General features: G+C 59.4%; 2 protein-coding genes across 3 annotated transcripts; one reads left to right on the top strand and one right to left on the bottom strand.

The window, feature by feature from the left end:
• The first annotated feature begins 20,046 nt into the window (after nucleotides 1-20,046).
• On the top strand, nucleotides 20,047-73,983 carry FAM131A (family with sequence similarity 131 member A). Of its 2 annotated transcripts, XM_075003654.1 has the most exons (8): nucleotides 27,807-27,925; nucleotides 56,767-56,860; nucleotides 57,106-57,288; nucleotides 61,556-61,684; nucleotides 65,522-66,017; nucleotides 72,305-72,561; nucleotides 73,461-73,612; nucleotides 73,795-73,983. In XM_075003654.1, the coding sequence occupies exons 2-8, from the start codon at nucleotides 56,791-56,793 to the stop codon at nucleotides 73,981-73,983; spliced, it is 1,476 nt and encodes a 491-aa protein (XP_074859755.1). In that variant the 5' UTR covers nucleotides 27,807-27,925; nucleotides 56,767-56,790. The 2 variants fall into 2 exon arrangements, with proteins under 2 accessions (XP_074859756.1, XP_074859755.1); XM_075003655.1 differs by lacking the exons at nucleotides 72,305-72,561; nucleotides 73,461-73,612; nucleotides 73,795-73,983 and adding an exon at nucleotides 20,047-20,179 and having other exon boundaries at nucleotides 27,786-27,925; nucleotides 65,522-70,869.
• Nucleotides 73,915-119,926, bottom strand: CLCN2 (chloride voltage-gated channel 2). The gene is made up of 23 exons (XM_075003653.1): nucleotides 119,814-119,926; nucleotides 108,308-108,464; nucleotides 91,623-91,754; nucleotides 90,464-90,592; nucleotides 90,183-90,316; nucleotides 89,838-89,915; nucleotides 89,362-89,440; nucleotides 87,991-88,116; nucleotides 87,317-87,401; nucleotides 86,974-87,075; nucleotides 86,575-86,659; nucleotides 86,152-86,307; nucleotides 85,373-85,442; nucleotides 84,783-84,893; nucleotides 83,778-83,991; nucleotides 83,406-83,539; nucleotides 82,006-82,190; nucleotides 80,203-80,308; nucleotides 80,045-80,118; nucleotides 77,650-77,688; nucleotides 76,262-76,366; nucleotides 76,002-76,088; nucleotides 73,915-75,708 (listed from the first exon to the last, which is right to left on the bottom strand). Exons 1-23 carry the CDS (start codon nucleotides 119,862-119,864, stop codon nucleotides 75,514-75,516), a joined length of 2,634 nt encoding a protein of 877 aa, XP_074859754.1. The 5' UTR covers nucleotides 119,865-119,926; the 3' UTR covers nucleotides 73,915-75,513.
• Nucleotides 119,927-129,897: the final 9,971 nt, after the last annotated feature.

Raw genomic sequence — 129,897 nt, 5'->3', positions numbered from 1 at the left:
AGACCAACTTAAAGCATCATCCCCCCTGAGAGACACAGAGGCAGGCCCACTTCCCATCTGGGCTTCAGCTGCCCTCAGATCCAGCTCTGGGATCTTGGCTCCATCTCGAGCCCCCACAGGCTCAGGCAAAGGATTCACTTCCCCAGAAGCAGAAGCACTTTTCTTGCACCAAGGACCAGTGTCCTTAGCAGGGACACCACTGCCCATCCCAGAGCCATTCCCTCTGCTCCAGCCCCCATGGCTGGATTCAGAGACACACCTGGAATGCTCTTTTCTGGTGGATCCTTCTCCAGCCACCCTAGGCTGAGGAATCCTCCTCAGACAATGGGCTAGTTTCCTCATTGGCACCTTTTCCAAACGCAGGCTCTGCTCTCTCCCCAGGCTGCTGCTGCTGTTCAACACAGACAGACAATGGGAGACACTCTCTCTCTTGTCCCAGCCCCCCAGCTGGTCTCCACACACACACAGAAGGTGAAGCAGCTTCTCTCACAGACAACTTGCCATTCCCAGTGGATCAGCTGCTTTCCTGCACAGACACACAGGGACCTTCCTTGGCCCAGGCCTGGAAAACTCTTCGCAGGTCTGTCTTGGCCACTAGTAGATGATGGGTTGGAATCGCTCCTTCCCTCCTTGAGCTGTGGCAGGCCACTCGGTTCAGAACTCCATGCAGTCCAGGGTTCCCTGCCCCGATCCGGGCTCACCTCTGCAGGATTCTCCTTAACCCTCAGCTCTGCCACTGCACATCCACGCTGCCTTGTCCAGCTTCTTTAATCTCGATTCGGTTTCCAGGTGCTGCCACTTCACAGCGGAGTTGCTCAGCGTGGTTGCAGGCTCTCAGGCTGATGCCCTCTGCACCCCACGCTTCCTGGAAGAATCCCTTCAGTGTGCCAGGCTCCTTGCGGGTCACAAGCTCCCCGGGGTTAGGCCGTAGGCCCCTCTGCCCTCTGGGACCGACTCCAACAGACTCTCAGAGGAACCCCCTCTTCAGTGTGACACCCGCTCTTGAGAACTACGACCACAGTTGCTTGGGTTCGGCCGCAGGCCCCTCCGCCTTGGGGAGCTGCACCTCACTGCCCTTCAGCGCACCTGGGTCTCGCAGGCCCCACTTCTTCCGGGGTCCCGGTTACTTACTGCTGGATGCTCCATCCTCAGGGTGCAGAACATCCCACTTCTCACACCAGTGTGATGGGGTTCTGGGGTCTCCCAAGCTCTGCACCCTGTCCGCAGGCAGGAGAGTCTCTCACTCAGCAGGAAAACAGCAGGTTTATTAGCCGACAGGACACAGCATCGTACAGAGGAGTTAGTGCAGCAGGCAGAGACAGCCAGTCCAATCCATGTTGGGGAGAGGAGGCCCCGAGGGGCCCCCAGAGCTGGGGCCTGGCCCCCTCCTTTGTCTCTCTCCCTCAGCCCAGACTAACTGCTTCCAACTCCCAGTTCCAATTCAAACCCCTCAGGCTCCACCTCCTCCTTTGTCTGCAGTACAAAGGTGTTACCTGGTCATCAAGGTTACCCTCAGCAGGAGCCCCACACCCTGTGTGAGCCCCACACACACACAGGTATCCCCCACTCCATCACAGCCTGCCCCTGGGCAGGGAGCCTGTGTGCGAAGGAAGGCAGCAGAGATGCTCGTCGGAGGCGGCTGGTGGGGTGGGGAGCAGGGAACACGACAGAGCCGCCCAGAATGGGGAAGGGCCTTTCCGGAGAGGATACCTGCCTGTGGTCGGGTGCTGCAGGGAGGGAGGCCGTGGTCAGCGGGTGGAGAAGGGTCGGAGCGGCTGCCTTGGGAATGGCTGGGAGCAGGGTGGCCAGCACCCGGGGTCCGGCCCGACTGGTGTCCCGGGTTGGAGTAGGAGACGAGCACGCGGCTGGGCGGGTGTGCAGATAGGCAGCTGGCGCCGTGCTGGGGAGGCTGGGCTTGGCCAAGGTGCGCGAAGCAAGGAGGAGGCGCGAGTCCCTGCTGGCTCTCGACTTATGGACCAGGGGGCTGGTGAGGCTGGGGAGCTGGTCTGAGCCACTCAGCTGGGGGTGTTGGAGACAGGCCCGGGGTGGGGCCTAGTGCTGGGTCCGAGTGCACCCCAAGAGAGGCTGTGATGGGGGCAGAGCCCTGTGCACCCCCTGCAGAGGAGGGGAAGGGGTGTCTTGTAAGGAGCACAGGGAGCCTAGAGTGGAGGGGCAGCAGAGGATGGCCTCGGGGCCGCCCAGTCCAACGTCTTCTGGGACAGAACAACTGGTTGCATCACTGGGGCAGAGGCCCTGAGCCGGTGCCAGGAAAAGGCTTCTGGGAGCCAAGGGTGAGCCTGGCGGCGTCTGCTGCCCAGGAGAGCCAGCGATCGGGACTGGGCTGCAGAGGCAGAGCAGGCTGGTGCTCATGCTAAACCCCATCCCTCGGCACTCTGAGGGTGTGATTGTTACTGGAATGTCAGATGAGCGCGTCACTGGTCTACATTGGTCCCCTCTCTTATGGCAAGGGAGGCGTCTGCTGAGAGCTGGTGAGTCGCTGACTCTGATGCGGCTCAGACGTTTGTATCGTTTTTATATGTGGAGTTATACGTGTCGGCTCTGGGCTTGTATCTGAAATGTCAGTTTCTGGGAGACCTCAACAGAGGCGTGGGACCCTCCTGTGGAAGGGTCGGGACTTCCTGTGGAGCCGTACCTGACAGGCAAAGACCATTATCAGGTTGCAGTCGCCGTCGGAGGGATTTGTCTGTGAACGTGAAATGCAGCGGACAGGCAATGGCCGATTGCCTGAAACAGACTTGACGGGCTCCATCTCGGATGTGCTTCCGAATGGACAGATCTCCCCTCGAGCTGTACGGGCGAGGTCTGCTCTCGTAGCACCCAGTCAGGCTCCCAGAGAGCAGGCGTTCCATCACCGGTGTGATGCTGGTCAGGTGCCGTGGTTCTGAAATACCAGCCCGGTGTGAGATGACTCAAGAAGCTGGCGCTGGTGGTGGCTGATGGTGGGGGTGGGGTGTTATAGGAAAAAAACAGAGAGCCAAATCAGGGCAAATTGCTTAAAACAGAGCTCCTTGCAGCCCAAGCCTGCGGGTCCTCCAGTGTAAGGCACCAACCAGTCACACAAAGAGCCCTTCTGTTGCCACACCAACCAGCAAGAAGTTACACAAGCAATTTCCTTGGGCCACAACCAGTCCCTTCCTTACAGAGACAAGAGGTTATGAAAACCATTTGCACCAAATCCAAACAGGTTCTTCTGATCCCAAAGGACCAGCCACCATCCCAGGTCAATCTGTACTTAGATCTTGCCCGAAAGAGTGTGCTGGGCCAAGCCTCTTAGAATCTGAAATCTAAAGGCTTATTAATAAAAAGAGAGAACGGCAAGAGGCAAACTGCTAAAGCGATGACATTACATCCACCAGTCACAAAGCTCTTGATGCAGGCTTGCGGCAGGCTGCTATCTGACAAGTCTTTGGAGTACATCCTCTGATAGGACGGTTCATCAGTCCTTCCAGGCTCAGTTCATAGCAAAAATGCTCCAGAAGTGATGAGCTGGATTGAAGACAAAGATGGAGGAACCTCATGGTCCTCTTTAGCCCCTTGCCCAGGTGGCAGGAATTCCAGTGTTCCTCCCTGTGGGGAAGCCCATCTAAAATGAGCCTGTCACAGGGGCAGGGTCACCTGTCCAAGTCCTTTTTGGGCTATCTGCCATTGCCTCTCTGCTGGGTTACCCGTTCACAGGTGACTTCCTCAGATGTGGATTGGCACGGGATGAGGCCCTTTCTCTGTTAGGTACGGCATCACTTGACAAGCCCCTTTCACGTGAGGTTGCCACGTCTCTTATTAGATCTCCCAGAAACTAACGTTTCAGATACAAGCACAGAACCAATGCCTCTAGCTTCAAATATAAAACTGCGACAAGCATCTGAGCAGTAAAAGCAGACTCAGCAAATTATCAGCTTTCAGTAGACATCTCACTTGGCTGACTCGGCACAAGATTCGGTTCAAACACAGAACAGTGACTTTCATCATATTTTGCATATGCACCTTAAGATCCAAGAACATCACAGGAGGAAGAGAGGGTTCTTTACTCTAAGAATTTGCACGATGGGGTCGTTGGAGGAGATGCCCTCTGGGTCACTGGGAGGACCTTGCTGAGAAGATACAGAGCTCTGAAGGGCAGCTTTGGGCCTCAGCGGACGAGTGGGGTTGGGTTTTGATGGAGCTGATGCAGCGAGCGGCTGGGCAGGGGTCACCATTTGCAGGGTGGGACACCCAGAGTGCTGTTGTCTAAATGGGGTGAACAGAGAACCGAGGGAGGTCCTGCCATTTGTCACTGGTCTATTCCACAAACAACATTCAGCAGCGGAGGCAGGATGACTTGAGCTGCTGGGGAGGGGGTTGTAGCTCTGCATGGGGGCTGAGCCTCAGGAGGATGAGCTTCATGCTGCCCCGCCAGCTGTATCTATCCCTTGGGCGTGCGCTGGTGGGCAGTGGTGGCTGGGACATCCCAGGAGGTTGTTCTTCCCCATGCATTACTGTCTATGCTTTCTCAGGTCGCTTGGCTTTCTCCAAGTGGCTCTGAGTGGGACGCAGAGCATTAGCAGTAGCCTGCAGGGTGTCACCCTGACTCACCTGCCTACTTGGCAATGGTGAAATGGAGTTTCCAAGACTGGCACTAAAGGGAGGACCAAGGTGGTGGTTCCAGGGGCAGAGAAAGAGGCTCTGTCTCTTGCTGTCATCACACAGTCTTGCGGGGAGGTCCTGGCCCAAGTGAGACCCGGGGAAGCCTATCTTGAGAGGTGACTGTCTGAGGAGACCACACCAGAGGTGCTTTGGGGACCCCACGCCTGGCTGCTACAGAAAGTCCCAGCAGCTTCAAAATGCCCTGCCCAACCCATTCCTTGTGTTGGAGAAACGCCAGAAAGAGGAAGGAGGTAATGCCAGACTCAGGCAGAGTCAAGGACCTGAGCTCAGGCCACATCCCCCGAGCCCCCAAGAAGTTCTCTGTTGGTCTCTTTGGACGGGGCTCTCCTTTTCGTCTCTGTGTTGCCCCAGCCTTCGGGCGTCCCTCCACACCACAGTGGGGCAGAGCTTCTTCATGCTGGAGTGAGGCCAGTACCACTCTAGAGCCTGTGCTGGTCTCAGCATCTTGGGGGAGCCCTGGCAGGACTCCAGCTGTTTGGGAGAGGAGTCCACCAGGGTGGCATTGCCTGTGTCTGGCTTTTCTGCCTCAGGAGCTCCCTGGCCAAACCTCACAAAAGACAAAGTCCCTGGAAAGATATTCAGAAAACCAGCAGACACCCGGGGTGGGAGGCTCTAAACTGTCAGGGTACCATCCTGATGTGTGGGGCCTGGCACAGCCCTGGCTCTGGACGGTGTTTTTGGAGGGCCTGACCCTCAAGTGACCCATCCCCTGTGAAATGGGCCAACCCCAGCCTCCCTGCATGTGTGAGAGTGCCCCTGCCCGGTGTAATTTATAACAATGCAGCCCTTGTGCGTTACTCCTCTGAGATAACGTCACTAGAGGGCATACACCCCTGCAGCCCTCCATCAGCCCGCCTGGCAGGGCCCTGACTGGCCCTGTCCTTCACTTGGCAATCACGCCCTGGTGTTGTTTGCAGCAGGCATGGAGAACAACATTCCTCCCCCACTCACTCCAGCTCTGCTCCGCCAGTGCCAGCAGCAGAGCTGGGCTAGCCAGCAGTGGCTGAGCGTGATTAGGAAATGCTGTAGACAGCTGCTACCTGACATTTTCAGAGCCTCTTGATGGCAATTCCCGTCATTCCTGATGTTCAGCACAGAGCCGGGTTCCCTTTGGAACGCCCTGTCTCGCCAACAGAGCTGGTCTGTGGCTAGTGCGATACTTCCCACAAAGCATCCTTTGGCTACAGCTTGATTGTAAAGAGCCGATGGAGGGGCTGTTAGATTGGGCACGTAAGTCACTTGATTACGTTTCCGTGATGTAACCGAGTGACAGCCAGGTTTCTAATGCAAATACTTGTTGACAATGCCCTGGAATTGTATTTTGTGCGCCTCTTTGTCAGCGGCTCCCTGAATGTTTCCTCCACCAAAGCTGCTGTCTGGCTACTCCCAGATGCTCACCACAAGAAGCGTTTGGCAAGACTCACCCCAGAATAGGTTCCTCCCTTTTCCCTGAGAGAAGCACCACAGCCTGACAAGGGGATCGACTTTTGCAATGACTCCTCAGATTGTAGACAAATTGGAGAGACTCCAGTGGAAGGCAATGAAAATCGTGAGTGGCCTGGGGCACGTGATTACGAGGTGGGGCTGAGGGAACTGAGCTTTAGTCCACACAAAAGTAGAGCGAGGTGGGGGGATTGGAGAACATCCTTCAACTGCTGGAAGGGGGGTTCCAAAGAGGACGGAGTCTGGCAGGTGGTAGAACAAGGAGCCAACGGTCTCAAGATACAGAAGGAGAGGTGGAGGTTGGATATTAGGACAAACTGTTTCACCGGGAGGGTGGTGAAGCACTGGAATGTGTTACCCAGACAGGTGGTAGAATCCCCATCCCTAGAGGTTTTTTAGGCCAGGCTTGACACAGCCCTGACTGGGATGACTTAGTTGAGGTTGGTCCTGGTTGGAGGAGGGGGTTGGCCTCAATGACCTCCTGAGGTCTCTTCTAGCCATAATCTTTTGTGCTGCCAGCCAGCGAGAGGGGCGCAAACACACGTGCTCTTGCTCTTCTCCCCGCGCTCTGTCCCTCCTGTCCGTCCGTGTCCCCTCCACCTTGCATGCCCCTCCATCAGTTCCTTACACCTCCAGGCAGGGGCTTCATAGAATCGTAGAATCATAGAACAATAGAGCTGGAAGAGACCTAAAAAAGCCATTGAGTCCAGCCTCCTGCTCTAAGCAGGACCAAACCCATCAGATCAGCCCTGCCAGGGCTTTGTTGAGGCGAGACTTAAACACCTCCCGGGATGGAGGCTCCCACCACCTCCCTGGGTAGAACATTCCAATGCTTCACCACCCGCCTAGTGAAAAAGTTTTTCCTAATGTTCAACCTGGACCTTCCCAACTGCAACTTGAGACCATTGTTCTGTGTTCTGCCATCCGTGACCGCTGTGAACAGCCTCTCTCCAGCCTCTTTGCAGCCTCCCTTCAGTAAGTTGAAGGCTGTTATCAAGTGCCCCCCTCAGTCTTCTCTTCTGCAGACTAAACAGTCCCAATTCCCTCAGCCTTTCTTCATAGGTCATATGCTCCAGCCCCCTCATTATTTTGGTCGCCCGCCGCTGGACTCTCTCCAGTGTATTCACATCCTTCCTATGATTGGGGGCCCAGAACTGGACACAGTGCTCCAGATGTGGCCTCACCAAAGCCGAATAAAGAAGAACAATCACTTCTCTGGATCTACTGGCAACGCTCCTCTTGATGCAACCTAATATGCCATTAGCCTTCTTGGCTACAACGGCACACTGTTGACTCATGTCCAGCTTCTCGTCCCCTACAACTCCCAAGTCCTTTTCTGCAGAACTACTACTGAGCCAGTCGGACCCCAGCCTGTAACAATACTTGGGATTCTTCTGGCCCAAGTGCAGGACTTTGCACCTGTCCTTATTGAACTCATCAGATTTCTTGCAGCCCAGTCTTCCAATTTGTCTAAGTCACTCTGGACCCTGTCCCTGCCCTCCAGCGTATCTACCTCTCCCCCTAGCTTCGTGTCATCTGCAAACTTGCTGAGGGTGCAATCCAACACCTCATCCAGGTCATTGATAAATATGTTGAACAGAACAGGACCCAGAACCGAACCTTGGGGCACTCCTCTAGAAACTGACTGCCATCCCGACATCGAGCCGTTGATCACTACCCTCTGGGCCTGACCTTCTAGCCAGCTTTCTGTCCATCTTACCGTACATTTATCCAATTCACATTCCTTTAACTTGCTGACAAGAATATTGTGGGAGGCCGTATCAAAAGCTTTGCTAAAGTCAAGATAAATCACATCCATTGATTTTTCCCCTATCCACAGAGCCAGTTATCTCATCGTAGAAACTAATCAGATTGGTCAGGCATGACTTGCCTGCATGAATCCATGCTAACTATTCCTGATCACTCTCCCCTCCTCCAAGTGCCTCAAAATGGCTTCCTTGAGGAGCCCCCCCATGATTTTTCCAGGGACCGACGTAAGACTGACTGGCCTATAGTTCCCTGGATTATTCTTCTTCCCTCTTTTAAAGATGGGTACCACATTTGCCTTTTTCCAATCATCCGGGATCTCTCCCGATCTCCACGACTTTTCAAAGATAAGGGCCAAGGGCTCATCAATGACATACGCCAACTCCCTCAGAACCCTCGGATGAATTAGGTCCGGGCCCATGGATTTATGTACATTTAGCTTTTTAGATAGCTCCTAACCTGCTCTTTCCCCACCAAAGGCTGTCCACCTTCATCCCACAATGCATCACTTATCTCATTAGTCCGGGAGCTGTCCTTGTCTGTGAAGACAGAGGCAAGAAAGCATGAAGTACTTCAGCTTTCCCTGCATCAACTCTCACTGGGTTACCTCCCTCATCCGGTAGGGGCCCCATGCCCTCTCTGATCGTCCTCTTCTTGCTGACATGCCTGCAGAAACTTTTCTTGTTATCCTTCACATGTCTCACGAGTTGCAATTCCAGTTGCGCTTTCACCTTCCTGATAACTGCCCTGCATTCTCGAGCTGTACGTTTATATCCCTCCCTAGACATCTGTCCAAGTTTCACTTTTTGTCAACTCCCTTTTTGTGCCTAAGTTTTCCAAGGATTTCCCCAGTAAGCCGATCTGGTCTCCTACCATATTTGCTTCTCTTGCTGCGCTTTGGGACGGTTTCTTTCTGTGCCTTCAATAGGGCTTCCTTAAAATACTGCTTGTTTTCCTGGACTCCTTTCCCGTCATGGTAGCATCCCAGGGGATTCTGCCCATCAGGTTCCTGAAGGAGTCAAAGTCTGCTTTTCTGAAGTCCAAGGTGTGTAATTTGCTGCTCTCTCTCTTTCCTTTTGGTCAGGATCCTGAAGTCTACCATCTCATGATCACTGCTTCCCAGGTTGTCCCCCACCTCTACCTTCCCTATTAGTTCCTCCCTGTCTGTAAGCAGCAGGTCGAGCCGCGCACGACCTGTGGTTGGGTCCTTCAGCACTTGTACCAAGAAGTGATCCCCAACATTCTCCAGAAATTTCCTGGACTGCTTGTGTACCGCCGTATTGGTCTCCCAACAGATGGCAGGGTAATTGAAGTCCCCCATGATAACGAGAGCCCACGATCTGGAAACTTCTCTCGGTTGTCCAAAGAAAGCCTCATCTACCTCATCATCCTGATTTGGTGGCCTGTAGCAGACACCAACCACCACATCTCCAGTGCTGCCTACACCACTGAGCTTGACCCAGAGCTTCTCAACAGGCTTTTCTCCCTCTATGTACTGGAGTTCCAAGCAATCATAGTGCTCTCTTACATCCAGTGCAACCCCTCCTCCTTTTCTCCCTCGCCTGTTCTTCCCGAACAGTTTATACCCTTTTATGGCAGCGCTCCAGTCATGTGAGTCATCCTGCCAAGTCTCTATTATCCCAATCAAGTCATGGTTCCTGGGACCTTCAGCAGAATTTCTGGTACCCAGCAGGGATAGGACAGAGGAAACAGTTGCCCTGATCTCTATTCCAGGGTCCAACTGCTGGAGGAAGCTGCATTTGCAGGGAAAACCCAGCTCAGCCTCTGCAGCTCGGGGCTGGAGCACACTCAGGTACTTTGTGCACAGTCTGGCCGGCCCTGAGGCCACGGGAGGGTTGGAGCATGCTCAGCGTGGCTTGAACTCTTTGGGGAATTTAGCGGTCAAACTCTCAGCAGCCTCTGAGTACGTGCACCGGTTCTCCAGAGCTTTATCACTTGGCTGAGCTTGGACCTCAAAAGGCACATTCCTGCCTCCAGAGCAACCCCTCAGCCAAATTTCAAGTCCCTGCTTCCCAGCAGGCAGATGCTGGAGCTTCCCGGCAGGTCAGCTGTGCCATTGTTTTAACTTCGGCCAAACCAACGTTTTCCCTAATCTCACCCTGAGGAATAGGATGGGCAACATTACAAGCAACTGACAACCTTGTTTTATAACCAGAGGTGTAAGCGAGGCCACCAGTAAGAGAGAGATTTACGCAGGTGCTGTAGTGACACCAGAAGGAGAAACCTGCAAGTTGGTTTCAAAAATCACGTGTTCCTAAACTGGGACCACACACACGCATGTATGTGACTATGGGGGTAGTTATTGCCTGGTGTCACGCTGAGGGGGGAAATTAAGGTTCTTCAGGTGCCTTAATATTGCAGGCACAACAATCACCTATCAAGTATTTGCATTTCTTTTCTGTGTGATGTAAACGCTGAATTCCCTGGCTTTGGAATGCTCGTTTTGGGGGTAATTACCACATCCTCATTATGTCCTGTACCCACATCACTGCTTTGTCCCCTCCATTGTAACACCTTCCTACTGGAGTCTTTGTCTACGGCTAGAGAACAGATTTAAGTCCCTCTTAACAGCTCCCACTCCTGCCATGATGCTTACGGTGTATTGAGCTGGCATGGAGATGAATTACCTCTTGTTGTTCTTTTTCTCCCACCCCCACCAGCAGAGCCCCAGGTGGAGCAGGGGACGGTTGTTAATCAGCCAACCCCTGTGACCTGAGGAGCCCTCTCTTTGCCCTGCTGTTAAAGGTCCCAGGGGATGGCAGATGACTAAAGGGAAGAATTTGGTGGAAGTCCTAAGCGCCGGTGTCCGATTTGCCTTGTCTCTCTCAGTGGCTCCCAAAGCGAGGGGCAAAGGAGGGGAATCATTGGTGCCTTACGAGCTGGGAATGTTAATGCAAGGCCGGCAGGCTGACCTGGGGCCCAACGGGGACAGGGTGACTCATCGCGCTCCTGCCTGCACAAGTGGCTGCCAGCTATTAGCACAAGGACATTTTAAAAAATAAAAGCATGCTGCCAGGATGCCTGTGGCTCGCTTCGGAATGGAGCGCAGCTGTTGTTTTTGTGGGCTCGCTGGCTGGCAACGGATTTTACCGGTCCTTCTTTGCTGTTGCGTTCAGAAATAGATCTGGGGAGGGGAGAGCTTCCCACACTGGTGAAATCCCACCAGCACTTTTATCCAAGTGTGGCTCCTTGGTTGTCTTTGCCCAGGCTTCAGGGGGTGACGCACCATGCTCGCTTCTCCTTCCCATGGGCAACAATGTGTGAACATAAGAATGGCCACGCTGGGTCAGACCAAAGGTCCTTCGAGCCCAGTGTCCTGTCTTCTGACAGTGGCCAATGCCAGGGGCCCCAGAGGGATGACCAGAACAGGGAATCACCAAGAGATCCCCAGCTTCAGACAGAGATGAGGGGCACCATCCCTGCCCATCCTCACTCATAGCCATTGGGGGACGTGTCCTCCATGAATTTCTCCAGTTCTTTTTGAACCCTGTGAAAGTCCTGGCCATCATGACATCCTCTAGCGAGGAGTTCCACAGGTTGACTGTGTGTTGCATGAAGAAAAACCAGCCTTTTATTTGTTTTAAACCTGCTGCCTGGAAATTTCATTTGGTGACCCCTAGTTCTTGTGCGATGGGAAGAAGTAAATAACTTTATTCACTTTCTTAACACCAGTCACAATTGTATGGACCTCTTTCGTATCTGTTGCAAGAAGCCTCTGCTCAGCCCAGCACCATGCAGATGTAAGTTCTGCAACTTTCAGTCACTGCTGGAATTAAGTCCTGTAACTTTCTGAAAGCTTTGTAACAGAAGCTTTGTTTTATAGTCTTAACTTTGTTCTATACAGTTATTTTTTGTTTCATAAGCTTTGTTTTGTAGTGGCTGCTAGGTCTATATTAAGTATGATAAATTAGTAAGCAATTGTTTATAGATACCAAAGGCTGTAAGAAATCCTGGCTGTTAGGTGTGTCTGCAATTATCTTTAGAAATATGAAGCTGGGTGAGCACAATGGAATCGGTCACTGAAGCTGGACTGTCTGGACAAACAGGTGCCAGCAGCAGTTGGATGCCCAGAGAATAATAGGAGCTGAGCCCTGCAAAATAATCCAGCTGAGAAAGAGAAAGAGGCCCCATCAAGAGAAGGTCCAAGTCCCATCTGCTGTTAGCTCCTGGGGCTGGGGAACAGGACAGGAGCTATGGCAAGGGTCAGCAACCGTTCCGAAAAGTGACCTTTTGACCTACTTTGGTGATCAACTGGGCGTCCAGAACGGGCGGCAGGGTGCCATGGGCAGGGGTTTCTGGGCGGCTGGGAGAGCTGAATCTTTAGCAGTGATTTGAATGAGAGGGTGCAGGAGCATCCCCATCCGGGGTGCAGGGTTGCACCAGGTGTAGAGGAAAGCAGGGAGAGAGCGGAAAGTGAATTTGGTTGAGATTTTCAGAGTGGCTTAGGAAATCTCTACCCCATTGACCGAGGTGCTGGGCCCTGGGGGACGGAGTGACAGGGTGAATCCCCATGGAGCTAGGTGACGGGGATTTAGCTCACTCATTCGCTGTGAACCTGACAAACTCGGAGAAGGCCCTGATCTGACCTTTCTCCTGTAGGTTACCGGGGGCTCTGCCGGCCCCGGGATGGAGGGGCTGTTGCCTGAGGTTGGCAGCTCTCCAGAGTGAGAGTCCTGCAGCCGTAGGTGAAGGTAAGCCGGTGCGTTCCGGTGTGGTGTTCTGCTGGGACGTTTGTCTGCAGCTGCTCCCAGCTGGGCTCCGCGGCTTTTCCTGCAGGCTGCCTTGCTAAGAAGCAGGCAGGTCAATGGGCCTGACTGGGGGTGTGTGCCTCCCACAGTCCAGGGCTACTCCAGCCCCCCTTGGGACCCTATGCATCCCTGGGACTCTGTTGCTCTTCCCCTATCAGGGACGAGGGAAAAGGCTCACAAGCTGTTCTCTCCTCCCGCGCCTGCCTGGTGAGGGGAAGGAACGAGCAGTACCGTGCGCAAGCAGTGCGATTTCCCCTCCCTCCCTGAGCGTCAGGGAGAGATGAAGAGCCGCAGTGTCCTGATCGGTGTGTGGCCTCAGCTCCCTGAAACGGCGCCCTGGCCCCCCCACACCCCAACCCCCTGCATTGAGTCGCACCAGCCACCGCCTCCTGCCCTGACTCTGGAACCTCCCATATCCTGGTCCTGAGCCACCCCCACCCTCTGCCCCTGCCCTGATGCCTACAGGCTCCAGTCCCCCTTCTCTGAGCCCCTCACGCCCCTGCCCTGAGCCCTTCCTCTCCCCTGAGCTCCTGCCTCCTCCATCCCCCAGATCCTGCCCCTGGCTCTGCGCCCCGCCCAGGGGTGAGATTCAACAGTACCTGTAAGTTATTCACCCCCTGCCTCCAAACATTGATCGCCGGGCCCATCTAAAGGCTGGTTAGCCGTCAACTAGCAACCCTCCCGAAAAGGCATTGTGAAAGCCTCCGAACCGGGATCTCTGCCTGCTCCCTCCCAGCTCTCCTGCCCCTGTAGCGAAATTAATCTGTCTCTGCTTCCCCCTTAAAGCTGTGTGCCTGAGAGACGCTGGCCACAAATACCTGGATTACATGCATGGCTCATTCTTTATCCCAAAAAGTGATTTAGAGGCTTGACTTCCCTGTTGTCGTCTCGTGGCGCGCACTGAAGACAAGGCCAGAGCAAGGGGGAGGGAGGGGTGGGCTATCCTGAGCCTCCAGCCACTTCTTTCTGCTATTAATCCATTCAGCCTAAACTTCAGGGCTCTAGTCCCTTCTGTTTGCAGGGCATGAACCCAGGTAGAAGGTGGGACAGACTTCACCATCAGCCTGAGTGTCCCTGATTCAAAGAGGTGGCTGGTCGACGTAACAGAATCAGAATCCTAGGGCTGGAAGGGACCTCAGGAGGTCATCAAGTCCAGCCCCCTGCCTCAGGCAGGATCAACCCCCACTCAGTCATCCCAGCCAGGAACTTGTCAAGCCGGGACTTAAAAACCTTGAAGGATGGAGAATCCACCACCTCTCTAGGCAACACATTCCAGAGCTTCACCACCTGCCTGGTGAAGTATTTTTTCCTAATATCCAACCTACTCCTCTCCCTCTGCAACTTCAGACCATCACTCCTTGTTCTGCCATCTGACACCACTGAGAACGGTTTCTCACCCTCCCCTTTAGAGCTCCCCTTCAGGAAGTTGAAGGCTGCTATTAAATCACCCCTCAGTCTTCTCTTCCGTAAACTAAACAAACCCAAATCCCTCCGTCTCTCCTTGTAGGTCTTGTGCTCCAGCCCCTGAACCACTTTTGTTGCCCTTCGCTGAACCTGCTCCAGCAAATCCCCATCCTTTTTATACTGGGAGGCCCAAAACTGGGCCCAGTATTCCAGATATGACCTCACCAGTGCTGAATAGAGGGGAACAACCACTTCTCTAGCTCTGCTTGAAATGCTCCTTCTAATGCATCCAAGTATGCTGTTAGCCTTCTTGGCTACAAGGGTGCACTGTTGATGTATATCCAGAGAATCTATTTGCCCCAGATTACTAAACAGTCCCCTCAATGATTGAGCTCACAACCCTGGGTTTAGTAGGCTAATGCTCAAACCACTGAGCTCTCTCTCCCACTGCTTTGGGTAACCCTGGCCATGTGCCCCAAAGAGAGGCGTGCAGAGCCCAGACGCAGCCAGCCTGCTGGGGAGAAGCAGCTGACGCTGGGAGTAGCATAGCTGGGTCCTGGTTGAAAACTGGAAGACTGAGGGAAGAGACCATGAGACTGTGAGAAGGTGGGCGTGTGCTGCAGGGGCTGCCCGTTGTACAGGGCATTTAACTGAGCGGGTGCGATGGAGTTGAGGGATGGGGGTGAGCCACAGACTGAGCAGCTCACACGGGCTGGGGATGCCCCTCTGCTGGCTGTAACCTAAGCTGGCAGGTAGCACCTCTGTCCCCAAACAAAGAGCGGGGAGAAGCCCAGCTGGGCTTGAACCAGTTGGAGAGTGGGGGGAGAGCTGGAAAGCAGTTCGCCCGTACTGAAGGGAGAAACACAAAGGAGGGGGGCTAGACACCCCTCCGGCTTCTCTCCCCAGGACGGACTGTCTCTGCCTGCTGTACTGCCTCCTCTGTACTGCGCTGTGTCTCTGTTGACTAGCAAACGTCCTGATTAGTAACAGAGAGGTGGCCGTGTTAGGCTGTATTCTATCGAAACAAACCAGCCGCCACGTAGCACTTGGAAGATGAACAAAATAATGTATTAGGTGATGAGCTCTCGTGGGGCAGAGCCACTTCTGCATTAGCAGAACAGACTGTGATCGTGTCTGGGGGCTTGACATTAAACGAGGGATCGTCTGTTCTAGTCGGGCTGTAGAGCTGAAGCAGTGGGTCTGTCCCACTAAAGCCGATCCCCTAGTACATTATTTTGTTCATCTTTAAAGTGCTCCATGGCTGCTCATTTGTTTTGACAATAAACTTCCTGTTCTACCTGCTGAGTGAAGGGCCCTTCTGGCTGCAGCCGGCGGGGGGCAGTGCTTGGGGACCCCTGAACCCCATTACAAATGGAGGGACTGTGGTTTGTCCCTAAGTTCCCACCAGGCGTCGGTGAGAGAGGTGGGAACAGACCGCAGGGCTCCTGCAGCCCGGTGCCTGCTGTAATCTGGCCGCCCTTGCCGAACACACCCACACATAACTTCGAGTGCACCAGCTTCGGGCGGGCGAGGGGATGGTGGCATCCGGCATTCACTGGCAACTGTGCGCTTGTGCGGCCAGTCAGGAGAGATCCCCAGCTGATTAGCAGAGCACCACAGCTAGCTTTGTGTGTCTCCTGCTGGTGCACATTCCACCTGCCTCAGTGCTCGTAAAAATTTATTCCACACACGGATGGAAACGATTAAAGGGAACGTTGGCGGCATCTCCTCTGGCTTTGGGGTGCATCCCTGCTGCCTGCTTAATAGAAAACGTCGAGGCTCATCTACCAGGACCCACCTGAGTGCAGGATTCTATGTTACTGCTGCAACAGCAGCAAAACACCCCAGGTCCTGGCAGCTAGGCATGGGAGGTGCTAGTCTGGTGTGGCTTTGCAGTGTCTGATCGGTGAGGGTCTGATGTTCAGAGGTGTGTAGGTAGTAACAAGCTCAGCACATTCCCAGCCCCGAGGCAGCCCAGTGACAGTGAGGGTCACTTTCCACGAACCTCTCAGGCGCCTGCAGTGTGACCCGAGCGGCCACCTCCTCTGCCCTCTCCGGGGGTAATTAAGACTCAGGGCAGTAATTCCTCTCCCTACTGAGAGCCAAGAGGGAGGCTATGAGATCATGCCAGAGCTCTGGCCTACTCCTTTTGTTGGCTGGCAGGACCCTGAGGGGGCTCTGTGCTGGTTGGGGGGTGGATAAGGGAGCAGCGGGGGCCGAGTGTAGCAAATTACCCTGAGATTTTTGAGAGCATCTCTGCATGTCTCCCTAGGGGCTGTCTCTCCTGAGTGAGTCACTTACCCACTCAGCTGCATTTGCCAGCTGCACAGCCAAGGGCTGCCTCCAGCCAGGCAGGCAAAGATGCAAATGTCTGAGCCTCCATCAAAGGAATCTGTCCCTGGTGCCAGTGGCTGTGGGGATGGGCAGGTGGGGGCATTTTCTTCCCAGGGCATGCTTCCAAAGCAGGCAGAGCGAATGCCTACACCAGAGGAGTTTGCATGGCTCAAATGAACCTTGTGTTGGCCGATCCCCTGTCTGCCTGGAGGCCGATGTGCCGGAGAGGGTAGTTTGCTGTGAACACCTGCCTCTTAGGTATGCCACCCAAGAGCATGAGGGAGTGAACGCTGAATGGATTAACAGCAGAAAGAAGTGGCTGTAGGCTCAGGATAGCCCACCCCTCCCTACTCCTTGCTTCTCCAGTCAGTGCTTGGCCAGTAGAGTTAGCAAGCAATTGAACTAAACCTGCAGGGACTGTGTTCAGGCGAAGCCCAAATCCCTGGCAGCCTGCCCCTGGCTAAGCAGAGCTAACTCAGCCTCCAGCTAGCTTGCCATGAGCCCATGCAGAGCAGCCGTGGAGTACTCCTTGGCCGTATACAACCCCCCAAGGTGTAGGCTGTCCTCCCAAAGCACATTACAGGGGCGAGTAATGAACTAATTATAGGGCACATCCTCGGCTTCAAAACAAGGGCCTTTAAAGAGCCTCCCTGGCTGGGAGCAGTCGCAGAATCTTCCTGCACTTCCAGTCCTGCTTGCGCCTTCCTGTGTGATTCAGCAGCAACAGGGCAGGAGAGATTTCCTCCCTGAGTCCCAGAGTGGGGTTGGCCTGGCCCCTTCTTAGGCTCAGTGCTGTAGGAACAGCTGGTGAGCAGTGGTCCCTTTCCTGAAGAGCTGACAGTCAAAACTGATGAGAGGTGGCAGAAAGGGACATTAGCCCCTTGCATGGAGCTGAGCCCTTTCCAAAGCAACCTAGAGCAATCACTTCCTCGTTCTTAGCTGCTCCCCACTCACTTAGCTCTTTAGGAGGTCTGAGCTAATGACCGGCCCTGCCTCAATGAGCTGACAGCCAGAAGTCTTAGCCAGTGAGGACTTGGCCCAATGTTCCCAGTAAATTTTTCCATCCAAGTGCAGAAACACAGGCTGCTGGCTCCAGGTGCTCTGCTGATCAGCTGGGTGGCATTTGAATCTCCTGGGTGGTCACCTGAGTATTCAGCTCACAGGACACCCTGACCAGGCCCCTTAGATTTTTTCAGCACTGTCCTGCCCTCTTTTGATATGTTTAACACCTTGCACTGCACCCACCTTGGCTGTGATGCGGAACGACAGCTCTTAGAGCCAGGTCCCACCTGCTGCAGGCCCGTACCGCGTGGCATGACTACAATGAAGCAAATCCTCCCCCTCGAAGCCCTGCCGCAATGAACAAATTGCAGAAGAGTCCATCAAGTAAGGTTAACCTTGAAGCCCCTGGAAGTCCAAGGTGTCTCAGCCATTAAAAAATCAGCCCCCACATTCTTGCTGATTTGCTTGGAAACAGCCCTGTTTATCACCCCAGAAGCAATCTTCTCCAGCTTGACTGTGGGGCAGAGGACCTCCCACCCAGCCCCGTTCGGCAGCATTTCATTGCTCCTCTCTTCTGTGATTCCCTCCCCGACCTTCTGCTGCCCGGCTGTAGCCGAACATTTCAGCCTGTGATGCTCGGTTGCTGACGTGATGCCTCTGTCATAAATCCACAGGCTGGGGCAGGCCTCGGGGCCTCTTTGGGAACGTGATGGCTGGGGAACGAAGAGGGCTGGCGGCAGCTGTTTGTCCACAGGCCTTGCAGAGCATGGGCAGCTGGAGGGCCCAGCTGTCCCTGAACTCACCCTCCACGTGCCTTAATCTTTGACTGGAGGGATGCTGTGTGACAGTTCAGCCTTTGGGGTTGTTTCCTTCTTGGCCTTGGTGGAGCTGCCAGGCAAGGGCCAGTCACATGGGGCTTGTGATGGGCATGGCTTGCTGGCTAACGCTGGGCTCATGCCCCTGGTCCCCTCTCCACCACCACTTTCACAGGGGCTGCTGGTGAGAGTGGCTAGCTGGAAGCCTGCAGCGGAGAAGGGAAAGGCTCCATCACCCACTAGCAACCACACCCTGAGCCAGCTGGGCTTCCCGGCTCACTGCTCCCACCAGGGGCAACATTCCCATTGAACCAGGGCCTGAGCAACGCTGGGGAGGGCTTTACAGCCCACGCTCCATGTCCCTGGGCTGCGGGGCCAAGGAAACGGCAAGCAGTGAAATGGACGCAGGCCCACAAGCCTAGCTGGGTGGAAGGTGCTGGGTTTGGTGCCCTTTGTGCAGGGTGAAACGCGCTGATGTTTCCGGCCAGGTAGGAACACCTGGGCCCAGGGAGGGTACAGCTATTCCCATGCAGCTCAAGCAGCTGTTTTGAGAGCCCGTCTCTGGCAGGGAGGGTAGAAGGGAGTGCGCAGGAGGCAGGGCGGCCTGGGGCTTGCAGGTGAAACAAGGGTGGGTGCTCACAGCAGGGAAATTTCTCCACTGGGACTGGTCGCTGCAGGCGCACAACCTCTGGGAACAACCCCTTCCAGCAGGGAGCAGAAAGCCGGAGAGATGGGCCTGCTAGCAGCACGTCACCATGCCAGAACCACACCTCTGTCTCCATAACCCCCCACGCCTCTGGCCCAGCCGGGCGCTCGCAGCCAGGCAAGGGTGAGCCGAAGCCTCGAGTGAGGGTCTATGTTTGCTGGAGAGGGGGGTGTCCCTGGCACCCAGGGGAGGCACTCCAATAACTGCAGGTCCCCTTGTCATGGCACGGCACCCCCAGCCCCGCCTGGCCCAGTGCTCTCGCAGGGCATGGGCCTTTCCTGGGGGATGGTTCATCGGCACGATCCCGCCGTGCAGCCCAGGCTGCCGCACAGGGGGCGTGTGTGTGAAATGATTGCTGGGCCCCAGCTGCTGAGGCCAGACTGGAGCTGCGCCCCCTTTGCCCCACCGAGGCCCAGGGCAGGTTGAGCCCCCCGTTGGCGGAAGCCAACCCCCTGCGCACAAGAAGGCCCGTGGGCGCTTTGAACCCTGCAGGGGCCCAGGGAAATGCCCAGCTCGCCATGGGCTTGGGGGAGCCCAGCCTCTTGCACCCCACAGGGCCGGCCTGGCCTCTGAGCTGCCTGGGGTCGCCTGCTGCTCCGGGGGCGGGGTGAGGGGGTTTCGCTTGGGGGCCAGGGGCTGCTGCTGGCTTCGTTTAGACTCGAGGTGCGGGGGTGGGAGGGGGCTGGCCGGCCCCACCCAGGGTGCAGCCCTCGCCCCGGGTACAGCCTCCCCGGCTCTGGGGGCTGGCTTGGGGGGAGGGGCTGCGGAGCCTACCGCACCCCCCCAACCTCCCTTCCCTGGGGGGCCGGCGGCGGGGCGCAGGGCAGCGCCGTGGGGGCCGGCTGGGACCCTCCCCCGCGGGTATCCGCCTCCCCTGCCCGGGGCGGAGGGTAACTCCCTGCAGGGCCGGCTGGGCCCCCCCCCCCCCCCCCCCCCCCCCCCCCCCCCCCGACCCCGCTCCCCGCGGCTGTGGGGCCTCCCGCGGCGGGCGGGGCGGGCGGGGGTGGGGGGGGCGCTGCCCAGCGTGCTGAGCCCCGCTGGCCCCGGTGCTGATCCCGCCGCCCCGCCCCGCGGCGCTGACGTCGCGGCCGCCCCGCCCCGCCCGGCCCGGCCCGGCCCCGCCCCGCCCCGCCCAGCGCGGCGCTCCGGGGCCAGGCAGAGGCGGCGCCCGGCCGGCCGGCGGCGCCCAAGCGGCGATGCGAGCGGGCTGCGCTGGGCTCCCCTCCCCGCCGCGCCCGGGCCGAGCATGGGCTGCATCGGCTCCAAAGGCTCCCTCGGTAAGCGGCGCGGCGCGGCGCGGCTCGGCTCGGCTCGGCTCGGCTCGGCGCGGCGGGAGGGGAGGGGCCGCTGCAGCCCGGCCGCGGAGCCGGGTCCATTAGCATGCAGCCGGCAGGGCCGTTGCCAGGGCGCCAGTCTCCGCAGGAGACCGACCTTCAGCTCCCCGCTCCGCGCCGGGCCACGCAGGCGAGGGCCGCAGCTCGGCTCGGCTCGGCTCGGCCCGGCGCTTGCACGGCGGTGCACGGGGTCTGTGCGCGCCGGGCCCGGCCCCAGGCGCGGGGCTTGGCTCGCCCCAAGTTGCTGGAAGTTGCGGGGAGGGAGGCGGCGTATCAGCGGCCCCAGCTCGGCTCGGCTCGGCTCGGCCCGGCCCGGCCCCGCCGCACGAGCCTCCCGCGGGCTCTGGTCCCTGCTCCTCCGGCTCCTAGCAGCGGCTCAGCCGGCGCCGCGCTCCGGTCCGGTCCTGGTGCGCCCCACTTCCCCGCGGGCAGCTCCAGCAGTGCCAGGGGCGCCCTGCAGCCGGGGTCTCTCTGGAGCCCTTCCCCGGGAGAGATTCCCCTCCGGGCTACCCAGCGCCTCGGGGAACGGCCCCCAGCCGGCGCAGCGCAGCGCGGGGGCCTGTTAGCCGGTGCCGGCTCTGGCCAGGAGGGCAGCTGGGGCCTGGCTGGGGGTGGGCCCCCCTTCCACTCACCGCTTGCGAGCCCTGCACAGCCCAGACCCTGGTTACCAGGCGGTAGTTCCCTAGAGCCTGGCCCGCTGTGCCCAGCTCCCTCGCCTCTGCCTGGCTGGGGGTACAGCCCCCAGGGGAGGAGATCCCGGCCCAGGGTCTCCCCCAGTGTTGGCATTCCGGGTGCTGCATGATCCTGCGCTGCTGCCCCCCAGATCCCTGCAACCCCCTCCTGCTCCCTGAGCCCTGGCCCAAGAGCGGTTGGAGCTCAGTTGGGTTTGCGGCTGCTGCTGTGGCCTGGCCAGGCACTGGGGTTGGCCCAGGGCATCCCGCTGGGACCCTGAGCAGCAGCTCCTCGGGAGACCTTGTCTCAGGCCCAGCCTGCTTTTGAGGGGCCGGATGGAGCACCGGACTCAGGCTCCAGCCCAGCAGGGCCTGAGTGGGGCTCATGCGATGCCCTGGCCGTGCCCGGCTCTTTGCAAGGGGGTTTCACCTATAGGGCTTTGCTGGTGCCTCTGCTGCACCCCCTGGCAGAGCCCTAGGCTGGGCCCAGGGGTCCCTGCGCTCTGCTCTCCCAGCTCCTCTGCACTCCCTGCTTCCAGGGCCTGGCTCTGGCCTGTCCTGCAGAGGCAGAGGGAGGCTTCTGCACTGCTCTGAGAGCCAGGGGTTGGGAGGAGTCCCTGGCCCTGGCTGCGTGTGTGCTCAGGCTTAGCTCTGTTGCACTCCGGCAGTTGGGGTGCGCACAGCTTCCCAGCCCAGAGTGGTGTCCCTCAGCCCATCTGATCCCAGGCCGGGGTCTCTCCTGTTCTCTGGCGAGGCTTCACAGGTTTGCCAGCCCGTGGGCCTCTGGCCCCCCAGTCTCCCCGCTGCTCAGCATCACGCAGCATCGGTGCCACCGTCCCAGAGAGTCGCCCAAGACCTTGGCTGGCCTAGGGCCTCACAATACCCCTTTACAACCTCCTCAAGGCGAAGGCAGCTCTGTCGCGCTCTGCTGCCCTGTCCTAGTGTCCCTCGGCCTTTACCGAGCCTTTGTTTTGATCCCACTTCGGTCAATGGGGTCGGGGGGGTTGTCTGGTGACGTCAATGGAGTGGGAGCAGGATCGGGCCTTTCTTGCTGGTGCCCAGCCAGCCTGCTCTGGCTGGGGCTGTTTGGAAAGGCCTAGCACGTCCCGGCATCTCCCAGGTTAACTCCCCGCCTCACTGTTTGCTTTGCTCCTGTGCACCAGCTGTGCCTCTAATTCAGCGTTTGACGTAGCTTCCAGCCTGGCCCTGCGCTGTGAGCTCCCAGCACCCAGCGCCTTCGCTCGCTTTGGGAGCTGCCCCTTTCCATCAGCTCCCTTTAAACACCCACCTCCTTCGGGGGCTTGTTGCACCACAGCCCTGGGCCTGATCCTGCAAGAGCCTGAGCACCCTCCGCTCCCGTGGCCTTCGGGGGGGATTGCGGGTGCGCAGCAAGATGGGGCTGTGGTTACGTCGCTGCTGCTCGGTGGGTCTCCTCCACTCCCATCTTGCCGGAGCTTTCGACGACTGGTTGCGTCCTCCTTTGTCGGCTCCCAAACAAAAGCTGCTCTGACAAGCCATCATTTAGGACTCCAGTCATTTCCCCCATTGTGCCGTTCCGCCGGGTAATAGGGGGGTCATTAAAACTGCCTGTGAGCATGACTGCACCCACAGCTTTGGCAGCTTAGCTGCCCCTCCGTGCTCCTGTTACCTAGCAACTTGTAACCAAACGGTGTCGGCTTGGGTGAGCTCGGCCTGCACCTCAGTTCCCTCCCCACCGGTTTGTTGCACAGGGTCTGAAACCAACCTGCTCCTCTTCTCCAGGGCAGGGAATGTCTTCTAGGTGTGTATGGGACCACCCCCAGGTAGACTCGAACCTGGGCCTTCTGGGGCTCAGGGCAGACGCCTCTACCGTGGGAGCGAAAAGCCAGCTGGTTCTCAGCTCAGGCTGCGGGGTTGGGGGGGGTTTGTTCTTTCTCTGTGTCAGTGGTCTCAGTGCCACTGCCTGGGACAGCGAGCCACACCTAGGTGTGTGGGTGAGACGTACAGCTCCAAACACCCCCAGGCCTGGATCTCCCCGGTGGGATGATCTTTGGGTTCCTTGTTCGTGAGCGATTACGTGGCCTCCTTCCCCTGTGCTGATATAACCTTTCCTTCCTGTGGCGTTTGGAGGCATCTCTATAGTCAGTGGACTTTGAGCATCCCACCCCGCAGCGGAAGCATGAGCGGCGTGCAAAGGTCTCTTTTGGCCGTAAGCTTCTCCTCTAGCAACAGCGTCAGGATGGCGGGTGCTCTCCCTGCAAGGAGCTCTGTTTAGCTGACGGCCGGCTTTCGCTTGTGTTCTCACCCTGGCCACCGGGCATATCCTGCGTCCCCCCCATGAGGCAGCGTGCCCTGGGCGTGACGCACGGCTGGCGGGGTGGAGGCTGCAGGGCAGGGGCCTGATTCCGCTCCCTCTGAAATGGAGGGTAGCGCTCCCTGGGGCTGCAGGTGGAGAGAAGGATCCAGGCTATGTGGGAGCCAGACGGCTCGTGGAGGGGTTCGTCCAGGGGTGAGAGGCCAGGGGTCAGGAAACTCCGCCTGGGGCATGGACCTTGGACAGGCTTTTCCCAGAGGGGAGGCTGCTCCTTTCTCCTCTTCCTGGCCCATGACCCAGCCTCTGATGAACAAATGCTGAACCCCCCCGCCACCAAAAGTCCTGCCTCCTGCCTGCCTTGTGACGGCTGCGTGGTGTGTGCCGACGTAGCATGGCACGCTTAACACCTCCCGGACCCCTCACTGACGCAGCAGCAGCCTGGATACCCACCGGGGTCCTGGCTGGCCCTTGGCAGAATTTATGCCTAATGTGTGCCCTCCCCCGGGGCTTCAGCAGCGTTGGACTGGGCACTGCAACTCCAGGTCTGAAACAGGAAAGGAGCCCGGTTTGTTAGGCTGGGATCCTCCCCCGGCCCCGGTGCCACCGCACAGAGGTGGCAGCTTTGTAGCCCCAGAGCAGCGACCAAGGCAGGCGGGTGCTTAGGTGTGGCAGGGAGCCAGAGCTGAGCCCCTTTCTGGGTCAGAGGAGCGCGTGGCCAGGCTCAGCCTGCCTGCACTGGGCTGGTGCACAGGGGTGGTACCCTCGGGTAACACCCTGCAGCTCACTGGGGCTGTTGCATGTGGCTGGAGGGTGATTTCTCGTTGCCCAAACTGTGTCCCCCAGAGAAGTTGCCGCATGCTTGGTTGGGGCAGAGCCTCCCGGTGCCCAGAACCCTCCCCAGCCTGCGCTGTTACCAGCTGGGGGAGGAGGGACCGAATGAGACCTGTCCTGTGCTAGGTCTGCTCTGTGCCGCTCTTCCCCTCCTGCAGTGTTAGCGGCGGCAGGTCGCCTTTGCAGAGCGATGGGGCTCGGCCCCCGGCCCTCTCTGCTGTCCGCACCGGCGGGATTCCAGTGTCGGCTGGCACCTGTCGCCTCTCCCCGAGCCCGCTCCAGCCGGCCGCACGTGCCCGGAATCCCTGAGGCCGGGGCTGTCCGTGCCGTGCTGTGCTGTGCCAGCCGGGACGCCGCCCCAGGAGGAGTGTGGGAACTGGCACCCAGCTCGTGTCTCCTGTCACAGCCCTGCCGTGCGCTCATCAGCAGCTCCGGAGGTGCCCTCGCCCCCTGGAATACTAATGGCTGCGTGGTGGGAACATTGCGTCCCTCCTGAGAACAGGCTGTTGCAGGGTGCCAGCTCCGGGGAAAGAGTCCTGGCAGGAAGGCCCGTTCCCTTCCCCCCCGCTCTTGTCTTGGCATCTGTGCAGTGGGGCTGCCCCTCACCCTGACCTGTGGAACCCACAGCCTCCCCGCCCCCACCCCCCCGCTGTCTCCTCTCCCACCAAGCGTGGCTCAGAGCCACCTCCCCTACTGCATCCCACCGCTGCCTCCCCCGTCTCGGCCCAAGGGTCTTAGTGCCTTGTCGACCCCACCTGCAGGGGTTGGTGCCTCCTCCGTGCCCCTAGCGCCGTCTCCCTCCACCCCCTGGCTCAGTGCTGCCCCCTCTTGCCAACAGAGCATGGTGCATCTTCCCCTCCCCCGGGCTTGCAGGGTTTAGTGCCTCGTCCCTTTTCTGGTACCCTGCCCCACCCCTCCCATCCCTATCCTGACCCCCTGTCTGTGCCCTGCTTCCCCACCCCATGGCAACAGCATCTCTCTAGCCCCAGCTTCCCGGCCTGCATGCACCCCAGGGGCTAGCGCAGTGCGGCTGCTGCTGGGGCGGAGCATGGGAAGAGATGAAGAACGCACTGTCCCGTCGGAGGAACGCCCCGAGCTGCACAGAGCAGCCTTGCGCCAGCCGGGCGTTGGCTGCGGCTTTGGAGGTGCTGCCCCAGGCCGTGTAACACATTGCGTTTACATCTCCTGAGACCTCTTGTCCGGAGAGCGGGCACTGAGCGAACGCTCGCCCGGGGGAAGGACGCCCTCGGCTGAGTCAGCCCTCCCTGGTTCTGCAGCTGGCTGGGCCTGGGAGGTCTCCCATCCACACTTGGACAAGGCCCGCCACTGCTGAGCGCAGATGGGCTGGTGGTGGCTTGGCTCATTGCCGTCCTTCCCTTCCCTTGGGCTGTGAGCCCGGCGCACTGCCAGCTGCCATGGCAGCCACCCAGGGGCCTTGGCTCCGCTCCTGAGCCCCTGCAGTTGCACAGAAAGTCGGGGAGCAGGGGGAGGGCTCCCCACTTAAAATGGGGCTCTGCAGCCCTGTGTGACGGATCCTAGTGAGTTCGTGGTGTTCTCCCTCTCTGCACCTGCCGTGGCGGAGCCCCAAAAAGAGAGAGTGCAGCTGGTGGGTCACCTCAGTGTAAAATTTGGGAACTGGCAGTTTGAGGCAGCGCTGCCTATCGGTTAAATGTGGGCCTGGGATTGGTTTCTGCTCACACCCGGATGACTGAGGAGCGACCCCCCGCCAGGGGAGGAGCCAAGCCTCGGAAAGCAGAAGGGTTGATAATAGGGACAGAAGAGTGTTGTGTAACAGACACCTTGAGGCTGGGGATATGGGTGTGACCCAGGCGCCGTCCAGTCTCTGGGCTGAGGGTCACAGCACCCTCGTGCCTTGGTATCGAACAGCTCTGCGGGCGAGGGTCAGGCCCCTGTCATGTCACCCGTGCAGTGAGCTTTGCACAGTCTCAGACGCAGGATCCTGGCTCCCAGAAGTGCCCTGGCCGGGGAGATGTCAGAGGGTTCAAGTCTCTCCTGCCCCAGGTGGTGTCTTGATGGGGGAGCAGCTCAGAAGCAGAACCCTCGGACCAAACCCAGGGCCTGAGCGAGGTCCCAAGCAGGCCTGCCCTAGGGAGTATGTTCAGGCCCCTTTGTGCCGGTTCTTGCCCCTGCTGGAGAGCTGCGGCTCCGATTGTGTGTGTAGCTTTGGAGGTCCCAATTCAGCCCTATGGGTTTGGACCAGGAGGGCACATATCACAAACGCCGTTCTTGTGAGTGGTACGGGAGGGCCTGGGGTCCCCAGCCTGCTCTGCAGACAGACCGCAAGTGGTGGGGCGGGGCCCCAGCATGCACGCTGAGCTAAGCCAGCGAGACAACGGGGGGTGCCAAAGACAGGCAGGGTGACAGGGAGCTGCCTGGGCTAATGGTGCACCAGCTGCCTGGTCATTTACGTTCCATCCAGTTGATACAAGAGAGAACAGGACAGTGAGTGCTGATGGTGCGTCTGCTGGGCAAGCCAGTGGCCCAGCTCGGGTGCGTCTTTGCATGTGTGAACATGTGGGGCCTTTGTGCTGTTGTCTTTTGCTAGAAGAGTGAAGTCCCCCCCCCACACCCAAAGGGGCAGGTTTGTTCAAGCTCCCACACACGCCTCCCCCAAGTTAGGCGTTTGCCTGGGTTTACTGGGCCGGAAAATCCAAGGCAATAACCCGGGGGAAACACAAAATAACAGCCTCGGCCTTAGTGCTCCAGAATCCTACTCCCTTTCAACACACAGGCCGAACCCACAAGCGGGTCCATGCCCAGAGGTCCGTACTGAAAGAACAGAAAAGCCAGGTTGAGAGAGTTATATTGGCTGGGGGGGTCTGTGAAAAAACCACACCGTTGTCCAGGAAATTTATGCTGACCAAAGCCCCAGCATCAGTGCAGCTTTGAAGGCAGACCGGAGGCCTCCGTTAGCCAGAATTCAGTCCACACTGGACATACTGCAGTGGAGCAGCTAGATGCAGCCCTGAAAGGGGTTCTGAGGTCGCAGCTGCAAATTCTCCGCTCCCAGGGGCGTTAGCCAGGTTGACCACAGAGGGCTTTTTTGACCTCCAAGCGTCTGTACCAGGGCTTGTTCATCTTTATGGCATCCCTCAGGGCAGGGCAGGGCATTTTTCACAGGCCTGAGTGAGGGACTGGAGCTGACCTCACTGGGGTGGAGCCGAGGCCCCAGCTACGGTCATTCGAGGATGTGGGGTCTCTGTGCTGACGGAAAAGCCCGAAGCCTTCCTCCGGCACTGTCTGCACGGCAGGGCTGGGCCGGTTCACTTATGCTAGGACAGCTGGGCCTCCGCAGTGGCTCTGGCGTGACATATTTTAGGGCCTGCTAATGCTTGGACCAGCCTCTTCTCTCACTGCTCCTATTCATCGGGGTGCAGAAAGTACCCCCCCTGTGCCCTTTGAGGGTCCCACTGGGATGACTAACATGACCCATTGGCTGTCACTGCCCGCCCCTCCTGCTGGTGCCCAGAGATCTCGGAAGGAAGCGTGCTGGTAACAATGGGGGCCCATGTGCATTCAGAGTCTGGGGCTCCTGAAAGAGAGAATTGACCCCTGCCACCGCCCTGAACGGGAGATCCGGTCCCAGCAGAGAGCGCCTCCCCCGGAGTCTGTGGGGCGACCCAGCCGGGGTGCGACCTGGGGCAGGGAGCGGTGCGGCTGAGTCCCAAGGGGAAGAGGGCCCTGTGGCAGGGTGAGGCTCTAAGGGGCTGATGTTTGTCTGCTCTCCTTGCAGTGGCTGTGGACACGACGTTGCACGTGGAGTGGAATGAGGTGAAGGCCCTGCCCACCCTCTCGCCCCTGGGGAGCACCAGGACGTCGCTGGTCCGCAGGCTGGTTCGGCAGAGCTCAGTGGACAGCCAGGACTCTCTTGAGGTGCCACGCGTCTCAGCCCTCTAACTCCAGGGGGCGGCGGGAGGGGGCTCCTTCGATGAGATGAGGGCGAGTGGGTGCTGCTGGGGAGGGGACACCCCGTGCCTGGCCAAGTCAGTGCAAAGCCAGTGGTCCGTTACCGAGTGGTTCTCTCCCGGCCCCAGCTGCTGGAGCCACGCTTAGCTGGCTCAGTGGTTCCCAGCCTTCTCAGTAACACAGCGCACACCGACGAGACCAGCCGTTCCACAGCACGCCCGCTTTTTGCCGCTGAATCGATGGCTCGCAAACGTCACCTTTCCTTACAGCTGCTGTGGTTGTGGCCCTCAGGAGGCAGGTTTGCAGCATCGCAGTGAGTGCAGGAAGCCAAACAAGGGTCGAATGCCTTAATGTTTTAAATCCACCCCAGAATACGCCCCCTTGGACAGCGAGCACGGACAGGTTCTCGAAATCTGCTCGACTCAGCTGTTTCCAACTGTCCACAGCCCTAAATCGGTCCCACACGCAGCAGTGAGTTCAGGGGTCTGACTTTCACCTGTTTGGGCTCCGAGTTTCGTGGCTGGAACAACGTTTTAGAAAGTAGAGTTTTTATGAAGTCGTTGAACTGATAAATAACTGGAATTCAGTGGGTCAGGGCCAGCCTCTTAGAACTGGGCCCTGGCATTTAAACCGCGTCCCAGTTCCAATAGGCTCCCACTCCCCACCGCCAGGAGCGGGGCTGCGGGCTCCCCACCAGCCCATCTGGGCTTGAAAGCTGCGTTTTAGACAGGGGCCCTGCGGGGTCGGCATTTCCCCTTGCAGCGGCTCTGCGAATTTTCACAGGCACTTGGGCAGTTCTCACGGCACAGCGGTGTGTCCCGCTATACCCGTTGGAAAGCACCGATCTAGCTTGTACATCTCCGTTCAGCCTGACGTATGCGATGCACCGGCCGTGTCGGATGAAGACTGTGCCGGGGCCGGGGCCGGGGCTGCTGCCCTCCCTAGTCCATGGGAAAATGTACAGCAACAACACATCCCCTTTGCCTGTGCCTTGCAGATCCCAGCGGGCTCTGCCTCGCCCTGCAGCCTTCCCCTGGCTGCCAGCTGGTGGCCTGTGCTGGAGGAGAGGAGCAAGGCCCCGAGGGAGGAAGGCTCCCACTCTCCACTGTAGCATCTAGAGCTCAGTGGCTTGTTTTGTCAGCAGAGACGAGCTCAAGGTCACGCCCGGCGCACGCAGCTTTGTGAGCCCAGCCCCATGGAACGCAAGCCAGCCTGCCGGGGCGTGGCTCCCAGCTCCCTTTGTAACTAGGGACCATGTGGCACAGGGGAAATCTTTACTGTCACAGTCTGAACCTGTGGGCAGGGAGCTGCCGGCTGCCCTGGGACTGGGGGGGGTGTTACTGAATTCCACTCATTGTCTCCCACATCTCTTTGTGCCTCGCCCGGGGGTGTCCCTGGCCTCACCGCAGCTGTATCTACCCTGCAAGTGCCCGTGTGTGCAGAGCGTGGGCGGGCGTCACGGAAGCAGTGGGGCTGTGGCAGTGTGGGCGTGAGCAGGAGCTAGCTCCCCCAGGGTGAGCCTGCTGTGGGTACGCACTCGGGTTGCTAGCCAGCGCCGTTTGCACTGTGAGTACCCCTACCTGCGTTGCAATCTTGCCTTCCTTCAGTGTCACAGAGGTCCCCCTTGAGACTGTCACCTGATGCGCTAGTCATGCTGCTGAGCCCGCCTACCTGCCCTCTGGGGCTCCCTACCACCCTGTCCTTCTGGGCTGGAAGCTCTGGTTCCCCCCTCCCAAAAGAGCGACACAGACGTTGAACCAGCTGTGCTCTGGGAGGGCTCAGCCACAAGGCTGTTGACAGCACCCAGGAAAACAGCCCCCAGACAACCTGAATCCCAAATAAATCCTGAACATGAGAACAACCATTACTGGGTCGGACCAAAGGTCCATCTAGCCCAGCATCCTGTCTGCTGACAGTGGCCAGTGCCATGTACCCCAGAGGGGGTGGACCGAAGGCAGTGATCAAGCAATTTGCCTCCTGCCATCCATCTCCAGCCTCTGACAAACAGAGGCAAGGGACACCATTCCTACCCCTGGCTGATAGCCTTTTATGGACCTAACCTCCACGAATCTATCTAGCTCTTCTTTGAACTCTGTTGTAGCCCTAGCCGTCACAGCCTCCTCTGGCGAGGAGTTCCACAGGTGAACTGTGCGCCGTGTGAAAAAGAACTTTCTTTTGTTAGTTTTAAACCTGTTGCCCATTAATTTCAGTTGGTGTCATCTAGTTTTTATATTATGGGAACAAGTAAATAACTTTTCTTTATTCACCCTCTGCACATCACTCATGATTTCATAGACCTCTGTCAGATCCCCCCTCGGGTCCTCTTTTCTAAACTGAAAAGTCCTAGTCTCTTTAACCTCTCGTCATATGGGACCCGTTCCAGCCCCCGAATCATTTTAGTTGTCCTTTTCTGAACCTTTTCTAATGCCAAAATATCTGTTTTGAGGTGAGGAGACCACATCTGTACACACTATTCCAGATGTGGGTGTACCATAGTTTTATAAAGGGGCAGTACAATATTCTTTGTCTTATTTTTTTCTATCCCTTTTTAATAATTCGTTACATCCTATTTGCTTTTTTGACTGCTGCTGCACAGAGCATGGATGTTTTCAGAGAACTGTCCACGATAACTCCAAGATCTCTTTCCTGATTAGTTGTAGCTAAATTAGCCCCCATCATACCGAATGTATACTTGGAGTGATTTTTTCCAGTATGCATTACCTTACACTTACCTACATTAAATTTCATTTGCCATTTTGTTGCCCAGTCACTCAGTTTGGCGAGATCTTTTTGAAGTTCTTCACAGTCTGCTTTCATCTTGACTGTTTTCAACAGTTTAGTATCATCGGCAAACTTCACCACCTCACTACTTACGTCTTACTCTGTGTAAGAGTTTCACACCGAGAAAGCCCCTTTTTCAGTTGGAGAGATGCACGTTGGTTGTTCCCCTCCAGGTAACAGTTATTTACACTGGGCGTGGTAATAAACGAGGTTTTTATTAAATGTAAAAGTGAGGGAAGACAGACAGAGCAAAGTTAGTTACCCAGCCAAAATATACAAAACACGCCAGCTAACCCTACTACAGTCAGAGAAGTTCAGACAGTCTCCAAGGGACCTCTGTGACGGGACCTGTCAGAGCCACCTCCGTCCATGCAAAGGTCTCGGGAGGGCTCCCAGGCAGCTGCCTTGTTTCTACTATAGTATATTGCCATGGTGAGTGCCGTTCCGGCCCCCATCCATGTCGTGCGCCGCACTGAAGTCACCGGTGATTGCTCGTGCTCTAGGGCGGGTGCGTGCACCAGTGCAGGCCCAGCGTGCACAGGACGAGCGAGCATGATAGCTCCGGTGGAGCAGTGGGTCCTCCAACAGCAATCCCACAATGCTCCTGTCTGCCTTGCAGTGGTTGCTTTGAGAACTTGATGCCTCTTGAACATTCCCTCTTTTCCCCTTGCCCCACTCCAGTTTTCCTCCACATCTCTCTGCTGCCTCTCTCCCCAGCTGTCCGTCTCAGTGTGCTCCACCTAGGGCTTGGTCCCCACTGCCTGTGGCCACAGGACAGCTCCAGCCTCTGCTCCCTGGCACTGCGATGTGAGAATCACTCACGCCTGCAGGGGGGTCTGTCACCCCGGATTGTAACATGGGGTTCCGTGATGCCTCGCTGCTGCCAGTCAGAGCGTTGGTGCTGGCAGCTGACCCACGAGTAGCTAGGTCACAGCTTGGCTTCCGCCAGCCTCGTTGCACCTCGCAGGGTGACCCCAACAGCCCTGTCCCTCCCATGTCTCCCCAGATCCCACTAACCTGAGTTCTTAACTTGGATTTCCCCCTCTGGCTTACTGGCCCCCATGATCTGTTCACCCACTTCCCAGAGTTCGCACGGCAGGGACCTGCTCGGTGTGAGAGTAAAAGGGTTTCTCAATAGCACAGTCCCAGGTGACCAGCAGCAAGGAAACGTGGGGCAACCAGGGAAGTTACACAGCAAGTTACCAGGATGCACAACTCCCAGCTGCACACTTCTGTGTTAGTTAAAATCCCTTTTCTAATACCAGTTATCTGGTGCATTGACAGTGTTTCACAACATGCCCTGTTCATGCAAGGAAACCAGCGTTTCTCTGGCTTCCCACTTAGAGGTTGCTCAGCCCTCGTCCCCCGTTCCTGGATAAGCCCCACCCCAGGCGCAAGCCTGCTTTTAAAAGTCCCTCCCTCCTTCCGCCTCTGCATCTCCTGGCCTGGCTGTGTTCAGAGTCAGCTCCCTCCTTCCTTTGCTTTCCAAGACTGGGGTATTCTTGTCCGTTTCAATGTCTTTCCCTTATCTTTAATGCCCCCCCACCCACCTCCACCCATTGATTGTCCCTGGCTGTTCCTTGGAGTCAGTTTTGTGGAAACATGTGGCTTGGGAGAAACTCCGCTTCCCCTTCTGGGAGGTTTGTTGGGAACAGTAGAGCAAGTCATAGGCTTCGTCCTTTGTGTACACAGGTTGATGACCACAGTTTGGACCAATAGTGTAACATGCCCACCAGGCTCAGAACATGACAAGCTTTCAAATTTCATGACTTTAATGCCAAAGACACTTTTATAATACGGTGACATTGCATGCAAACCTTTGCTTCAGTTGATTACTGTTTGGGGTTTAGAAATACACACTCCCGTTCTCCCCTTGGGGTGTCTGACAACTGATTGTCACAGCTGCATCTCTATGGTTACGGTGTTGGAGGACCATCCCTTGTCTGGTATCTGATTGTCACAGCTGCATCTCTATGGTTACGGTGTTGGAGGACCGTCCCTTGTCTGGCAGCTGATTGTCACAGCTGCATCTCTATGGTTACGGTGTTGGAGGACTGCAGCTCCCCGGGCATAGAGGGCTGCCCAAAGTCAGGGCTGTCCGCCCCAGTCAAGGAAGCTGAGCAACTCTGTACATCCCCAGTGACATGTTTGCTCCATTGCTCACATTCTCAATGGACTTGTGTTGCCAGGGCTTGCCATGGGCTGCCTGGGCTGCGTCTCGCTAGCTACTGAGGCCTGGATAAGTGAGAACAGGGGAAGCTCCTTGCCCCGGTCCCCATGTAAATGCCTTCCCCACACGCTGCTCCAACACCCACTGATCTTGCCCATCATGCTGAGCAGCAATATGCGCCACCCCCCCCGGCCCTAGCTCAGGCAAGGGAGCGGAATGTCCTCCCTCCAGACCCAGCCAAAGCGGCCGACAAGTGCAGATGGCGCTGCCTGCCCCAGACATGCTGCTCCTGCTGCACGGTGTGGGATCGGTGCCATGCACCTAGGAGAGCTAGGGTGGGTGTGGTGCAGTGGGGGTGCCCAGCGGAGGCAGTGCGGGTGGGCCGTGGCTGGACCAGTGCTTGCAAAATCTGGGCATCTCTTGTTTCTCCACCTTCCTCCACTCAGCTCCCCACCCTGATTCAGTCAGGCCCAGGGGCCTCCCATTCGACTCAACTCTCTCCTGAACATCCCTAAATCCAGCCACTTGCCTTGGAAGGGTTCAGAGACTCCCAGGCCGGACAGGAGCATGGAGATCATCTTGCGTGACCTGCCTTGTCTCACTGGCCGGAAGACTTCCCCCGGTAATCCCTAGAGCCGAGCTTTGAGAGCAACATCGCCCAGTGCTTTAGCAGTGCTCAGTGGCGAAGCTCTGCCATGAGCCTTGGTCCGTTTTCCCAGCAGTTAATTAGCCTCACTGTTCAACATGTGCTTCTTATTACAGTCTGAATGTGTCTAACTTTAATTCCAGCCCTCGGGTCGCGTTAGCCCAGAGAGCCTGTTTGTAAGTGTTTGCTCACCCCGTAGATAGTTGCAGACAATAGCTGTCCCCTGTCTCCCTTCTTTTTGGCCTGGTGAAGAGGTTGAGTGTTTTGAGTCTATAGCGCTCGGGCAGGTTTTCTGGTCCTTGGCTCAATCTCATGGCTCTTCTTGGAACCTGTGATGGGGTTCTGGGGTCCCCCAAGCTCTGCACCCTGTCCGCAGGCAGGAGAGTCTCTCTCTCAGCAGGAAAACAGCAGGTTTATTAGCCGACAGGACACAGCATCATACAGAGGAGTCAGTGCAGCAGGCAGAGACAGCCAGTCCAATCCATGTTGGGGAGGGGAGGCCCCGAGGGGCCCCCAGAGCTGGGGCCTGGCCCCCTCCTTTGTCTCTCTCTCTCTCAGCCCAGACTAACTGCTTCCAACTCCCAGTTCCAATTCAAACCCCTCAGGCTCCACCTCCTCCTTTGTCTGCAGTACAAAGGTGTTACCTGGTTGTCAGGGTTATCCTCAGCAGGAGCCCCACACCCTCTGTGAGCCACACACATACACAGGTATCCCCCACTCCATCACATCTCTCCCCCCTTCCAGACCGAACTGAGCGGGGTCACTCAGTCGGTGACCTGGGGAAGTTCGGGGCCCTCCCCTCGTGATTGGGCGTCGGCTGCACCCTCAGTGCTCCCCTTGATGTGCACCACCTCCATGTCATAATCCTGCTGGGGGAGGCTCCAAGTCAGGAGCTTGGTCTTGGCCCTTTTCATGTGATGCAGCCAGACAAGTCCCTTTAGTTCCCTCAGGTTGGTCGGTCTCCCGGCCTTTGTTTCTGGTCCATCAGCCACGTTCTCAAGTCGGGCAGGCAGAGCCCATACAGATGCTGCAGCACCAACAGATCAAATAGTTCTTTTCTGGTCTGGGCCCTGCCCCGTCTGCCCACCAGTCCATACAGCTGCTCCGCCCAATGTTTGGAATTCAGTTACAGTCCAGTAAAGGAAGGTACAAATGCTTCCACCCTTGGCATTTAGCCAGACCACCAAAATGGTTGTGTGCCTCAGTTTCCCCTTTCATGCCACACAATAGGTTTGGAATGTTCCTTCTCATGTCAGAGGTTGCAAAACTAGTTACAGGGAACAATGGTGACATTTCAGAGTTACAGACTCCTTCAACATACAATTCATGCTTCTACATCAATGTCCTCATGTCACATGGCTCTTTTCAAACATTCAGTGTATGGTACAATTCTACAGCTTTTGGTAGCAGCACCCCTTGGTTACAGCAGTCGGCGTGAGTAACAGAACAAACCCATTGCAACTGTACATTTACGTTGCTCTTTGGTAGACCACAACTTTTGTGTAACCTCCTTGAGAATCTGGTATTTTGGGGATAAATGGCTGAGGCCTTTCTTAGCACCATCAAGTTCTAATCTTCTCCCTTGCCCCCTGGGGTGGAAATTTGATCTCTCTGGCTGTGCCCTCTCTTCTAACAAGAGCTGCGCCATTGATGATCTCAGGGAGACAGCCCCCTTCCTGCCAGTCTGGAAATTTGCAAACCAAACTGCTTTCTGAGAGTTGTTTTGTGAGTCCCAGACGCAGAATCCACATGGAGGAATCCCTGTTTATCCCTTACTGGCCCACCAGGCCCTCAGCTCCTTTGTCCTTTTACCTCCAACTACTGCCTTCCCATGGAATCAGAAGTGGAGTCCAGTGTGAGAATATAAGTGTTTCCACCATCTGGAGATGGGGAATTGCTGGCGCTCTCCTGCATCCTACAGAGACTGACTGTGCAACTGTTTTATTTGGTTCTCACAGGGCTGCTCACATTCCCTGATAGTTTTTACTTTACTTGCACCAGCTTCCAATTCCTGAGAAACTTTTACCCTGCCTGCTTTGGACCCTTCCAGAGCACAGCCAGTGGTTTCACACTCAGGCAGGTCCTGGCTAGCAGGAGCTGAAACAAACTTCTCCCCAGGCAAAGGGTTGCTCTGGTGCTTACAGACAAGCACCTTTCCTGTTCACTCTCCTTTACCTCACTCCCATTTTCTGCAGTCCCCACAGACGGGTCAGGAAAAGTTTCAGGGAAATTCTTTTCCTCAAGAGCTCCCCCAAACAACAACTCACCCCTGTCTGGCTCCACAGGGGCACTGCTCCCTTGAGCCACAACCAGCTCCTGGGTTTCACCTAAACCCAGGATCACTTCTGGCCCATCAGGCAGATTCCCACGTAATCCCCCTTCAGGCAGACAGCCAGTACCACCGGACAGACGGTTAGGGACCCTTTCCTCCCTTCTGCTACCAGCTCCTTTATCTTCATCAGTTAGCGTAACTCCATTGCCTGTCTGTTCTTGTGTCCTGGCGAGAGGATGACTCTGGTAGGACAGAGTCCTCTCACCCCCTCCCAGTAACACCTCAGCATCAGGCAAAGAACAAGTACCAGAATCGTCTGGTCTCTGGGATTCCCTGATGATACTAACTGGATTAGACCACGTTAAAGCATCATCCCCCCTGAGAGACACAGAGGCAGGCCCACTTCCCATCTGGGCTTCAGCTGCCCTCAGATCCAGCTCTGGGATCTTGGCTCCATCTTGAGCCCCCACAGGCTCAGGCAAAGGATTTACTTCCCCAGAAGCAGAAGCACTTTTCTTGCACCAAGGACCAGTGTCCTTATCAGGGACACCACTGCCCATCCCAGAGCCATTCCCTCTGCTCCAGCCCCCATGGCTGGATTCAGAGACACACCTGGAATGCTCTTTTCTGGTGGATCCTTCTCCAGCCACCCCAGGCTGGGGAATCTTCCTCAGACAATGGGCTAGTTTCCTCATTGGCACCTTTTCCAAATGCAGGCTCTGCTCTCTCCCCAGGCTGCTGCTGCTGTTCAACACAGACAGACAATGGGAGACACTTTCTCCTTTGTCCCAGCCCCCCGGCTGGTCTCCACACACACACAGAAGGTGGAGCAGCTTCTCTTACAGACAACTTGCCATTCCCAGTGGATCAGCTGCTTTCCTGCACAGACACACAGGCACCTTCCTCGGCCCAGGCCTGGAAAACTCTTCGCAGGTCTGTCTTGGCCACTAGTAGATGATGGGTTGGAATCGCTCCTTCCCTCCTTGAGCTGTGGCAGGCCACTTGGTTCAGATCTCCAGGCAGTCCAGGGTTCCCTGCCCCAATCCGGGCTCACCTCTGCAGGATTCTCCCCAGCCCTCAGCTCCGCCACTGCACATCCACGCTGCCTTGTCCAGCTTCTTTAATCTCGATTCGGTTTCCAGGTGCTGCCACTTCACAGCGGAGTTGCTGAGCATGGTTGCAGGCTCTCAGGCTGATGCCCTCTGCACCCCACGATTCCTGGAAGAATCCCTTCAGTGTGCCAGGCTTCTTGCGGGTCACAAGCTGCCCGGGGTTAGGCTGTAGGCCCCTCCGCCCTCTGGGACCGACTCCAACAGACTCCCAGTGGAACCCCTTCTTCAGTGCGACACCCGCTCTCAGGGACCATGAGCACACTGTCTTGGGAAGAACTTATTCAGTGTCAGCCTCCTCAGGGGTCACTTGTTCCTGGGGGTTGGGCTCTCGGCCCCTCCACCTTCTGGGACCGACTCCAACAGATTCCCAGGAGTAACCCCTCCTCGGGTGTGACACCCCCTCTCGAGGACCCCGACCGCAGTTGCTTGGGTTCGGCCGCAGGCCCCTCCGCCTTGGGGAGCTGCACCTCACTGCCCTTCAGCACACCTGGGTCTCGCAGGCCCCACTTCTTCCGGGGCCCCGGTCACTTACTGCTGGATGCTCCATCCTCGGGGTGCAGAACATCCCACTCCTGACACCAGTGTGATGGGGTTCTGGGGTCCCCCAAGCTCTGCACCCTGTCCGCAGGCAGGAGAGTCTCTCTCTCAGCAGGAAAACAGCAGGTTTATTAGCCGACAGGACACAGCATCATACAGAGGAGTCAGTGCAGCAGGCAGAGACAGCCAGTCCAATCCATGTTGGGGAGGGGAGGCCCCGAGGGGCCCCCAGAGCTGGGGCCTGGCCCCCTCCTTTGTCTCTCTCTCTCTCAGCCCAGACTAACTGCTTCCAACTCCCAGTTCCAATTCAAACCCCTCAGGCTCCACCTCCTCCTTTGTCTGCAGTACAAAGGTGTTACCTGGTTGTCAGGGTTATCCTCAGCAGGAGCCCCACACCCTCTGTGAGCCACACACATACACAGGTATCCCCCACTCCATCACAGAACCGCCCCCCCATCTATCAAGCTTCTTGAATTGCGGGTCTGGACCCAGTGTCCGGCAGCACTTTCACCAGTGCCCAGCACAGAGGTGTAATGGTCTCTCTGCTCCTCGAGATTGTCCTGTTCCTGCATCCTCAGATCTCATTCTCGCGGTGATGGGGCGATGCTGGAAGCTCATGCTCAGCTGAGGAGCTGCCATGACCCCCAACGCTTTTTCAGTTACTGCTTCCCCATCCTTGCATCCCTTCTCTGTTCCCGGATGTATCTACCCACATGAACCTGTGTTAAAACATGCGGTCTTTGCTTGCATCTAGTTTACCAACGATCCGGTCACTTGGAATCCGTGTCCAGCGCTCTTCATCGTTTTCTATTCTCCAGATTTGTGTCTCACCTGCCCACCTTATCAGCGATGACTTTATGTTTTAGGTCTTCGGTAAAAGTGTTAAATAGCATCGAGCCAAGCACCAGTCCCTGCAGGACCTCATTGGAAACACGCCCAGTCGAAGAGGGTTCCCTGTTCGCAGTTCCATGTTGATGCCTAGCATGTTAATTTTATATCATTCTGCTTTTGTGATCAAAATATTGACCCTCCTCAAAGCCTAAGTATATTACATCAACACTATTATTAAGTTCATCACCCAAACTTGTAATCTCATTAAAAATCAAGTTAGCTTGACAGGCTCTGTTTTCCATAAACCCAGGTTGATTTGCATTAATTATAGTGCCTCCCCTTTAATTGTTTATTAATTTAGTCCCATATCAGCTGCTCTGTTCTCCTTCCTGAGATCAGTGTCAGGCTGACAGGGTAATAATTGCCTGTGTCAACCCATTCACCCTTATGAAATATTGATACACCCGTGGCTTCTTTCAGTCTTCTGGAATTCCCAGTGCCCAAGACTTGTTGAAAATCAACATTAATGTTCTGGCGATTTCATCAGCCAGTTCTTTTAGAACTCTTGGCTGCGTTATCTGGACCTGTTGATTTTAGAATATCTGATTTTAGTGGCTTCTTTTTAACATTCTCCACAGATACTGGAATGGAAGGTGGTTTTTCCCCCAATTATGGAACAGAAATATGTATTGAATGTTTTTATTATGAATTCTACTGTTTCTACCTCCTAATGGTACTTACCAGTGTCGGGATTCTTTTTGTTCCTAATATATTTAAAAAAGAAAAAGAAAAAAATAAACTCTCATTGTCATAACTTCTATAACATTGTCTATAACTTCTCACTGGCCGTACAGTCCTCTTCTCTTATCCATTTTCTCCAAATTCTAAGTTCTGATTTATATTTATGACAATGTGGTTCCCCTTTCTTCCATTTGTTTTCTTCTACGTTTTTATAGCTGTCTTCGCGTCTCTCTGAATCAGGTCTTTTTTAAACCAGCATAACTGTCTTTGTTACTTGAAGCATTGTGGTTTTATTCAGTGAGTAAGGTGTTCTTAAATAATTCGTAATTATCATTCACATTTTTCCAATTAAATTTTTCCTCCCAGCCGATCCAGCTCCTAATTATTTTCAGCTTTGTGAAATTGGCCCTATTAAAGCACCAGAGGGGTGTCACTGTCTAAACACACTCACACACCCACTCACTCACTCGCGTTCTCTCTCTCTCTCTCTCTCTCTCTCTCTCTCTCTTTACAGGTCTGGACTTTATTCCGCTTGCAAATTTTAAGCGTGATCAAGTCATGATCATTTATTCCTAAGCTACCATTAATTTTTGGTTCTGTGACAAGCTGCTCTTTATCGCTTAGGACAAAATTTGATGTAGAATGCCTCTGTGTTGGCTGCAACTCTGTCTGAGTTAAGAACGTGTGAGTTACGGCATTTAAAACTTCCAAGGATGTTTTAGTGCTGTGAGCACGAGCTTTCTCGCGTACGTCCCTCACTTTGAAAGTCCTCCATGGTCACCCTGATTTCTAGCTGTGTGTGTTTAGACAGCTTTGCAAGGAGGAGGTTGTCCTGGTCCCCGGTGACTTGACAGTCTGTAGCAGACACCAACTGCTGCCTTGTGCTTTACCTATTAGGACACCGATTGCTTCGTCTTCTGGATCATTTTCGTCTGATGGGAGTCGACAGGGGGAGGAGGAGGCTGGGGTGGGGAGTGGGGGGACATGATGGAGTTACTAGTGTGGATGCTGAATTCCATAGCTCAGCTGCTCCCCCTCGTCGGTCCAGCTTGTAGGTGGCTTTGTCCCGTGAGCCCAGACCAGGCTGTAGAGAGGAAAGCAAACGCCAGCAGAGACTAGGGCTCCTGCGGGTGGACCCTGAGGGCTTTCTCTGCTACCCATGGCACCCTGCTCGTGCCAGCCTCCCTTGCTGAGCTCAGAACCCAGCTCCAGCCCAGAGCTCTGGACCCAGCCCTGGGGAAAGCAACCCTGATTTCCTTCTGCTCTCCTGAGAGGAGCAGCACCGGCTCTGGTGCCCCTGCAGGGATGTGGGGCCAGGAGGCTGAGAGGTCTGGGGAGAAAGGAAGTGGCTGAAGTCTGCATTTTGCCTGTAGGTCAGAGCCTGTGCAGCCCCCCAATCTCCACTGGGATTTGGGGGGGCCCAGGCAAGCACTCAGTTAGCTGGGGATTAGATCCAGGTACCAATCCCTGGTGTATCCATGGGGATCTCCCTGCATTCTCCCCAGGGACCCCACGTGGGGGAGGGAAGGGTGCGCTTCACTGGGCCCTGGGACTGTGTGTGTGTGTAGGGGGGGCCCATGTTACAGGTTTGTAGGCCTGGAAGAATTATGCTTGGACCCTGCCCCGCCCTCCTTAGCGGAAGGAGCCAGCTGTGGTGTTAGGAGCCAGCTGACGCTTGCCAGTGGGGCGGGGGACCTTGGTCCCACCCGGCCTCATGAGGAAACAAAGCCCCCTCAGAGCAAGGCACAGCCTTTCCATAGACATCTCTGGGATGGCTCTTGGGGCCCATCGGGACCCCTGCCTCCAGTGCAAGGCAGATTCTCTTGTGCTTAACGGGGTGTCAGCGGCCCGGTAGCGCCCCCAGGCCCCTCCTCTGGACAGTGCTGACCCTTCCTTTGTTGTGCACCTCCCTGAGCTCCTCTGAAGGGTTCCCCTGTCGCCTCCAGCCCCCTGCCCACGGAGCACCCCAGAAATACCACCTCGAGGTCCAGTGCCACACACCAGCATGTAGGGTTCAGCTCCTTGCTAGGTGAGATCCTTGCAGCGCGAACCAAGCATGCGGTAATAGCAAAGGGTTCAAAACCAGCTCCGGCTGCGTCCTCTGGAGGGCCAGGCTGACCTGGCTGGCGCCTCTTACCTCAGGGCCCAAACCCCCCAGCGGTGTTTCAGCCACGTCCGGGCGTGGTCCCATTTTCCTGCCTGTTCGCTTGCCACCCCCTTACTTCCGGTGTCTGTCGTCTTCCCCGGCCGCTTGTCTTCCCAGGGCAAACGCGGGTCTAAGAGGGAGGCGATGCCCACTGTGTTTGCTTGCAGCGCTTCATTTACAGCGCAGCAGAGAGACGGAACAAACATCCCTTGTCACCAGTAAATCTCTGTCACCGCCGCGGCGGAGAGGCTCGGGCAGATGCTCCAGGCCATGCATCAGACCTCCATGTGCAGGGCCTGCGCAGGCTGTTCATGCCCGTAGCACGGACCAGTGTGAGTTAGGACCTGCCATGCTGTTCTTGGGTGACCCAGGACACGCCGGTAATCCCAGAGCCCTTGGCAGCGAAGGGGCTTTCCGGTTACGTGCTTTGGGTGTGGGTGAGCTCCCAGAGGCTCTGAGCATTGGAGACCCGCAACTGACTGAGAACACAACCTCCAGCATCCCACCTGCCCTGTCCCTACATGTCCACCCACCCTCCCCCCAGCCCCTCTCTGTTCCCCAATGCACAGCCCATGCACAAGTTGCCCATCCTGGAGTGCTGGGCCTGGAGGCTGCGGAGCATGGGGAATAGGGGAGCCGAGGCCCAGGGGCTGCTGATCAGGGCAGGGTGGCCATTGTTTCTCCCCTGAGGGAGTTGCCCCAACAGTTGAAGTGCAGAGGAGTCTCAGCACCTGTCGATGCCTGAATGGCCTTCCCCGCCTGGAGCCGAGGGACTCGGTTGGCCTCACCCCCTCCCAGGGTGGCTGGAGCCCTGCCCTGGGCGGGTGGGGTGGGGTCGGTGCTGAGCAGCTGTGTGCCTTTGTGCTGGGGAAAGGGCAGGAGCTGTGGTCAGCCTGGGGGGCTGCTGTGACATGCCTCTGACCTGATGCTGGGCTCAGGTCACTAGGGAGTTGGACCATGACCCTGGGTCCTGCTTGCCCTGGAGCTCGCTGTGTGTTAGGCCGGGGTTTCTGGGCTCAGCTAGGACAATCACTCCAGGCTATCTGCTTAAAATCTGGCTACTCACAGCCCCAGGCTGGGGTTTCCAGCTTACTAAAGCAAATCCAACCACCTCCACAGCACCTCTGCCAGCCCCACTGGCCAGCCAGCAGCCATACAAGCAAACCCACAGACTTCTCAGCTGCTCTGCCAGCCCAGACCAACACCCCCCAACTTTGGGTGAGAGGCTCATAAGCCTATTTCACCCAACACCACACAGATTCTTCCAGACCCCAAAGGGCCCGGCCCCAGACCCCGGTCCATATATACTTGGATCTTACCCAACCAACCACACCAGAGCCAGATCCTTAGATCTAATATCTAAGGGTTTATTAATACCAAAGGAAGAACAGGGTTAGAGAGGAGAATTGTTAACATAATACTTCACATGCATCAGTCAGAACTACTGGTGCAGCCAGAAATGTTATTTGCTGATTCTTGAAAGTCTCTGAACGTTCATTTCAGGTTACATAGATTCAGTCACTGGAGCATTGTGGATCTGGCCCGCTGGGGTCCACATATTCGGACACGGACCCAAGATGGCCCCTGCTAAATCCACACTATCCCTCTGAGGGATGGGCCCCCAGTCCAAACAGGCTTAACTCTTGAGAATTGAAGGAGCAAGAAAGTCCCTACCAGGGCCCATCTTATAGCTTTTCATGTGCGGAGGAAAAATTCCATTCTTCTGCCATAGGTCTTGGCTCGCCACCCAGCCAGGTGAGTCACTGTGCTTGAGTTCCCGTTCCTCGCTGTCCCGGTGGGAAAACCCCACCATCACAAAAAAGGCGTTGTCCCTCTGGGCCTTTGCTCAGTCTATGGTCCTGGCTGGGGTGGAGCCCCACCTTCCTTTGCGAACCTCAGCACTGAAATGTTTCTTGCCCAGCTGCAGAGCTAAACATCTGTAACTTTACATACATCCATGATATGGTACCAGAGAGGGAGCCGTGTTCGTCTGTATCTTCGAGAACAAGAAGTCCTGTGGCACCTTATAGACAGAATCTCAGAATCAAAGGGCTGGAAGGGACCTCAGGAGGTCATCTAGTCCAGCCCCCTGCCTCAAGGAGGATCAACCCCCACTAAGTCTTCCCAGCCAGGACCTTGTCCAGCCGGGACTTAAAAACCTCAAGGGATGGAGATTCCACCACCTCTCTAGGCAACGCATTCCAGTGCTTCACCATGCGCCTGGTGAAGTAGTTTTTCCTAATATCCAACCTACACCTCTCCCTCTTCAACTTCAGACCATTACTCCTTGTTCTGCCATCTGACATCACTGAGAACAGTTTCTCACCCTCCTTTTTAGATCTCCCCTTCGGGAAGTTGAAGGCTGCTATTAAATCACCCCTCAGTCTTCTCTTCTGTAAACTAAACAAGCCCAAATCCCTCAGCCTCTCCTCATAGGTCATGTGCTCCAGACCCTTAATCACATTTGTTGCCCTTTGCTGAACCTGCTCCAGCAAATCCACATCCTTTTTATACTGGGGGGCCCAAAACTGGACACAGTATTCCAGATGTGGCCTCACCAGTGCCGAATAAAGAGGAATAACTACTTCTCTAGATCTGCTCGAAATGCTCCTCGTAATGCACCCTAGTATGCCGTTAGCTTTCTTGGCTACAAGGGCGCACTGCTTACTCATATCCAGCCTTTCATCCACCATAACCCCTAGGTCCCTTTCCATCTGATGACGAAGCGGGTCTTTGCCCATGAAAGCTTATGCTCCAACATATCAGTTGGTCTATAAGGTGCCACAGGACTTCTTGTTATACGTGATACAGGCACACAAGTAGCATACGTAGATTCAAGGCATCATTAACTTTCATTTGACCCCTCACAGGGCACGACAGCACAATATTCGGGGCCACCAGACACCCTGGGCATTAAAATGGTTTCCAGATCCAATATAAAAGTCCAGCCATGCGCCATGCCGGCATTCCCAGCATCAGCCTCAGTCTCCGAAACCCAGCGCTTCCCTCGCGGCTGTTCCACCGGGCCCGACGCAAGGGCTGCTGTACCGGCTGGGCCACCTGGGACAGCCACAGAGTAGTCCTGGGGATGGGCCCCTGGCAGCTGGGTCTGAATGATGGGAGAATGCAGGGAGACCCCCATGGACTCACCAGGGATTGGTACCGGGATCTAATCCCCTGCGCGAGCCTGCAGCAGGCAGCAAAGAGCATCGGGCCCCTGCTGCTGTCTAGATTCGGGCGTGAAATTATTCTTGTTTGCTGTCTTACGGCTGCCTCTGAACCGAGCCCCCATCTTCTGCCCCCGGCCCCCGCCGCTCCTCCTCATGCTCACCCACTGCTGCGCACTTTCCCCTCCGGTGCTCACGGACATGCAGCTGGAGCTTTGGATGTGACTGGGAGCTCTTTGGGGCAGGGCCTGTGCAACGGGGCCCTTGTGGCCGGCTGGCCTCAGTGATACGAGCACGCGGAAGGACAGTGTGTTGCTCGTTTCAGGCAGGGAGCTGGCAGGAGAGTTGCTGAGCCTGAGACTATGGTTGGGTGCTGTTGGCTCAGCACACCCGTGGCTGGCCCAGAGGAAGGCCCCCGCACTGCACAGTGAAGTAGGGTCTGGGTTTTAGACAACCAAGGAGCAATGCAGCCTTATCTCAGTGACGTGCCTGGTCTATGACAGCCCCTGCCCCTAGCTCAGCCAGTAAGGGCTGGGCAGGCAGCCTACGCCTTGCCTGCACCCAGGGACACAGCATGGATCCATCAGAGAAACCCATGGCCCCAGAGTCATGGGCCGGCCCGGCTGGGCTGTTGAGTCTCCCCTGGGTCCCTGCTGGCCTGGCCAGGGTAGCCATCAGGGCTCCCTCTAATTTTTCCATCTGGGGTGGAATAAATTTTGTGACGCGCACCGAGGTATGTGCACCACCAACAGAAGCATGTGCTGCTGGCCGTGGGCATGCTGCGAATCAGTTAGCCAGCAGCTGAATCTCTCCAAGCACTGGGCTAACAGGGAATGCTGGTCTCCGTAATCCAGGCCCGGCTGGCCCGATGGCCTGGCTGTATCTCTTCCCCGTCCCTTGAGGCTGGAGCCAGGATGGTGAATCCTGAAGGCTTGTCCCTGCTCCCAGGAGCCCTCTGGGCCTGTGGTCAGAGTGAAATGAGCCCTGATATCTCTGCTCCCTCTGAGCCTGCAGCCCTGATGCTCTGCTTGGCCGCAGCACATGGGGCTTTGCTCAACCCATCCCATGCAGGCAGCGGCCTGGGAGCTAGGCTGGCCCTTGGACCCCCTCGCTCTGCCCCCTTCCCCAGGCCCTGCTGCAGCCCCAGCTCACTGGGATCTTTTCCTGCCGCACTGCACTGACGTCAGTGCAAAGCCAGGCCTGTATCCCGGGAGAAATCAGTCCATGGTGATTGGTTGCCATGGAAATACACCTTGTTGCAAGCTACAAGTCCAGAAGCGCTTCCCAGGAAGCCAGTGGCTATGAACCGCTGGGGCTGGGGCTGGGGCGGCTGCCAGGGAGCAGGGGCAGCTGGCAGTGCCAGGTAAGACTCAGCAGAGGCAGTGCTTCTCCGGGGGGTGCTGGGATGGGGTCGAGGGGCCCCTCAGGGCAGCACTCGGGGGACAGGAGCTGTGGGAGATGCATCCCCAGCTGCTGCAGTTCCTTTTGCTCCTGCTAATCCCCATCGCCCCGTTGGGATCGGGCTGGCAGCCGGGGTCTTGGCTGCAGGGACATGTGCCCAAATTCTGGCTCCCAAGCCCGGTACCTGTTGCATCAGCCCCACACTGCACGATGCCTCAAAGGGGCTGGCTGTGCTGCACGTTACCCGCGGGCTCTTTGAGCCCAGCTCCTGCTCCTGTCCATGCACAAGCCAGCCTGACTGAGGTCAGTGGACACTCACAGCCCTGGTCCTAGGGCCCTGCCGGGGGGGATCAGAGCCTGACTCCTGCTGCCTGCCGGGACACAGGGCTAAGCCCTGTCATTCTGCAGCATGGCTGTAGCCTACGATAGCCACGTTCACACAGCCTGGAGCTCCAGGGCCAGCGGTGCAAACCCAGGCCCTGTGCAACCCTAGATTCCTGCAGGTTGGGTGCAGGGGTTGGAGCTCGCCTGGGCTGGTCCCCCAGCCTCTCCGCTCACACCATGCTGCCTCCATGCCCCTCCGCTCTAGAATTGCCCATGGTCTGCCCAGAGCTGGGTGCTCCCCTCAGGATGAACGGGCCTTGGAGGGGTTAGCGAGTCCAGCAGCCGCTGCTGGCCTTGTGCAACCCCCAGCTCTGCCCTGCAACACGGCTGCTCGCTAGCTTGGCTGTCAGAGTTGTTTCTGCCCTTGCCTGCTGAAACGGCAGGGGCCTGTGGAGCTCACTTCCCTAGGCCCAGCATGCAGCTAATTGCCAAGGTGACTGTGATGCTTTAATGACTAAAACATTTGGGACCGTTCTCTTGCTGTTATTTTCCCTCCCGTCACTCGCGATCGCTCTCCCGCACGCGGTGGAGTTATTTGTTTTCGTAATGGTATTGATAAAATGATGGCAACGTGCTGTGCATTAAACCCACTTTCCCCCCCGCCCGGGATCTGCCAGCTGCCACAAACACCTCCCCCAGGTACGGCACCCGGCACCTGCAACTCCAGGCAGGGTTGCTCCCAGCCTGCCAGGGTTTCCTAACTGTGCTGAGTTTTCAAACTCCAGGCCAGCCTCTGCATTCCTGCCATGGACAGATCCACACCGGGGCTTAGCAGGAACCCAGGGAGATATTTATTCGGATTGATGAAACGTGGTTTGCAAAGTTACGGGAGCAGGCAGCTGTATTGAGTTAAACCATGTCATGCAATCACTCTGCTCCTTCAGCACCCAGCATGGCTTCCTGCTGGGGGGTGTGTGTGTGCCTAGGGATGTGAGAAAGTGTAGGGATAGATGGAGGGGGTGTGTGTCTATATTGATGCATAGTGGGTGGGTGTGTCTGTAGTATGAGTGCATGTATAGATTTGCATGTAGAGTAAGAGTCTGTACTCTAGCAGTACGTGTTTGTGTAATATGGAGAAACTCACACTGCATACACCGAGCATATTTAGTGTGTATTTAGTGGGAGCGAGTGTAGCACACATGTGAAGTGGGATGCTGTGTGTGTGTGTATAAAATATTAAGGTTGCTGCAGGGCCGTGGGGCTGAAAACAGACTAGACCAGTGGTTCTCAAGCTGGGGTGTCGCAGAGGGCCTGTGGGGGGGAAAAAAAGTCACTAACAGAGTTGGTTATGGGTTGCTAGGGAGGCCCATTCATTGTGGTAATTTGTTGCGATGAGACGTGCGATCGACCTGTGGTGTCGTCAGAGGTGAGTGTGTATCGTTTGAAGCGTGAATTATTTACATTCCCTGCTGCACGTAATGAAGCGGGCGCAGCAGTTAGAATTGGCTTTGCGGGGGTCCGCAAATGCTTTGGGAGGGCGATCGGGGGTCTGCACTAGTGAAAGGGTTGTGGAATGACAGATGTCCCATGTGGCCCAGGACTAGTGGCTGTTCTCCAGTGGCCAAGGCAGGTCTGGAGCTGGTCTGGCTTGAGCTAACTCAAGCACAGGGGTTTCCGGCGTCAGGGCAGAAGGGAGGAAGCTGGGAAGAAATGCCTGTGGCATAACCGTGCGCTGGCTGTTGCTTTCGCCTCAAATGCCGCTTGTATTTCCCCCGGTGGACCATCCGGTGCTGTTGATTTCTGCCCACCCCCTCTCGTACTATTTCACAGGCATCTGATGTTTGCAACACCTCCTGGAGAAGTGTCACTTACAAGCCCAGTCAACTCGCTCTTTACCCAGCCTTGCAAATCATTCATGAAGATGCCACAACAGATTCCCCCACACCTTTCTGCGGCGTCGGACTGCGTGCTTTCACGCACATGCTGTGCTACAGCTGACGACGTTCAAAGAATATTAAGGTCACACAAAGCCCATGCAAGCTTCAGTCAGCCCCCTCATGTCTGTGTTAGGAAACAGGCTTTAATTTCCTGATTACATGCTCTTTTCCACAGGGCCCTTACCTCATTAAATACTTCTTTTTATCCCCTCCTTCGCTGTCTGACCGAGGCCTTGTTTACCCCTGACTGCAAAACTATCCATTTCCACAGGGGTAGGGCCCTACCAAATTCCTGCTACGTTTTGGTCGATTTCACTCTTGTGGGATTTTGAAAATAGTAACTTTCACGATCTCCGCCACTGACATTGGGAATTTCAGTGCTGTAAGTGCTGGGGTCCTGGCGCTCAAAGATGCTCCAGGAAGGGGGTTTGCTCTGAAGAAGTGGGTCTGTCCCACGAAAGCTCACCTAATAAACTATTTTGCTCGTCTTTAAAGTGCTACTTGACTGCTTTTTGTTTTGATAGTGTATAGACTAGCACGGCTTCCTCTCTGTTACTATTCAGATATTTTGGAGCATAAGCTTTCGTGGGCAAAGACCCGCTCCAGGGCAGAGAAGCTGCTTGTGTAAGGGGCCAGCCACTCCCAGTCTCTGTTTAATCCTTGGTTGATGGAGTCAAATTTGCAAATAAATTGCAGCTCAGAGACTCCTCTCTCCATTTGATTTTTGAAATGTCTTTGTTGTAGGACTGCTACTTTTAAATCTGTTACTGAGTGTCCGGGGAGATTGAAGGGCTCTCCCGCAGGCTTCTGTACGTTACTGTTCCTGATGTCTGATTTCTGTCCATTTATTCTTTTACTTAGAGACTGTCCAGTTTGGCCAATTGCAATGGGGCACTGCTGGCACACGATGGCATATATTATATTAGTAGGTGTGCAGGTAAAGGAGCCCCTGCTGGTATGGTTGATGTGAGGTCCTGTGATGATATCGCTGATGTAGATATGTGAGCAGAGTTGGCAGCGAGGTTCATTGCAGGGATTGGTTCCAGGCTTAGAGTTACTGTGTTGTGATCTATAGTTGTTGTTGTTGACGATACAGACTAACACGGCTACCTCTCTGATACTTCAGAGCTGGGCGGCTGCTGGCTGGGAGCCCAGCTCTGAAGGCTGAGCTGCTGCCAGCAGCAGTGCAGAAGTAAAGGTGGCAAGCCGCGGAATTGCCACCCTTACTTCAGCATCGCTGCTGCAGGGATCCTGCCTTCAGTGCTGGGCATCTGCCCCAGCAGCCGCCATGTGCTGGCCAGCCCTCATAGCACAGAAGTGGGGATGACAGTACTGCCAGCTCCCCCCCAATAACCTTACAACACCCCCAGCCCCCTTCTGAGAGACACTGATGTCCCCAGTGAAGTCTGTGTGATATGGGGCAGTGGTGTCCAAGAGAAATGTAACCGATTGCCCCAGGTGCCGTCCCCCCTTCCAAGCCAGGCACGCCCCCCCCATGAGATTACTCACTTGGAGCTGCGTGAGCTGCCCGGGGCTGGAGCCTGCCGGGGCCGGAGGAGCTGCCATACACTTGTTCCACCACGGGGGGGCGCCCCAGGCGTGCGGCTCTTCTGAGCCGCATTTTGCTGCACTAATTGGGTGAAGGGACAGCATATGGGAGACCGCGGGCATAGGGTAGAAGCACGCAGAAAGGCAGATTTCAGGGCTGGGGCACTAGATTACATGGGCTGGAACACGTTTTTTGTGGCTGTGAATTTGCCATGATGTCGTGGTGTCTCCTAAGTGGTTTCCTTCTGTTGCCTGAATACTTTGCAGGCGTCAGTGAACTGATCTCACCCACACTTCTGCGTTGGGGCCCCTGCGGTCCCCGTTTTACAGACAGGGAGCAGAGACACAGAGATTATGGCCGATGCCCCATTTAATCCAGCCAAGGCCTGGCTGAGTACTTAGCACTGTAACGCTTGCTCCATTGAAAGCAGAGGGCCGGTCAGTTTCTGTGTCAGTTGTGAGCAGGCTGTGTTCCTTCTCTTTTTTCCCTTCTGTGGGTGGAATAAATTTTGTTATGTGCACCAAGGCATGTGTGGACGCGCACCACCAAGAGAAACACACAGTGCTGGCTGTGGGTGGCTGTGTGGGCTCTGCTATTCAGCTGGGCAGCACCTGAGCCTTTCCTGGGCAGCTGCCCAAGTGCTCAGCTTACAGGGAATGCTGCTCTGCACTCCTTCAAGATGATCAGAGGGCTGGAGCACATGACCTCTCAGGAGAGGCTGAGGGATTTGGGCTTATTTAGTTTGCAGAGATGATTGCATATCAGTCTTCAACTTGCTGAAGGGGAGCTCTAAGGGGTTTGGAGAGAGGCTGTTCTCAGTAGTGAGGGACGGCAGAACCAAGAGTTAGAGGGAGAGGTGGAGGTTATATATTGGGAAAAAACTATCAGAGAGGTAAGCAGGTCTTTGCCCACGAAAGCTCATGCTCCAAAATGTCTGTTAGTCTGTAAGGTGCCACAGAACTTCTTGTTGTTTTAGAAAAAACTGCTTCACCAGGAGGGCGGTGAAGCACTGGAATGCGTCGCCTAGGGAGGTGGTGGAATCTCCAACCTTGGAGGTTTTTAAGTCCTGGCTTGACAAAGTCTTGGCGGGGATAATTCATTTGGGTTGATCCTTCTTTGGGCAGGGGCTGGACTCAGTGACCTCTTGAGGTCCCTTCCAGCCCCAGGATTCTGCAAATAAAACCCCAGAGTCTCAAGAGGATAGAGCAATTAGTGGTTTACAAAAGGAGCAGAGGACATGACTTATCCGGAATCACACATGTGCTGCATGGCCCAGGCAGGACTAGAACCCAGTTCTCTAAGGTTGTAGTCAATTGTCTAAGTTAGGCAGCAGCCCTTTCTCATCCAGTGCTTCCATCTTCTGTCATTCACTGTCTTCCAGCTTCTGCAACAGCTGAACTAGGTGTCCAGTCTTCTTCCCCAAGCAGGTCCATCCTGTGCACTGAGCGAGGGAGGGATCCAGTGGACAAAAAGTGTGCAATCATGTAGTTAACGACTGTATCAAAATAATCGAGCGGCTAACACAGGATTCTACCAATGAGAAACAGAAGGAGGGTAATATAATGAATGTCAATCAATATAGGTTTATGGCAACTGGAATATCAAACTAACAGGGTGTGTCTACACTTGCGTTCCTCTTTCGAAAGAGGCACTCAAATGAGCCAAATCAAATGCAAATAAGGTATACATTTGCATATTAATTGACTCATTTGCATACTCTAATTTCGAAAGAGCTTCTTTTGAAAGAAGAAAGCCAGTGTAGACGCTGCTGTTTCGAAAGTAAACCCCATCTTCGAAAGAATCCTTCTTCCCATTAAGTAAAGGGAAGAAGGATTCTTTCGAAGATGGGTTTACTTTTGAAAAAGCAGCGTCTACGCAGGCCTTCCTCTTTCGAAAGAAGCTCTTTCGAAATTGGAATATGCAAATGAGTGGCCAAATATGACAAATTATGCCTCGTTTGCCTTTTCGATTCACCTCATTTGCATACCTCTTTCGAAAGAGGAATGCAAGTGTAGACGCACCCACAATGTCTTTTTTTTTTTTTTTAACAGGATTACAGATTTGGTTGGTAAAGGTAACAGTGTAGCCTTCTGCGAGACACAGCACTGGGTCCTGTAGTTTGAACCTCTCTAATCCAGAATTCTCTCATCCGGTGATGTCCGTAATCTGGCATGGTTTTAGTTAGCCGGACGACCACTTATCATGGGTGTGGCCAAGTTTCCTGGGGTCCCACAATGTTTGCTTCCAGCCACCAGGCGTGGCTCTCAGTGTTCTGTGCTGAATCGGAGCAGAGAGGTGGCTGTGTTAGTCTGTACTCCAACAAAACAAAGCAGCAGAAATGTAGCACTTTCCAGAAGAACAAAATGATTTATTCTGTGATGAGCTTTCGTGGGACAGACCCACTTCTTCAGCTCAAAGTGGATCTGTCCCATGAAGGCTCATCACCGACTAAATCATTTTGTTCATCTGGAAAGTGCTACATTTCTGCTGCTTTGTTTTGTTCGCGTTTGGTGCTGTTATTTAGCTGTAATTTACCCCTAAATGTCTTCTGAGAGCCTACTAAGCAGCGGAGGCGTTGGTAATGCCGCTCGGCAATATTGACTTCCCGTAGTCTGGCAAATTCTCACGTTCGGCACCAGTCAGCTCCCAAGATTGCTGGATGAGAGGGGCTCAACCTGTGTAATGAATGCTGTAAACTTACGTTGATTGACAAACAGACCATGAAACTAATGCTGTCTTTTTCTAATGGGATTACATGTTTGGTTGGTAAAGGTAGCTGTTGACGTGATATGTGTAGGCCCCTGGGAGGCATAGGACTTGATTCTGCACAGCATTTTGAAGGAAAAAGCTAAAGCGGTACAACATTGCAATGACACACAGCTCAAGCTGCTGATAGCTTGGGGTAGGTTCAGAGAAGAGTCACGAGAAAGCTGAAGGGGTCAGATCCCTGCCGGTGAGTGATAGCCACAAAGTGCTCAAGGCAACAGGTGATGTGATGACAGTCTGTAAGTACCCCTGTGGGGAGCCAAGATTAACAGCAGGCTCAGCCGTCTACCAGCAAAAGGTACAACACGATCCTGAAGCTGCAGCAAGACAAATTCGGGCTGGAAATGAGCCATTGCTTTTTAATGGGGAGCGGAATTAACCACTGAAGCAACCAGCCGAGGCTCATGGTGGTTTCTCCACCGCTGCCGATAGTTAAATCGCTGCTGTTTCTCAGAGCTCTGCTCCGGGGATGGGTTTGGGGACGTTCTCTGGTCTGTGATAAATGGGAGATCAGACTGGACGATCACACCTCACAGCCTGTGAATCTATAACAAGCTCCAATGCTGGAGGCTGATGGCGGGGCAGTTCCGGCTGGCTGCGGGGCAGCCACGTTCACCAGCGTGGGTAATCGACCGTTGGTGCGGTTTCCCGCAGGACTCCATCACTGGCAAACGAAAAGCAGGGCTTTTTCCTCGTACAGACACACTAATTCAAACAAGATTCAATGCAGGGCAGCCTGCTGGTCGGTGTGACGTTGGGTGCCAGGCCGGATGATGCCAAGGGTCTGTTCTGGCCTTCTGCTCTGTAAATCTGTGACTAATGCCTACGCATAAGAGGTACTCGAAGGGCACAGGGAATCTTCATTCTGCCATTGCCTAGCTTGCGAGCGCCTGCCTTCGCAGCCTTATGCTTTGCACATTTTTAAATGTGACTTCCTAACATATAAACCCAGCCAAACCTGGCCACTGACCCTGGGAACACTGGAATTTCCACCACATGGAAACAGATTGACCCCAGCTGGACACAGCAGCAAGGTCCAGACCTTTATGACTGATGTGCACGGAGGAAGCAGTAGCAGTAGTAGACTGTTACCCTTTGTCTCACCCCACCCCCCCGGTAGATGCGCTTTGCTGATGGGTTTTAGAGCTGTTTTCTGACAGCAGAGGAGACTTGGGACTCCAGGCTCCGTTCCCGAGCCGGAAGGGAAGCGTTCTCCAGTGCTCATAGCCCTTGCTGACCTCTTCCCTCAGCTCCTAGCTAACCCTCCGGCTCCAGCAGCCCCCTCCATCAGCTGCACGCCTGTGTGGCTGCTTCCCCCTTCTCCATCTCCACTCTGCCAGCTGGGGGAGCCAGGAGACCACAGGCCAGACAATCCCCTGCTCTCAGCTCTGTGGCCTCGCTCCACAGCAGTCTCCAGCACCCAGGAGAAGCAGTTAGAGGGAAAGACCTGCTCCGGCCTTGCAACCCCTGGCCAGAGCATACTCAGATGCTCCGTGGAGATGGTGCATTCATAGTCTGGGGACTCTGGGCATATGCAGGAGGTGGGTGGGGATGGAGCATGCCCAGAACAGCTAGAGTCTTCAGAAAATTTAGTTGCCAAACTCTAACGAGTCTCTACAGAATCGTAGCAGAGAGGGAGCTGTGCTCGTCTATATGCTATCAAAACAAACAAGCAATCCAGTAGCACTTCAAAGACTAACAAAATAATTTCATCACTGGACCTAACCAGGTTATTCACAGAATCACGGGCACATTCTCATGTTCCTCAACTAACATCATGTGCCCGCAATGCCCAGATGCTTTATATATTGGACAGACTTCTAACTCCCTTAGACAAAGAGTTAATGGGCACAAAACAGACATAGAAACACTCCTGAGCCACAAACCTGTTAGCCGGCATTTTAATGGAGTGGGCCGTTCTGTTAATGACTTAAGAATTTGCCTGTTACTGAAGAGGAATTGTCACAACACTCTTGAAAGAGAGGCTGCTGACCTCTCTTTTATATTCAAATTCGACACATTAACACGTGGTTTGAACAGGGATGGGAATTTTCTGGGTCATTATAGGGGCTCGTTTGCACACTTGGCTTAATCTAATTCTTGACTCCCCCCCCCCACTCTCTGATTTGCTCATCTTGATAATTTTTTTCTGATTTGTCCACCTTGCTCACTGTTTTTGGTTCTCTGTGCCTTAAATATTGAGTCTGTTCTGGTCTGGCTATGGTCTGAAGAAGTGGGTCTGTCCCTTGAAAGCTTGTCACCTAATAAATTATTTTGTTAGTCTTTAAAGTGCTACTTGATGGCTTTTTTGCTTTGAGAGTCTCTACAGAGCGTGAACAAACTCAGATGTTTTTCCAGAGACTTGTAACTTGGTAAAATTTGGGAGAATTTGCCTGGGAACAGAGAAGGCACATCTGTGACACCAGGGTGACATCTCTGTCAAATCTTAAGCTCCTGCTCCAAAGCCTGCAGGGTGGGGGAGCTTCCCGAGAAAGCCATTGGAAGAAATGTTGGAGTAAATGCAAAACAAGAGATTTATTCTGATGTTCGAATGTTCGCCGAGCGTGGCAATTTGATCGCAAACCTTTCATTGCCAATCGAGGTAACATCGTCAGTGCTCAACAGGTTTTTAATAAAAGTCCTTCCAGACTGGTCTTTTTATAATCCTTTGTGTGACCCTAAGCAATAGTTGATTCAGAATGGTCGGCCGGAAGTAACCAGTCTTCGTTAACAACATTTACATGAGATGCTCTGTTTCTATTGTCCCTCAGCCTCATAGGTTCAAACACCAGGTCCAAATCAACATGATGATTAATCGAAATCGGCATGTTGATTTAGACCCGGTGGTTGAACCTATAAGGCTGAGGGATAATAGAAAAAGAACAACTAATGAAAAAGTGGTTAACGAAGATTGTTGGCCGGAAGTAACTATTGGTTAGGGTCACGCTAAGGACTGGAAAAAGACCAGTCTGGGAGGACTTTTATTAAAAACCTATTGCGTACTGATGATGTTACTTTGATTGGCAATGAAAGGTTTGCAATTAAATTGCCACACTCGGCGAACATTTGAACATCAAAATAAATCTTTTGTTTTGCATTTACTCCAACATTTCTTCCAACAGCTTTCTCGGGAAGCTCCCCCACCCTGCAGGCTTTGGAGCAGGAGCTTAAGATTTGACAGAGATGTCACCCTGGTGTCACAGATGTGCTTCCTCTGTTCCCAGGCAATTCCCCCAAATTTTACCAAGTTACAAGTCTCTGGAAAAAAATCTGAGTTTGTTCACGCTCTGTAGAGACTCTCAAAACAAAAAAGCCATCAAGTAGCCCTTTAAAGACTAACAAAATAATTTGTTTGGCAAGCTTTCGTGGGACAGACGCAAGGATTGTGCACTGACGATGCTGCCTCGATTGGCAATGAAACGTTGGCAATCAAATTGCCATGCTCGGTGAACATTCGAACATCAAATTGAATCTCCCCAGCTGCCAATTTTCTCTTCTATTTTAAAAGATTTATTCCTAGCCTTGTTGTAGGAAGCAGCTGGCTCATTTTAGCTGAAATTTTTAAAATTTACAAATATGGTGCCCCTGAGGGAGACACCCGGCATGGACAACTTCAACCCAAACAATTAAATGTTGGCAAGTTATAATCAGCTGAAAACAAGGGCCTCTAGTGAGAGCTGTCAGGCAAAGAGCTATATGCATCACTACCAGCGGGCAGATTTTTTAAAAGGCAAAATGCCATTCAGGCGCCTCATTCCCACAGGAAGTCAATGAGTCTTGGTCCACTGACTCCTGCCTGTCCGTCTGCCTGGTCTCCATCGCAAACGTGCGTGTGCCTATCAGGGGCCTCTGAGTAATCTCTGGCCTGCGTGGGCAGTGCCATGTCTAAGCCAATCTCTGTTAATGTTTCAAGTGAGCTTTCAGGCTGTAGCCATCTCATCGCAAAAGCAGAAGAGCAGGGTGTTTCTGCCCCATCCAGCCCCCTGCTGGGTTTCCCTCTAGTGCCTTTAAACTGTACCTGATAAAGTGCAGTGGGGGCAGGACCAGTGTTCCCTGTAAGCTGAGTGCTTGGGCGGCTGTCCAGGACAGAGTCTGGTGCCACCCAGCGGGTTAGAATCGCTCAGAGCTGGCAGCGTGTTTCTGTTGGTGGTGTACATCTGTGCATGTCCCATGCGCATAACGAAATTTATTCCACCCACGAATGGAGCACGTTCGTGGGACCAGGGGACAGAGAGAAGGCGGGGCTCAGGGTGCAGCCTCGAAGATGGCTGGACTCCGGGGTTCCTCGGTGGGGGGGGATAACCTCTGGGTCAGGGAATGAGGATTGATGGCTCTCTCCATATGGGGTGTCTCTCTCTCTCTCTCAAGGGGTAGGAAACAGCCCAGAGTGCTGGGCGGGGACTTACCTACTTCTCGTCTGTGCCGAAGGTAAATGTTGAAGACACTGTCGAAATGTTACCCAAGTCCCGACGAGCGCTCACAATCCAGGAGATCGCTGCCCTGGCCCGCTCCTCCCTGCACGGTAATGGGCTTTGCGACCAGAACGGGGGCTGCAGGGTGGGATTTGGAAGGGGGGTGGGGAAGTCTCACTGGGGTCAATGTCACTTTTGGGGACAGAGGGCGTCTCGTGGTGGGTGCCCCCGGGAATCTTGTTGGGGGCGGTGGTTCCCCCCTGGGGGTGTCCCATTGGGCAGGTGCTGGGGTTCCACAGCTCCCCCTCCCCAGAGCCCTGCCCGCTGCTGTCTCTGAAGCTGCTGGTGTGTGCAGGTATCTCGCAGGTGGTGAAGGACCATGTGACCAAGCCCACGGCCATGGCGCAGGGCAGGGTGGCGCACCTCATCGAGTGGAAGGGCTGGTGCAAGCCCACGGACTCCCCGGTGGCACTGGAGAGCGCCTTCAACTCCTACTCGGACCTGAGCGAAGGGGAGCAGGAGGCCCGATTCGCTGCAGGTGGGAAGGGCACGAGGGGCTCGCGACGGGGGGGGTCCCCGTTAGGGGAATGGCAGGGGGCTATTGCCAGGCACGTCCACAGATGAGCATGAGGCCAGAGAAATGGGGCGGGAGGAAGAAGCACCGACCCCCTAGATTTGGACAGCCAGGGCTGTTAACATCCCCCCATGCTGAGGGAGTGGGAGGGATTGCTCCTCTTTGGGGTGATACCAGCTAGTTGTGAAACACCCCTCCCCTGGCCAAGCCTGGAGGCGGTGGGGCTGAGCCACCAGCTGAGCACAGCTCGCTGCCCGGCTGTGGTAGTGAGGGACACGTCCTTCCCGTGGGATCCCCCCTCGTGTGGCCGTTTGGTGCCGCTCTCATGCCAGTAGCAGTCCCCGCTGGCCCATCCCCTTTGCTCAGACCTGGGTCCCAGCCGGCTAGGGGACCCCCTCTGCCCGGGGCGGCCTCAGTGCGGCCTCCCCATGTCCTGTAGTGATGGCCACGCCAGCCAGGCCTCAGCAAGGCACCAAGGAGCGCGTGGCCCCTGCCGGGCTCAGCAGAGGGCACAGCCCAGGCTCTGCACCAGCCCCTGGCACCTCCTGGCTTTGCTCACGAGCTCTTTGCCCAGCGCTGTTCACACGTGGGTCTGGTTTCCTGCAGCCCTGAGGGGCACTGGCCTCCCAGGGAGGGAGGGAGGGATCCCTGGCCTGGTTATCGTGCTCTGCTCGCCCAGGTGGGTACTTCTCAGCAGGCAGCTTCTGTCCTGGGAGATCCCACAGCACTGGGCTGGGAGCTCAGTCACTGAGCCGGTGGGGAGTGGGGCCTAAGAGGGAGCCATTAACCTGCCCCACCCAGGCGAGTGGGGGCTGAACGCTCAGTGCCACCCAGCCTCGCAGCCCACCCTGACCGCTGCGCCTGGCCAGGCAAGTGCCGGCTCAGCAGAGCCCTGCCACGTAACGGTCCCTGAGGCCGCCTGCCAGCCCAGGGGCTGCACCGTTCATGGGGAGGAAGGGGGCACATGGCCACGCATGCTGCCGCATCCCATCCCATCAGCCCAGTGTCTGGCACAGCAGGTCGCGACCTGGCCCTGGCAGTGGTAGAAGCGATACAGGGAGGGGAACCCCTGTAGGGCAGTGGTGGGCGGCCTGGGGGATGCATGTGCCCCACTGGGGCGCCACCTGTGGCCTGCAGAGCCCTGGCTGCCCCCACCCCATATGCCTCTCGTGAGCTTCGTACGCCTCCCCGCTCCCTCCCAGCACTTCGGAGCCCGTTCCTGCTGGCATGTTCCCCGAGTGCTGGCTGGGAGGGGAGGAGTGGGTACGTGGGGGGTCCAGTGCGTGAGAGGCGTGGGGGGCCGAGCAGAGGCCCGGGGGCTGCAGGCAGAGCCCCTGTGGGCTGTAGGCTGCTGCAGCTTCCTGGAAGTGGAGGAGAGCCACTCACCTGGCCCACCTGCTGTTCCTGTAACAGCAACGAAGGGTCCTGTGGCAACTTATAGACTAACAGAAAAGTTTTGAGCATGAGCTTTCGTGAGCACAGACTCACTTCATCAGATGCTGGTCTTGGAAATCTGCAGGGCCAGGTATAAATGAGCCAGAGCAAGGCTGGGGATAACAAGGTCAGCTCAGTCAGCAAGGGTGAGGCTTACTACCAGCAGTTGATCTGGAGGTGTGAGCACCAAGGGAGGGGAAGCTGCTTCTGTATTTAGCCAGCCATTCGCAGTCTTTGTTTAAGCCTGAGCTGAGGGCATCGAATTTGCAGATGAATTGTAGCTCAGAAATTTCTCTTTGGCGTCTGGTCCTGAAATTTCTTTGCTGTAGGATAGCTACTGTTAAGTCTGCTGCTGTGTGGCCTGGGAGATTGAAGTGCTCTCCTAGGGGTTTTTGTATATTGCCATTTCTGATGTCTGATTTGTGCGCGTTTATTCTTTTACGTAGAGACTGTCCAGTTTGTCCGATGTATATAGCAGGGGGGCATTGCTGGCACATGATGGCATAAATTATATTGGTAGATGTGCAGCTGAATGAACCCACGATGGTGTGGCTGATCTGGTTAGGTCCTGTAATGGTGTTGCTGGTGTAGATATGTGGGCAGAGCTGGCTACTGTTCCTGGTGGCCCATCCCTGCGCCAGGGATTACTCCCCAGCCTCAGGAGCAAGCCAAGGTCTCATTCCACTGCAGACCCGGAGGTTGTCCCTTCCCAGCGCCTGCCATCCCCTGCCCTGCCCTGGCAGCCTGGCCTTGGCTTACCTGCTCAGTGCCCCTCTGGAGAAGTGTTCCTGGTGGCCAGGAAATGCTCTGGTCTGCTGCAGGGCTGAGCTCTGCACCCGGTAGCTGCCTTCTCCTTGCCTTGGCTGCTGTAAATCACCCCCTGCTTCACTCCCCCGACTCTGAGCTGCAGAGGGCACAGCAGCCTCCTCCCACCTCATCCTCCGGTGTGTCCCCTGCTGACCCCACCTCCTCCCTCCCCTGGGGTCTTTCCCATCTCTCTGCCCCGGGTCTTCCCGTGGGGTCTGGTCACTGGCCCTGCAGGCCTGGGGGCTCCGGGGAAAGCAGAGGGGCAGGCGGTGAGGGGCTGGGGAAGCTGTGGCCCCGGGGAGGAGGCTGCAGGAGCTGGGTTATACCCCCTGAGCCAGGCGAAGGGTGTAACAAGCCCCTGGCTGTGTTGCACAGAGCAGCGGGTGAGGCCCGTGGGACGCAGGCAGGGTGGGGCGTGGAGGGGAGCCCAAGCTGAGGAGAAGGGCCATAAGCAGCCCCAGGTCTTCCCCAGGCGGCAGGGCCCAGGAGGGAGGCTGAGCCAGCCCCTCGCTGGGTCGAGGGCACATTTCTGCAGCCGAGCCCTGTGGGGTCTGGGTGCACGTGTGACTGGGGAGGGGAAGGGAGCAGCCGTGAGGTCGGTGGGGGGCTGCACAGGTGGGTTTATGGCTGATGGGCGTTGCCATTCTCCGAAGGGCCCGGAGCTGGCTTCATCCACAGCCCTGTGTGTGTGGCGCCCTGGCCGTGAGCCCGGGTGTGACCCCCTCGCCCCGCCTGTGAGCCCGGGCGTGACCCCCTCGCCCCGGCCCTGACCCCCTCGCCCCATCCCAGAACATGGGTGTGACCCCTCGCCCCAGCCCCTTCCATGACCTAGGGTCTGACTCAGCTCCCCAGCCCAGGCTGTGCCAAGGGCTTTCTCCTGGCAGGGAACTAGGCTTTGCAGGAGGCCCCTGAGCCCGCTCTGTTGACCAGCCCTCTGGCGGGTTAGCCGGGTGGCAGCAGAGCCCTGGGCCTGGCAGATGCAGCGAGATCTGGCTGGTTCCCCAAAGACCTGGCGCATCATGCAGGGAGCTGCCCCGCCCCCCGCCCCGCCCCGCCCCTCCCCGGCAGCTGGGGGAGGTGACGCATGAGGCAGCTGCAGCCTGAATTACCCAAACAAGCGGCTCTTAACAGGGTTTGTTGTTCGCTGACAAGCAAAATTAAAAAGAGCAGGCCTGATCCTGCGTGCTGCTGAGTGCCCAGTGACATCAATGGGCCTGGTCCTGTGCTCCCACTGGCTCTGATGGGCCAGATCCTGCATGGCGCGGTGCCGCCACTGATTGCAACGTGCCTGACCCGGCACAGTGCAGAGCCCCCCCCCCCCCCCCATCACCGCAGCCCCCTTGCCTCCGACGGGCCTGGGGGTGCCCTTGGCCGAGCCCTCACTGACTGCAGCGAGGCCGTTTCTGCAGGGTGCTGAGTCCCCATGACGCTGACGATCAAGCCTGGTGCTGAGCCCTCTCTGCCCACTGATTCCACCAGGCCCGTCACCGAGGGCCTGTTCAGCTCCCCTTGATCCTCCTGGGCCCAGCCTCCCCCCCAGTGAGCTGCAGGGTCAGTCCTGTTCCACTGGGGGGACGCCTGCTGGTGAGCGCCCCGCCCCGCCCCGCCCCGCCCCGCTTGGGTGGGAGCGTCCCCTGGCAGTGGGTGCTCTGCCTGGGCCATGCCAAGCACCTTCCTTTAGCACTGGGCCCAGGGCACCGCATGACACACCAGGGTCTGGAGTTATGCCCTGCGGGCGCAGGGCAAACAACTGGTGTGGGGTCCCCTTGCTGGTAATGGGGCTCCCTACACACCCGCTCTGGGATGCTGCTTGGTGGCTGTGGCATGGGGAGCTCAGCCTCGGCTGTCCCGGTGCAGCTGTGCCTACCCCAAGGATCCAGCTCCCCGTCGTGGGCCGGGATGTCCAGTGCTTCTTTGCACCCACGAGGGGCTGGGCTCTCCCCACCAGGCCCCCCACGAGTGCTCCGTGGTCTTGTCCCTGCCTCCCCAGGGGTGGCCGAGCAGTTTGCCATCGCCGAAGCCAAGCTGAAGGCCTGGTCCTCTGTGGATGGGGAAGACTCCAACGACGAATCCTACGATGAGGACTTCGGCTCGAACGCCAACAGCGCCCAGCCAGCTGGTGAGTGAGCACGAGTTGCCCACCTCCGTGGGGCCCAGGCCCCCACCTGCAGACCTGGGGGAGTGGGAGCCCCCCCATGCCAGACAGTGGAGCAGGGCCTCCTTACCTGTGTCATGCCCAGGAGCAGGACCCTGCAGGGATCCCTGCGTTCTGAGCCGGACGGTGGAGGTCCGTGGCGTATGCCCCTGGCCAGGAGGGAACTAAAGGCAGACATCCCCTCTCCGGAGATGGGGAAGCTGAGGCAGGGGGCAGGGCCAGCTTGCCCAAGGCCAAGAGGCTGCGGCAGAGCCAGGGATGGATTTCCACACCCCTGCTCCAGGGCCTTCCCTCAGCCTGACGCCCTTTTGGTACACGCAGCGTGAGCCTGTTGTTTCCTAGGCTGGGGCTCCCCAGGGTGCCAACCAGAGCTGAACGCGTCATTCCCCAGGAGGGCGAGCTGTGCCGCTGGGAAGTGGGGGCTCCGGCCCTGGTCGGCGTGCTCGGCCTCATGCGGGAGAGCAGAGGGGGTGGCTCTCAGCTGCAGCAGACCTAGTGCCCTGTGGGTCATTCCCACCCTGCTGTCCCTGGGGTGGATCTGAGCACAGTGGGGGGAGCTGGGCTGGCTGGGCGTTTGGCACCGGGGAGCGCGCTGGCAATGGGGCCTGGAGCGCAGCCGTGGGGCTGGCTGCACGAGGAGCCCCAGCCAGCCACAAGCCTTGCTTGCCTGAAGGACGGCTGCGGTGCTTCAGGCGGGCGGCTCACTGAGCTGGCCAGGTGGCGCCTGGGTCCCCCCGGGGAACGCCAGGAGGGGCTGAGTCAGTGGCAAATAGCCCAGCCAGGCCAAGGGGCTGCCTGCTCTCCTGGAGACCATCCCACGGCCTTCTGCAGCAGAGTCTCTCCCCCGGCCCTGCTCCATTTCTAGGTCGCTTGAACCAGCTCTGAGAGAGATCCTGGGGCCGGGCTTCAAGTTGCCCGCTGGCTCCTCTTTGCTGTCCTGGCACAGCACCTCCCCTCAACTGAGATGCAGTGTCCTGAGCAGCCTCTTGTGAGAGATGCAGTGTCCTGAGCAGCCTCTTGTGAGCCCCTGCAACAGCACCTGCCCGCAGCTCCCTGGGCAGAGAAGGTTGTGCCTGTGGGCTCTGAAAAAGGGGAGCTGGCTCCCTGCACCAGCCCCTTCTGCCCTGGCAAACAGCAAGGAGCCCGCCCCGGCTGGGGGTAATCCCTGAACTTTGTGCAAACAAAGGTGGTTTCTCACAGTAATTAGGTGCCCACTAATCTCAGGCTATTTGCATATCAAAGGCGATCAGTAGTAATCTGCCCACGCTCCAGCCAGTGAAAGGTCTAATTGCTCTTCTGTTTGTAGAAGGAAAGGCCAGAGCTGGCTAAGGGAGCCTGGCCCTGGTTGGGGCTGTGGGTGTGGCATGGGGTGCTGTGGGCGTTGGTCCGGTAGCACCATCCCTGCTCCGAAACACACCCCTGGGAGGGCCCTTGCTGGGAGTCAGCCTTCCCGGGGTCAGGGCGCTGAGCCCCTGCCGAAGGGGGCTTGTGGGGGAGGAGTGAGCCCCGATCTCAGCCCCAGCCCTAGTGTCCGGACTCTGTGCAAGTCCCGCGTGGGGCTCAGATGTTTCTGTGGGGTTGTTTGCTACGTCCCTGCTTGGATTCTCAGGCCCATGCTCCCGGCCTGGCTCAGGAGGGGGCCCTGGGAACACAGCACCGGAAGGGGCCACTCTGCACACAGCTGGCCCACTGCCGGCCCACTGCCGCTCCACACCAGCCCCAGAAGCCTCACTGTTTGAACCTTAGGCTCCCACTGGGGCCTTTCAGCCCTGATGTGGAGCCCTTGCTGGGCCAGGCCTGAGCTGCTCTCTGATAAATTAATAAAATGAAAGGAACCAGCGGCACCCCCCGGGGTCTGGAACTCAATTCTAGTCAAGACGTTCACAAATGATCTGAGGGATAACCAGTGAGGCGGCCAAATTTGCAGGTGATAGAAACCCATTCAAGCTAGGTGCCTGCAAAGCCACCGGCACAGTGTTACAAAGGAGCTCTCAGAACGTGGCGACACGGCTCCAAACCGGCCGATGAGCGTCACCGGTGCTAAATGCAAAGTAATACGCATTGGCAATCATCATCCCAACTTCTCCTAAAAAAAGATGGGTCTTAATTAGCTGCTGCCACTGGAGAGAGATCTTGGAGCCCTGGCGGATAGTTCTGTGAAAACATCCACTCAGTGAGCAGCAGCAGTCGAAAAAAGCAAACTGTGCTGGGGATCATTAGTAGAGGGATAGAGAATAAGACAGAAATCATCAGACTGCTGCTATATAAATCTGCGGCGTGCCCACCTCTTTGTAATGCCGTGTGCAGGGGTGGGTCTCTTAAAAAAAACCCCAGAGTTTATTGGAATTGGAAAAGGTCCAAAAAAGGGGGACGGACCAGCTTCCAGGTGAGGGGAGATTGAAAAGACTGGCGCTGTTCCGCTGGGGAAGAGACGACTAAGAGGGGACATGACTGTGGTCTATAAAATCACGACTAGTGTGGAGACAGTGAATAGGGAGGTGTTATTTACTCCTCCTAACGCAAGGACAAGGGGACCCAGTGAAATGAACAGGCAGCAGGTTTAGAGCAAAGCTAGGGCGGTATTTCTTCGCACAGCTCCCGGTCGGCGGCCCGTGGAACTCCTTGCCGGGGGAGGTTGTGAAGGCCAGGACTTTAATAGGGGTCAAAAGAGAACTGGGTGAGTTTGTGGAGGTTAGGCTCATCCGTGGCGATTCGCCGGGATGGTTTCCCTCGCCTCTGTCAGAAGCCAGGAGTAGGTGACGGGAGGGATCACTTGGCGATTCCTTGCTCTGATGGTTCCTCTGGGGCCCCTGGCATTGGCCACTGACAGAAGCCAGGACACTGGGCTAGGTGGGCCTTTGGTCTGGCTGTGCTTGTGCTCTGATACAGGCAACTGTCTTGGGGTTGCGCCCAGTCCCGCAGCCTGGCTCCCAGGTGGTGCTGGGGGCAACCTCTGCTGGCAGGAGACAGGCTGGGGGCTGGGTGGGCCTCGGAGGGTGGGTGATGATTCAGCAGGTGGTTGTGTAGGTGGCCGACCGAGTAGCTCAGAGATGCCACCACCCACAGGTCCCCTTCCCTGGGGGGCTCCTTGCCCATCTCGGGCTTCAGGCCCAGAGCTCATCCCAATCCTGAGTGCGTGGCGCTGTACAGACAGGATGGGACCCAGACTGCGCGGTGCTAAGGGGTGTCTGCCCTGGCTCCGCCCTCTCCACCAGAGGCCACGCCCCTTCTGCAGGCGCAGAGCAGGATACACCCCCTGCCTGGCTTCCCAGGGGCTGGGCACATTCTAGTCATTGTAGGATTTCCAGTGGCCGGGCCTCATGGTGGAGGGCAGCCCTGGCCTGCGTCAGCCATGCCGTCACGTTTGGCCCCCTCCTTCCCTGATCCCAGTGGCACAGCTGCCAGCAGTCACATGCACCTGGGCCGCTGCTGGCCTGGCTGCTGGCCCTGCCATTCAGCTGTTTGCCACAAGGGCTGCAGGCAGCTGGTGGCGAGCGCCAGCTCTCTGTGGGGCAGGGCGGGTGGAGCAGGGGAGGGCAGCTCTCAGGCTAACTGGAGAGGAGGTACAGGGGGGCCATGTGGCAGGGGAAGGAGAAAAGACCCATGGGAAGCAGCCAAAGTGGGGATATGGGGCCAACAGCCCCTCTTCCCCCGCACCCCGAGGAAGATCCACTTCTGCCCCCCCAGCAAGGATTCCATCAGCCGCCAGGATCCCCCCCGGTGCTCTGGGGCAGGAGGGGGGGCCGGGCCGGGAGCGGGAAGCCTGGCTCCTGACACCAGCTCCCCCCTTGTGTATTGCAGATGCTGCAGGCCAGCCGCCGCCCGGCTCCCTCCTGAAGGATCTCCTGCCCAGCCGCCTGGGCCAGCTGGGTACCCGGCAGGGCTCCTGCGAGCCCGAGAGCGACTCCTCCCAGACCATCTCCCCGGAGACCCTGTGCTCCAGTCTGTGCAGCCTGGAGGACAGCCTGCTGCTCAAGGAGCTGGGCTCGCCGGGCGAGCTGGCCGCCAAGCTGCTGGCCTCCATGGCCGGCGGGGAGGAGCTGCCCACTCAGACTGGAGAAAGTGCCTTGCGGAGCCTGGGCCAGCTGGAATGCCAGGACTCGATGTACTCCATGTCCTACACAGAGTCCTGCCTCTCGCCCTCGGAGGACGACAGCCTGCCCTGCAAGGACTGCCACACGGCCTGCAAGCTGCACGGGGACAGCTGCGGGGGCAGGCGGAAAGTCTCCGACGTGGCCTCGTCGGGGGTGGTGTCGCTGGATGACGAGGAGGAGGAGGAGGAGGAGGCCGAAGAGCAGTGAGCCGGTCTTGGTCTGTGGCATGCTTCACCTGCCATCTCTGTCCCACTCTGTGACTCCCCCTCCGGGCCCCGTTCCCAGAACCAGCTGCTCTTCTTGAGGCCGAGTGCGGCCTGGGGGTGGCGTGAGCCTTAGCCAGGCCGGGCGGATGGTGGAAGGAAAGCCCAGGACCCACCCCCGGCGGCGGAGCCTGTTGCAGCTTGGGGCCGGCTGGATTTGCTTGCTGCCTCTCTCTCTCCCCTCCCCTCGTCTGTTTTTTTGCATGAGAGTGTTTTGGGGCTAACCAAAAACCCTGATGCGGAGCCGGCCGGACCTGCCGCCGTTGGGACGGCTCTGAGCATGTTGTGCGCCCCGTACCCCTGCGGAGCCTTTTGCTGTCCGGGTGGCATGGCTAGTGCTGTGAAAGCAACACGTGTGCGTTCTCCGTGAAGATTAAACCCTGTGCCCCGGCCCCGCCCAAAGCCCCGCTCGGAGCCGGCGCGGGCGGTGTGCGAAGTGGGAGGCCCTTTTCCAGCCCTGTGGCCCGGACCAGCTCTTTGCGTTTGTCCTACTGGGTTTTGTACGGCGAACTGAGGGGAGGAGCCGGGCCAGGCCCGAGCGGGTTTGGCAGACCAGCAAGGGGAGGCGGGAGTCTCTGTCGGCTGGGATTGCCCCGGGGCAGAGTGTTGGGGTGGAGGGCGGCGGGGAGGCCTGCTCTCAATTGGGGGGCGGGCCAGCAGATCTTTTTCTATATTTTTTGTACGGTGTCTCTGTGCGGCCCTGGCGGGAACGTTGCGGGTGGGACGCGCGGGGGCGACACGGCGCGGGCTGGAACCAACCCCGTCTTGCACTAACTTCACCTGTGGGACTTCGTGGCTTAAAGAGCTCCGGACCCTCTGGGCAGGGCGGAGGCTCGTGTTCCCCTTGCTGGAGGAAAGCAGAACGAGCCCGGGGCCACTTCGGGCCACGCACAGATACGGGCATGGCCGTGTGCTCCCAGAGGTGTGCCCAGAGCCCCACGGATGCTCCCAGCGCCCCCACTCCTGGCGTGCCCCCGAGCATGCCTGGCGTTTCGCACCCCTGGAGAGCTGCTCCAAAGCCCAGGGCAAGGAGCGGGGGCGCGAGTTGGGGAGCAGATCCAAAGGGGCCGTTTGCTGGTTCGGCTGCAGCTGAAGTCTTCAGAGATTTCCTGCAAAGCCACCCCGGCGTCTGAGCATCCGCCCGAGCCGCCGGCACCCACCCCCCAGCCAGCCCTGGGCTGCTGCTCTGTACACACCCCTCCAGACCGGAGCACACATGTCTGCACCACAGTGCCAGCTGCCTGCAACAGGGCAGCGAACGCCCAGTCCCAGCTCCCCGGGGGTTGCGTGGGGGGCTCTGGGGGCTGCTGCTGGTCACCTGACATGGCGGGGGGACTGCCCCGGCACCTGTGAGCTGGACCCACAGCACGTCGGTCTCACCCTCCCAGCTGGGGCTGTCCTGCTACATTTGCTGCCCAGCAGACTGAAGCCTGCAGGCCCCCGGGCACGGGTAGGGCGCTGATGGGAGCTGGCGGGGAAGGGAGGGCAGCTTCCCTGGGCCTGGGTGGATGAGCCGGAGGTCCAGCCTCTGCCCTGCAAGGTAGCTGCCAGCTGGAGGCTGGCTGGGTCCCTAAGGGGGCTGCTTGCCCTGCATTGCTCCCGGGATGGGGAAGGGCCCCAAGTGAGGTGCGGGGGGGATCCCTGGGGCAGCTGTGTGAGCCGCAGTTGTGGGACCCCTGTGCTACAGCTGCTCAAGTCAGAGCTCAGGGATGCGCCCCCCACCCCACCCCAAGCTGTGGCTTGTCCCCCGCCTGCCCTGTTCCTCCCTCCCACCCGCGCACACGTCCAGTGCCTGCCGTGTCAGAAGGCAATTCATTGCAGCAATGGCTGGGGAACCCCCCAGGCCCTGAACCCTGCCCCCCCTTCGCGGTGCCAAAAGCACTCCTCCCCAAGGCGCCAGTCTCGGATGCCCACTGCCGGCACCCACCCACTGGCAGGGCTGTATGGGGCCATGCCCCTGGCTCTGCCCCCAGCTCCAGGGAACCGCCAGCAGGGCCTGCCCCCCGCCTGCTTTACTGGAATTCAACCAGCAGACCAAGTGCCTAGACTAGGGGCCAGGCCTGGCCAGCCCAGCTCCCAAGGGGCTCCCTCCAGGCAAGGGAACTCGGCGGTTGACCCCCCCCGGCCCCGGCCGGGTCTGTGCCTGCCTGAGAGGGGCCTGCTGGCTGCTGAGTGGCACTGGGCTCGGCCCATTCCCTGGCCAGCATGTGGCCCCAGGGCCTGGGATGGGGAGCGACTAGGGGTCAAGCTGTCACCTCCCCCCTGCAAAGCCCCCGAGGGTGCAGGGGTGGAACCCAGAGCCCTCGGGCAAAGCCTAACGTGGCTCCTGCTGCTCTGTGCTGGGACGTTGCATGCCCCAGGGTCCCCCACCAATACCCACCTTATAGCCCGGGGCAGGCAGTGGGGCCTGGCGGCCGGGAGTTCCAGCACAGCTGGCACAGGCTTAGCACTCGCAGTGACCTTGTCGCAGCCAGCCAGCCGGCTGGGCTGTGCATGCAGCTGTGGTATGGTAGGTTGCTTGAGAGCACTGGCCCATGCATGTTGCTTTGTTATTGTCGGGGGGCGTGCAAGCTGCGTGGTGTGCATGTTTTGCTAGGGGTGCTGGTGAGGGCTGGCTGGATCGTGCTGGTTTGTTATTGTAGGGTTGCTGGTGAGCGCTGGCTGGAGCGTGCTGGTTTGTTATTGTAGGGTTGCTGGTGAGCGCTGGCTGGAGCGTGCTGATTTGTTATTGTAGGGGTGCTGGTGAGGGCTGGCTGGAGCGTGCTGGTTTGTTATTGTAGGGTTGCTGGTGAGGGCTGGCTGGAACGTACTGGTTATTGTAGGGGTGCTGGTGAGGGCTGGCTGGAGCATGCTGGTTTGTTATTGTAGGGGTGCTGGTGAGGGCTGGCTGGAACGTGCTGGTTTGTTATTGTAGGGTTGCTGGTGAGGGCTGGCTGGATGGTGCTGGTTTGTTATTGTAGGGTTGCTTGCACAAGGGCTGCATGAAAGCCCTTTGAAGCTATCGGAAACTCTCCCCCAACCTGCCCTGGCCATGGGGGCGCGGAGGTGAGCTCGTGCGAGCTGTGTGCCTTCTCCAGTTGCTGTCTGGGATCCCCAGTCGCATGGCTGCACCCCGGTTGGGCCAGGCTGAGCAGGTACCCTCACCCCAGGTGCTGCTGGCTGGGGCTGCGGCTGCCTGAGCCAGTGGGTGGGGGCGCTGGGCTGCGAGCTCTCGGTGCGCAGGGTGTGTGCATCTCGCCTTGCTGCGCAGGGGACCAACAGTCTCTTTTACGCAGCTCCTCAACCCCAGGAGCTGCCCTGCTCCTCCCGCACCCTCCACCACAGCCCCTTCCATCTTCCCTGCCCGTGGAGCTTCTGTGACCCCCTGGGTGTGCTTGGGCAGGCTCCGGTCCGTATGGCCCCTTGGGCAGCAACTGCTTCTGCTCTGGTCACCCACAGTCCAGCCGCGGCTCCCTGCTACCACCCCTAAGCAATGAACTTGGGGCTGGTCCCAGCAGGGGGCGGGTGTCTGCGCCCCCTACCCCCAATGATGGGGGCCCTGTTGCCGGCAGGATGCAGGCTCCTTGGCCTCTGAGGGGTCGCACCCTCCCTTGCGCAGGGAGATGCTGGTGGCCGGGCGCTCCCCATGGGCACCGCCTGCAACCGGCTGAAATGCCCCTGCCCCAGGTGCACAAGGAAACTCCCCCAGACCCTGCCAGTGTGCAAGAAGCTGGACCGTGGGGGCGGAGGGCTGCTCACACACTGCAGTGGGGGGGGCAGAGACGGTGGGAGACCAGGTTCGCTTGCTGGCTCCTCCCAGCCACACAGGTTGGGCACGCTCACAATCGCCCCCACGTTAACCCCGCCCATGGCATGGGGCCCCTGCCCATGTGCCACCTGGGGAAACTGAGGCAGAGGTAGGTAGGCAGTGACTGCCCATTGATTTCAATGGGTGTGTCCCCTCAATACCATGGAAAATCTGTGCTAGCGGCTTGGGCTAGGAGGAGACAATCGGGACAAGAACCCAGGTATCCTGAGCTCTAGATGCCTCCAGAGCCACTAGGGAACGCTGTCTCCTGAGAGTCCTGACCTGGCGGGGGGGAGCTGCCCCACAGACTCCTTTATTGAAGCTGATAATGCAGTGGCTGGAAGGAGCAAGGCAAATCAGAGGGCGTGACTAGCCGGGCTGGGCAGTTACTAATACCTTGCCCCAAGTCCTTGTGGACAGACGGGGCTGGAGAGATGCTTGTGGGTGTAGCGGGTAAGGTATAAGGGGGCCCAGGCCGTGGCATGCATGATAAGGCAGCCATGGTCCCAGCTAGTGCCTGGCAGGGCTGTGGGGTGAGGGGGCGCTGCGTGCCCAAGGGGTGGCCATAGGGCAGAGGGCTTGTGTTGTACAGCTACACCTCGCCGAGCCCTGGCAGGCTCCAGAGGTCGAGTCGTGTCCCTGCTCTGCAGCCGGACCCACCGCGATTTAATTGAACCTCGCGGTGCCCCCTTGAGGGCTCAGTTCACACCTGTGTGTTGCCAAGGTCCGTGCTGGAAGCACAGGCGGCTGGATGTGCACATCCCTGGGGTGGGTGTGTGCGTGCGTGGGGCGTGCCTGGCTGTGCGGTAGGGTTGGTGATGTTGCACGTGTGTGTGTGTGTGTGTGTTGCACAGGTCTGAGGGCAGGGTATGCGTGTGCACTCTGAACATATGGCAATAAAGGGTAGGAGGTGTGAGCACGTGGCTGTGGGGGGGGTTCTGGGTACACAGTGCTAGGCGACTGTGTGTGTGTGTGTTCACTGATGTGAGGGGAGGGGGGTGTATGTGCCAATCCACATGGAAGTGGAGGGAATGCGCATGGCCGTGAGGGGAGGGCTGGCTGTATGCTTATAGATGTGAGGGGAGAGGTTTGTGCAGTTACACATGGAAGTTGGGGGGGGGGTGTTTGTGTGCTTATGGCTGTGAGGAGAGGGCTGGCTGCATGCCCAGAGGGGAAGGGTGTGTGTTTGCGCGCGCACGCAGATACACCTGACTGTGGCAGGGGTGCTCACGGCTGTGAGGGGCAGGCCGTGTGTGTGTGTGTGTGCAGATACACCTGGCCGTGGTGGGGGTGCTCACGGCTGTGAGGGGGGGTGGGCCGTGTGGGCGCAGATACACCTGGCCGTGGTGGTGGGGGGGGTGCTCACAGCTGTGAGGGGGGTGGGCCGTGTGTGTGTGTGTGTGGGGGGGGGGGGGCGCAGATACACGTGGCCGTGGCGGGGGGGTGTGTGCGCACGGCTGTGGGGGGGGGTGGGCCGTGTGTGTGGGGGGGGGGCGCAGATACACCTGGCCGTGGCGGGAGGGGGGGGGTGCTCACGGCTGTGAGGGGAAGGCTGTGTGTGTGTGTGTGTGTGTGTGTGTGTGTGTGTGTGTGTGTGTGCAGATACACCTGGCCGTGGTGGGGGTGCTCACAGCTGTGAGGGGGTGGGCCGTGTGTGTGTGTGTGTGTGTGTGTGGGCGCAGATACACCTGGCCGTGGCGGGGGGGGGGGGTGTGCTCACGGCTGTGAGGGGGTGGGCCGTGTGGGCGCAGATACACCTGGCCGTGGCGGGGGGGGGGGGTGTGCTCACGGCTGTGAGGGGGTGGGCCGTGTGGGCGCAGATACACCTGGCCGTGGCGGGGGGGTGTGTGTGTGTGCTCACGGCTGTGAGGGGGCGGGCTGTGTGCGCGCTGACAGCCGTGCAGGGAGGGCTAGGGGTGTAGCCCGGTGGTCTGTAGGCGCAGGCAGGCACGTGCTAGGTCCCCCGTTTCTGTCCCGCCCCGCGTGCGGGGGGGGGGGGGGTGCCGTATGCTGCCGGCCTGGCAGTGTGGCCGCTGGGAGCCGCCTGCTCGCTGTTGTTGTGTTCTGGTCTCCTGCAGCTGTCCTGGCAGGCGGCTAATAAAGCGAGTCATGTCACTGCACTGCTGTGTGGGCGCCTCCTTAGTGGGCTTCAGCGGTGGCCCTCGCCGGGGCCAGCAGGGCTCTGCTCAGCAGAGGGGCTGGCACCCTGCCCGCTGCACCATCGGGTATCCCTGCCGTGGGCAGCCCGGCCCAGTGGGCTCTGCACCAAGGGGGCTCCAGCCCCAGTCCCAGCCCTGGGGGGCTATGGTGGCCGTGGGGCCGTGCCCCCCCACCCCACAGGCCCGCGGCCCTGCCCCGCGCACGCTGGGCCCGCAGCCGCCTTATCTCGCATTCCAGGGCTGGGGCCTTCAGGCACCTTGCTAATTATGGGCATCTCCAGGCTCCGGCCGCCCTCCCACCCCTCCCCGAGGCTGGACCCCCCCCACCCAACGCCGCCCTGGGCCAGCACCGGCACCATGGCCTCCGTCAGCTCGTCCTCCACCTACCGCTCGGAGCGGATCAGCACCTACAGCCAGCCGGCCTCACCCGGCGCGCCCTGCTTCCAGCCCCGGGGGCGCTTTGGGGAGGAGGGCGACAGGAGCCCCCTACGCCCCAGCCCTTTCCCTGCGCGGGCCCGGGACGCCTATGGATACACAGGTGGGGGCCCCGCTTCTGCATGGCGTGGGGGGTGCTACAGCCAGTGCTTGCCCCAGTTGGGGGGCAGGTAAAGGGCGTGAGAGCCGACTGGTGCCACCAGTGCCAGGGGGGGTTGGGGGGGGGTGAGACCTGGGCTTTCGGCAGGACAGGCCGGAGCCCAAGCCCTGGAGCAGCCCGGCAGGGCGTGGGCTTTACAGCCAGGGCAGTGTGGGCGAGGCAGCGCCCTGGGGTGGGCGGTCAGCCTCTGCCCTCTGCGCTGCATCTCTGGTGGCAGTGCCCACCGGCAGGCGAAAGGCTCCTGGCCAGACAGTCCCAGCCCGGGTGGTGGCACGCCTGGGCCAGCAAGTTGGGGGGGGGGGGGCTGCTTCCCTCCTGCCTCACAGGCAGCCCCCCCCCTTACTAGCCCATCCCCCTCCCCACTCATTTGCCCCCCCCCGCAATTAGCCAGCCCACCCACCCTGGCTTGCTAGCCAGCCTCTCCTGAGCCAATCCCGCTGCCAGCCAGAGCTGCTTCCAAGCCCCTGGCTAGCTAGCTTGACCTCCTGGGACATGTCCTACGCCCTGCTAGCTGACCCCCCCGCCCCCGCACCTTAATCCCAGGCCGCCCTTCCAACAGCCCCCCCCCACCCCCAGCCGCCCAACTTGTTAGTTGCATTCCTGCTGTCAGCCCCAGCTCCCTGCCCCCCACCCCCCAGCAGGCAGCCCCGCCACACACCTGCCCTACAACTAGCCTCCGTCCTGAGCCAAAAAAAAATCACTGCCCCCCCCCACAGGCTGCACCAGCACATAGGGCAGCCTGGGTGTCTGCCTTGCCCCCCCCCCCCCGGCCCAAGCTCCTGCCACACGGCCCCAGCCTCCATGGCTCCAGCCCTGTGGCCTCACCGCCGTGCTCTGTGCAGCATCCCCTGGCGCTGTGCACCCCTGCAGCCTGGGCAGCAACATGCGAGCCGGGCCTGACACCTACCAAGTGACGGCCGACGTGAGCCAGTTCCAGCCGCAGGAGGTGGTGGTGACCACGTCCAACTACCACATCGTCATCCAGGCTGAGCAGGTGAGGCCCACGGCGCAGTGGGAGTGGGGCGGCAGGGTGCCCCCGCCCCCAACTCCCCAGCCAGCACACCTGCCCCACGCGCTCTGGCACCCCCCCCGCCCCCTGCTCCTGGCAGCGGCTGGGCTGCGCTCTGCCCCACCCGCATGCCAGGCTGTCCTGGAGCTGCTTGTTTCCCCTGGCAGGTGGCAGAGGATGGCACCGTTTCCAACACGTTCAGCCACAAATGCCAGCTCCCAGAGGACATGGACCCCCTGTCCGTCAGCTGCACCCTCACCGACTCGGGCCTGCTGGTCATCAACGCCAAGCGCAGCGCCGCAGCCAAGGCGGGCGAGACGCCCCAGCCCCTGTACCGCACCGAGGTCAAGCTGTGATGCCCGCCCCCCCTCCCAGCCACGCCTCCCCCCCCCCCCCCCCAGCTTCTGGCGCGCACCTGGGGCATGTGTGCACTTGCACGCTGTGGCCGGCGGGGGGGGGGAGGCGGCAGCCGGCGGGTCCCAGCAAGCCCGGAGGGGCAGCGCATGTTGGGACTGGCTCCATAGGTGGGGGTCGCAGGCTATGCCCGGGGCGCAAAGGGCTGCCCTGGGCCAGGCTGCAGCCCCGGGCCACTCACTCCCCTCAGCCTGGCCTCTGCATTCAGGGCCCCCCTGCTACTGGCTCCCAGTGTCTTCCCCCCAGCTCCTGCTTGGAATAAAGGATCCCCCCCACCAAGGCTGCGTGCGTGTGAGCTAGTGGCGGTGCGCTAAGCTCCCTGCACCCAGCTGAGGGGCACAGGTACAGCTCTCTCCTCCTGCTCCTCTGCCCTGCGCCAGCCAGCTGGTCCCGGCTGCCCCCCACCCACCTCCCCGGGTGGCTGTGCTCTCCCTGGGTGGGCTGGCCAAGGAGCAGGGCCAGCCAGGCAAGAGCAGCCTGCCCCAGCGCCTCACCCAGCTGGGCTTCCCAGCCAGAGCGCAGCAAAGGGGCAGGGCGACCCCACAGCAGCGGAGGGAAGGCAGTGGCTGTTCCCAGCCTTTCTTGGCTGGGGGCGGGGGGGGTGGGGGACGACACCCCATTCTCATCCCCCACTGGTTGAACTACAGAGCGCACAGCTGCCCTCTGCCAGCTCCTGCTCCCAGGCGCTGGCTGGATCCCCCCCGCCCAGCAGACAGCAGCCGGTTCCTTGGGTTATGTTATTGCTCTAGTTATAAAGTCCTTTTATTAAATTAATATAAAACTCTCTATATGTACATCCCGGTCAGGGCTGGGCCCCCGGAGACACGGCCACTGCCCCCAGCTCTGAGCCCCTGGGGCCCTGCCCAGCGCCTGGCAGGAGGAGCCGCGCTGGGACGGGGCTCAGTAAGCCTGTGGGCTGGGGGAAGCCTGGGTGCCAGCCAGCTGCCCTGTCCCCACTGCTCCCTGCCCGGACCACAACCCACCCGCAGAGGTAGCACGATTGACAAGGCTCAACTGGCGATTGAATAGTGCAGGGGGGGTGGGGGGCTGCGGCTCAGGATTGAGCAGCCCATGGGCAGGCGCACCCAGGGGAGGGGCAGCTGTGGGTCGGGCCTGAGGGGCACTGGGAGAGATGGGGCTGCAGGCGTAGAAATCGGCGCTGTTTGGCAGCGGGGACGTGGCCCTGGCAGCTGAATGCAGCACACTGGCCCCAGGAGCCCAGGCCAGCTGCCCAGCGAACCTCACGAGCGAGAGCTTGGACTGGACTGGGGGCGCCTGCCAGGGGCGGCTGCGGGCACTGGCAGCGGTTTGCTGGGGCCCCGCCCTGCGCCCGACCCAGGGCTGGGCTCCTCTCCGGGTGCAGCAAGCAAGCCTGGCAGTGCAGGGCGCCAGCTTCCGGCACAAAGGTGCCAGCCCGGGGGGGCTGGCGGTGCTGTAGCGTCCCTCGGCAGCGGGCGCGGGGTCCCCGCCCCTCACTGGCACTTGTCGTCGGTCTCGGAGGGGCTGGACTCGCGGGGCAGGGAGAGGCGCTGGCGCCGGTCCCACAGCTGGTGGATGTCCGTGGTCTCTGTCTCGCTGCTGCTGGCGGTGCTGTCCCGGAAGCTGGCCAGGGGCGGACGGACCTTCACGCCCTTGGCAGTGACTGAGCCCTCGATGGCCTTGCGCAGCTGGGGGCAGACAGGACTCAGTGGGGGAGGGGGGGGCGCCCAAGGCACCCTGCCCCACCCCCAGGCCCTTCACCTCCCCCAGCTGTAAACGGGTGGGCTCAGCAGGGGCCCCTGAGCGAAGGAGACAATAGCCCCTCTCTCGTGGGGAGGATGGCACCATATGCGCTGGGCTTGGGGGTGAAGGGACCACTGCTCGCCCCCAGGAGGGCTCAGGGGTTCTGTTCCTGCCTCCACGTGCCAGCCCCCCCTCCCCGTGTCCCGCTGGCTACTTGGGGGGTGGCCCCTCAGCTCACCTCTTTGAGGGACACCATGCCGATCAGGCGCCCGATGCTGGTCACATAGGCGTGGTCCACACCCAGCAGGGAGAAGATGGTGTGAGTCTGAAACAGAGGCGCGGGCTCAGCGCTGGGAGAACCAGAGGGGGGCCCCCTGAGGGCCAGGGTGCATGCTGAGCCACAGCCCCACACATGCTGCAGCACAGGCCCAGCCACGCCCAAGGGGGCAGCTGGCAGCGGTGCTCCCCAAGGCACACGGCACCGGGCGGGCACCCCACCTTGTGCAGGGAGGTGCGCTCCACCAGCTGGACGGGAGCCGGGTCAATCTTGCTGTTATTGAAGTTCACAAGCTGGTCCAGCTGCTTCTCCTCCCACTCCAGGATCTGCAAGGCAGAGGGGCCGTGAGCGCACAGGGGCCAAAGCCTGCCCAGCCCGTGCAGCTGCAGCCAGGCAGGGAGGATGAGGGCACTGCCCGGCGAGGGGGCAGGGAATAGGACGATGCTCGTACCAATCTGGCCCAGGGCGGGGCACTGGCTGGCTCAGGGATGGGGAATGGGGCACCCCCTAGGGTGCAGCCCCGGGTAAGCTGGTCCCAGTGGCTAGCAGAGTTGGGTGCCCAGGTCAACAGTGGCCCCAGCAGATGCCCGGCTGGCCTGGCTCAGCAGAAGGCCCAGGCTGGAGGGGAAAGAGGCTCTCGTGGCAGGAGCGGGGCACCCCAGCCGTGCTGCCCATGGCCCAGCAGGGCGACGCTGCCCCACACCCACAGGGGCGACTGGCACACCGCCCAGCCCTGCCGCAGCGGGAGCCGATTGGTCTGCTTAGCTGTGGCTCTGCTTGGCAGCCAACGTCTCCACTCATGCCAGGCCCTGCCTGCTCCCACCCACCCTGCCTGGCACGTGCCCAGGGGCCTCTCAGCAGGGTGCAGACTCGCCCTACACCTGCTGGGGGCCCAGCTCTCCCTCTTCGCCCAGGGAGGTGCCCCTCTGCCTGGCTGGGTAAATGTCCCAAGGCTTAATGCAGGGACGCAAGGGAGCCTCTCCAGCCAGTCTCCTGGCCGTGTCCCACGACGCTGCCCCCTGCTCTCCACTGGACCCCAGGCAGAGGGGACGAAGCACTGCCCTGCCTCCCGGCCCCCAGAGAGCAGCACTGGGCAGGGCTCTGGGGCATGGGACACCTCTGCTTCTGGCAGGTGGCGCGGCTGGGGCGTGTTCACTGGGTGAGTGCCCCGGGCCGGGCCACCAGAACTGGGCAGGATTGAGGTTCCCAGGGCTCAGTGGCCCCCAAGTCCTCTCTGATGTGCTGAGGGCCTGGGAAATCAATCAGCTCGCATGGTCCATGGACACGGCCCTGAACGCACTCATTGCCCCACGCAGGCACCCACTCGGTTGGGGTTCCTGCTCAGCGGCTCCTGCTGGGGAGCTTGCGGGCATGTCCCCTCTGCACCCAGGAAGTGTGGGCACCAGTAGAGCCAGGGACCCCCTTTGCTCTGGGCCTGCTAGCCCCGGGGCAGCTCCTGAGCAAGAGATGGGGCATCAGCCCTGGGCATCCCACCAGCGCGGCCCTTGTCCTGGGAAGGCCGGGAGTGGGTGGGCCTGGCCCTAGGGCAGGGAGCAGTCACTCCCATCTGCAGGGTGCCGAGTGGCAGGGCCTGGCACGCGGGGCTCACCTCGGAGGGGCTCATCTCATCGGGCAGCTCGTACGGGTCCTGCAAGAGAGGGAGGCAGGCGGTGGGTGAGCCGGGCCAGGGGATGTGAGGTGGGGACGTGCCCAGGGGGTACTCGCCAATGAACTTGGGGCATCCTGCAGCCACACGGCTCAGAGCACAAGAAGCTTCCCAGCCTAACAACACCCCCAGTGGGCTCAGCTCCCCTCTGCCCAGCCCAGCCCCACTGCCCTTGCCTCAGGCTTGCTGCAATACCCGCTTGAGCCTGGATTCCCGTTTCCCCACGCCCTGCTCCCAGCCCCCCCCGACCAGCCCTGCTGGGTACTGCTGCGCACAGAGCCTGGGCTGTGCCCCCAGCCCAGCTCCCTCCTCCACTCCGCAGGCACTTGCCCCAGACACCTGCTCACTGCGTGCTGCCACCCAGCTGCCCCCTCTTCTCTGCAGAGCAGCCTCCTGCCCCGAGGCATGGGGGCTGCTGGAGTTGTGAGCAGGCTCTGGGGAAGTGCAGGGCCCTGGGAGCTGCAGGTTTGACTCCCTGCCTCCACCGCACCCCACACTCTGCCTTGGGGAGTGCCCTGCCCCAGAGGGCCCAGGGGCTTCGACACTGGACTCCCATCCATGCCAATGAAGGCTAGGAGCCCAAGCACCTCCGAGAGTCTGGGCCTTTGCCCGTCTGTGCCTCTGGTCCCATCCAGTGAGTACGTGTGGCAGAGGAGATGGCCTGGCCCGGCCCAGCCCTGGGGGTACTCACACCAGCACTAGGGAATGCAGACTGGTCCCCCCTGCAGGCAAGTCTCCCTCGCGCAGCGTCTCCTGCTCCATGGCAGAAGCAGGGGGCTCAGACTCTCATCTGGTTGCCCAGGGGGGAGCCAGCTATAATGCAACCACCCCTGTTGACAGGCCGCTCCCCCTCGCTGCCAGCCCCCTGCACATGGGGCTTTGGGTGCACACACGCCAAGCAAGCCACCTCCCCACAGGCCGATGCTTCCAGCAGAGCAGCTGTGTCCTTCTCACAAGAGGCTGCGTGGAGCTCAGCATCCCTGGCTCGGGGGATGGATTCCAGGCCCCTTTCTGCTCTCAGCCGGGTGCACCCTCTGCCCCCACCAGCTCCTGGAGGCTGAACAGACACCCACTCCCCACAGCGGGGCAGCACCCACAGGCACCAATCTCACTGGGACGGTAGATCAAGGCGCAACGATAAAGGAAGCATTGATTTCCGACCGGCTGACAGGAGCTGACCATTTCCCGATTGGTTGGTTGGGAGAAGTATTTAAAGGCTCCCATCGGATTGGCTGGGAGCAGGGAATCAGGTCAGGAGGTACTGATTTCCGATTGGCTGGAGAGAGGGGATCACTGCTGGATTGGTTGGTGGGAAGAAGCATTAATAAGCTCCCACTGGATCAGCTGGGAGCAGGGAATCAGCTCCTGGGCTGGCTGGTGGGAGTGGATCCTTGCCGGCATGGCTGGCTGGCTGGCAGGAGTGTTACCAGGCTCCCAGTGGATCAGCAGGCAGAGGGCGAAACAGGGAGGAGGGGAAGGTCAGGGACCATACTGTTCTGAAGGTCCCCACAGCTCAGGACAGCTCCACTAGCGGAAGGCAGTGGGGGGAGAGCAAAGGGGGTGGACGCAGGAATTCTGCTCCCCTCACCCTTCCTCTGCAAGTGGCAGACAGGCTGCATGGCAGAGGGACAGGCAGCAAACGGGGCCAGTCTCTCTGCAACACTGGGACACGTCTGCCCCTTGGGTCACCCTGACCATCATCTGTGCCCAGAGAGGCAGGACTCCTGGGCTCTGCCCCGGCTCAGCTGCTATGTGGCTGCCTGGCCTTGCTGTAGAGCTACTTTTCCCCCTTTGTGCCTCAGGTTCCCCCCCCGTAAAGCAGGGAGGGTGACCCTGGCCCAGCCACAGCAGTGATAGGCTCAGACTGGTGATAAACTAATGAGCTCCGAGGGGTCTCTGCCGGTGCAAATCCCGAGGGAAGCTGCCAATGGTTGGAGCTGTGGGGTACCGTCAGCACAGCATGGGGGAGGGTGGCACCTGGCCCATGATTGGCTGAGACACACCGGCACCTGGTCCACGATCAGCTGAGGCGTGCAGGCACTTGGCCTGTGATTGGCTGAGATGTGCGGGCACCTGGCCCGTGATTGGCCGAGGCGCAGCACCCACTTACCGCGAGGGAAATGCGAACGCGCTTCAGCTTGCGCTTTTCGGGTGGTGCTGAATGCTCAGCCTTTTGAGCCCCGAGAAACACAGGAGAGAAGACAGAGGCATTATGGGAAACCACAGCATCCTGGCCGGGCTCCACCGCCCCAGGACCTCGGGAGGGGGCTGGGCACAGAGCAGGGGCCGTGACGGTGGGGGACTCTGGACGCTGCTGGGGCGGCTGAAGGACACTCACCTCCGCGGGCTCTGTGGCGGTGCCGGTGCAGAAGAGGCTCCTGAGGGCGATGCCCGACTGGCCTGGGCTCCCAGCTGCAGGCACACCAGCAGAGACCTGTCAGTGCACAGGCGGCCAGATGGCGGCCCACCCGCTGGTGGCAGGGGCGTGGGGCTCACCTGCAGGGCTCTGCACCACACTGCTGGGAACTCGCTTGAGCGCCGGCTTCAGGGGCTTGTGGGACTCCGCAGGGGATGGGGCTGACGAGGATTCCTCCGTGCTGATCTGGGTGAGCAGGGGGGCAGCAAGAAAGTCACAGGCTAGGAGTGTGCACAGGCAGCTGAGCCTGGCAGGGTGTGGGGGACAGGCGTGGGACGGACTCAGCGTGTCCTATCACCAGCCCAGCCCAGCCCAGCGGGATCAGGGTGCAGGCCCAGGGCATCCCATCCAAAGCCCAGTGGGGTGAGGCAGGACAGGGGATCCTTCCCCCAGCCAGGTGAGATGGGGACCCATGGGCCTGGGTCATCCACACCACAAAGTGCCCAGCCCAGGGGGACAGAGGCCTCAGATTCTCATCCCCAGGCCAATCCAGACCAGCCTGGGCCAGAGGGGGAGTGGGTACCCAGGGGGCCAATGTGCACCCTGTAGCCAGGACGAGAGGCCAGGGGGCCTGGGCTCATGGCCAGCCCAGCCCCTGAGCAGAGGGGTGAGACTGGGAGACACTCTGTGACATTGCTGGATTTTGAGATGAACGTGCAAAATATTGTTGCAACCCCTGCTGTACGTCTGCACCCAGCCTTGTGCAGAGCGGGCCCGGTGAGGTGTCTATTCAACACGTATAATCTGCTGGGGCTGTTTGCGCTGCTCATCTGCAGGTATCAATTCTACATCTGTGCTTCCGAGTATCGGCTCTGTGCTTGTATTTGGAATTAGCGTCTGGGAGACCTCAGCAGAGGCGTGAGAGGGTGACCGGTCGGGTGAGGCAGTACCTGACTGACGCAGGGTCTATCACGTGCCCATCCCCAGCGGAGGAGTTTGGCTGTGACGGTGCATTCCAGCAGACAGGCAGTGGCTGGTTGTCTGTGAAGGACTTGGAAGGGGACGTGCTTGCGGGACAGGCTCATCTCCGCCATGCTCACGCAGCAAGGCCCCTGGCATTCCCTCCACGTGGGCAAGGGTGCGAAGGGGGCCCTGAGAGCTCCCCCATTTGTCATCACTCCAGCTCACCGCTTCGGAAGTACCTTCGCTAATGAACTTGGGGCGGAAGAACCGATGCTCCAGCCTAGCAATGGCTTTATGCCAGAGGTTTTTAAGCTAGCAGCCAGCTCGACCTCAGCTGCAAGCCACCAGCTCTGTGACTGGTGCAGGTAATAGGATTGTTTTAGCAATTTTACTCGTGCCCTAGTCTGGCTCTCGTCTTTTATTAATAACCCTCTAGGTGTTCGATTCCCAAGGCCTGGCCCAGCGCGCTCTTCTAGAGATCAGAGGTACACCTTGACCTGGGAACGGGGCTGGTCTGTTGGGTTCAGAAGAACCTGTTTGGATTCGGTGCGGTTGGTTCTCGTAACCTCTCACCTGTGCAAGGAGGGGCCCGGCTGTGGCACAGGGGGAGCTGGAGTGTCGGAGGGAACTGCTGGTGGGGCTTCTTGCTGGCCAGTGTGGCAACTGCAGTGCTGTGTGTGACTGGTTGGGTACCTGACAAAGAAGGGCTCCCACCCGTGGGCTGGAAGGAGCCCTGCTTTAAAGCCAGTTTGCCCTGATTTGGTCCCCTGAGCTGTGCCCAGGAAAACCTCCCGCATTACACACTCCCAGAGAGAAGCGCCCCTGTGTCCCACTAGCGAGGTCCAGGGAGCGCCAGGCGCCTTGGGGCCTCCAGCCTGGGGATCCCGGCATGGCAGTGGGGTGGAGGTGGCGTGGGCCCAAGATACCCTGTCACCAGCCCAGCCGAGGGGTGGGGTTCCCTGTGCTGCCCCGGCTCTCACCTGAAACCGCACTCCCATGTCAGAGGGCCTGTGGCCATCCTCGGCCTGGGGCTTCTCAGCACCGCTATTCCACTTGGCCGGCGTCCTCTCCCGCATGTACTGCAGGCGGCGCTGGTAGCCCAGCTGGTTGTTCAGCAGTGCCACCACCTGGGCCCGCTCGATGGAGCCCAGTAGGATCATGGACTCTGCAGGACACCCACCAGCCCGTCAGCATGGGAGTCACGGCTGGGAGCAGCGGTAACTGCCCCTGGGACTAGGTCCACCGTCTCCCCAGCACCCCCGAGTCCTTTGCGATCAGCCATGTCTCCTGGCAGCCAGGCTCAGCCCATTGGCAGGCCTCTGGGGGAGGAGGCAGGATGGGACCGGTGTGCCCTGCAGGGGTCCTGGCTCCCAGCCCTGGCCGGACATCTGTCCACTGAGTAGCAGCGGGATAACGACAAACCCTGCCCCCAGCTCCCCTCCCCCAGTCACTCAGAGCAGCTAGGATGGGACAGAGCCCCCTTAGGAAGCAGAAGCAACACTGCCAGGGCTCTGAGCCTGGGGGCAGGACACAGGACTCCTGAGGCCTAGCCCCAAGAGTGACCTGTCTCACGCCCCCAGCCCAGCTTGGGCAGGTTTGTGAGCTCGGCCCCAGGCCACCGAGGTGACCTTAGCCCAGTCCCTGCCCCTTCTGGGCCTCAGCTTTCCTACTGCACCCAGGGGTGGGGGCTAAGGGCAGAGCGCCCAGGACCACTGGGGTCTCCTACAGCAGGGCCTGTCCCCCCAGCTCTGCCCACCACTGTGACTGCGGGACACGGGATCCAGGCTGAGAGAGTCAGTGGCACTCAGGCGCAGACCTGCCTGCTTGCTCCGGGGCGGGACATGTGGCTCTAGGGGCGAGCAGGGAGGCCCCATGGTGCCCACAGGCAAGAACTGAGAGGCCCTGCTGCAGCCTCCAGCTGATGTGTGGTGAGTTGTGGGGTCTCAGCTAACAGCAGAGCCCTGAGTCCCACCCTTGGCAGAATCCTCCCCTCACCAACCCCAGCACAATTTACTGGGGGGGGGCAAAGGGACCTTCCTGTTTCCGCTTAACATTACAGATCGCCATGGTAACACTGCATCCTCCATTGCTACGGTAACAGTCACAGCAGCGGAGACGGATGCTAGAGCGGGCAGTCTGGCACAGGCCGGCTAGAAGCAGGATGCTCTCGGTGCCCAGCCCCTTGCCAGAGCATGGCTGACCCGGGTGCCCACTGACGAAGCCTAGAGGCCAGGGTGGCAATGGGCTCCTGACAGCTGCTCTGCACAGGAGGGCTGCACTGGCCCCAGGATTGTCCCCCAGGGGTGGCGCTGCCCAGGGCTCTAAGCCACCCCCCACGATGCTGCCTGCTGCTGGGGCACCCCCCACCCCCATGACTCACCAGCCGACTCCACCAGTGCCAGGCTCTTCAGCTTGGTGCTGAGCAGCACCTCCTGCAGGTCGCGGTACTTGCAGTTCAGGGTGACGTAGTGCACGTCCCGCACCATGATATCCTCCACCCGCACGTTGTACTTCCTGCGGAGAGCCAGGCATGGCCCTGAGCGTGGCAGGGGGAGCTGCGGCTGAGTGCTCCCCCATGGGAACCGGGGGACCCATCCCTGCAGCCCCCCTCTCCCGGACAGCCAGAGGCTGCAGGGGCTCTTAGCTCGAGAGCCCATCAGAGGCGCTGAGCTGTGCTCCTGCACTGGGCCCCGTGTGCTCCCAAGGCTCTCGGCTCCGAGGGGCTCCCTGCAGATCTCAGGCAGCCACTTACTCCTGGTGGCCCCAGCCCAGCTCGGGCAGGTACGGCAGCTTCTTGATGCGGATGATGCTGTCGTAGAGGGAGGGCTGCAGGCTCTGGGCCACGGCGTTGGCCAGGATGACGGCGATCATCACGGGCAGGATGTGGGAGATCTGGCCCGTCAGCTCGAAGACGATGACCGCGGTGGAGACCGTGTGGGTGACAGCGCCGGAGAGCGCGGCCGCTCCTGTGCGTGGCAGAGCCACAGTGAGGCTTACTGGGGCTGGCATAGCCCCGGGGAGCTGTCCCACGGCGGGGCCCCCATGGCACAGCCCCCTGCACGCCCCAGGCAGTCTCGAGCCGCTCAGCCTGCACCAGCCGCCAGCCTCACGCTGCTGCCTGCTCCCTGCAGGGGCCAAGGGGCAAACTGGGCCCTGTCTCCTCAGGGCAGCCCCGTCTGGGCAGGAGCCCCAAGGCCTCTCTGTGGCCGTTCATTTGGGCTGCCCTGGCGGGAGAGGTGCCCCTGCAATGTGAGTCTTTCTCCGGCTGGCTGCCTGGCTGGGGCCCGGGGTGGCTGTGAGGAAGTGGGGTGTGGGAGGATTTTACTCCCCGGGTTAGGATGCCCGTGTTTCCAACCCGAGGCGGGTGCCTCAGTTTCCCTGGGCACAGCATCAGTGCATCGCGGCGATGGGCGTTACGCCCATCGTAACCTAGGCAACCAGGTGACAGCTTTCTTCCCTGGGAAAGGGGACAAAGGCAGGAGGAGGGGCCTGGCTGCTTTGAATTGGTGCTGGGCTGTGGGGTGGGGCAGTCAAGGAGGGCCAGGGCCGGGCTCAGGGACCCCCCCCGGATGCCCTCCCCCGCGAGGCGGATGCTACTGACCAGACTGTTCTGCGCTGTGTCCCTGTCCCTGATAACCCCCTCTTCTGCCGAGCGAGAGTCACCCCTGCCTGTTCATGGGGTGCTGGGCCTGGCGCCCCCCCGCCCACCCCAGGACAGGGGCCTCCCCCCCCGCAGGCGCGGAGCCACGGTGCTCACCAACCACGGCGTAGCCCCCTGGCACGATGCGGTAGGTGTTGCTGTCAGCGTGGATGCCATCTGGGAACCAGGCTGCCATGCTCTCCCCTACCAGCCGCCCGAAGGCAGCGCCTGAGCAGGGAGACAGGGGTCAGAGGGGAGGTGGGGGCAGCCCCGCAGCAGCTTCGGGGAGGGGAGAAAACGATTGCACCTGCTGCTGCTGGCAGGGTGCCGGGCCCAGCAGTGACGTGGCTGCTCAGAGGGCCGGCACTGCTCTGCCAGCTCAGCCGCACGCCGGGGCCCTGCCCAGGGCTGCCGGGCCCTAGGGAGCCAGCCGAGCAGACCTCCCCGCCCCTCTGTGCTGCCAGATGAGGTTCGGTGGTGCAAGGTCTGTACGCCCCATGGCTGTGCCCTTCCCCTCCCCGAGCCCCTGGGGGGAGGGGGCTTTGGCACGGAGATGGCACAGGCTGCATGCCCCCTCCAGGGGCGTGGAGGGCTGGCTGGTAGCTCCCCGAGGCACTGCCCCTTCGGAAGCCGGGCTGGCACTGCCAGGGCTCCGCACAGCAGGATGGCTTGGGGAGGCCAGCAGAGCCTCCCAGGCCGGTACTCACCGATGACAAAGACGGGCATGAAAGCGCCGCAGGGCACTGGGATGGTGGTCGCCAGAGCTGACATCCAGAACTAGTGGCAGAGATGTGAGTGAGGGGTCACTGGGCCAATCACTGCCTTGCGACACCCAGGCAGCCCATGCCAGCCCAGGGCCCCGCCTGCCCCCTGCCAGCCCACACACTGCCAGCCAGGACCCCGCCCACACACTAGGCAGGCCACACCCACCCAGCCACAGCCCTGCCCACATCCACATGCCAATCAGCCCACACCCAGCCAGGGCCCTGGCCACACACCAACCACTCTACACCCTGACAGCCAGGACCCCGCACACACACCAGGCAACCCACACCCAGGTAGCCAGAGCCCCGCCCACACCCAGCCAGGGCCCCGCCTGCACCCACCCAACCAGGACCCCTCCCACACACCAGGCAACCCACACCCACCCAGCCAGACCCCCACCCACACCCAGCCATGACCCTGCCCACATGCCAACCAGCCCACACCCTGCCAGCCAGGACCCCTCCCACACACCAGGCAGCCACCACCGAGACAGCCAGAGCCCCACCCACATGCCAGCCAGACCACACACAGCTACAGCCCCGCCCACATGCCAGGCAGACCACACCCACACAGCCAGGGCCACTCCCATTCCCAGCCAGTCAGCCAGGGCCCCGCCCACACCTGGCCAGCCAGGGCCCTTCCCAGCTCCCCACTCCCAACCATGAGATGTATGGGGAGAGGGGGTGTGAGCTGGGCAGCCCCAGCCTGGGCGGGGTCCCACCTTCATGATGATGAAAACCACCAGCGTGACGAAGACGTTGGCATGCGGGTGCTTCCAAACCTCTGAGATGCCCATGTACTCGAACTCCTCGGCCAGGCCCTGCTTGGCCCAGGTGCGGTTGTCAAACAGGGTCACCAGGGTGTCCTTCTGGCTGAGCTGGGGAGGAGGAGGGCAGCAGGAAGGGTGAGCCCAGGGCTGTGTCTCCACCATCCCCACAGTGCTGCGTGTCGGGGAGTCCTGCCCAGCCCAGCCCATCACAGCATTTTGCCTTTTGGCTGCTGGAGACATTGGGGCTGGGACTGCTGGAGCTTGGGCTGGACCCACGTCACAGCTGGGGCAGGCGCAGAACGGCAAGTGTCTCTAATGAGTGCCAGCGATACCCACGAGGCAGGGCTGCCAGGCCATGGGAGGGGCACGGGTTACCTGGCCGGCCATGAACTGTCCGAAGCCCGGCGGGAAGGTCAGCGTGGAGATGAGCAGAGTGACCAGTGCGGGAAAAAGCAGGCGCCTGCGTGGGAGCAACATCCAACCAGTGATCCCACTGCACCCACCACAACTGCCTCAGCCTTTTGAATCGGACTATCACCACCCTGTGCCTGGCAGCCCCCATGCCAACAGCTGCTTCACAGGGAACCAAAGAGCCCAACCAACACGCGGCACCCCATCCCCATTGGACATGGACCCCGCAGCCCCAGCTCTCCCCAGTTCGGCTCTCTCCCCACCTGTCCCAGCCAGGCCAGGTCCTGGGCGTGCCGTACTCAGCACTCCCAGAACTTTGGGCTCTGTGGCCCCTTGTCTCGGGAGCCCAGGGGCACCGCTTACTTCTTCATCAGGAAGCGGTTGATGGCCTTCTGCTTGCGCATGACCTGGACGATCTTGCGGTTGAAGTAGACGAAGAGCGCCCCGCCGAAGCCGCTGGCAATCCTGGGGAGAGGGCCGCAGGAGTGAGCCGCCCCTGCAGCTGCTGCTGGGACGCTCCAGTCCGGGATAGAGGTGGAGGGTGGTGTGGAGACATGAGGCTGCCCTGCAGGAGGGGACGGCCCCCTCCTACATCCCCTCCCTGCCACACCCCAGGGTGATCTCTCTCCCCCACCGTGCAGGGCCCCTGAGTGGGGCTGGAGAGGGCACCAGGCTGGAGGATGGAGGGGGCTGGCCCGGGACTCACCCGATGACAGCGAAGGCAGGCAGCTCCTGCAGGTCGAAGGGGAAGTCCAGCCGGAAGCGGGTTTTGAACAGGGCTGTGATGGTCTCTGGGGGAGGAGACATGCCAGGGGAGGGAGCATGTCACCCAGGGCCTAGTGCCCAGACACCTTGCTGTGCTCCCACCCCCCCCGCAAACACCCCTCACTGTGTCCCCTGGGGCCGGTGCCGCTAGGCCAGGGCTGGAGAGCAGGGCTACCACCAAGTTTTTCCGTTCATGGGAGGAATAAATTTTGTCATGAGCACCCAGGCACATGCGGATGTACACCACCCACAGAAACACCTGCTGGAGGCTGTGGGGCTCTGTCAATCAGCTGGGCAGGGCCCCCCAAGTGCCCAGCTTACAGGGAACACTGCTGGAGACCCCCATGGCCTTGCGTTGCCCTGGCCCCCAGCTCTCCCAGCACCCCTCATTCCCAGCCCTGGGCTACCCCTGCCCAGGACTCTCCACACCCCCCCAGCTCCACCAGTGCCCCTCCATCCCAAACCCACAGGCACCAGCTAGCCAGCCCTGGGCCTCCCCCGGCTCTGCCAATGCCCCTCAATCCAGACCTCCTGCTAGCCCAGCCGTGGGCTCCCGCCAGCTGGGCCGTGGCTGGGGCAGGCTGCTGGGGTGTGCGCGTGGCGGGGGGGCTGTACCTTCGTCCTTGTTCCACACGGCGAGCACACGGAAGATGAAGGCGCTGAAGGTGGCAGCGAAGAAGCCGCGCCAGTAATTGCGGACGGCGAAGAAGGTGGAGGTGACCTCGATGCTGAAGAGGACGCCTGGGAGGGAAGGAGGGGAGGGGGAGAAGTGGTGCCAATGTGGCCCCTTGGCACACAGGGGGGCTGTGCTCCAGACAGCCCCTGCCCCAGCCCGAGAAGAACCAGACCCACATGCCCCCAGGGCACCTCCACTTCTCCAGGCTTTACACGTCTGCCAAGGCCACCTGGGCCCAGACCGTCACCGCGTGGCCGTAACCCGTATTGGGTGGCACCTTTGGTCTGCGCACGTAGCCCCCACCGGGCACGGCAGCTGGGAGGGGGCCCTGAGCCCCACTGCCAGAGCACAGGGGTCCCCTGCAGCCTGCCGGGCAGGCGCAGGGGGCCGTGCGAGTGAGGCGGTAGCGCCTGGGCGCCATCTCTGGGGCTGGGGCCCTGACAGCCTGCGTGGGGCAAGGGACAAGCATACATGGACGGACGGACGCTGCCCTGCACAGGGGACAAGCAAGAGTTAGATGCATCACCAACGTAGGAGCACAAGACTATGAGGGAGCCGTGGGGCTGGAGCGGGGCCTCCCTGGAGCGCGGAGCAGTGGGGAAAGGAGGGGACGTTCCACTCTCTAGGGGGAGGAGTGGCCTCTGCCACCCCGCCGTGGGCACAGAGCCTTGGGGACCCCGCCAGGAGTGCGGGAGGCCAGGCCCGGCCCGGCAGCATCTCTGGAGCCCAGGGTGATGCAGCCCTGAGGTGGATGGGGGGTGGGGGAGATGCAGGGTGCTGAGGGGAGGCCGGTCCAGGCTGGGCTGGCACCCCAGGGCTGTGCGCCCAGGGCATGGGCAAGGCAGTGCCGCAGGGGCTTCTCCGCAGCTGTAGGGGAAAGCACAGGGGCTCATCGGTGCACTGCTGTGAGGAGCAATGAAAGTGGGGGGCTGGGTTTGTTCATCTGCTCTGCACCCCCATAACACCTGCCTGCAGGCGGAACGGAAGGGGGCTGTGGGTGGGGGCCGAGGGACACCACAGAGCTGAGGGCAGAGGTCCTGGCCTGTGCCGGGTGTGGTGGCCAGCCAGGGCCCAGGGGTGCACGTCCCCCCCCACTCATGTGGCTGCTCCCACCACCCCAGGGCCTTGGGGGTGCGAAGGCTTGGAGGGCCTCGGGCCAGACACAGCTCCCATGCGGCCCTGCTGGCAGGCTAAGGCCTCTGGCACAGGCCCTCCACCTGCTGGTGGGGCCGGTTAGCTCAGAGCCTCAGGCAGGGGTGGGGAAAGGCCCAGCCCCGGCCCCAGCCCCACAGCTGGCAGTGCAGCCCTACCTCCGATGGGGGCAGCAAAGCAGCAGCCGACGCCCACAGCACAGGCAGCCGCCAGCATCTCGGTATTGCGGGACTCGTTCTGCAAGGCCAGGGAGAGGAGACGGTAGAGGGCAGCGCCTGGGCTGAGCTCCCTGTGCAGAGACGCTCCGGGCAGCCATGCACAGAGCCTCCCCCCAGTGCTCACCCCGCCGGCTATGGTCAGACATCCCCCTGGTGCTCACCCCCCACCCGCCACAGCCAGAGGCACCCCTCATGGACCCCCCCACAGCCGGAGACACCCCCATGGGGCTCATCCACTCCCCTGCCCAGCCACAGCTGGAGCCACCCACGGCAGGACTCACCCTCACCCCTGCCGTGCCTGGAGAGAGTAAACCTCAGCCCAGGGGACCCTCCCAGGGCACCAGAGAGTTCCCAGCTGGCCCTGCCCGGTACTCGTTCCTTGGGCACCCACAGGCTGCCCAGCATCGGCCCCTCACCTCGTAGATGCCTCCGAAGAGGGAGAGGAATTTGCTGAGCAGGGCAGCACACATGCTGGCGATGTGGACGAAGGGCCCCTGCGGGGAGGGAGCCAGGGACCGGTTACCCTGCGCACCCTGCCCGAGAGCGGAGAGCCTTGTGGGCAGGGCCGCCCGCCCACCACTCCTGGCACACGGCCCCCAGCAGACCCCCCCCCCCATTCCTGCAACACCCCCTCCAGCAGAGCGTCCTGCCCAGCACTCCTGGTGCTCACATGCCCCTCTGCAACCCCTCCAGATTCCTGGCACCCCCCGACAGGGCTGCCTGCCCACCCGTCCCGGCACACAGCTTGTGCCCCCCCTCACCTCCTTGCCCAGGGGCATCCCGCTGCCCAGCGCGCAGGTCAGGCCAATGACCTTGGCCACAAAGGTTTTGAGGGTGAGATACTCCTTCAGCACCACGCCCCGGAGGATGGTCTTCATCTCGGGGATGCCAGAGCCTGGGGAAGGGTGGGGAGGGTGAGCAGCCAGAGAGGGGGCAGCCCCCCTCACCGCCGAGAGCCCCCCCCCAGTGCCCTTTGCGGGGAGAGGGGAAATCCAGTCCCACGCCCCAGGCTGGCTGGTCCCATGGCAGGGGCGGCTCCTACCCACGGCCTGCGGGGCCAGGATCTGGGTGAAGCCGGCGGAGAAGGTGATGAGCACCACAGGGTAGGTGACCCAGGCCATGTACTGCAGGAAGACGTTGGTGTCTAGGCCCCCGTACATCCACTTCTGGGCTGTGGAGAGAGGGGGTCACTGAGATCTCGGCCACCGGCTGCTTGGCTCCCAGAGTCAGCCCCTGCCCCAAAGGGACTGAGCCCAGCCTAGCCAGTGGGGGCGACAGGGCCAAACACGACCACCGCTGGGAGCTTCCATGGGGGCAGCTGCCAGGTCTGGGGTTGAACCCGCACCCATGGGAGAGACTCCAGCAACACCAGCCATGCTGGGGACCCAGCACCACTGACACCTGGTCAGCCCCCACCCGTGCCCAGCCCCTAACACCTACCCAGCCCCCACCCGTGCCCAGCCCCAACACCTACTCAGCCCCCACCTGTGCCCCACCCCTAACACCTACTCAGCCCCCTCCACCTGTGCCCCACCCCTAACACCTACCCAGTCCCCACCTGCGCCCAGCCCCTAACACCTACTCAGCCCCCACCACCTGTGCCCAGCCCCTAACACCTACCCACCCCCAACCTGCGCCCAGCCCCTAACACCTACTCAGCCCCCTCCACCTGTGCCCCACCCCCAACACCTACTCAGCCCCCACCTGTGCCCAGCCCCTAACACCTACCCACCCCCCACCTGTGCCCCACCCCTAACACCTACTCAGCCCCCTCCACCTGTGCCCCACCCCTAACACCTACTCAGCCCCCTCCACCTGTGCCCCACCCCTAACACCTACCCAGTCCCCACCTGCGCCCAGCCCCTAACACCTACTCAGCCCCCACCTGCGCCCAGCCCCTAACACCTACCCACCCCCCACCTGCGACCAGCCCCTAACACCTACCCAGCCCAGCCCTGACTGACACCTACCCAGCTCCAACCTTGACCACCCCTCCAGGACTGACACCTGCCCAGTCCCGCCCGGGGCCCACCCCACCCCAGGCCCCGGCCCCCCAACTAGGCCAGGCCCCCTGGGCTGTCACCTGCCCAGCCCCCTAGCTGACTCCGACCCAGTTCCCACCTGGCCCCGGTTCCCTGGCTGACACCTGCCCAACCCCCCAGACTCCAGGCACAGGGCTGTGGGATCCCGGCCCCTCTCACCTTGCAGGCAGGTGGCTATGGTGAAGTCCATGGCCCAGCTCACCAGCGCCATGACCAGCCCCAGCAGGATGAGGAAGATCCAATCCTCGCCCACCTTGGAGATGAGGAACTTCTGGCATCGTACGGTGCAGACTGCGGGGAGAGGGCGGGAGCTGAGCTGCAGGGGCCATTGTCCTTGCTCGGCCCAGGGACCAAATGGCAACCCCCCCATGTATCTCCCACTACTGCCATGGCGCCATGGGCATGGGCATGCATCCTACAGACCCAGCCTCGCCACAGCGACGCTGCACTGTCCAGGCTCTCCAGCAACAGGCCATCAAGGCAGGGGACGGAGCAGACGGGGGTGCTGGGAAGTGTCCAAGACCCTGGCTGCCCTCTGGGCTGGGCCTCGGCCGCAGCAGACCCGAGGGTCAATGCAGCCTGTGCATCTGCACTGAACTCCATGGCAGCTTGCAGGGCATGGGCAGAGCCGGCCTGTACCTGGCTCCACCTCGTCTCCCTGGCCGGCCCCAGCCACAGGGACCTCGCAGAGAGGTCGGGGGGAGACGCGAGGGCAGTCGGGCAGGGGAAGGACACCCTGGGGCAGGTCTGGCTGCAGCTGAGAAGAGACCCAGCCTGCAGGGAGGCGTGAGCCAGAAGGAGACGCCGGCCAACGCTCCCCGGGGAGCCCAGCGCCCAGGCATGGGTCAGCTCCTAGGAGAAGCACAGGGGAGGCTGGGCCCCAGTGCCCCAGGTAGGGCTGGCTGGCTCTAGGGTTAACGCACCTGGTCGCGCCCCGGCCTCAGCAGCGCTGAAGTGTTGGAGCAAGAGCCAGGCGGAGCACAGCAGCCCCACACCCCCGCTGCGGGGAGGCAGCTGGGGCAGGACGGCCGAGAGAAGAGCCCATCCGTTCTCCACGGCCGGGGCTTCCCAGGGACGCACAGGCACTGAGCTGGGGACAAGGTCCTCCCCACCCCCGGCGCTGTGGCCTGCCTCAATTCCCCCACGGCCCCCCCTGCTAGCCCAGCACCAGGCGTGTCTGCCCTGCCCCCGCAGTTCTGCCCGTGCTCCTCAGCCCCACCCCCGCGGCACTCTGCTCGCCCAGCACTGAGCAAAGACGCCCCTGGCGCCGGCTCACGAGGGGAGCTGAACTGCGGGTGGGGCAGCAGAGACGGCTGCAGAATGAGCCTCACCGGCCAGCCAACGCCAGCCACTGCCACTGACGTCCTTCAGCGACCTGCCGCAGCAGAGCGCAGTGGGGCAGCAGCCCAGAGCCCCCCAGTGCCAGGCTGGGTGCACTGCGACGGGCAGGGGGCTGCAGCCCAGAGCCCCCTAGTGCCAGGCTGGGTGCACCACGACGGGCAGGGGGCCGTAGCACAGCACCCCCTAGTGCCAGGCTGGGTGCACCACGACGGGCAGGGGGCTGCAGCCGAGCGCCCCCTAGTGCCAGGCTGGGTGCACCATGACCAGCAGGGGGCCGCAGCACAGCGCCCCCTAGTGCCAGGCTGGGTGCACCACGACGGGCAGGGGGCCGCAGCCGAGCGCCCCCTAGTGCCAGGCTGGGTGCACCACGACGGGCAGGGGGCCGTAGCACAGCACCCCCTAGTGCCAGGCTGGGTGCACCGCGATGGGCAGGGGGCCGTAGCCGAGCGCCCCCTAGTGCCAGGCTGGGTGCACCGCGATGGGCAGGGGGCCACAGCCGAGCGCCCCCTAGTGCCAGGCTGGGTGCACCGCGATGGGCAGGGGGCCGCAGCCGAGCGCCCCCTAGTGCCAGGCTGGGTGCACCGCGATGGGCAGGGGGCCGCAGCCGAGCGCCCCCTAGTGCCAGGCTGGATGCACCGTGATGGGCAGGGGGCCGCAGCCGAGCGCCCCCTAGTGCCAGGCTGGGTGCACATTAGCCTCAGCATCTGGGACGTTTCCAGGCGAGCGTACGGCAGCCTGCCAAGCGTGGGGCAAAGTGCAGCACTTCGACCCATGCCGAGTCTGGGGACAAACGCCCTCTTACCCCACAGCCGGTGATGCCCCTGAGGCCGGGGGCAGGGAGACGGGCTGGGGCCGTCTGTCTCCTCTCTTGCTACCGGCTGGCTGTGTCTCCTCCCCCAGCCCTGGCACGGGCCGCCCAGAGCCTGCGGCTGCTAAACGCTCGCTGAGTGCCTGCCAGGTCTCCAGGGAGCCGGGTGTGCGGGGAAGTGAGGCCGACAGCCCCGCGCCGCTCGCTGCACAGCCAGCCGGCTGCGGCTTCCCGCTGGAGCTGGCCGGGGAGAACAGGGCAGAGCAGGGTGTGCTGCTGTGGTGCAGAGGGGGAGGCGTAAACCTGGCCAGAGGGATGACAGCTACGGCCATTACAGTGACTTGGAAGTCACAGACTGCCAGAGGCCTCCAGGATATCTGCTCCATGGCCAGTGTTCCCTGCTGCCCCCAGCAGCTCCAGCCCTCGGGAGGGATCCTGCAGCCCCCAGCCGTGGTGGGGGTGGGGCAGAGCTCCCAGCTGCCATGGGGGGGCAGGGAAGCCCCCAAGCTCCCTTCTGCTGCCATTGGTGGTCCCCCTCCAAAGCTGCTCAGCCCCTGTGCAGGGGGACCCCAGAGCTCCCACTGACACTGCAGTGGGGCACGTGGCACCCAGCAGCGGAGGGAACTGCCCCAGGGCTCTTTGCAGGACAGTCAGGGTCAGGCTGGGGCGTCCAAGAATCTGCTCCTTGCCCCTGACCTGTCCAAGACTTTTGATAAGAACACCCCTGACAAACCCTGAGCCTTCAGGCTGCCTCTGAAGTCCCAGCCGAGCACTGGCTCCCTGCCCTGCCCCGCACCTGACTTAAGCAGGGAGCAGCCAGGCAGAGACTGAGGGGGGCAGTTTGTGGCCCAAGGGGACAGGGCACCTGGTCAGCCCCAGGGCTGGCAGCTCCCTGGCTGCCAACCAGCAGGTCTCCTGGCGCAGAGCTCAGCAGAGCAGGGGCTGATCCCAACGGTGTGTGGTCCCTCTCTGGTGTGCTCTGCCCACAGCAAGGTGCCCCCGCCCATTAGCCCAGAGCCGCAGAGCCTGGCAGCATCTCTGCAGTACCGCCCCCAATGGCGTGTGCAGCCCCAAATGGCCCCAGCAGTCAGCCTGGGCACTGCCTGGTCATCCCAGTGCCTGGCCTCCCCACCCCGAGCTCCCACCAGCTCCCTTGTCCCCAGCCTGTAGAGCGCTGGGGTCTGGGATGGGATCCGCAGCCTCATCCCCCCTCTAGTGGCCACTGCCAGTAATGCAGCCCAACGCAGCAGCCAGCCCCAGTGGTCAAACAATCCTCGGGCTGGAAGGGACCTCAGGAGGTCATCGATTCCAGCTCCTGCCCCAAGCAGGATCAACCCCAACTAAGTCATCCCAGCCAGGACCTCGTCCAGCCGGGACTTAGAAAGCTCTAGGGATGGAGATTCCACCACCTCTCTAGGCAACACATTCCAGCGCTTCACCACCCGCCTGGTGAAGTAGTTTTTCCTAATATCCAACCTACACCTCTCCCTCTTCAACTTCAGACCATCGCTCCTCGTTCTGCCATCTGACACCACTGACAACAGCCTCTCTCCATCCTCTTTAGAGCTCCCCTTCAGGAAGCTGAAGGCTGCTATTAAATCACCCCTCAGTCTTCTCTTCTGCAAACTAAAGAAGCCCAAATCCCTTAGCCTCTCCTCATAGGTCATGTGCTCCAGCCCCTTAACCATTTGTTGCCTTCTGCTGAAGCTGCTCCACTGCATCCACATCCTTTCCATACTGGGGGGCCCAGAACTGGACACAATATTCCAGACGAGGCCTCACCAGTGCTGAGCAGAGGGGAATAACTACTTCTCGAGATCTGCTGGAAATGCTTCTCCTAATGCTCTTCAATATGACATACGCCTCCTTGGCTACCAGGGCACACCGTTGACTCATATCCAGCCTCTCCTCCACTGGTGGGTGGGGATCAGACCTGACTGCAGAGCCTGGTGTCTCCCCAGAATTCAGCCTTCCGGGCAACAATGTCCCACAGAGCATGGCCTGGGCACGTGGGATCTGACTGCAATGGCTCTCCCAGTCCTGGGACAGAGGCTGCTTTAAGCGACAGGTCACATACCTAGTGGTTGGGGTTCTGCAGTTACTTACGGGAGTTCCTGCCGAACTCTTGGGGGAATCCCATCGAGGGCTGATGACCTTTTCATGTACCAATTTACTCCAAAACCACCTCTAGCGACACCTCAGTCCAGGTCCGTCACCTCAAAAGAATGGCTCAGCTGTGGGGGATTTCCCTCACCTTCTCAGCCATGCGAAGAATTCACTAAATTGCTCTGCAATGGCCTTATCATCCAGAACCAGCCCAGCGGGGCCCGGCTGGTGGACAGTGGACGCCGACGTCAGCTGAAGCACACAACTCTGGAGATGCAAGGCCCAGGCAGGAAGGCCGGGACTGTTGTTATCCCTGAGTGCTGCTTTAGCACCTTGAGCGCATCCTGGCCCCTTGATCGCTTAGTCGGCTTCCCGTCTGACGTACTTGTTTCTCGGTGTTTCTGAGTCTTTGGTTAGCTGCTCTTCGAATTGGTATGGACGCCCTAGTTATACTTTTCACTCCTCCGAGTTTACGCTCCCTTCTCTTTTCCTCAAGAGGATTTCAGGTCTGCTTTTTAAGGGATGCCTTCATGCCTGCCACTGGGGGATAGGTCCATCAATGGCCATCAGCCAGGACAGGCATGGACGGTGTCCCTGGCCTCTGTTTGCAAGAGGCTGGAAATGGGTGCCAGGGAATTGCTCACTTGGTGATTCCCAGTTCTGTTCATTCCCCCTAGGGCACCTGGCACTGGCCACCATCAGAAGACAGGATGCTGGGCTTGGTGGACCTATGGTCTGACCCAGCCTGGCCATTCTCCTGTTCTTATGTTCCATTACTTTGTAGTGTAACCACACCGGTAATTCCCCCTCGCCCACTTACTCTGCTTTTTTAAAATTTGGGGTAGACATTTAACTTGAGCCTCTAGATGGTGTTTTTAAAAAGTTCCCATGCAGCTTGTAGGTCTTGTGCTGCTGAGGGGCTGTGCCTTAATTTAGTTAATTTTCTAATTAGTTAATTTGCTTAACTAGCTTCCTCTTTGGAGCTTGGGTGGTCCACCCCTCCCTCCATGCCTCTACAGGGATCATAATAATAACAATATTATATGGAGATACACATCTCATAGAGCTGGAAGGGACCTTGGGAGGACCAAGCACAATCCCTTTTTTTTTTTTTTTTTGATTTCAATCTATTTGCCCCAGATCCCTAAAACAACCCCCTCAAGGCTCGAGCTCACAACCCTGTACCCAGCAGGCCCCTGCTCAAACCACTGAGCGAGCCCTCCCTCCACATTTATGATGTCATAGTCACTATTACCAAGTGGTCCAGTTATAGTTGCCTCTTGGCCCAGATCCCTGTGCCCCACTGAGGACTAAACCAAGCATTGCCTCTTCTCTTGGGAGTGCACAAAGCGGGGACAGGCCCCCTCAGGGGGGTGGGAAATTACCCAAATGGGGAACAGCACAATCAGCTGCTGGGTTTCAGGCTCACCCGTCTCATTAAAACTGTTGCGATAGGTTCCTGGTTTTCTGCCGGTGCAGTCACATTTATACAATGAGTCTTACATGCTACGGACTTATCTTCTGGCATGTGCCAAAAGGTGTTTTTTTTCCCCCCTCACATGACTATAACGGACATTTCCATCGGTTTGGATGCCGTTAGAAAAGTGCGGGGGGGCGGGGGCCTGCTAACTGCAGGGCTGAAAAGTGGGGCCCAGTATAAAAAGTTTACTCCCGCCAGATTTAAGGTGTCTAGAAGCTTCATCTTAGCATCCCCCCCGGCGCCCCAGCCCCAGCCAGCGTGGGAATAGCTGAAATCTGCCGTCAGCACTGAGCCTGTTATTTTTATAGCCTCTCTAATCGCCTTGAGTATTTCACAATCAGTGGCACCCCCGGTCAGCTGGTCGGTAATACGCCCCTGCTGCTTTCTGTCCCTACAGAGCCCATGCTACGGCGTGAGTCCCTTAGGCTGGCTCCGAGCAGAGCCCACCTGAAGCACACAACCACAGCCCTCATTTCCATGCCCCTCCGGCCCATGCTGGCAGACAGCTCCCACTCCCGCCAGCCATGGGAGCATGCAGGAGTCCCCCATCCAGGTTGTGGACACAGGGCACACAATAGATGCTCGCCCAGGTCCAGCCCCACTCCTGCCCAACAGCGCTGGTGCCCTGTAAGTGCAGCTGAGAAGCCCAGCTGGCTCTGCGAGGTGGCAAGTCACAGCACGTCCCCTCACAGAGGGGAACGCGATAACTGAAACAGGCAGAACAAACCACACATCTGCCCTGCTCCAGTGCACATGGGGACAGGGCTGGCCCCGCATGCCCCCGACAGAGATCTGGGATCACAGCAGGGGCACCAACCACCCCCCCGTCAGGGGCACCGCCTCCCTGTGGGGTGGGCACAGAGGGTAGGGGGTCCCCTCCCCCCAGAGTGGGCAGAGGAGGGACGGGGGGTCCCTTCCCCCAGGTGTGGGCACAGGAGGGGGAAGGGGTCCCCTCCCCCCAGAGTAGGCCCAGGAGGGACAGGGGGTCTCCTCCCCCCCAGAGTGTGCACAGGAGGGGCAGGGGGTCCCCTCCCCCAGGCATGGGCACAGGAGGGGCAGGGGGTCCCATCACCCCAGGCGTAGGCACAGGAGAGACAGGGGTCCCATCGCCCCGGGTGTGGGCACAGGAGGGACAGGGGTCCCATCGCCCCGGGTGTGGGCACAGGAAGGACGGGGCAGCATTGTGGGTTCTCCCCGTGAGGTTATCGGAGGGCGATGTATCTGCACAGATCATCGTTGTAACCACTGCTCTGTGCACCCAATCACACAGGCAGTGGGTCCAGGGAGGTGCCCGCGGAACGCTCTGGATTCGCTGGACATGGCTGGGGCGCCTGGACCGCGCTTTAGTTGACAGGCTGAACGTGAGCTCTGCATCCACATTCCAAACCTCAGCTCCCAGAGGAACACCGGCAGAGACGCCAGCCAGCCCGGCTGGGCAGGGCCAGCCAGGTTAACTGGCCCATCAAGGAACAATCAGCCAACGATAAAGCATGAGAGGCACCGGACTCCACTTTCCTGCAGCCCTTCCCTCTGGAATGTGGGCCTGGGGAAAAGGCCTGAGCCACGTAGGGATGCAAGGATAAGGCCTGGAGCCATCCTACGCAGCCGAAAGCCTCAGGCCTCCGTCTGCAGGTGGATGAAAAGGGCGGTCGCTGCTGGTTGAGAAGCAGGGAGGCCCTGACTCACATTCCATCTAAACTGGGCTGAAGTGGGGTAATACCAGACTGCTAAGGAGGAGACCCTGTCCTCAGGGCACCCCTTTCCCAGCTAACGCAACAGATCCCCAGCTGGGTACAGAAATGGGAGTCTGACAGCGTTCAGCCTGATAAGGAGCTCCTGAGCAAAAGCCGGGTTGTGAAATCCTCATTCCTTGCTCTATCACCGCACATTTCACCCAGGGGCAGTGCTGGCGGATCCTTAACTCAATTAACTTCTCTTCCTTCACTGGAATCATTGCTCTGGGCTGGGGCGGGGGCTGGGGGTGCCAGGCAGTTCAGTGTACAGCCTGCCCCTCGGGAGACAGGACTGCTCCAGAGCTTTCACTGCAGCAGCTTGGAGCCAGGCGAGAAACCCCTTTCCAAGACAGCTGCAGCAGAGGAGCGCAGATTTGTCTGTCCAGAGTGAGGAGTTCAGCAAACTGTGCCCTTCCCCTCGCTCCCTGACAAAGGGGAACAGCTGGCATTGCTCCCCTATGAGCCCACGGCAGTGGGGAAGCTTCAGCTCAACACACCCTCCCTAGGGGGCATCTGGGGCACTCCTGAGTGGGGGGGGGAAAGTGGGGGCACCCAGCCAGCCGATTCTCCCTCTTTTCGGTTGGTTTGGTGAGACACAATCCACACGGTTTTCATACCAGCGCCAAGCCCTGACCTTGGTTTGCACTATGATAAGAGTCAGAGGGGCAGCCGAGTTAGGCTGTATCTTCAAAAACGACAAGAAGTCCTGTGGCACCTTAGAGACTAACAGATATTTAGGAGCATGAGCTTTCATGGGCAAAGACCACGAAAAAAAAAGCGGCTCTTTGCCCACGAAAGCTTATGCTCCTAAATATCTGTTAGTCTCTAAGGTGCCAGAGGGCCTCTTACTGCTATGATTAGAGAAAGCTGTATACCAGATTTGATGGCCCTAGCTCTTACCTAAGCAGTTCTTCAACAGACAGACACGCACAGACAAACGCGCTCATATACACAGTGGATTATGGTTCCCACCCTCCCCTATGATCCTCTGTCTGGGTTTTAATGGTTTCTGTCTGACGTACAATTAATTTTGTTAGCTGGAAATCAATTCAGGTGCTGGAGTCTGATGGACGGGGTAATTCTGTTACAGTATCTTGGGACTGGTGGGTAAACTTTAGTAAAATAATTGGCTACTGCTTAGCAGGACTCAAGTTTCACTAGATAAACTGGGGTCCACAAGGGAGTTCTTTGGGAACAACTCCAGGACACAGGTCCAAGATCAGAGCTGCCAGACATCACCCTGGTGCCAGTAACACCATGGAGAGACTGGAGTCCCCCGCATGGACCCGATCCTGACTGGACACTACACTGGCTTGAGCTAGGACAGACTGGTCAGCATAAGGCCATCTGCAGGACGTCTGTGTGTGTGTGTGTGTGTGTGTGTGTGTGTGTGTGTGTGTGTGAGAGAGAGAATGGCACAGGCTCTGTGTGTGTGTGTGTGTGTGTGTGTGTGTGTGTGTGTGTGAGAGAGAGAATGGCACAGGCTCTGTGTGTGTGTGTGTGTGTGTGTGTGTGTGTGTGTGTGTGTGTGAGTGAGAGAGAATGGCACAGGCTCTGTGTGTGTGGGGGGGGGGAGAGAGAGAGAGAGAGAGAATGGCACAGGCTGTGTGTGTGTGTGAGAGAGAGAGAAAGAGAAAATGGCACAGGCTGCTTTTCATTTTGTCTTTTCAACAAACACGCCATCATGCCTTTGCCCCTGAAAAAGAGCCCAGAGCCCGTGTGCTTCTTATAAAGATAACATGGACCAGGGACTTGCTCATGTGACAGACCCATCCTGGAACAGTGGCTGGTCCTTTGGGATGAGAAGAACCTGTTCTGATTGGGTGGGGTTGGTTTCATGGCCTCCCGGCTGCACAAGGAGCAGAGCTGGTGATGGCGTGGAAGTTCTGAAGTGTCTAGGGCAGGAGTGAGGAACATTTTTTGGGTGGGGGGGGGTCACTGATCCACAGAAAGATCAGTCAGGGGCCACAAAGTAGGAAGCAAAAAACAAACTCCCCCCCCTTGAAAACAAAACCAATAAGACACTCCCCTCCCCTCACTTCCCCCATGCACCAGCCCCAGAGTCCAGGGGGACCAGGGCTAGCAGATTTTTGGGCCCTACTGGGCTCTGGGCTGTGGCCAAAAATGAGGGGTTCAGCATGGGAGCAAGCTGCCAGGAAGTGGGCTGGGGATATGTGGTCTGGGAGGCAGGGTGCAGGAGCAGACTGGAGGTCGGGGGGGCATCTAGGCAATGGGGGTTACCCGTGCAGCTCCCCAGGGGTGCACATGGTTCTGTGAGCTCTCTGCTGCTCCCCAAGTACCGCCCCCCACTGCTCTGATGGGCCAAAATTCCAGCCAATCAGAGTGGCAGGGGAAAAGCCTCTCCAGGCAGCCCTGCACTGCCTTTCCCCCAGCTGCAGGGGTGGGAGCAGTAGTAGTGTGCAGAGCCACTTCTACCCACTGCCAGGCAGAGCCCATAGTCCAGATCCAGCCCAGCTTGCCTGACTCTGGCCCCGCGAAGCTCAGGACTCCACACCTCCCACCCCACAGCAGGCAGGAGGCCGGGGAGGGGAGCACTGAGCCGTGGGGGCTGGATCCAGGCAAGCCACAGACCACAGGCCGAGGACTCCTCACCTCAGGTCCAAGGGGACTGCTCATGCAGTTCCTGGTTTGGCAGTGTGATGAGCAGAAGTGCTCTTGGTGATGGGTGTGATGCCTTATAGTGGGGAACTCCTGTCCCTAAGCCCGGTCTCTAAGCAATTTGCCCTGATTTGACCCTTCCAGCAGTGCCCCCAGAAGCTCCCTCTCCTACAGAGGCGTAGTCGGCAGGATCTGCAGAACCAGGCCGTCAAGCTTTACACCAGAACCTCACACTATTCCAAATGTGGGTTTGGGGATTGCGAGGTTTGTTGGTTAAAGAGCAAATTGAAGGCAGCCAGCAGTGACGTTAGCCTAACTGAACTTACCGGTCACGTCATCATCAAGCCACAGACCAACAGGCTCACAAACTGCACTTCCAACTCAAAAACACAAGGGAAGAACAACGAAAGCTGCATCCTCTTGGAAGTGTAGTTTGTGAGCCTGTTGGTATGTGGTTTGATGATGACAGAACAGATAAGTTTAATTTGGTTCATGTCATTACCCAGGCCCCAGACACAGATGTATGTAACTCTACTGTTTTACCTGTAACTAACAGGGATGTTTGGGTGGGGGTGGGGGTAATCATCTGAGCAGTGCAAACTCTGCTTTTGCCCGCTTGAGACAAAGCATCTTAGAGAACCGGGACATCTATCCCAAGACAAAGCTCCTTGTATGCCGTACAGTGGTTGTTCCAACGCTCCTGTGTGCATGTGAAACCTGGACAACATACAAGTGTCATTTGAAGGCACTTGAACAATATCATCAATGTCAACTCAGAAGAATCCTAAATATCTCTTGGGAGGACAGGCGCATGATCGTTAGCATCCTGGAAGAGTCAAACCTGACCAGCATTGAAGCCACTATCGTTCATTAACAACGTCGTTGGACTGGTCACGTGGTTGGGATGTCTGAGTGGCACCTCCCAAAACAGATTCTGTTTTCCAAGTTGGAGAAAAGAAAGAGGAGTGTTGGGGGCCAGTGGAAGTGGTGTAAGGACATGCTGAAGGCACTCATGAAAAAGTGTAGCATCGGGGTCGATACTTGGAAGAACCTTGCCCAAGACTGTCCCCAGTAGGGAACAGTTATCTGTGAGGGGGCAGGACAATTTGAGAGGTCCCACCGCAGTGTAGATGAAGAGGAAGAGAAGGAGAAAAGAGCATCAAAAACAGTTCCGCGCCTCTCTAACAGCTACCAACAATGGCCCCTTTTGTGAGAAGGTGTGTGGCTCCCGATTTGGGCTCGTCAGCCATCAAAGGACTCACAAACAAGAGGGTGACATGAACATGTCCTACTCGTTATCGAGTGACCACCAAGATGACTCTGAGAAGTTGCTTGGGTCTAGTCAGTTTTACTACAACCAAGGGGAGGACAGAAGATCCCTGCCTGTCTGTGCTGAAAAGCAGCAGGTCTGCAAATGAGGTTTCTCAATGTCTGTCTAACATCGCCAAAGTGAACCTGGAATTAGATGGAGCGCAGGGAGAACTCACGCGAATTCTCTAGAGCAGATGGGAGTTGATTAGGTCAAAGCCCTAACTGACAAAAAGGGTGAAGTTGGTGAGGGTGATGGATTGTTGGCTAGTGAGGGTTGTGAAGATAAGCTGGAACACGAGGAAAGTGATTGGTTGAAGGTAGCTCAGTCTGATCAGCCATTGCATGTGTAGAACAGCAGCCTATCTGCTGGGAGCAGCCACGGGTCTGTGAAGGAAGCTGGTCTTCAATTTACAGGTGTGTCTGAAATCATCAGCCATGGGGACTGGGACAAAGGAGAGAAGGTCTCAATTGATGGTCTGTGTTGCACGGCAGCAGCTGTGGAGGAAGTTTTTTGCCTGTGGAAGGTGCCTCTTGGCCTGCAATGGCTGAGGATAATGCAGTTGTCTCAGAGTTGGTTCCGGACACAAGTGAAGCCCAGAAAGGAAACGGTGCTAAGTTTGGGTCTGCGAGGGAGGATGGCATTGTCACTAGGCTGCATCCAGTTAGTGACATGACAGAATCCCAGAGACCAATTATTCTGGTGCTTGTTTGCCTGTTCCCAGTGTGTTTCTGGGAAAAGGATGTAACAACTCTGATCAGGGTGATACCCTAGCCCACGCACCAGGAGAATATAAAGATGATTCAATTATGGTGCCTACTGACAGTGGGGACAGTCATAAGGAGGAGGAACTGATTCCTAGCCTTGAGTGTGCTGAGCCAGAGAACGTGCATATTGCCTGCAAGGAAAGCTGCAAAGGGAGAGTACCTCTGATCTCTTACCGAGTGAGTCTGTCTGCCTGCCCGCCCGCCTGAACGGGGGGTTTTGTGAAAATCTGCCTGATGGGCCAGAGGTGAGTCTGGCTGCAAGGGAAACTCAGAAGATGGTTGTGGCTCGGCCAAGCAATGCTTCTGTGGAGCCAGGGGAAGAGAGTCCTCATGATTGAGCGGGGGAAGAGCAGGAGACATGTCTGTCTGCAGAAGGCAACAGTTTGTTTGTTAAGGGACCTACTTCAGCTCCTAATGGCCAGAGTTTTTCTGTTAAAAATGACTCCACTGACTTGCGGTTAGAAAGATCCAGCGTGAATAGCTGAGGATGGTTTGGAAGGGGGTGAAAACAATTAGAGATTTGGAACAGCCGTGTGACGACCAAGTGGCTGTGCTGAAGCACTTGCTAGGAAGACGTTGTCTAAGTGCACCATGAGTGTCTCAGGTTCACAGGGCAGACTGGATCAGATGGATGTGCAGTGCAGACAGCCGCAGGGTTAATCTCTCGTCCCATCTCCAGACACTGTGGACACTTGTAATCTCTCAGTGGGCTTGACATCTGATTCCCTGTGGAGGCAGAGGTCGGGTACAGGAGGACAGCAGAACTTGCAATCTAATATACCAGTGAAAATGGATGGTATTGTAACCCGGTGTGTGGTTTGCCGGCCCACGGAGTGGTACCCAGACCACTTGCAAAGAGGAAGAATAAATCTCCTCTACAGCCCTACCTGAGAGCCAGGTGACTTTTAGCTCAAACCGTAGAGAGGCTCCTGCACTCAGCTGCAGAGGTGGTGGGTTCCCGTCAGCCTGTGGGCAGTTACGGTATGTCTTTAAAACAGAAGCCAAACCTTGGAATTTGTGACATTTGAGGATCTGAAACCTGATGATCAGATTAGTAACTCTGTTGATGCTAATTACCTGAATGGCTGGGGAAGAAAGGGAAGAGAGAGCACACACCCAGCCAGCCAACTGATTTTGTTAAGCAAAGGAGAGGGCTGGAGCCTACAGAGCAAGGAGGAAAGAAAAATTTAATCTTGCAAAGGGAAGCCCCAGGTTCACCCTAACATGCCAGAATTCCAATGGCATTGTGTCAAAGATGTGGCATGCCATGAATTGTAAATGCACACTTGCAATAGATTTGTCCTAGTTGCTGATGTTAACTTGTGTAACCGAGATGCTGCTGATACCAAAACTAGTAAAACTCTACCGTGTGCAAGAGCTTTTGGAAAACCCACTGAACATGTTAAAAGACCTTGTGATGCTGATATCACACAGTTAGTGCCTGTAACTAACCTTAGAACCTTTCAGAGGAGAAAGCACAGCCCAGATCCAATGTGCCATATGAAAAGGGAAACTGAGGCACGCCACCCTATTGCTTTCCTGGCTAAATGCCAAGCGTTCCTACACTAGGACCAGTGTAAATGTCCACACTGAGCTAATGTTCATCGGACCCAAACGTTGGCCAGAACTCGTCTGGATAGACTGATCATTTTCTTGAGCTCTACGCAAGACCAGCTAAGACACAGAGCAATCATGCTGTATGTGCAGGTCCCAAACACTCTTGGTCTAATCAAGTTTCACCCTGAGCATGCAATGGGAGCGTTACTTCCCTAGCGAAAGCTGGTTGTAGATGAACATGGTTTTCATAACCCATTCCAGTGACCCATCGATATTTCTAACACTGAGTTGAAAGCTGGAGTGACACAGACCCAAGAGAGGAGAGGCCCAGGGATGCAGGTGGTGATGTTTGTCTCAGCCTTTCCTGCATCCATTTTGCATGGTGGGTGTGATGTGATCGGATGTGCTGGCTCTGTACAGATCATCGCTGCGAACATTGTGATACGTTTGCACCAAAGCCTGTACCAGGTGGGCCTAGAGTGCTCTAGAGAAAGCTTATGAGTCGCTGATTCCATGTACGTTACTTGTGGGCGTGTCTGGGCTCCTTTTTTTAACTTGAAGATCTGAACGTGAGCACTGCGTCTATTTCAAATGTCAGCTCCTGGAGTAACACCCACAGAACGGGCAGGCAGCCAGTCTGTCAAGGGCTAGTTAGGTTAATCAGCCCATCAGGGAACATTCAATGCACAACAAGGCATGGAAGACACCCAACTACACAGAAGGGGCTTTCCTCAGGCCTTCAGCCTAGAACGTGGGCCTGTGATGAAGGGGGTGTGTGAGGATTTTATTCCCCTGGTTGGGTTGCCTGTGTTTCCTACTGTCCTGTAGCAACGCGAGGTGTGTGCCTCGGTTTCCCTAAGCACAGCCTCAGTGCATAGTGGTGAGAGGAGTTCTGGTGTGATGACTTCTCTCACGCAGGCAACGGCCCTCCATGCCCTTTGCAACCGAGGAAACCGGACGACACCTTTCTTCCCCATGAAACAGGACAGAGGAGGGGCCTGGCTGGTTTGCATTGGAGCTGGGCTGTGGCGTGGGGCAGTCTGGCTAGCAAGGGAGATGGGAGGGCCAGGGCCTGGCTCGGGGACCCCTCTGGGCCCCGCTCCTCAACAGTGATTGTTCCGACAGCCTCTTGTGTCTGTGCCGACGAGTCTATTCTGAGCTGTCGCCTCATAAACCTTCTGTTCTCCCTGCCGAAGGAGAGACCCATCTGACTGTGGATGGGGTGCAAGGCCTGGTGCCCCTCCCTCCCCTCCAGTCTGTGACAGGGCAGCTGTGGAAAAAGGGCTGAGTCATGCATGGGCAGATGTGATGGGGTTCAGGGGTCCCCAAGCTCTGCACCCCGCCCGCAGGCAGGAGTGACTCTCTCTCAGCAGGAGAACGGCGGGTTTATTAGCCGACAGGACACAGCATCTTACAGAAGAGTCAGTGCAGCCGGCAGGGACAGCCAGTCCAACCCGTGCTGGGGAGAGAGCTGGGACCCTGCCCCCTCCTTTGTCTCTCTCTCTCCCAGCCCAGCCTAACTGCTTCCCAACTCCCAGTTCCAATTCAAACCCCTCCGGCTCCACCTCCCCCTTTGTCAGCAGCCGAGGGGTGTCACCTGGTCTCCTTGGTTTCCCTCAGCCCGAGCCCCACACCCTGTATGAGCCCCACACGTACACACACGTATCCCCCACTGCAGCACAGCGGATGATTTTCCCAGGGGATAACCTCCAAACTGTGGCAGGTCCTTTGGGATCCCAAGACTCTGCTCTGATTTCTCATCTGCGTAAGAATGGTGCTGCCAGGGGTGCGAGAGCACTGGAGGCTTGTGTGGTTTCTGGATGGCCAGGGGGGCGAACGGAAGGGGTCTGTGTGACTGCTCTGGAGCCTTATCCGGGTGTTTCTCAACCTTTTTCGTAACGTGCCCCTTTTTCAAAAAAACATCCCAAGTACCCCCAGGCTTCTCACGCGTACCCACGGGTACACATGCCACCGGTCGAGAAACACGGTCCTAACGTCATGGGAGGCCTTGAAACTAGTGCCATTCAACCTTTCCAGATACCTCCACCCTTTGCAGGAATCAAATTTGTTTTGCATCTCACTAAGTCACACCTCACTGAAAAATGACGCACTTACAAAACCATCACAGAAGAGAACTCCTGAAAACTTGTCTGCTGGCTTCCTACCATCTTATTATCAAATACACGAAGCGGGATAGAAACACTGTGCTTACGTTTCAGCATCAGGCATATGAAGCAGTCGGAACAAGACATTGTCTGAATGGATTTTTAGATGGTACTGACTTTGCTAAGGGTTTTTTTTTTATGTAGCCTGTTGTAAAACTAGGCAAATGTCTAGACGAATTGATGTACCCCTGGAAGAGCCCCCCTAGTGTGAGCACAGGTGGGGCAGGGGAGTCATCCCCCCCGCAGCGGGGGCACAGGCGGGCCGGAGCGGAGCTGCCAGTTATTTCTGGGAGGGCTGTGTTTCTGTGGGCGCGCAGCTGGGCTGGTGTCACTGTCCTCGCTTAAGCGTGTCCAATGACGACGCGTGAGTAATTTTATCTCCGGCAGCTCAGCCCGGCTGCCCGCTCTGCACCAAGGACACAGCCCAAATTCCCGTGGTGCACGGGGTGAGGTCATGAGCGCTTAGCCTATTGTTATGGGTCACAGCCGAGCTCTGGGCTTGCGGGGCGGGCAGGGACGGGGAGTTGGAAGGAGACTCAGAGCCTGGGAGCGAGAGAAAACAAAGAAGAAAGGGGCTGGCTGAGCTCAACACGCAGTGCCCGGCTGGAGGCTGTGAGCCCAAGCACAGCCACTGAGCCAACGGCGCAGCATGAGCCAGATGAGATGGGAGGAAAAGAGAGGGAGGGGGTGGAGACAGATGGGAAGAAGAGAGAGGTAGTAGGGGAAAAGTGTGTGCACAAGGGTCCCGTGCACGCACGAGGGCCCCGGGTGTGCCCCAGAGCACGGTTGTATATACAGTAGGCCTGAGCATGCACACTCGTGTGCGAAGGACTCCTTACACGAGGGTGCAAGGAACCAGGGAGGCTGTGACCTCGCTGGGCTGGAGGCTGGCGGCAGCAGGGGTCACAGGTGCCCCCACCTGCACATAATTGGGCAGCCCGGCCCCAGGGGTTCCTTACTGTGGCAGCAGGCGCAGCGGCTCTGGTTGTACTCCAGCAGCTCTGGCACGCGGGTGCGCTCCTTGAGGAAGGCTTTCCGGTGCCCCTCCTGCAGCCGGATGCGGGCGGCCTCGTCCTTGGCAAAGGCTCCCAGGTCCTGCGTGTAGCGGCCGTACATCTGGCAAAGAGAGCACGGGGTCAGTGCGGGCGGGCGGCCACGGGGCAGACACCGGAGAATCCGGCTGGAGGCCCCCACCTGCACCGGGCTCGGTGACCCGGGACAGAGGCCCCAGGAGAGGGTGGGAGCAGCCCCTCACCTCCCCAGTACAGGCAGAGCCGGGGAGCTACCAGCTGGTGGGGAGAAGCCCCTGGCTCGGCCCTTCCCAGAATGTCCCAGAGCCGAGAATGGGGCCCAGCCCAACCCCTCTGAGGTCGCTCACACCAGCACCCCACACCGGGGTTGGAGAGGTGGCAAGCAGGTCAGTCTCTGCTGCATCCCGTTCCCTCTAAGGCTCTCCGCCCGTGGCGGGATAAATCGGGCTAGGTGCACCCAGGCACATGCAGCTGCGTGTCACCAGCGGTAGCCCAGGCCGCGGGCGCTCGGCTCATCAGCTGGGTGGCACCTGACTCTCTCCTGGGCAGCCGCCCCAGCGCTCAGCTTACCGGGAACGCATCCCCTGTCCCCCCGCCCCAGGACTGCCCTGCTGCCCAGCACTGGGCTGCATGCGTCTCCCCTCCCCGGCCCTGAGGTAGGTGTCCCTCCCCTCTCCGGCGTGGTGCTCTGCGGTTGTGGGGCAAAGGTAACACCTTTACACCCCCACGCCCAGCATGGGGCCTGGCGCTGGCCCAGGTAAGGCTGGGCAGTGCTGCTGCCAATCAGGGCCTGGCAGGGGCATGGCACTCGGCAGCTCCCAGCCCAGCCCAGGCACCCCCTGTGCAGGAGCAGGGCTCTCCCCACCCCCACGCTCCAGCCCTTATTAGTGCATGAGTCAGGGGAGCCCAGAGATCAGACCACAGCAAGAAGGTCTGCTGATGGGGGGGAAGCTGGGCGCCCCTCCCATTGCCCCAGGCCCACGCCGGCTGTCGGCACCGCTGGCGAGGGATGGGGACGGACCGCACAGCACCCACACCGGCACCTTCAGGCTCTTAGCACTGCCACCCTCCTGAATGGATGGGAACCCGAGGCTGGCCAGGAGCCTGTGGGGGAGCTGGCTGGCTCTTTGGAACCCAGGCATCCTGACTCCCAACCCGGTGCTCTTCCCATTGGGAAACACAGCTAGGAAAGTATCAGAGGGGTAGCCGGGTTAGTCTGTATCTTCAAAACCAGCAGGAGTTCCCGGGGCACCTTAGAGACTAACAGCTATTTTGGAGCATAAGCGTTCATGGGCAAAGACCCGTCTGACGCAGCTGACGCGTGGGCCTTTCCCCACCAATGCTTATGCTCCAAATATCTGCTAGTCTATACACTGCAAAGCAAACAGCCTCCAGGCCTCAGCCTCTCCCTTCCCAGGGCTGGGGGGAACCCACATGCAGACAGAGGGCTGGGCCTGGCCAGAACAATGCCGGGCAGATAAGGAAGCTTCACACAATCAATAGCGATTGTTCCCCCAGTGCAACGCGGCTCCCAGCACCAGCCCAGGAAACCAGTGGGCTGGCACCAGACCGCACGCTGCCCGGCCCAGCGCCCTGCCTCGGGGGGGAGGGGGTGCCCCCAGCCTGCCAGGTCAGGGAGGTGGCCCATGCCAAACAAGAGGGGACCATGGCTCATGCCCTCACAATGCCATGAATACCCAGAAGGGAGCCAGAGCAGCACACAAGAGGCCTCTCCACAGCCCAGGGGACAGGCAGCCCCTCAGCACCGGCAACAAGCCGTTCTCAGCCTGGTCCAATGCCCTGCCCCTGCTGGGCCAGGCCCCTGGCTGCTTGCTCCTTTCCACCCCGGCCCTGAGGATCTCTCACACTGCCACGGCTCTCAAGGGGGAAACTCAGACTTGTGTCTTCCCTTAGAGAGGGGAGCCCAGCTCCCCCAGGCAGGAGGCGCTGCTGGCAGGTGCCCAGCAGCGAGGGAGGGAGGCAGGGCACAGGTACAGCGACAGGAGGGAGCCTGCAGGCTCTGGGGGGTAGCTGCTGAGTGACAGGAGAAGGAGTAGAGCCAGAGGGGGTCCCCATGGGGGTCAGGTGCTGAGTGGGACACAGGCCCACTGTGGGGTCTGCAGAGCTACAGACTTACACACCCACCCGGTGCAGAGCGGAGCTGGCCCAGCTGCCTGGGCCTGACCAGAGCGGCTGGGATGTAACACTGAGTGGGACGCCCCATTGCCGGCTGGTGCCTGCCCCGCTCAAGGGACGTGACAGGACCAGGCCTGGAGAGGGAGCCCTTCACCGCTAGGTCACTCCAGGAGCTCCAGCACCGCCCAGGTCCGGTGCGGAGAACCACAGCCAGCCACCAGCTGCCTAGAGCCCTGAGCGAAGGGAGCCCCTGAGTCCAGCCGGGGCAGCAACCCAGCGAGCAGGGGAGCCAGGAAGTACTCAGCAGAGGCGGGGGCAGGAAGGAACAACTCGCCCTGGGGCAGGTTCGAAGCCTGCCAGCTGCGGGGTCTGAACTTGGCCCTGTCAAGCGTCCCCGCAGGCAGGTGCTATCATAGTCCATCAACCCTCCGCTGCAGCTGGGCTGCAAGAGCGCGTGCCTGGAGCGATGGGAGCTGCGTGGGAAGCAAAGCCACGGGGCCAGAGGGCACTGTCGCCAAGAGCCCTGCAGCCTCAGCGCAGGAGTCATGTGAGGGCCAGGCCAAGCCCCTGCAGTCCCAGGGCCAGGCTGGAGGGACCCGCCTGAGCCAGCCCAGCACAGGGCCCTGTCTGACCGAGCCCTGGCAGCATGTCACAGCTCAGCCTGGACAGGCCACCCGGCTGGGCTCTCCTGTCCCACCAGCTAAGGGCTGACGGGCCCCAGCAGGCTCTGCCCAGCCCATCGCCTGCAAAGGGCTGGCTCGATTCGCCCCAGCTGCTCCTCCAGGCCCGGTGCAGACTCCAGGCCAGAACTGGGCTCTGCAGAACAGCCCCCAATGCAGCTCTGCAGGCAGGGGCCAGCAGCCCGGCCGCACCAGCACCAGCTCGCAGAGGACCCAGCCACTGGGCTCATCTCAGATCCCCCCTGAAAAGCACCAGAACCTTTGCAGGCCCCTGGCAAGGCAGCAGTGAGGGGGTGTGCAGCCCCGCACTGGGATGGACTCGGGCTCTGAGCAGGGACAAGGGCTCCCAGCTGGCCTAGCTGAGTCAGGGTCGGGCACTAGCCATGGGGAACAAGACCAGGCCCAAAGGGCTCCTGCTGGGCTCCCTCTGGTGTTAACTGGGGGGTCCTGACCTGGCCTGAGTTGGCAGAGTCCTGACACACACGCCTGACCGTGCGCGCGCGCACACACACACACACACACACACACACGCGCGCGCGCACGGAGGCTAGGGGAATACCTGGCTGCGAACTGAACTGAGTCCAACTCTAGTCCCAGCACAGCCTTGGCCCACGGTGCAGTGAAGGCTGCCCCGGTGCTGGCCAGCATGGGGACGAGGCAAGGAGGGGTGCCGGGAGCAGAGGCCTGTGTTGCATGGGGGCAGGCGGGAAGCGCGCGCTGATGCCAGGGAGAGAAGGAAGAGTCGGGCATGGAGGGTGCCAAGGAGGCAACTGGCCTGGCAGCAGGGGGCAGAACTTCCCAGAGCACAGGATGCAGAGACGGGAGAACAGGGCCAGTCCTTGGGGCGCTGGGGCCCAAGCAGGGATCAGCCCTGGAGCTCAGCAGGTCTCGGCAGCAGCTGCCAAAGGGACCTGAAGGCCAGGTTTCAGCGACACAGCCGACGGGTCCGTCCTGACAGTGCACATGCACCCCAGAGCTGGCCCTGCAAGGCTGGGGAGGGCAGGCTCTGACCCAGGAGAGCTGGGTTCCACTTCCTGCTCCGCCACAGACTCCCTGTGACTTTGGGCAAGTCACTCGTCTCTCCCATGGGGCTAACGGCTGGACTGAGCGGGTGGCTCTGTCCAGCCAGGCCTGTCTCTCCCCAAGGAGGCTGCTGGGTGGGGTGAGGCGGCTTCCTTGGCAAGATCTTGGCCTGGGACTTTGCACTCCTATCACAACAAGGAAATGGCCTTGTCTCAGCTGTGCTGAGCTGTGGGACTCCCGGCCACCAGATTGATGATGCTGGCAGGGACAAACGCATTAAAGACTCAGAGCCCTGGCAAAGGAGATGGGGGCTGTAGAAGTCCTTTAGAGAAAGGCTGTTACAGCTTCCCGTTGCTTGGCTTACATCCCCCTTGAGCAGTCTCCGCGCTGCTGCCACCTGCCTGTGCAACCCCCCACCCCATGGAAACCCTGGTTCACTCAGTCTCTCCTGGCACATCACTCCCCCTCCTGGCACATGTGGTTTGGTACGGGGGGCCAGCTGGTGGCTCAGGCAGGGAATGCCAATGCTCGGGGCAGCTGCACTCTGGCACGGGGAAATCCACCCAGAGGAGCCTGCAGTGCCACCCCGGGTCACTGAGAGCCGCACTGCAAGGCCAGGCAAGGTGGGGTGCGCCCACCACTGCCGGAACGGGGCCCGTCCCGGCCAGCAGCACCGGGGCACGCCCAGAGCTCTGCCGGGGGATGGCCCCAGGGGTTTTGTTCTTGTTTAAAGGGGAAGTCAAACAAGAAATGCATCAGGGGAGAAGAACAAACAGCCCCCGCCAGCCTGTGCCAGGAATCCTACCCCCCTACCCCCGCACACACGTGCCCAGCAAAGCCACCCCAGAGCATTGCCAACCACTCGTGACTGGGTCCAGTCAAGGCCAGTGTCCCCCGGCAGAACAGACCCCGCTCCTTGGGGAGCGCTGGGCCCCGGCCAAATTCCAGCCGTGCCAGCTGCCAGACTGCACAGAGGGGAAACGAAGCAGCGGGCAGGACGGGAGCCGGGGCAGCGCCCACCCGAGCCCCCTTCAGATCCTTCCGCTGGCTGAGCCGGTGCTGTTCCGACTTCGCAGCCCACCCGCCCGCGGAGCGCCAGCCGGTGCCACAGCAGGAGCTTGGAATGGAAACCGTTGGGCACCCTCAGCTCTAGCTGCCTCTCCAGCACTGGCTGTCTGGGACCGAGGGGCCGAGCGGAGCACTGAACCCCAGTGGACGCCTGCTGGGCGCTAAACGAGAGCCACAGTGCAGCACCGGGTCCTCCTGCTGTCATGTCCTCTTGCAACCACCTGAGTCCCTCACCGCCCAGGGCCCTGCAGGGCAGGTTTCAGCGACACGTGGGATGGGCCTTTCCTGAGAGCACGCACTCACCGAGAGCTGGCCGGGGAGGGCAGGCACTGACCCATGAGAGCTGGGGTCGATTCCCGGCTCTGCCACAGGCTCCCTGTGACCTTGGGCAAGTCACTCTCCCACCGCTCCCAGCCTCCCCTGACTCCTTCCCCACGGGCCAAGCCCCCCTCAGCTGCCGTGAGCTATGGGTTGTGCCTGCAGGGGCTTAGTGCAGAGCATTGCTTGGCCGGTGGGGGGCAGCTCATGTTTAATACTGGGGAGGGGGCGTGGGTCTGTGGTTGAGGCACCGGACTGGGATGCCTGAGCCTACCAGCCCTGTGCTGACACCGCCTCCCTGGTACGTCCTGGAGATGCTGCGGCCTGGGGCTCGTCCTTCCCCTCTCCCACCTCTGCACGGGCTCTCCCTGCTCTGGCCTGCCTCTCCCTGGGCACCCCGGCTCAGCTATCCCAACCCGCTCCCAGCTGGGCGTGCGGGCTAGGCCCAGGGCAGGCCTCGGGGGCACAGCGCCCCTCAGCAAATAGCCAGCACTGCCCAGCAGCCAGCCCCCATCGCTCACTGATGCCGACACCCTCCAGGTTGTGCCCTGTTTGCCCTTCATGAGTTTGCTTTTTCCCAAGTGAAAATATTGACACAACTGGGGCTGCAGAGCCCCATGTCCGGCCCCCCGGCTCCCCCAAATGACAGGCAGGGCTCTGGCTCACCGCATCCCCCCAGGGGCCCCAATCCCCTGGGAGCTTCCTTCCCCCAAGGCCAGCGGCTTCCCCTCTGGGGTCCTGGCAGTGCCCAGCCGCAGCCCCGTACTGCTCTGGCCGTGCCTGCCCTGCTCGCTGCTCCAATGGCCGGGCGTTTTGTTTGGGCTCCCCGGTGGGGCTTGGCCCCAGGTCGCCGCCTTCCCCGGCTTGCTCTTCAACAAAGGCCTTTTGAAAACAAACCACCGCCAGTCCCCAGCCTCCGCAGAGAAGCAGCTGAACAATCACAGCTCCAGGCTGGGCTGGGGCAGGCAGGGGGAGCATCTAGCCCGGACTTTTCACTCCAACAGCATCCGGCCCTCAGCGTTGGGCCCCCCTGCTGCTCCTCCTGGGCATGCCCTGAGCCAGCCCAAATGCCCAGCTCTCCGGGCTTGGGGGAGAACACAGGGGGTTGTTGAACGGCCCCTGAGGGCCCCCTCCCAGCTGAGTGCAAAGGAGAGGAAATTCCTCAGGCTGCTTTGGCTTCTCCAGGGGCATGGGCCATGCCCGGGGAGGGCCAGGGCTGGACACGCATCTGCACTGACCTGCACACCTGTGGCTCCCCTCCACGGGCTGGCAGCAGGAAGGAGGCTGTGGGGGTGACCTGGAGCCTGCCCAGGAAGAGGGACGGCTGCTCGGGGGCTCTGCAGCCGGCGTGTCAGGCTGGGCAGACTCGGGGGGAAAAGAGGGAGCTCTGCCTCCCTGGAGTGGGCCAGTGTAAGTCTGCGTGGAGGGAGGCAGGGGGATCTTTCTGGTGCCCAGGGACTCTGGCAGCTGTGCCCAGGCCTGATGGTTACACTGGCATGTTGCGCTGTGGTACCGATGTCCCCAGCCCCTACCCAGCCTGCACTGGCCCCACATCCTGGGCACCCTGCGCGCCACCTGCATCTGGGGATTAGGGGCTTCTCAGCTGCCCCAGGCCCTGCCCCAAGCTCAGCCAGGCACACAGGGAGGCGCAACGCCCACCTGGGCCCCAGAGCCACCTTCTGAATGGGAGACAAGCCTCAGGCGCCTCCTCTACCCGATGCCCTGCAGGAGGGAGCCAGTGCAGACAGTTCTGGGGGTCCCAGCCAGGCTGCCAGACCCAGAGCTGGGCACAAGCAGCAGCCAGACCTTGAAGGGAGTTGAGCTCTGGGGGTGGATCTGGGAGTGCTCAGCACCTCGGCGTCAGGCCACCACCTTACAGTGGCTCTTGGTCCTACATCTGAGCCCCTTGACTTGAAGATTTGGCTCCACCCCACTCCTGGCCCTCTGGGGGCTCTGAAAAGGATCAGCCCCAAACTCACACAGACTCGGGGCCCACAGGCTCAAGGGGGGCGGGGCCCAGGGAGCCAAGCACAACGGCAAGGGGAGCCGCAACCTGTGCCACGCGGCTTTTATTACCAGGCAGCTGCAATCGCCCTGATCTGCTGCTGCGGGACGAGAGGGGCTGGTGAGGGGAACGTCCCTCCAGCCCGCAGCCGCACCTCCGGGCACCAGCACTGCCCGGGCTCCTCTGCCGACACCTTGGGTGTGACTGTTTCCCTTTGCAGGCTGGCAACTTGCAGCCACTCCCGCCACTCGCTGCACGCCGGGTGGGGCAGCGTGGGAGCCAGCAGCCGGCACTCGACGGCCCGGGAGCCAGAGAGATGGGAGCTGGAGAAGAGACCGAGGCCGGGGGAAAAGAGGAGCAGCACCCAGCTGGTGGGGCAGGGGTCTGTCCCCACCCTGAGAAGGGAGCCTGAGGCTTCATCTCGCCATAGGGCGGGGGGGGGGCATTGGGGGGCACAGAGCACAGACCGTTCTCTAGAGAAGCGCTTTGAACACTAGCGATTTGAAGGGCACCACGGGGGGGCGGGGGCAGAGCTGGCATGGGACGGGACGCAGTGTCCTGCCCTGCCTGCACCCTGGGCAGCCCATACAGGACCCTGGGGGGCACAGGCACCGTTCTGGGGGTGGGGGGAGGCTACCTGATCCAAACAGTCCCAAGGGGCTGGAACCAGAGACGTCCCAGAGTAGGGGCTGGCCCAGCAAGGGGCGGGGCGGGGAGGAGAGTAGACGGGTACGCTCCACTGATGCCCTCCTGCTGCTGGCTGGAGCCGTGGGGCTGAGACACATCTGGGAGGGCGAGTCCCACAGCTCACCGGTTCATTCAAACCAGTCACGCCTGGCTGGAGCAGCTCCCCCTGCACGGCCCAGGGTGTGGCTCCACTCACCAGACCCGGCAGAAAACCTCTCAGAGCTGGCAACAGAGGGTGGGTGTCAGGCACCCATCAGCCCCCCAGCCACTGGCACAAGCCGGCCACGGCGCCCCTCCCTGGACCTGACACAGACCCCCCTTCGCCGGGCGCGCGCATGTGGTGGCCTAAGGTTACCCGGCTTTCAGAGACCGGGATGGCTGGAAAAGGGAAGCCTGGGACACGGGGGGAGGGACCATTTCGCACGCCCGTGAAAGGTGGCACGGCGTAGCTCACGGCACGTGGCATCGATAGGCACTGCCCATCCCCGAAGCACCCGGCTTGCTCCAGCAGCCTGGCTCCCGGGGGCAGGGCCAGAAAGGAGGCAGAAGTGACTGCAGCCCAGGCGGGGAAGTGCTGGGGGGGCACCTGAGCTCTTAGACCAGCGCTGGGCAACCTCAGCTGGCAAAGGGGCCGCGTGAGTGGCCCTCCTCCGTCTCTCGGGGCCGCAGGGTCATTGTAACTGAGTCTCCCGGGACTGGAGGGTTTTGCTCACTGCCCTGGTGCACCTAGAACTCGCAGGTGCGGTGCTGGGCTGCAAAGGGCGCGCCGGGCTCTCGCCGTCGGTGCTGCATACGAGCCGCATGCCCCCCGCCTCGCGTGCGTGCTGCACCGGGAGGAAAAGGACCACGCGGCCGGAAACCAGCGCAACCTGGGAATCCCACATGCAGGTGCCGCTAAACACACAGGCTAGTCCAGACCGCAGGTAGCACCCCGACGGCCGCAGGCTGCCCAGCACTGACTTAGACGGACCGGTCGCTGTCACTCCATCATGGGGGGTTCCACCCTGGGGATCCTTCGAGACAGAGGGCAGCTTCGCAGCTGCTGCACAGACACTGACCCCCTCCCCACGCAGCAGTGGGGGTCTGCGGTTCTCCCCCACCTCTGTCCTCCCAAATGCAGCCCCACGCCAGCCTCCCTCGCCCCGAGCTGGGGGAGGACACTAGGGAGCAGCCCAGGCAGAAGGGAGCTCAGGACAAGATGAGCTGTTGGGGTGCCCCTCCACTAACCTGCTCTCTGGCCCAGCAGCAGAGACGTGCAGTGCCCTTCTGCCTGGGAGCTAGGTCTGCCTCCAGGCTTCCCTCAGTGGGCAGCTGGGCACCAGCCCCCATTGGGTTTGCTGCGTGTGGGTGCCCATCGCCAGAGGAGCCGAGCCTCTCCCAGCCCCAGCTGAGCCTCTCCCTGCAGCAGCTCAGTCCCTGCTGCTTCGGCTCACAGGCAGACATCCCAGCAGGCGGAAGCCAGCCCGCCCTTCACCCTGGCATGGGGTCTTAGCGTAGTCAGCTGCAGGCTGCACGGTCCCTGGAGGCACTGCCCAGGGTGTTGGTATCTGCTGCCCAGAAAGCCCAGGCTCCTACGACAGGGGCCTGGGAAGAGCCCCCTGCCCCACGTGCGGGTGTGCCGGGAGGCAATCTATCCCCAGAAAACACAACGGCTCCTCCGAGCTCCCCCCAGAGCCTGGCCTGGAGTGCCCAGAGAAGCACAGCACCCAAGCGTTCGTAGGAATCCCCACAGGCCACCTCCCCCTAGCAAGGCACAGACTGGAGAGCCCACAGGGCAGATAAATGGCTCCATGTCCCCCTCCCCACAGCACAGGGGGGATTCAGGGCTCAGCAATGCAGGCACCTGTTGCAAGAGGGTCTGCCCTTCAGGAGGCAACCTCAAGATCTCCAGCTGCCCAGCCTGCACCAGAACACCACCACCACAAGCTGGGAAGGAGATTTCACACAGCAGGGCCAGCCCCACTGCACTCTGACCCCAGCAGCCTGTGCCCGGCTCACCCGCTGCTGCCGGCACTCTAACGGCAAGGTCCAGCTGGCATGTCAGCAACAGGAAAACCCCCGCTTCCAGCTTGCTCTCTCCCATCAGACACCATCCAGGCATCCACAACACCTATAGCCCCTCCTTACAGGCCGGGAGGGGGAATTCACCAGCCATGGGACAACACATAATAGCCAGAGACCAGTACCAAGGATTGAGGAAACGGAGAGTCAGTGTCTAGGGAAAATGGACAGGGCAGAGGGCAACCTCCCTCTCCCCCATCCTTGAAAGGCCCCAGGCTCCATCTGCCTCCAGCTGGTAGGCGGCTGAAATCTCAAGTGCCCTCCCCAGCTCGGAGGTGGGACAAACAGCTGCAGCATGAAACAAAGGGGGCTTCTGACCTGCAGTAAACCTGGGCTGGGAAGGCTGAAGGCTGGCAGGGCTCTGGCCAGCGGCAGGGGCACAGGGGCTGCCGGCAGGCTCAGGCAGGCGGCCTGGCGTTGGTTATGCCCAGGGTGCTTTCAGACTGGGCTCGCTTTGCAGGCAGGAGGGCTGGAGGGTTACGCCAGAGCTGCAGGCTCCTGTCCACCCGGGCCTTTGGGCACGCCAAGGCCCGCCCTTGCCACACAGCAGCCCAGGGCCCAGCAGGGTCAGTGGGTGGCTCTCGCTTACCACCCAGAACCCTGCAAATGCTCCCCCAGAAGGACAAGCACGCAAGACCCTCGAGCAAAGCGCTTGGGCTGTTTAGTGGAAGGCAGGGGAGCAGACAGCCAGGGTACACATCGGGGGCAGGGGGGATTGGTGTCCAGCTCTCTAGCCTGTCCCTGTAACATCAGGCACTTGTCACCCTAGGGAAGCTGAGCTCCCAGGACCCAAGACGAAGGCTGCAGGGACTCGCTCAGAGCTGGCCTGTTCCACCCCTGGATGGAGCGGGGCTGGGGCGGAAGAGAGGCACCGCTGGGACAGGAACTGCAGGACCAGAGAGGCGGCACCAGGAACCCAGGGACACTCAGCACCGTGCAACAGTGAGATGCTTAGAGGCTCAGAGAGAGATTCACGGGGCTAAGTCTGCCTGGCTGGACTGCACAAACACACCCACACACACACAGAGTCCAACACACACTCACACTCAGAGACACACTCACAGAGTCCAACACACACTCAGACTCACTCACAGAGACACACTCAGAGTCCAACACACACTCAGACTCACTCACAGAGTAACACACTCACAGAGTAACACACTCAGAGAGAGAGACACACACGCACTCAGACACACTCACGGAGTCCAACACACAGGCACAGAGAAACACTCAGAGTCCAACACACACACACACACACACACACACACACACTCACACTCGGGTAGCAGGACTCAGCGCTGCGGAGAGCGCAGCGGGGCAGCGGGTCTGAGCCCCCCGCCGGGGCAGAGCCCCCGAGCCCGGGGCCGGCTGGTGCCACGGAGGGAACCCGCAGCGCCCCGCTTGGCCCCGGCCCGGCGGGGGGAGAAGTTGGCCGGCGGCGCTCGGCTGCACTCACCAGCGTCTGCTCGTACTGCAGCGCCCGCGGCTCCATCCCCTCCGCGGCCATCGCGGCTCCCGCCCCGTCCGCCGCCCCGGCTGCAGCCGGCAGCTCCGGCCCGAGCCCCGCGCTCTCCCCGCCCGGCCCGCTCGCTCCGCCTCCGGCCGGGGGCGGGGGCGGGGACAGCCTGGGCTGGGGCTGCCCCTGTGCCACGTGCCCTCGGGGGCTGGGCGGGGCTGGGGGCGCCCGGCAGCCCCGGCCCGGCTGAGCCACGCAGCTCGGCCTTGGCCCGGCCCGGGGGAGGGGCAGAGCCGCCGGGTCCCCAGGGATGGCACCGCGCCGCCCCCTGGGGGTCACCGGCAGCTCTGACCCGGCTGAGCCGCTCCTGGGCCTGGCCCGGGGGGAGGGGCAGAGCTGCTGGGCCCCCAGGGTGGCCCCGCCCCTGGGGGGGGTCATTGGCAACCTGCACGGGTGTGACCCGAGCCCAGGTCCCCAGCTGCCCTGCTGGCCCTGGCTCCGGCCCCAGCCCCGCTGAGGCTCCTTCCCGCCTCTCCCCCCTGGATGCTGCGGACAGAAGGGGCTGGGAGCGGGCGCAGGGAGGGGCGGTGGCCGGAGATGCCCAGGTGCAAACGCCAGCTGTGCCACCCAGCCACGGGGTCAGGTCACGTCACCTTGCTTCTCGGTGGGGCAGCCGGGAGCCCCACTGGGAGCTTTGCCAGCAGGCGGGAGCGGAGTGGGGGCTGCTGGTGTGAAGCTAGAGTCCTTTCCTGGGTGCCCTGCCAGCCTCCCCCCCAGACCGCCTCCCCCCCGCCCGGGCTGGGTGTGCGCTGCCTGCTCTGATGTGGCCTGCCCCGGCTGAGACAGGCGGGAAGGAGCCCAGGGCTGTTTTCGTGGGGAGCTGCGAGTCACATGCCAGGCGCAGCGTGCGGGCGGGATAATCCCTGGAATGGGGCAAGCCGGCTGGTGGGCAGTGACCCTTCGCAGAACAAGGACCTGTGTGTGCTGCTCCTCAGCAAGCCAGCCCAGGTTAGGGAGCTTTGCAGCAAGCCACAGAGGGGAGCTGCTGGCACAAGGATGGTGGCCTTTTCCTGTGTGCCCAGCCCGCCAGATGTGACAGGTCCGGCCCCTCAACACCCGCCAGGCCTTAAGACAGCTGGACACTGGTTGTTCTGCCAAGTCGCCTCCTCCCTGCACCGACAGAGTGGGGTATGTTGGCGCTGCGGTGGTCTAGGGACGGGGGGGTCCAGTGCTTTCCCCTTATTCTCTGCAGCTCAGTTCTCCAGGGCCTCGTGGCTTTGGAGCTGCTCTGCAGCCATTTGTGATGGCTGTGTCTTGGCTCATGCAGTGGGACCGTGACTGGGGTCATGCTCGAACTTCCTTGCAGGGAACAAACCAGCCGTCCTGTAGCGCTTTAAAGCCTAACAAAATGATTTATTCGGTGATGAGCTTTCATGGGGCAGACCCACGTCTTCAGATCTGGACACAGTGCTGAGAATGAACAGTCAGCACCAGTATGTAAGAGAGAGGTGGAAAACAAAAACAAGGATGAAAGAAATGAAAACTGATGAAATCAGCTGGGGCCGGGGAGAAGGGGAGGAAAGTTCCTTACTCTAAGTGTCTGTTAAGTTCAGTGACTTGCTGGAGATCCCTACCGATATCAAAGATGGGGAAGCTGTCTTTGTAATGCGTGAGATAATTGTGATCCCTACTAAGACCAAGTCCCAAAGTGTCAAATTTTAGATGCTCTGGCCCTCCTTTTATTGGGAGCCCCCTCTTTAAATACCCCTCTGAACCCGCCCCCCACTCATGCATCTGACGAAGCAGGTCTTTGTCTACAAAAGCTTAGGCTCCAAAATACCTGTTAGTCTGTAAGGTGCCACAGGACTGCTTGTTGAATTTGAGATTAAATCCCAGTTCAGATGTGTTACAAAGGGAGACATCTGAATTGGAATTTAATCTCAAATTCAACTCTCCAAGCCAGGTCCTGGCCTTCCTTCCCCCGTCTCCAGCCCGACGAGACAGTCCTACTCAACGGCTCAGCTCCAGTTCAAACCAGCCAGGCCCTTCCTCCCTCCTCTGTCCTGTCACCTGGTTGCCTAGCTTACAAAGGCCATGGCTGGCCATTGTACATGTGAGAAGTCATCACAGCGGAACTCCCCTCACTGCGATGCACTGAGACTGTGCTTAGGGAAACTGAGGCACATACCTCTGGTTGCTTCTGGACAGTAGGAAGCACATGCAACCCAACCAGGGGAATAAAATCCTCCCACCCCCCACTTCGCCACAACGCCCTCCCCTGGGTTTCCTCCAGAACACTTACTTAAGCTCTACGGCTTCCAGCCATCCCCTCTCCTGGGCGGAGACCTGTCTCTCTCCCTCCGGAGCAGGGAATTAGGTTGCAACCCTATGCACTATGCTGGGGTTAACCGTTCTTCAGGTGCTCCCCCGTGTACACCGGTTACCCAACCTGCCCGAAGCCCAGAGCATTACAGCACCAGCACCCTGTTGTATAAAGTTCCTACATGCAGGCTGAAGGTTTCCTGTGGTCACCCGCCGTTTAACGGGATCCTACCGAGCCTCGGTCTGTCCAACCTTTCCCTGGGTGGGCTCCCCTTAGCCAGCCAGTCCTGTCCCTTGGCTGCAAGGAAAGAAGGCCTTTAGTTAGTGTAAACTCAACCTTTTCAAGCCCATAGCCCTTTCTCTGCATGCGGGTCCCTGGAAAAGCCAGTTTGACCCAGTCTGTGCCACCCTCCTTGGGGGTGGCTGGCACCTTGCTGCAGTGTTCCTTACCTGCGTAATTTGCCTTCATCACCCCACGCCCTGGTGTTGGTTCCTGGAGGAGCCTGGTAACCTTTCTGCAATGCTGCATATGGCCCCCACGCAACTTAATACAAGATGGTCTCCAAGAGATTGCAGCTCTGTCCCCTCCTCTCCTCTCCCGATGCTCCTTCTCCACAACGCAGCCTGCTGCAGTTGTGCCATGCCATCGCTTCACTGTCCCATGCACAGCACAGCCACCTCCCTTCCCCTCCCCTCCCCCAGGCCGTTCAGAGCCCCCACCGCTAGCCACCTCCAAAGCCAGCATTCACTGGCCTTCCTGGTAGGGTTTCCAGCTCTGGTTGGATCCATTCTGGGAGGTTTTTGTCATGTAACATAAAGGCATGAATGCCTGACCTGCTGTACTCAAAAACGCCTCATTTCAGAGCCAGCCTCTCGCCTTTGGTGGAAATAAGACATGGCGCGTGAATCATCAGGTCACATTTGCAGCATGTCGTGGGAATAAACAATATTGCAAAATCTCCAGTTGTGTGGTGAGTCCTTTGGACCTAGCGAGATGGGGCTTAGGTTACTTGACTTGCGGGTGCGTCTGAGGTTTGTGTGTCTGCTTGCCGGGGAGCGGTAGTTAATTCCCTTATGTAAAAATGCAGGAAGTAAAACTGCTTCTCATAAGCAATGGCTGAGCCAGTGAAAATTCACGGATGAGACTTACTTGAGGGAAGGTGCTTGACAGTGCTTCCTGCTGTACATCACTGACTTTGCAGTGCCCATTTCCATAGCGTGGGTCTTTGGGGTGTTATAACAGTAGGACTTTTGTCCTGGTACCCTTGGAGTGGCAGTGTTTTGAGGAGTGATCCCCCTCATCCAACCCAGTGCTCTTTTGTTTGGAAGTGCAAGGTAGCTACAGTGCGGTGTAGACTACAGAGACAACCTGAGCATCGTGTATGTGTGTGGCTCAGGTACAGTATAGACATTGCACCATGACCTAAAGTACAGTCACACAAGGCACCAAGCACTGCACACCCATGACAACTGCTGGGCAGGCAAATGCCTGTTACTGTTGCATTTTGAACACCAGCTGTGCAGATGGGATTCAACATTCACTGTTGTTTCAGGCAACTTTGCTTCCTGGCTGTCCAAGCTCCCAGGGATTCACTCTGTGACCTATGGACAGACACATCTCCAAGAGGACCTGGGGAGGTCATTGAGTCCAGCATCCTATTTTTAAATCTATTTGCCCCAGATGGCCCTCTCAGGGATTGAGCTCCCACCCCTGAGTTTAGCAAGCCAATGCTCGGGCCACTAAGCTACCCCTCCCACCCGCTGAGCTCTGAACAGGGGTTGCTCTTCTAGGCATGGCCTGATCCCTCGCTGGGAGCGTGTCTCACCAGCCCCACTGCACAAGCCCAGAGCAAAGAGATAAATAAAGGTGTTGGCACTGGAGTGCCTGTTAGGCTCCAGAGTCAACACCCCCCGGATGTGACTGGGGGCTGCTCATGCTCTGTGGAGACGTCAGCCCTGGCAACTGGAGGGGGCAGAGAGCTGTGCCTTGTGGAGGGGGCTCTGGAGGTGAAGAAGCAGGCACCCAGCCCGGCAAGGGCCGGGATCTCAGAGGGAGGGTGAAGCTATCCCAGAACACTCCCGATAAGCTGTGGGACAGCAGGACTTGGGCCAGCAGAGCCAGACAGGCCCCGGGGGAGGAACCAGTCCCAATGAGAGCAGCAACGTCGCTACCAGTCCCACTGAGACCCCAGCGGGAGGGGGTCCAGCCCGAGGGAAGGGGCCCGCTTGACTAACCCCCAGGGGCTGGCAAGGCAGCCATGCGGGCGCTTTTGGAGTGTGTCCGAACAGGCGTCTGGGCTCGCCTGAAGTGCGCCTAGGCCGGCTCATTGGGTGAGGGATCCCAGCTGGGGAGGCATCAGCTTGCTAACGATCTTGCACTTCGCCCTCCGGGCACATCTGGGCTTGAGGTGTCCTCCTCGCCTGGTCCTGTATTTCCCACCCTCCCGGACTTTGCTCCTGCCAAGGATGATAAACAGCATTACCACAAAGCAAGGAATCAGCCTGCCTGGGCTCAGAACTCGCCAGCTGGAACCTCCTCCTCCATAAACCTAGACCTGCCCAGCCCCGCCCCGGCCCAGCCATGCCCAGGACGCTAGGACTGGGGCGAATTGGGCCCCGCTGCTCAGTCCCCCTCTAGCCTTCGACCAGCAGGAGCATGTGCAAAGGCTGGAGGCGCCCACGATGAGAGGCCAGATGTTCCCAGACCCAGTGCCCACAATTTGAGACAGATTCCCGGTTCTCTCCCCCGTCTAGCCCACTCCTCTCGGGCCCCTAAATAAGGTGTCCCGGGCACTTCAGGCCTCAACAGAGTCAGGCTGCCCACACCAAGACGGGGTTTTCTCTTTCCCTGAATCCTCTCCACTGGCTGGATGAGCAGCCGAGGGTCCAGGCCTCCCTACTCCCCTGGGTGCAGTCTGTGCCCTTGTCTTGGTGCACCCAAGCCATGTGGGGTGGGGAGAGGCAACCAGAGGCTGGGCTGGTACGGTACAAGCTGTTCTCCCTCCCCATTCAGCTACAGCTGCCTTCCCTGTTGTGATTGAAGTGTTTTATTGTCGAGCCTAATCTGGTTTATGAGGAGGGTACAATAAAAGCCTGACACATTGTTGGACCCTGGAGCAGAGTCCAGTTCCCTGGCTCAGGCCCCTGACCCCCTGGTGTGCCCCAGAAAGACAGCGCGTGGCTGGCTAGAAATCTGGAGGAAACGGACCCCCCCAAGGGCGGGTGAAATCCGATGCCAGCTGCACGCTCCTGCCCACTCCTGCGGCACACAGCAGCAGAGGCGCTCCGATGCAGGAAGGCTCAGCCGAAGAGAGCAACCTGCCTTGGCGTTTGCGTGAAGGAGGCCACCAGGGAACCAAACCAGGGGCTGCCTGTCCCGGCACCCCAGCAGCCTGCGCAGCAAAAGAAGCCAAACGGACCTCACAGGCCCCTGGAAAAGGACCCACCCCGGCGGGTGGTTCTGTGCCCAGGGGAGAGCTGGTGTTTGCCAGGGCCATGCTGGTGCAGGTACCACTGGCAAATTTCAGCCTGGCCATCCCTCGCGTGTTTTGCTGGTGTAGGGAGGCTGGGCCCACATGGGCCGCTGCTGCCCAGCAGGCTGGTGTGCTGTAGAGTCCCAGCTCAGCTTGCTGTGCAGACGCTCACCACATGCCCAGGCCCCTGGGAGAGGCCGAGGGGTCAGCGAGGCAGCTCCAGGAGCCTCTCTGAGCAATGGACAGGTGCAGTCACATGAGCAAAGCAAAGGCTGGGGTGGGTTAAAGGCGTGCGTGTGCTGGGGGCTGTTCTAGCACCTTTCTCTGGCTCAGCTGCACATGCGCCAGGAGCACCGGGGGCCCCCCAGCTCAGACAGGCGGCAGCAGGAGAAGGGGAGCGGTGACCACAGCCAGCCAGGACAGGAGCAGACTCCACATGGGGAGCAACTGACTGGCCTGGGGCTGCCTGGTCTCGGGCAGCAGCGAAGCAGCGGGCGCCCAGATGGTCAGTATGAAGCGAAGGGAAGTCAGGGACCCCACCTGCCTTTGCGCTCCATCCAAGGAGCCAGGGCCCTGGAGCCAGGGTGGCCAGCAACAGCATGAAGCTGCTGGAAGGACAGGCCCTTTTCCCCCAGCTCAGAGGCACTAGAACTCCCTGCGACCAAAGGCTTTTATGTAAATTGGGTGGTCATGGGATAGGAGGAAAGATCCTTTCATGGACTGGGAACTGGTTAAAAGACAGGAAACAAAGAGTAGGAATAAATGGTAAATTTTCACAATGGAAGTGGGTAACTAGTGACGTTCCCCAAGGGTCAGTCCTGGGACCAATCTTGTTCAACTTATTCGTCAATGATCTTGAGAAAGGGGTAAGCAGTGAGGTGGCAAAGTTTGCAGATGACACCAAACTGTTCAGGATAGTCAAAACCAAAGCAGACTGTGAAGAACTTCCAAAAGATCTCAGCAAACTGAGTGATTGGGCAGCAAAATGGCAAATGAAATTTAATGTGGGTAAGTGTAAGGTAATGCACATTGGGAAAAATAACCCCAGTTGTACATACAATATGATGGGGGCAAATTTAGCTACAACAGATCGGGAGAGGGATCTTGGAATTATAGTGGATAGTTCTCTGAAAACATCCACGCAGTGTGCAGCGGCAGTCAGTAAAGCAAATACGATGTTAGGAATAATTAAAAAAGGGATAGAGAATAAGACGAAGAATATCTTACTTCCCCTATATAAAGCTATGGTATGCCCACATCTTGAGTGCTGCGTGCAGATGTGGTCTCCTCACCTCAGAAAAAATATATTGGCGTTAGAAAAGGTTCAGAAAAGGGCAACTAAAATGATTAAGGGTTTGGAAAGGGTCCCATATGAGGAGAGGCTAGAGAGACTGGGACTTTTCAGTCTAGAAAAGAGGAGACTGAGGGGCGATATGATAGAGGTGTATAAAATCATGAATGGTGTGGAGAAAGTGAATGTAGAAAAGTTATTTACTTGTTCCCATAATATAAGAACTAGAGGACACCCAATGAAATTAATGGGTAGCAGGTTCAAAACTAATAAAAGAAAGTTTTTCTTCACACAGCGCACAGTCAACCTGTGGAACTCCTTGCCAGAGGACGCTGTGAAGGCCAGGACTTTAACAGAGTTTAAAAAAGAGCTCAGTAAATGTTTGGAGGTTAGGTCCATAGATGGCTATTAGCAAGGGGTAAGGCATGGTGCCTACCCTTTTGTCAAAGGCGGGAGATGGATGGCAGGAGACAAATCGCCTGATCATTGTCTTCAGTTCACCTCCTCTGGGGCACCAGGCACTGGCTACTGTCAGCAGACAGGATGCTGGGCTAGATGGACCTTTGGTCTGACCCAGTATGGCCGTTCTTATGTACACACCTGGCCATGGGTCACTGTCCCATGCAGGGGTGCCCCAACCACTTACACAGCAAAAGAAGGCATCTCCTCCCTGGGCGCCCAGGGGCTTTTAACCCCAAGTGGGTTGAATCCTGTGCTGAGCTTCAAAGGTCCTATGTTCAAGCCCACCTGTGGGCAGTTACAGAAGCCCTTACTAGGGATCCAACAAGAATCTGACTGGGAGACACTCATAGTTACAGCCCAGAGGGGACGAAGAACAAGGCCCCTTCTCCTTCAAGGCACAAGGTACCCGCTGGCTGCTGGGGCCGGTCTGCCCGTGGTGGGAATTCTGGTGCCTTTTCCTGGAGCAGCAGGGACTGCCAATGACAGGAGAGGGGGGCAGCTGGGCCCCAACAGTGCCTGATAATTCCTCTGTCCCTACAGCTGCACAGGACCACTCAGGCCTTTGCAGCCTGGAAAAAAGAGCAGGGGGAGATGGGCTCTTTGGCCACTGCAGGGTGGGCTCTCCCACCAGCCGGCGGGCCGGCCCCCTGCCAGGCGCTGGGGCTCTGCTCACAGCAGACCAGCCCAAGGGATCAAACTCACTGGCAGCCGGTTGCCTGCCTTTCCTCCTTCCGTTCCAGCTCTCCCAGGGAATGCCCCTTGGCCGCCCCAGCCTTTGCCCAGCCCCTGCAGATGGCTAAGGCCCCCTGCAGCCCTGCTAGGCTGCCTGCCTTCGGCTAATCTTGTGTCCTGACTCGACCCAACCCCCCCAGATAGTTTTGCTGCTCTTCCCTTCATTCCTCCCCGTTATCAGCTGATGCAGCCATGCCCGGGATGGGACAGGACAGGACAGGACACCGTGTTCCAGGCATGGGTTCACCCCCTCCCAGCTGTGCCTGTAATCTCCTGACCCATCTATGCCGAGACGGGCCAGCCTTTCCTTCCGAAGCAGCCCCTGTATTGGCACACCAGAGAGCTGGGCATGGGGCGAGGAGGGCTCTGGCTTGCCCATTTCGCTGGCTGCTGTCCACCTGCCTAGGGCCGGAGGGAGGCAGACAGGACACAGCCTTTGGATCTTGGTAGCTGACTCGCCAGCGAGTGTAAACCAGCGTGGCTCTGCTGACGCACATTTGCTCTCGCTGAGGTTTCGGCCCTGCACCTCGATGGCATCGGGTCAGCCCCCAGCTCAGCCTCCCCCGAGAATATACACCAGCAGTACTGCAGTCATGACACCAGCCCGGCGGCCCGCAGGCCCAGCAGCACCCTCTGTGTTGCAGTCCTCGTCACTGTTAGGTGCCTGGCACGCCGATGGGCAGAGGGGCTGCCGGCCTGTCTGAGGTCCTCGCTGCCTCTGGCCTCTTTTCAGCCCTGTTCTGTCTCCCTCCGGGCTTTCAGGGCTCAGATCCCCGTGTTCCCAGCCAGATTCTAGCCACCTGGAAAGCAACCGGCCATTTGGGGAGAAGAGACCCTGGGACAGGACAGGGCAGTCTGGTGGCCTGGTTCGGCCTGTGAAGCTGGCACTCAGGGCTGACAGCAGCCTGAGCCCCTTTCCTGTGAGAGCCGTCTGCCCCCAGCCTACGGGAATTCTCCTGCTTTGCAGGGCTGTGGGTTTTGCCCTGGCCCGGAGTCCCAGGCACTGCACATTTCTGCCACCTCCACTGCATTCCCCCGGGACAAAGAGCATCTCTGTTCCCAGCGCTGAGCCTGTGGGTGCCGCTTCCTGGGGGCTCAGCACCAGCACCCCGTGCTGAGAGGGCCCGGGGGCGGAGACCGCTGGCACCGGGTTCCTAATGCGGGAGGGCCCGAAACAGAGCAGAGGGAGAGAGAGGTGTGCCCATTGGCTCAGGCTGGGTGCAGTGGACACATGCCAGTCTCCTTCAGGCCGGTGGGAATGCGCTAATCTGAAGGGCACTGCCCAGCCAGCCCCAATGCCCACCCGCCCACCTCAGGCTGGTATCTGACAGCTCAGTCAAGTCCTGGCCTGGGTCACAGCCCCCCCCGCAGGACGTCTGTAGGGCCCTCCAGCTGGTGCTCGGATTTGCTCTCCTGGGGACAACCAGGTGCAAAGGAGTTTAGTAGCATTCAAGGGGGCACCCTGGCAGGGGCTCCTATTGCAGCGTGTCTGCTCTTCCCTGTGCCCCAGCTCCCAGTCCAGGCACCCGGCCCTGCGGTTAGACCTCCCCAGGACACAGCTGTGGGCAGGATGCCCTGACAACCATCATGCCAGGGGCTGCCGGTGTCCCCCCTGTGGCCAGTGTCAGACACAAGAGAGGAAAGTGCAAGAGTCTCCATCCTGGGCTACAGCCTGCCAAGTGGGGAGGTTCCCTGCAGAACCTGCTGGGCTGTGGATAATTTGTTAACGAGCTCATCGTGTCCTGCCCTGAAGCAGCCGGGCTGTATCCCTCCAATGGGACAGGGCTGTTCTCACTCTCTGTAG

This window comes from Carettochelys insculpta, chromosome 10 (assembly GCF_033958435.1).
Source record: "Carettochelys insculpta isolate YL-2023 chromosome 10, ASM3395843v1, whole genome shotgun sequence".
Classification (NCBI taxonomy): Eukaryota; Metazoa; Chordata; order Testudines; family Carettochelyidae; genus Carettochelys; species Carettochelys insculpta.
This window is presented reverse-complemented; position numbering and strand designations above follow the sequence as displayed.

Coding starts and splice junctions, on each gene's coding strand:
- FAM131A (XM_075003654.1), top strand. CDS start 56,791: ATGTTACCCAAGTCCCGACGAGCGCTCACAATCCAGGAGATCGCTGCC. Junction 56,861..57,105: donor GGCCCGCTCCTCCCTGCACG/GTAATGGGCTTT, acceptor TGGTGTGTGCAG/GTATCTCGCAGGTGGTGAAG. Junction 66,018..72,304: donor GAGGAGGAGGCCGAAGAGCA/GTGAGCCGGTCT, acceptor GGGCATCTCCAG/GCTCCGGCCGCCCTCCCACC.
- CLCN2 (XM_075003653.1), bottom strand. CDS start 119,864: ATGGCCGCGGAGGGGATGGAGCCGCGGGCGCTGCAGTACGAGCAGACG. Junction 90,593..91,622: donor CATAGCCACCTGCCTGCAAG/GTGAGAGGGGCC, acceptor CTCTCTCCACAG/CCCAGAAGTGGATGTACGGG. Junction 86,308..86,574: donor GACAGTTCATGGCCGGCCAG/GTAACCCGTGCC, acceptor CCTCCTCCCCAG/CTCAGCCAGAAGGACACCCT.